The sequence below is a fragment of the Haematobia irritans genome, chromosome 3, assembly GCF_050003625.1.
Source record: "Haematobia irritans isolate KBUSLIRL chromosome 3, ASM5000362v1, whole genome shotgun sequence".
Taxonomy (NCBI): domain Eukaryota; kingdom Metazoa; phylum Arthropoda; class Insecta; order Diptera; family Muscidae; genus Haematobia; species Haematobia irritans.
In genome coordinates this window covers 81,873,561-82,017,739 of record NC_134399.1, presented here as the reverse complement: position 1 = coordinate 82,017,739, position 144,179 = coordinate 81,873,561, and the positions used below count along the sequence as shown (strand labels likewise).

The window sequence follows — 144,179 nt, the reverse complement described above, 5'->3', positions numbered from 1 at the left end:
TTTTCAATTTTTTGAGGGTGGTCACGAATTAAAGTCCTTTTCGCTCTAGGGCGCATATTTAAGGAGATATGATCAAAAGAAGTTTTTCATATAAAAATTAAAATTTTTTTTAGGTTTTGGGTGGATTTTTCAATTTTTTGAGGGTGGTCACGAATTAAAGTCCTTTTCGCTCTAGGACGCATATTTAAGGAGATATGGGCAAAAGAAGTTTTTCATATAAAAATTTCAATTTTTTTAGGTTTTGGGTGGATTTTTCAATTTTTTGGGGGTGGTCACGAATTAAAGTCCTTTTCGCTCTAGGACGCATATTTAAGGAGATATGGGCAAAAGAAGTTTTTCATATAAAAATTTAATTTTTTTTAGGTTTTGGGTGGTTTTTTCAATTTTTTGGGGGTGGTCACGAATTAAAGTCCTTTTCGCTCTAGGACGCATATTTAAGGAGATATGGGCAAAAGAAGTTTTTCATATAAAAATTTCAATTTTTTTAGGTTTTGGGTGGATTTTTCAGTTTTTTGAGGGTGGTCACGAATTAAAGTCCTTTTCGCTCTAGAACGCATATTTAAGGAGATATGGGCAAAAGAAATTTTTCATACAAAAATTTCAATTTTTGTAGGTTTTGGGTGGATTTTTCAATTTTTTGGGGGTGGTCACGAATTAAAGTCCTTTTCGCTCTAGGACGCATATATAAGGAGATATGGGCAAAAGAAGTTTTTCATATAAAAAGTTAAATTTTTTTAGGTTTTGGGTGGATTTTGCAATTTTTTGAGGGTGGTCACGAATTAAAGTCCTTTTCGCTCTAGGACGCATATTTAAGGAGATATGGGCAAAAGCAGTTATTCATATAAAAATTTCAATTTTTTTAGGTTTTGGGTGGATTTTTCAGTTTTTTGAGGGTGGTCACGAATTAAAGTCCTTTTCGCTCTAGAACGCATATTTAAGGAGATATGGGCAAAAGAAATTTTTCATACAAAAATTTCAATTTTTGTAGGTTTTGGGTGGATTTTTCAATTTTTTGGGGGTGGTCACGAATTAAAGTCCTTTTCGCTCTAGGACGCATATATAAGGAGATATGGGCAAAAGAAGTTTTTCATATAAAAAGTTAAATTTTTTTAGGTTTTGGGTGGATTTTGCAATTTTTTGAGGGTGGTCACGAATTAAAGTCCTTTTCGCTCTAGGACGCATATTTAAGGAGATATGGGCAAAAGAAGTTTTTCATATAAAAATTTCAATTTTTTTAGGTTTTGGGTGGATTTTTCAGTTTTTTGAGGGTGGTCACGAATTAAAGTCCTTTTCGCTCTAGAACGCATATTTAAGGAGATATGGGCAAAAGAAATTTTTCATACAAAAATTTCAATTTTTGTAGGTTTTGGGTGGATTTTTCAATTTTTTGAGGGTGGTCACGAATTAAAGTCCTTTTCGCTCTAGGACGCATATTTAAGGAGATATGATCAAAAGAAGTTTTTCATATAAAAATTAAAATTTTTTTTAGGTTTTGGGTGGATTTTTCAATTTTTTGAGGGTGGTCACGAATTAAAGTCCTTTTCGCTCTAGGGCGCATATTTAAGGAGATATGATCAAAAGAAGTTTTTCATATAAAAATTAAAATTTTTTTTAGGTTTTGGGTGGATTTTTCAATTTTTTGAGGGTGGTCACGAATTAAAGTCCTTTTCGCTCTAGGACGCATATTTAAGGAGATATGGGCAAAAGAAGTTTTTCATATAAAAATTTCAATTTTTTTAGGTTTTGGGTGGATTTTTCAATTTGTTGGGGGTGGTCACGAATTAAAGTCCTTTTCGCTCTAGGACGCATATTTAAGGAGATATGGGCAAAAGAAATTTTTCATATAAAAATTTCAATTTATTAGGTTTTGGGTGGATTTTTCAATTTTTTGGGGTGGTCACGAATTAAAGTCCTTTTCGCTCTAGGACGCTTAGTTTAGGAGATATGGGCAAAAGAAGTTTTTCATATAAAAATTTCAATTTTTTTAGGTTTTGGGTGGATTTTTCAATTTGTTGGGGGTGGTCACGAATTAAAGTCCTTTTCGCTCTAGGACGCATATTTAAGGAGATATGGGAAAAAGAAGTTTTTCATATAAAAATTTCAATTTTTTTAGGTTTTGGGTGGATTTTTCAATTTTTTTGGGGGTGGTCACGAATTAAAGTCCTTTTCGCTCTAGGGCGCATATTTAAGGAGATATGATCAAAAGAAGTTTTTCATATAAAAATTTAATTTTTTTTTTAGGTTTTGGGTGGATTTTTCAATTTTTTGAGGGTGGTCACGAATTAAAGTCCTTTTCGCTCTAGGGCGCATATTTAAGGAGATATGATCAAAAGAAGTTTTTCATATAAAAATTAAAATTTTTTTTAGGTTTTGGGTGGATTTTTCAATTTTTTGAGGGTGGTCACGAATTAAAGTCCTTTTCGCTCTAGGACGCATATTTAAGGAGATATGGGCAAAAGAAGTTTTTCATATAAAAATTTCAATTTTTTTAGGTTTTGGGTGGATTTTTCAATTTTTTGGGGGTGGTCACGAATTAAAGTCCTTTTCGCTCTAGGACGCATATTTAAGGAGATGTGGGCAAAAGAAGTTATTCATATAAAAATTTAATTTTTTTAGGTTTTGGATTTTTCAATTTTTTGAAGGTGGTCACGAATTAAAGTCCTTTTCGCTCTAGGACGCATATTTAAGGAGATATGGGCAAAAGAAGTTTTTCATATAAAAAGTTAAATTTTTTTAGGTTTTGGATGGATTTTTCAATTTTTTGAGGGTGGTCAGGAATTAAAGACCTTTTCGCTCTAGGACGCATATGTAAGGAGATATGGGCAAAAGAAGTTTTTCATATAAAAATTTAAATTTTATTAGGTTTTGGGTGGTTTTTTCAATTTTTTGGGGGTGGTCACGAATTAAAGTCCTTTTCGCTCTAGGACGCATATTTAAGGAGATATGGGCAAAAGAAGTTTTTCATATAAAAATTTCAATTTTTTTAGGTTTTGGGTGGATTTTTCAGTTTTTTGAGGGTGGTCACGAATTAAAGTCCTTTTCGCTCTAGAACGCATATTTAAGGAGATATGGGCAAAATAAGTTTTTCATATAAAAATTTAAATTTTTTTAGGTTTTGGGTGGATTTTTAAATTTTTTGATGGTGGTCTCGAGTTAAAGTCCTTTTCCCTCTAGGACGCATATTTAAGGAGATATGGGCAAAAGAAGTTTTTCATATAAAAATTTAATTTTTTTTAAAGTTTTGGGTGGATTTTTCAATTTTTTGGGGGTGGTCACGAATTAAAGACCTTTTCGCTCTAGGACGCATATGTAAGGAGATATGGGCAAAAGAACTTTTTCATATAAAAATTCAAATTTTTTTAGGTTTTGGGTGGATTTTTCAATTTTTTGAGGGTGGTCGCGAATTAAAGTCCTTTTCCCTCTAGGACGCATATTTAAGGAGATATGGGCAAAAGAATTTTTTCATATAAAAAGTTAAATTTTTTAGGTTTTGGGTGGATTTTTCAATTTTTTGAGGGTGGTCAGGAATTAAAAACCTTTTCGCTCTGGGACGCATATGTAAGGAGATATGGGCAAAAGAAGTTTTTCATATAAAAATTTAAATTTTATTAGGTTTTGGGTGGTTTTTTCAATTTTTTGGGGGTGGTCACGAATTAAAGTCCTTTTCGCTCTAGGACGCATATTTAAGGAGATATGGGCAAAAGAAGTTTTTCATATAAAAATTTCAATTTTTTTAGGTTTTGGGTGGATTTTTCAGTTTTTTGAGGGTGGTCACGAATTAAAGTCCTTTTCGCTCTAGAACGCATATTTAAGGAGATATGGGCAAAAGAAATTTTTCATACAAAAATTTCAATTTTTGTAGGTTTTGGGTGGATTTTTCAATTTTTTGGGGGTGGTCACGAATTAAAGTCCTTTTCGCTCTAGGACGCATATATAAGGAGATATGGGCAAAAGAAGTTTTTCATATAAAAAGTTAAATTTTTTTAGGTTTTGGGTGGATTTTGCAATTTTTTGAGGGTGGTCACGAATTAAAGTCCTTTTCGCTCTAGGACGCATATTTAAGGAGATATGGGCAAAAGCAGTTATTCATATAAAAATTTCATTTTTTTAGGTTTTGGGCGGATTTTTCAATTTTTTGGGGGTGGTCACGAATTAAAGTCCTTTTCGCTCTAGGACGCATATATAAGGAGATATGGGCAAAAGAAGTTTTTCATATAAAAAGTTAATTTTTTTTAGGTTTTGGGTGGATTTTTCAATTTTTTGGGGGTGGTCACGAATTAAAGACCTTTTCGCTCTAGGACGCATATTTAAGGAGATATGGGCAAAAGAATTTTTTCATATAAAAAGTTAATTTTTTTAGGTTTTGGGTGGATTTTTCAATTTTTTGAGGGTGGTCGCGAATTAAAGTCCTTTTCCCTCTAGGACGCATATTTAAGGAGATATGGGCAAAAGAATTTTTTCATATAAAAAGTTAAATTTTTTAGGTTTTGGGTGGATTTTTCAATTTTTTGAGGGTGGTCAGGAATTAAAAACCTTTTCGCTCTGGGACGCATATGTAAGGAGATATGGGCAAAAGAAGTTTTTCATATAAAAATTTAAATTTTATTAGGTTTTGGGTGGTTTTTTCAATTTTTTGGGGGTGGTCACGAATTAAAGTCCTTTTCGCTCTAGGACGCATATTTAAGGAGATATGGGCAAAAGAAGTTTTTCATATAAAAATTTCAATTTTTTTAGGTTTTGGGTGGATTTTTCAGTTTTTTGAGGGTGGTCACGAATTAAAGTCCTTTTCGCTCTAGAACGCATATTTAAGGAGATATGGGCAAAAGAAATTTTTCATACAAAAATTTCAATTTTTGTAGGTTTTGGGTGGATTTTTCAATTTTTTGGGGGTGGTCACGAATTAAAGTCCTTTTCGCTCTAGGACGCATATATAAGGAGATATGGGCAAAAGAAGTTTTTCATATAAAAAGTTAAATTTTTTTAGGTTTTGGGTGGATTTTGCAATTTTTTGAGGGTGGTCACGAATTAAAGTCCTTTTCGCTCTAGGACGCATATTTAAGGAGATATGGGCAAAAGCAGTTATTCATATAAAAATTTCATTTTTTTAGGTTTTGGGCGGATTTTTCAATTTTTTGGGGGTGGTCACGAATTAAAGTCCTTTTCGCTCTAGGACGCATATATAAGGAGATATGGGCAAAAGAAGTTTTTCATATAAAAAGTTAATTTTTTTTAGGTTTTGGGTGGATTTTTCAATTTTTTGGGGGTGGTCACGAATTAAAGACCTTTTCGCTCTAGGACGCATATGTAAGGAAATATGGGCAATAGAACTTTTTCATATAAAAATTCAAATTTTTTTAGGTTTTGGGTGGATTTTTCAATTTTTTGAGGGTGGTCACGAATTAAAGTCCTTTTCCCTCTAGGACGCATATTTAAGGAGATATGGGCAAAAGAATTTTTTCATATAAAAAGTTAATTTTTTTTAGGTTTTGGGTGGATTTTTCAATTTTTTGAGGGTGGTCAGGAATTAAAAACCTTTTCGCTCTGGGACGCATATGTAAGGAGATATGGGCAAAAGAAGTTTTTCATATAAAAATTTAAATTTTATTAGGTTTTGGGTGGTTTTTTCAATTTTTTGGGGGTGGTCACGAATTAAAGTCCTTTTCGCTCTAGGACGCATATTTAAGGAGATATGGGCAAAAGAAGTTTTTCATATAAAAATTTCAATTTTTTTAGGTTTTGGGTGGATTTTTCAGTTTTTTGAGGTTGGTCACGAATTAAAGTCCTTTTCGCTCTAGAACGCATATTTAAGGAGATATGGGCAAAAGAAATTTTTCATATAAAAATTTCAATTTTTGTAGGTTTTGGGTGGATTTTTCAATTTTTTGGGGGTGGTCACGAATTAAAGTCCTTTTCGCTCTAGGACGCATATATAAGGAGATATGGGCAAAAGAAGTTTTTCATATAAAAAGTTAAATTTTTTTAGGTTTTGGGTGGATTTTGCAATTTTTTGAGGGTGGTCAGGAATTAAAGACCTTTTCGCTCTAGGACGCATATGTAAGGAGATATGGGCAAAAGAAGTTTTTCATATAAAAATTTAAATTTTTTTTAGATTTTGGGTGGATTTTTCAATTTTTTGAGGGTGGTCACGAATTAAAGTTCTTTTCGCTCTAGGACGCATATTTAAGGAGATATGGGCAAAAGAAGTTTTTCATATAAAAATTTAATTTTTTTAGGTTTTGGGTGGATTTTTCAATTTTTTGGGGGTGGTCACGAATTAAAGTCCTTTTCGCTCTAGGACGCATATTTAAGGAGATATGGGCAAAAGAAGTTTTTCATATAAAAATTTAATTTTTTTTTGGTTTTGGGTGGATTTTTCAATTTTTTGAGGGTGGTCACAAATTAAAGTCCTTTTCGCTCTAGGACGCATATTTAAGGAGATAAGGGCAAAAGAAGTTTTTCATATAAAAATTTCAATTTTTTTAGGTTTTGGGTGGATTTTTCAATTTTTTGGGGGTGGTCACGAATTAAAGTCCTTTTCGCTCTAGAACGCATATTTAAGGAGATATGGGCAAAAGAAGTTTTTCATATAAAAATTTAAATTTTTTTAGGTTTTGGGTGGATTTTTGAATTTGTTGAGGGTGGTCACGAATTAAATTCCTTTTCGCTCTAGGACGCAGATTTAAGCAGATATGGGCAAAAGAAGTTTTTCATATAAAAATTTAATTTTTTTTAGGTTTTGGGTGGATTTTTCAATTTTTTGGGGGTGGTCACGAATTAAAGTCCTTTTCGCTCTAGGACGCATATTTAAGGAGATATGGGCAAAAGAAGTTTTTCATATAAAAATTTCAATTTTTTTAGGTTTTGGGTGGATTTTTCAATTTTTTGAGGGTGGTCACTAATTAAAGTCCTTTTCGCTCTAGGACGCATATTTAAGGAGATATGGGCAAAAGAAGTTTTTCATATAAAAATTTAATTTTTTTTAGGTTTTGGGTGGATTTTTCAATTTTTTGGGGGTGGTCACGAATTAAAGTCCTTTTCGCTCTAGGACGCATATTTAAGGAGATATGGGCAAAAGAAGTTTTTCATATAAAAATTTATTTTTTTTTAGGTTTTGGGTGGATTTTTCAATTTTTTGAGGGTGGTCACAAATTAAAGTCCTTTTCGCTCTAGGACGCATATTTAAGGAGATAAGGGCAAAAGAAGTTTTTCATATAAAAATTTCAATTTTTTAGGTTTTGGGTGGATTTTTCAATTTTTTGGGGGTGGTCACGAATTAAAGTCCTTTTCGCTCTAGAACGCATATTTAAGGAGATATGGGCAAAAGAAGTTTTTCATATAAAAATTTAAATTTTTTTAGGTTTTGGGTGGATTTTTGAATTTGTTGAGGGTGGTCACGAATTAAATTCCTTTTCGCTCTAGGACGCAGATTTAAGCAGATATGGGCAAAAGAAGTTTTTCATATAACAATTTCATTATACCCTGCGCCACACTGTGGAACAGGGTATTATAAGTTAGTGCATATGTTTGTAACACCCAGAAGGAGACGAGATAGATACATGGTGTCTTTGGCAATAATGCTCAGGGTGGGTCCCTGAGTCGATATAACCATGTCCGTCTGTCCGTCCGTCCGTCTGTCTGTGAACACATTTTTGTTATCAAAGTCTAGGTCGCAATTTAAGTCCAATCGCCTTCAAATTTGGCACATGTTCCTTATTTGGGTCAGAATAGAACCCTGTTGATTTTGGAAGAAATCGGTTCAGATTTAGATATAGCTCCCATATATATTTTTCGCCCGATATGCACTAATATGGACCCAGCAGCCAGAGTTTTATACCGATTTGCTTGAAATTTTGTACAAACATAACACTTGGTCGTGTAGTCAAGTGTGCAAAATTTGATTGAAATCGGTTCAGATTTATATATAGCTCCCATATATATCTTTTGCCCGATATGGACTTAAATGGCCCCAGAAGCCAGATTTTTGGCCGAATTTGGTTAAAAGTTTGCACTAGGGGTACAATTGGTAGTATAGTCAAGTGTGCAAAATTTGATTGAAATCGGTTCAGATTTAGATATAGCTCCCATATATATCTTTCGCCCGATATGAACTAATATGATCCTAGAAGCCAGAGTTTTGGCCCAATTTGTTTGAATTTTTGCACTAGGAGTACAATTAGTAGTGCAGTTAAGTGTGCAAAATTTGATTGAAATCGGTTCAGATTTAGATATAGTTCCCATATATAGCTTTCGCCCGATTTACACTCATATGACCACAGAGGCCAATTTTTTGCTCCGATTTAGTTGAAATTTTGCACAGGGAGTAGAATTAACATTGTAGCTATACGTGCTAAATTTGGTTGAAATCGGTTCAGATTTAAATATATCTCCCATATATAGCTTTCGCCCGATTTACACTCGTATGACCACAGAGGCCAATTTTTAACTCCGATTTAGTTAACATTTTGCACAGGGAGTAGAATTAGCATTGTTGCTATGCGTGCCAAATTTGGTTGAAATAGGTTCTGATTTAGATATAGCTCCCATATATATGTTTTTCTGATTTCGACAAAAATGGCCAAAATACCAACATTTCCTTGTAAAATCGCCACTGCTTAGTCGAAAAGTTGTAAAAATGACTCTAACTTTCCTAAACTTCTAATACATATATACCGAGCGATAAATCATAAATAAACTTGTGCGAAGTTTCCTTAAAATTGCTTCAGATTTAAATACTTCCCATATTTTTTTTACTAACATTGTGTTCCAACCTAGTGCATTAGCCGACTAAAATTTTGAGTCTATAGATTTTGTAGAAGTCTATTAAATTCTGTCCAGATCGAGTGAAATTTACATGTATGTATTTGGGACAAACCTTTATATATAGCCCCCAACACATTTGACGGATGTGATATGGTATCGAAAATTTAGATCTACAAAGTGGTGCAGGGTATAATATAGTCGGCCCCGCCCGACTTTAGACTTTTCTTACTTGTTTTTTTTTTTAGGTTTTAAGGAGATATGGGCAAAAGAAGTTTTTCATATAAAAATTTAAATTTTGTTAGGTTTTGGGTTGATTTTTAAATTTTTTGGGAGTGGTCACGAATTAAAGTCCTTTTCGCTTTAGGACGCATATTTAAGGAGATATGGGCAAAAAAGTTTTTCATGTAAAAATTTCAATTTTTTTAGGTTTTGGGTGGATTTGTCAATTTTTTGGGGGTGGTCACGAATTAAAGTCCTTTTCGCTCTAGGACGCATATTTAAGGAGATATGGGCAAAAGAAGTTTCTCATATAAAAATTTAAATTTTTTTAGGTTTTGGGTGGATTTTTCAATTTTTTGGGGGTGGTCACGAATTAAAGTCCTTTTCGCTCTAGGACGCATATTTAAGGAGATATGGGCAAAAGAAGTCTTTCATATAAAAATTTAATTTTTTATGTTTTGGGTGGATTTTTCAATTTTTTGGGTGGATTTTTCAATTTTTTGGGGGTGGTCACGAATTAAAGTCCTTTTCGCTCTAGGACGCAAATTTAAGGAGATATGGGCAAAAGAAAAGCGAAAAGGACTTTAATTCGTGACTACCCCCAAAAATTGAAAAATCCACCCAAAAAATTGAAAAATCCACCCAAAACATAAAAAAAATTAAATTTTTATATGAAAGACTTCTTTTGCCCATATCTCCTTAAATATGCGTCCTAGAGCGAAAAGAACTTCAATTCGTGAAAACAATTTAAATTTTTATATGAAAAACATCTTTTGCCCATATCTCCTCAAATATGCGTCCTAGAGCGAAAAGGACTTTAATTCGTGACCACCCCCAAAAAATTGAAAAATCCACTCAAAACCTAAAAAAATTGAAATTTTTATATGAAAAACTTCTTTTGCCCATATCTCCTTAAATATGCGTCCTAGAGCGAAAAGGACTTTAATTCGTGACCACCCCCAAGAAATTGAAAAATCTACCCAAAACCTAAATAATTGAAATTTTTATATGAAAAACTTCTTTTGCGTCCCCATATTTAAGGAGATATGGACAAAAGAAAAGCGAAAAGGACTTTAATTTGTGACTACCCCAAAAAATTGAAAAATTAACCCAAAACTTAAAAAAAATTAAACTTTTATATTAGAAACTCCATTTGTCCATATCTCCTTAAATATGCGTCCTAGAGCGAAAGGGACTTTAATTCGTGACCACCCCCCCAAAAAATTGAAAATCCACCCAAAACCTAAAAAAATTGAAATTTTAATATGAAAAACTTCTTTTTCCCATATCTCCTAAACTAAGCGTCCTAGAGTGAAAAGGACTTTAATTCGTGACAATCCTCCAAAAACTTTAAAAATCCACCCAAAACCTAAAAAAAAAGAAATTTTTATATGAAAAACTTCTTTTGCCCATATCTCCTAAACTAAGCGTCCTAGAGCGAAAAGGACTTTAATTCGTGACGACCCCCAAAAAAATTGAAAAATCCACCCAAAACCTAAAAAAAAATTAAAAAATTTATATGAAAAACTTCTTTTGCCCATATCTCCTTCAATAGGAGTCCTAGAGCGAAAAGGACTTTAATTCGTGACCACCCCCCAAAAAATTGAAAAATCCACCAAAAACCTATAAAAATTGAAATTTTAATATGATAAATTTCTTTTGCCCATATCTCCTTAAATATGCGTCCTAAAGCGAAAAGGACTTTAATTCGTAATAACCCCCCAAAAAAAATTGAAAAATCCACCCAAAACCTAAAAAATTGGAATTTTTATATGAAAAACTTATTATGCCCATATCTTCTAAACTAAGCGTCCCGGGGCGAAAAGGACTTTAATTCGTAACCACACCCAAAAAATTGAAAAATTAACCCAAAAATTAAAAAAAAAAATAAACTTTTATATGAGAAACTTCTTTTGCCCATATCTCCTAAAATATGCGTCCTAGAGCGAAAAGGACTTTAATTCATGACCACCCTCCAAAAATTGAAAAATCTACCCAAATTCTTAAAAATTTAAATTTTTATATGAAAAACTTCTTTTGGCCATATCTTTTAAAATTAGCGTCCTGGAGCGAAAAGGACTTTAATTCGTGATCACACCCCAAAAGTGAATAATCGACCCAAATCCTAAGAAATTGAAATTTTGGTCATATCTCCTAAACTAAGCGTCCTAGAGCGAAAAGGACTTTAATTCGTGATCACACCCCAAAAGTGAATAATCGACCCAAATCCTAAGAAATTGAAATTTTGGTCATATCTCCTAAACTAAGCGTCCTAGAACGAAAAGGACTTTAATTCGTGACCATCCCCCAAAAAATTGAAAAATCCACTCAAAACCTAAAAAAAAAATTAAATTTTTATATGAAAAACTTCGTTTGCCCATATTTCCTTAAATAGGCGTCCTAGAGCGAAAAGTAATTTCATTCGTGACCACCCCCTAAAAATTTAAAAATCCACCCAAAACCTAAAAAAATTTAAATTTTGATATGAAAAACTTCTTTTGCCCATATCTCCTAAACTAAGCGTCCTAGAGCGAAAAGGACTTTAATTCGTGACCACCCCCCAAAAAATTTAAAAATCCACCCAAAACCTAAAAAAAATTGAAATTTTAATATGAAAAACTTCTCTTGTCCATATCTCATAAACTAAGCGTCCTAGAGCGAAAAGGACTTTAATTCGTGACAATCCCCCAAAAACTTTAAAAATCCACCCAAAACCTAAAAAAAATTTAAATTTTTATATGAAACACTTCTTTTGCCCATATCTCCTAAACTAAGCGTCCTAGAGCAAAAAGGACTTTAATTCGTGACCACCCCCCAATAAATTGAAAAATCCACCCAAAACCTAAAAAAAATATAATTTTTATATGAAAAACTTCTTTTGTACATATCTCCTTAAATATGCGTCCTAGAGCGAAAAGGACTTCAATTCGTGACCACCCCCAAAAAATTGAAAAATCCACCCAAATCCTAAAAAAAAATTGAAATTTTTATATGAAAAACTTCTTTTGCCCATATCTCCTTAAATATGAGTCCTAGAGCGAAAAGGACTTTAATTCGTGACCACACCCAAAAAATTTTAAAAATTAACCCAAAAATTGAAAAATGAAACTTTTATATGAGGAACTTCCTTTGTCCATATCTCCTTAGGTTAGGCTAGGTTAGGTTATGTGGCAGCCTGATGTATCAGGCTCACTTAGACTATTCTGTCCATTGTGATACCACAGTGGTGAACTTCTCTCTTATCATTGAGTGCTGCCCGATTCCATGTTAAGCTCAATGACAATATAGACGAGTCCGAACGGCGTTCCACATTCCAGTGAAACCAATTAGAGAAGCTTTGAAACCCTCAGAAATGTCACCAGCATTACTGAGGTGGGATAATCCACCGCTGAAAAACTTTTTGGTGTTCGGTCGTAGCAGGAATCGAACCCACGACCTTGTGTATGCAAGGCGGGCATGCTAACCATTGCACCACGGTTGCTGCTATCTCCTTAAATCTGCGTCCTAGAGCGAAAAGGACTGTAATTCGTGACCACCCAAAACCTAAAAAAATTGAAATTTTTATATGAACAAATTCTTTTGCCCATATCTCCTAAAGTAAGCGTCCTAAGCAAACAGGACTTTAATTCGTGACCACCCCCAAAAATTGAAAAATCCACCCTAAAAAAATTTAAATTTTTATATGAAAAATTTCTTTTGCCCATATCTCCTAAACTAAGCGTCCTAGAGCGAAAAGGACTTTAATTCGTGACCATCCTCCAAACAATTGAAAAATCCACCAAAAACCTAAAAAAAATTAAATTTTAATATGAGAAATTTCTTTTGCCCATATCTCCTTAAATATGCGTCCTAAAGCGAAAAGGACTTTAATTCGTAATAACCCCCAAAAAATTGAAAAATCCACCTAAAACCTAAAAAATTAGAATTTTTATATGAAAAACTTCTTTTGCCCATATGTTCTAAACTAAGTGTCGTGACCAACCCCAAAAAATTGAAAAATTAGCCCAAAACTTAAAAAAATGAAACTTTTATATGAGAAATTTCTTTTGCCCATATCTTCTTAAATATACGTCCTAAAGCGAAAAGGACTTTAATTCGTGATAACCCCCAAAAAATTGAAAAATTCTCCCAAAACCTAAAAAAAATTAATGTTTATATGAAAAACTTCTTTTGCCCATATTTCCTAAACTAAGCGTCCTAGAGCGAAAAGGACTTTAATTCGTGACCACACCCCAAAAAATTGAAAAATCCACCCAAAATCTAAAAAAATTGAAAATTTTATATGAAAAACTTCTTTTGCCCATATCTCCTTAAATATGAGTCCAAAAGCAAAAAGCACTTTCATTCGTGACCACCCCTAAAAATTTCAAAATGAACCCAAAAATTAAACAAATTGAAACTTTAATATGAGAAACTTCTTTTGCCCATATCTCCTTAAATATGCGTCCTAAAGCGAAAAGGAAAAATCCACCCAAAACTTAAAAAAAAAATTTAAAATTTTATATGAAAAACTTCTTTTGCCCATATCTCCTTAAGTATGCGTCCTAGAGCGAAAAAGACTTTAATTCGTGACCAACCCCCCAAAAAATTGAAAAATCCACCCAAAACCTAAAAAATTGGAATTTTTATATGAAAAACTTCTTTTGCCCATATCTCCTTAAATATGCGTCCTAGAGCGAAAAGGACTTTAATTCGTGACCACACCCAAAAAATTGAAAAATTAACCCAAAAATTAAAAAAAAACTAAACTTTTATATGAAAAACTTCTTTTGCCCATGTCTCCTTAAATATGCGTCCTAGAGCGAAAAGGACTTTAATTCGTGACCACCCTCAAAAAATTGAAAAATCCACCCAAAACCTAACAAAATTGAAATTTTTATCTGAAAAACTTCTTTTGCGCATATTTCCTAAACTAAGCGTCCTAGAGCGAAAAGGACTTTAATTCGTGACCACCCCCCAAAAAATTGAAAAATCCACCCAAAACCTAAAAAATTGAAATTTTTATATGAAAAACTTCTTTTGGCCATATCTCTTAAAATAAACGTCCTAGGCGAAAAGAACGATAATTAGTGACCACCCTCCAAAAATTGAAAAATCCACCCAAATCATAAAAAAATTAAATTTTTATATGAAAAGTTTGTTTTGGCCATATCTCCCAAACTAAGCTCCCTAGTGCGAAAAGGGCCTTAATTCGAGACCACCATAGAAAATCCAAAATACCACCCAAATCCAGATAAATTCGGAATATTTATATGAAAAACTTATTTTGCTAATATCTCCTAAACTATGCGTTCTAAAGCGAAATGGACCTTAATTCATGACCACCGGTTTAATTAGACAGTAAGCACACCCTCAAAATAAAATGCTTCTCTAACATACGTTCCAAACATATTTTGAAGGAAGCACACATATTATTGGATATTGCCGAAACATTATTATGTTTGCTTCAGGGATCCGGAGCGGAGCGGAGCAAGCGGGAGCGGCATTTCTAAAATCTGGAGCGGAGCGGTTTCCAAATGAAAAACTGCTCCGCTCCGAATAAAATATTACTTGAATGAAATGTGTAACTTTGAAATTACTTAGTACTTAGCGTAGTGTGAGTAAACGTTTTAAATGTACGATATGTATTTTTGTACGTACGTACATTGAAGAAAACACAAAGTGTTTTTTTAGTGATTGTTTTCAAAAACGGCAAATGTCAAAATATATCTCTAGTATGTATTGTAAAAGTAACAACAGTACTTTCGATCAATTTCATCCCGTATTACTACAAAGATGTTTGTAATGAACGCCAAATAAATGCAATTAAACGATCTTATTTATATTTAATTTTTTAGTTTTCTACACTGAAAAAAATATTGTCGTGAAGTCAAAGATTTCATGTCCTTAGAATAAGAATACAAATTTTGCTTAACATGGAAGACGCATTTCTCTAAAATAAAGTTTTTTTTCCTTGTCCAAAAGTCAATAAACTTTTGAATGAAGTTGTAATGTCCTTATATTAAAGTGATTTTACTTAAAAATGTGTATCATAACATGAAAGATAAAATTTTTGAGGTAAGGTCAACGTATCTTTAATAATTAAAAAAAAATCTTAATAAAATTGTATTTAAATTTGTTTACTTTTTGCATATTGCCTACAAAGCAAAAATTCGTTAAAAAAATAAGACAAGTTTTTCAACACTTTATATTAAAGACGCTTTTTACTTGAAACATAGCATAATTTCTACTGGAAGTCGAGTCTTAATATGGAAAATAAAATTGTCGTTAACTCGTTTTTAAAGGATTTTGATAACAACTGATGAAAAAATCTAAAAAAAAAATAAAAATTAACATTTGCTTCCTAGAAGCAAGTACATAACCCCCAAATTTAAAAGAGAATTGCGTCTTTAAAGTATCCTTACTTGTATTCTCCGCTTCTTTGGCTCGGAATTAATACCCAAACTGTTAAAGTAAAGACAAAATCTTTGGAACCGGGCATGCGTTTTTTCAGTGTAAGGACATTCATATTTGCTTTATTGTACTATACCCTAGCATTCTCTTATTTCTGATATTAGTTCTCGAAAATTTAATTAAAATTATGGATAGTTTCAATTTTGGTTGAAAAATGTGCGCATATACATTTATTTTAATTTTTTCTCACATTGAAAACTAATGACTTGATTTGTATTATTGCATGTTATCTACTTTTTTGAGAACGAACATTTCTTAAAAACGCTGTTCGAAAATGTATTTTTACAATAAAGGGGAAAAAAGCGAAATTAGGTAACACTAGATCTACCATATTACCATGTAGGTATACCATGGACTGATTTCGATGGAGGTTGTTGCAAACATACACTGAAAAAAAGCATACTCGGTTCCAAAGATTTTGTCTTTACTTTAAAAAATTTGGTATTGATTCCGAGCCAAAGAAGCGGAGAATACAATCAAGGACACTTTTAAAACACAATTCTCTTTTAAATTTAGGTTTTGTGTACTTGCTTCTAGGAAGCAAATTTTAATTTTTCGCTTTCTCAGCTTTTTTTTCTTCATATGCTATCAAAGTCCTTTAAAAACGAGTTAACGGCAACTTTATTTTCCAAATTAGGACTCGACTTCCAGTAGAAATTATGCTATGTTTGAAGTAAAAAACTTCTTTAAAATAAAGTTTTGAAAAACATGTCCTATATTTGAACGATTTTTTGCTTTGTAGTCAATATGCAAAAAGACAACAAATTTAAAGACAATTTCATTAAATGTAAAGAATTTTTCTGAATTATTAAAGTCAAATTGACCTTAGCCTATAAATTTTTTGTTTCATGTTAAGATACCCATTTTTAAGTCAAATCATCAAATATTACAAAACCTTTTCTCTACGTCTGTTGCAAAACAAAAAAAAACTTTCGGAGAGTAGTTACTTCTACTCTGTGTATAGACTTTTAATTCCAATCAGCGTTGCCGTTTTGGTCCGATCGGACCAAAATTGGTCCAAAAGATCTCTAATTTTTAAATTTGGTCCGATGGTCAGACCAAACAGAATTTGGTCCATTTTGGTCCATTTTCATAAATTTGGTTTCTATCAAATATTAAATAGTAGATGGTGCACCGCAAAGAATGTTGTCGGGAGGCCAAATATTTCACATGCTTAAAATACGAATACGAATTTTGCTTAGAATAGAAGACATATTTCTCTGATATAAAGTTTTTTCCTTGTCTAAAAGTCTCTAAACTTTTCAATGAAGTCTGTTTGTCCTTATAGCTAAGTGATTCTACATAAAAATGTGTATCCTAACATGAATGAAAATTTCGTTTTAATGAAGTCAAAATGGATTTAATATTTTTGAAAAAATCTTCAAAATTAATAAAATGTTTCAACACATTGTTTTAAAGTCATTATACCCTAAACCACATAGTGGTTAGGGTTTTTGGGCACAAGGACGAACGCTATTGAATTTGGAAGAAATCGGATCAAATTTAGATATAGCTCCCATATATATGTATCGCCCGATTTCGACAAATGGGGTCACGCTGTGCTTTTTTTCAAACGGATCGTCGCCAAATTTGACAAAAGGTAATCTTTTTCATCGCCCTTCAAGTCTGCAAAATTTCATCCAAATCGGTTCAGATTTAGATATAGCTCTCATATATATGTATCGCCCGATTTTCCCAGATTTAGCTATAGCTCCCATATATATGTACCGCCCGATTTTTCTCGAAGAGGAGCGGAGCGTGGAGCGGAGCGGAGCGATTTTTTTTTCTCGGAGCGGAGCGATTTTTTTTTCTCCGGAGCGGAGCGGAGCGAAAAAAATGGACCGCTCCGGATCCCTGGTTTGTTTTATATGAACATATTATATGCTTGAAGAATTTTCTCCCAAAGAAGATTGTGCTCAAAAAAAATATTTCTGCCTAATTGCATATTCCCTCACATCTTTCTCGCTTCCACGAAGTTTTTTGTTCTTAGCTCCTTTTTCTGTATACAAACCATATTGAAGATATTATTTAACTTGGTAAATTACAATACATATATGTTTTTATTAAAAAATTTATTTTGTACTTGAATCATTTACAGATATTATAAATATATGTATTTACTTTTTCACCTAGGTGTATTATATGTATTATGTATTGTCCCATTTTACGTCATTTTCTTTCCGTTACAAAAGTATGTATTGATATTAACAAATAATAATAATAAATATTTTTTAAAAATATATGAACCAATGTTTATTTTATGGGTACATGGTTAGTAAAAATCACACTAAAATCAAGCGCATATAAAATAACATCGAATACGGTTCGGGTTTAAATCAAGCATAGTGGGATTATATTCAAGAATAAAAACGATCGATCCAAGCCTTAATTCCGCTTAAAACAAGTTCGTTTTGGCTCAAGTTAAGCGCTAATTGGGTTTAATATAAGCTTAAATGCGGATTGAATCAAGTACAGATTATGATTAAATAGAGCTCCATTAAGCTTGAATCAAGCACTTTCCGTAGGGAGCCACCGTGGTGCAATGGTTAGCATGCCCGCCTTGCATACACAAGGTCGTGGGTTCGATTCCTGCTACGACCGAACATCAAAAAGTTTTTCAGCGGTGGACTATCCCACCTCAGTAATGCTGGTGACATTTCTGAGGGTTTCAAAGCTTCTCTAAGTGGTTTCACTGGAATGTGGAACGCCGTTCGGACTCGGCTATAAAAAGGAGGTCCCTTGTCATTGAGCTTAACATGGAATCGGGCAGCACTCAGTGATAAGAGAGAAGTTCACCACTGTGGTATCACAATGGACTGAATAGTCTAAGTGAGCTTGATACATCGGGCTGCCACATAACCTAACCTAACCTAAGCACTTTCCGTACTTAAAAGAAGCACAAACGCGATTAAAAATTTCTAAAATGAAAAAATCCGTACTTAATATTTTCGGGATTGAATTAAGAATTTCGCACTTGTATTTAGAAAAACCGTACTTACCGTACTTTTGACACCGCTACGGCTTGAATCAAGTAAACTTTCCTCTATTAATTTTTTGGGGGTACATTTTCTATTTAATGCCAAGCGCATAGCCAAAACAAATGAACTCATAAAACAGTTTTCCAAAACAACATACAAGCAGTTTCACAGAAATTGCTCTCTTTTGATTCTCACGCTGTGTTATATTGATATCTTTCGTCAACCCTCCCGGATTCCATTTCTATTTCTTTCTCTATACTCTCTCTCTCTCTGTCGCTCTTTGAATAATATATCATAAGATATATATGTTTATTCGAAATTTGTAAATTTATATATGTTTACATTTACACATATTATTTTTATGAGACATTCATGTCCAAAACATAATATATTCTAACATATATATCCCAAACATTTAATGCTAGTTTAGCAACATTACATTTTTGCACTTAAATATATTGTGTTTGAAAAATTCTGCCCGAAACATATTTTGTTTATATCGGAACATATGAAAAACATATTTTTCTAATAGTGCAAGACGGGCATCGCTACGTCAGCCAATATATCATCATGACCCAGAATATATACACTTTATGGGGTCTAAGATCAATATTTCGATGACGGAATGAAAAATATAGTATACCGCCATCCTAATATATAAGTATATGGCCCTCTAAATGCCGTCTGAAAATTCGTTCATATAGGGTCGAAATTATTTATAGGCTCCTCAGAACTTTCCACGCAATCCAGGGTGGAGGGTACATAAGATTGGGCCCGGTCGAACTTGGTTTTAATGTGATATAGATGTTTGACATCGAAATTTTGAATATCGCCCCTATATCCTTTTCATGTTGCAATTTATTATTATAGAAATCCCAAAAATATATGGTGGTGATATTTTTGATCTGCTGAATTCGAAAAAAATATTTAAAAAATTTTTATGGAACAGTTTTTGAGATATCTCGCGATTTTTAGTTTTTCGCGTTTTTTTCACTAAACACTAATTTCGATATCAAAAACAGGCAATCAAATTTCTCTTTAATATGCCTCTTAATTATCCAAAAATAGTTGATCCAGAAAAGTTGAAAAAAAAACACTTGTTTGAGTATTTAAACAACGCATACTCAAATGACTCAACGTTGTACAAGTTGGCAGAGAAAGAAGAAACCACATGAGTCAATTGTTCGGTGTTTGTTTGATTAAGAATGGATAAGTTGGAAATTGTATGGTATCTATATAATACACTGCAAAATATATACTACGATGAAAGCAATTATTAATAAGTTTAGTTTATGGATTCAATTACGGGAATGATAATATCCAAACACCGATGCCATTTAAAACATTAATTGAACCAATTGAATATTTAGTTCATCATCTGTTTGGTTGATTTAAATCATCTGTTGGTTTGATTCAAAATAGAAGAACAGTTCCCGGGTTATGTCCGATAGTCTGTGTGAATCGCATTTGATAATAGATATAATCGGTTCAGATTTAGGTCGTATCTATTAACCTTTTTTTTTCAATTTTGTACACTAAACAAAATATGAACCTAAGAAGAAAAATTATGCAACCTAAACTAAAAACACAATATTAAGTAAAAATTTTTTAAAATAGAGAATTTTTTATTAAAATAAATTTAGTAATTTTTGCTTTAAAAATGTTTTCTTTTAGAAAATGAATCATTGAAATTTGCGTCCCTGTGTTAATGTCGTACATCTGTGAAATGAGACAAATTTTCTTTAAAGGGCCGAAACATGTTACTATCGTGAGATATCAATTTGTTATGGTGAGAAAAAAAATTTATTTTGCTGCATGTTATAATTATTTATAGGTAGCCTTAATTCATCAGGTGACTTTAAGTGGCTCATCATTTAACTTTTGTTGTTATTAAAAAATAAAATGAAATTAGAAATTTGGAAATTAGTCACACACATGGAAGAAATACGTAAATATTGTCTTTATTACAAGCGGGTCCAAATGGCCAAAAATCTTGCACGCACATTAATAAACATTTCTCATGAGTGATACAGAATTCGAACAACAATTTTTGTATTTGTTTATTTACTTTTTACTGACATTGTGATGAGCTGTATTTATATTATTGTTGTTATTTTTGGGCTAGTGAGGCTACCTTACAAATAATTGTACCATGGTTTGCTTTGCTAATTTTTTTTTAACAAATAAAACTCCTTTTTTGTTTTGAGACAATAATAATAATAACAAGTATACACGGACTTAAGTTCGACCGGCCGAATCATAAATACCCACTATTTACCATGTAATTGTTTTCTTACACAGAAAAACATTCGTAGTTAAACTACAGCTGAATTTAACTTATTTTTAATGGAAAAAATTATTTGTTTATAGTTAAATTTTATTATTTTTTTCGAAATTTTCTACAGCTTAATGAAATCTTACTTTTTTAAGTATGTCTCAAACATTTTATGTGGGTATAAAGCACAATGACCGTACACATAAGATCATTGTGATCTAAGCAAAATAACATTTTCGTACTATTCCCAAAAAGAGTAAGAATGAACTATTCTATGGTTACAAGTATACACGGACTTAAGTTCGACCGGCCGAATCATAAATATCCACTATTTACCATGTAATTGTTTTCTTACGCAGAAAAACATTCGTAGTTAAACTACAGCTGAATTTAACTTATTTTTAATGGAAAAAATTATTTGTTTATAGTTAAATTTTATTATTTTTTTCGAAATTTTCTACAGCTTAATGAAATCTTACTTTTTTAAGTATGTCTCAAACATTTTATGTGGGTATAAAGCACAATGACCGTACACATAAGATCATTGTGATCTAAGCAAAAGAATATTTTCGTACTATTCCCAAAAAGAGTAAGAATGAACTATTCTATGGTTTAAATAAGGTCATGATTCGGCGCCAATGATTTTCTTCTTTACTTTTATTTAATTTTTTCTTCTATGAGAGGATCTAATTTCGTGCAGTTAAAAGTACAACAGGGCATTCAATTTTCCAGGTTTTAACAACGCTTTGTGGAAATCTCAAAATGTGGAGTACAATTAGTTCATTTTCCGCACGATTTAGTCCATCTTCTTATAAAACAGTTTACTTTTTTTCGGTGTAGAAAACTCTTTGTCAGGTTACTTTAAAATACACATATAGAATATCAAGTGGATTTGATGACAGATACTCTGCCAACAAACATATATACCAAAATAGAAATTGGGAGACTGAACACATGGGAACTATACCAAAACATGGACCGATCAACACCATATTCGCTACACCTATTAACGAACCAAAAATCTAAATTCTAATCTAATCTAAATTTTGAATTTCCGCTAGATCGGATACAAGTTGCGGTGTCTCGAAGTCAAATAGGGAGACCAGTCTATATGTGGGGTATATCAAAATCGATCGATACGCCCCATATTCTGCTTTCTTATGTGTCGACTCAAAATAGCTCTTGATTTGGAATTTCAGGCAAATCAAATAAAAATTGGTATGTCTACACATTTAAGAGGTCAAATTGTATTACTCGTATGTATAATAATGTTGCCGCTTGCCTATATAATGCCTATTTGACGCTGAGGCCAATACAAGAATGAATTTAAATTTATGTAGAAATAAAATAAAAAAATCTGAAGATCGGTCTATATGAGGTAAATACGAAAACATGAGCCGAAACACACCATATTCGGCGTACATATGCTTAGACCCAAAATATCTCCAGATTTTTAATTTGAGGTAAATAGAATAAAAATTGCGGTGTCTAGAAGCCCAAGAAGTCAAATCAGGAGATCGGGCTATATGGGTGCTATACCAAACCGTGAACTGATACACACCATATTCGGCACACTTATTTGTGAATCCAAGATATCTGTCTGTTTTGAATTTCAGGCAAATCGGATAAAAGTTCGGATGTCTAGACGCTCAAGAAGTCAAATATGGAGAAAGATATATGGGGGCTAAACTAAACCTTGGTCCGCTACCGAAATGGACCGAAATTGCCTCTAAATTTTTAATTTTAAGTAAATCGGATAAAAATTGCGGTTTCTAGAAGTGCAAGAAGTAAACTCCAAAGATCGGTCTGTATGGGGGCTATACCAAAACATGGGCCGATGCACACCAATTTGCGTTCATAAAATACCTCTAAATTTACAATTTCAGACAAATCTGATAAAATCTACGGGTTCTAGAAGCCCAAGAAATAAAATCGGGAGATCGGCCTATATGGAGGCTATACCAAAACATGGACCGATACACACCATTTTCGGCACACCCATTTGCGGTCCTAAAATACCTCTAGATTTCTAACTTCAGACAAATCGGATATTACAGTTCCTAGAAGCCCAAGAAGAAAAATCGGAAGATCGGTCTATATGGAGGCTATACCAAAACATGGACCGATACACACCATTTTCGACACACCTATTTGTGAGTCTAAAATACCTCTAGATTTCTAATTTTAGACAAATCGGATAAAAACTACGGTTTCTAGATACCCTAGAAGTAAAATCGGGAGACCGGTCTGAATGGGGGCTATACCAAAACATGGGCCGACACACACCATTTTCGACACACCTATTTGTGATTCTAAAATATCTCTAGATTTCCAATTTTAGACAAATCAGATAAAAACTACGGTGTCTAGAAGCCCAAGAAGTAAAATCTAGAGATCGGTCTATAAGGGGGCTATACCAATACATGGACCGATACACACCATTTTCGGCACACCCATTTTCGGTACTAAAATACCTCTAGATTTCCAATTTTAGGCAAATCGAATAAAAACTACGGTTTCTAGAAGCTCAAGACCCCAAATCGGGGGATCTGTTTATATGGGAGCTATATCAAAACCTAGGACACCGATAACGTCCATCGTCGAACTTGACCTTCGTGGAGACAAAAGACGAATCTGTGCCAAATTTCAGGACGATTGCGCCATTATTGAAGACTGTAGCGTGATTACAACAGACGGACATGCTTATATCGTCTTACAATTACACCCTAATCAAGAATATATATACTTTATATAGTCGGAAATCGATATTTCGATGTGTTACAAACGGAATGACAAACTTATTGTACCCCATCACCATTCCATGGTGGTGGGTATAAAAATATAACAAGATAACCGGAAAAATGTTTGTTTCATATAAGCCGCCGATAACGCGACCAAACGTAATCGGTGCAACACTCTGTCTCAGACCCCATAAAGTAGAAGAAAGTCCCCTCTAATAGAAGAAAGTATTAACTAAAAGTGAAGAAGAAAATCATTGGCGCCAAATCATGATTTTAACCATACAGTAGTTCATTCTTACTATTTTTGGGAATCGTACGAAAATTTTCATTTGCTTTAGTTCATATTGAACTTATGTGTACGGTCATCGAACTTTATACTCAAGTTTAGTTCATAAAATATTTGAGACATACTTAAAAAAAACGAAAATTTCATTGAGCTGTGGAAAATTTCGCAAAAAGTAATAAAATTTAACTACTAACAAATAATTTTTTTACAATAAAAAAAGTTAAATTTAGCGTTAGTTTAACTACGGACATTTTTTTCTGTCCAATTAGCCACAAAATTCCCAAAACAATTTTTTTGTTAGCCTGTTTTAAATTGTTTTCACATCTTGTAAAAGAGTCAACGTTTATCACTAAAATTCTATACCTTTATTCCAAACAAACTTCTTTACAGCGAAAAACGAAAGATTTCGTTTGGGAGGAAAGAATTATTTTTTTTGGTGTATGCATTCTAATAAAGGCCTCCAACATTTGCTTGCAGTTGATTCCAAACCAACATTAAAAGTGATAAAAATTTGAGGAGATCATATTGCTTCACTGTGTACACTCAAAAAAAGGTTACTTGAATCCAAAGATTTTGGCCTTCCTTCAAGGATTTTGGTATTGATTCCGTGGCACAGACGAAGCTTCTTTAAAATAAAGTCATTTTAAGCGACATATCTGGGTTAACATCTACAATAAATAAAATTTAAATTGACGTACAAACAAATGCCAGTGTAATAAAATCCATATTATAACGGATAATTCAAAGTAAGAAATGTTTTATTGCTTCCAAACAAAACTTTAAACCACAGATGCTACGTCCTGAAAATAAGTCTTTGCTTATATTTGAAGTGTTTTTATTTTAAATCTAAAGATTCAATATTTCGGTTAATTTAAGGACGATTTCTTTAAATCAAAAATGTGTTTCTTTACTTTAAGGAAAATTTGCCTTAGTTCAAAGATATACAACTTTTTCGGAGTGATGCAAAAAAAAATTAATGAAAACAAATTTTGCAACAAAGATGATAAACTTTATTTTAATTAAAATTTCATTATTTTAACCCTTGCACTACCGAAATAAACCTAAGGTTAAAAACTTTAATTTTTCTTCTTTTTTTACTAGTACTAACAGCATGTAAAACAAAAATTGTCATGTTGAGATCCTACCTCAATTACTTCAAGAGCTATATGAGCTTGTTCTCAAAATTTGATTCTTGAATTGTGTGAAAATGGCCTTACGAAAAGAAGCGCTTTTTCTTTGAGAATAAATACAAAAAAACAACCCGAAAAATATCAGCTATAGTTTTTGTATAAATGTCCATTTACTAGAAATATACAGTGCGAAAATTGTCTCATATTTTCGTATTTTTCGTTTATTATTAAAGAAGTTTATAAAAATATATTTTAGTGCCCACCAATATGGAAAATATGTATAGCTTAGTTAGATTAAAGCCTCCACTTTAAAATAACATCGAGAAATAAATCGAAACTAAGTGGGAAAATAGAATTTGGTGTCTTTTTCGAATGTCCTTCTAAGTGGACATCGGTAGTGAAAGGGTTAAAGAAATTTGTCCTTAATATTTTGTAAATTGCGCAACCTAAAATTTAGTTTGCGTAATCTTTAATATCACGTAAATATTTATTTCAGTGTGCACACATTCGACCTCAAAAGCAGAATTTAGAAGAATGCCCCCTTCTGTTTGTTCTGGGTGTCTGTTTTATGTGTCTTTTGTGTGTTTCTCGTTACTTTCTGCATGGAATTTCTAAGCTGATATAAAAAAGCCAACGAAACAAATTCATTATTACAATATTTATTCGAGCTTATTGGACAGGAAGATTAAGGGAATTGGTATTATTAAGTTACTGTTTCAGTGTTGGCCACACAAATTCATTAATACAATGAACATTTTCATGTATCACCATTTTCTGTTAAACAATGAAACGGAAAAAAATTCACAAAAAATTTTCCAATCAGAGTTTCAATTGAGTTTTAAAAAATATTCAATTAAACATTTTATTGATACAACAAATTTTTTAATTGAAACAAAAATCAATCACAAATATTAATAGTATCAATTAATTTTTTAATTGGATCAATTAAATATCTAAATGACTTTCAATTAATTTTTTAATTGATGCTATCATGTCTGTGATTGAAGACATTTCAATTAAAAATTATTGGTGTTTGCACAGAACCACAAAGTTGATATGTCGCCCGTAGAACAACTTAGATTTTGTATTATATTTTTACCCGTTCAAACATTGCCTTATAAAACACAACGACCGAGTAAAAATTCTGTTTATATAACATGTTTTATTGCAATTATAATTTTTCAATGTAATGTGCCGAACAACAAGAGTTAATATTCTATTTGTTTTAATATAAAAAGTTTAAACATTGTTTTCCTTTATTCAAGCAACGCGTTGGTGACAAACAATAATCGACAACTAACTTTAACCTTGATCATCTCTTCCCACTGAACCACGAAAAAACCAAAAGATGACAGTTATTGATATGTATGTATGTACATACATACATGCATTCAACCAATGCATCAAATAACAAGCGAAAGCATAAACGATATTTATGCTTTGTTGTTGTTGTTTTCTTCAACTATACCCACGACCAACATAAGCAGTGGGAAGAGATCGATCAAACCAAAACAAACTATAATAACTAATGTAACATTAAATGATCGACAACCAACGAAAAACGAATATAGGTCATAGAACTAAAAGAGAGTAAAGTAAATAAACGAAATGAATTTGAAAGTAAATATTAGGGTGGGGAAACATTAAAGGGATGTAAATAAAATTTAAATAAAGAAAAATTAAACGACTAATAAAATAAATAGTGAAGAATAAATAAAATAAAAACAATAAATTAATAAATATATAAATTAAAGTAATATAAATGACATAAAATACGATCTGCCCCAACATTCTCCCGCCGTTGAAACCTCCATGTTTCAAACCTCTTCATTATTTGGTAGGGGAGCCACTTTGTGAATTGGCCGAGAACAAATGCCAGATTTAGTTTTCAGTTCAACCACACGAACCTTTCCATCACGGCCTAGAATAGGTTTTGTAACACGAGCTAGTAACCATTGTTGTGGCGGAGTGTTGTCTTCATGTATTAGAACTAGTTGCCCTTCTTTTATGTTGTTATTGTCTTTGAACCACTTTGACTTTTGTTGTAAAGATAGCATATAATCTCGGGACCACATTTGCCAAAATTGTTGTTTCAAAAATGAGACCCTTTGCCACCGAGACAATAATGATGATTGGGATGAATCGATATGTTTATCGGGAACTGCAACCAATGAAGAGCCAATAAGCAGATGACCAGGCGTTAGGGCTTCACCATCATTGGGATCGTTTGATATTGGAGCGATGGGGCGCGAATTTAAAATTGCCTCAACGTCAATTATGACTGTTTGTAGCTCTTCGAAAGTAAGATATGCTTTGCCAACGTTCTTTATAAGTAGCGTTTTTGTAGATTCGACGGCTGCTTCCCACAGTCCGCCAAAATGTGGGGCACGGGGAGGTATAAAACAAAATTCGAAACCAAGTTGACAACAAAGTGATTTCATGTCGTGGACCACATCATCTCGAAAAAGACTTTCTTTTAATTCTTTGATTTGGTTACGTGCTCCAACGAAATTAGTGGCGTTGTCGCAATACAACTTTTGGGGTATGCCACGTCTTCCAACAAATCTTTTCAGACACAAGATGAAATTGTTTGTCGATAGGTCCGAAACTAGTTCTAAATGAACTGCCTTGGAAGTGAAACACACAAATACAGCTATGTATGTTTTATAAGGCACTTTTCCTCGGATACGGTACGACGTCATGAATGGACCACAAAAATCAACACCAGCAATCAAAAATGGTCGTTGAGCTCGAAGTCGATCTGATGGCAAGTTTCCCATCAGCTGTTCCATCATTTTCGGTTTGTAGTGAAAACAATGAACGCAATTGCGAACAACTTTGCGTACAACATCTCTGGCGTTTACAATCCATATCTTCTGGCGCAATAGTCCCAACAACACTTTTGCTCCAGCGTGTAAATGTGAGCGATGAACATGCTCAATATACATTTTAACGAAGCGATGGTCTTTTGGTAATAGTGCTGGAAATCTTGCATCATAAGGAATGGGCGCTTGGGACAAACGACCACCAACACGAAGAATTTTGACTGTGGTTGCTCCAAGTGTCATCTCATGTACAAATGGTGAAAGTTTTTGAAGCGATGGGTTTACCAGACCACCATTACTCAGTGATTTGATATCGGCACCAAAACACCACATCTGGATGTGAGCCACAATTCTCCAAAAACCTTCTTCTAATTCATCTGGGGACAAATGAATTACATCAGAAATATTCACATCTTTCTTAGCGGGACATCTGTTGAATATACGAAAAATATAAGCAATTATTCTAATAAATTTAATATATGAAGAATGCTTATCGAGAAGGTCGTCTATGATGTTGACTTCTGATGAATTTGCCACAAAAACAGCTGCCTTTCTACGTTCGAGAATTTCGATGTTCAATTGTTCTTCAGTTCCGGGCCATTTTGTAATATCTTCTTCCAAAAACGAATTTCCTCCGCGCTACATCCACGCGAGACCACATCAGCAGGGTTACTCTTCGAAGGGACGTGTCTCCAGCTAACATTTCTTGTTTTCTCCTGTAGTTCAGAAATACGATTTGCCACAAAACAATTCAACGTCGAAGAATGTAATTTAAGCCATTGTAGTACGATTTTGGAATCAGTCCAAAAATATATCGATGAGACAAAACTTGAAATTTTTGGTTGTATTTTGAGCCATGTTTTATTCAGCAATACTGCTGCGCACAATTCGAGCCGTGGTAGTGATTGTGCCTTAATTGGGGCCACTTTGGATTTTGCAATTAAAAGTGTCGTTTTGTATTCTCCCTTAAGACAAACTCGATAGTAAATACAACAACCATATGCTCGTTGCGAGGCATCAGCAAATCCGTGAATTTCTCCAAGAGTATCATTTGAGGTTAAAACATACCTGGGGACTTCAACTTTATGTATGTAATTTAAATCCGATTTAATTTGGAGCCATAATGATTTAAGATGTTCAGTTAATGGGTCATCCCATCCAATGTTTTGCACCCACATTTCTTGAAGAAGTATTTTGCATCGAATGACAAAGGGGCTCAATAGTCCAAGCAAGTCATAGATTTTTGACACAATTGACAAAACAGATCGTTTTGTAGGATTCATCACATCTGGTAACTCGAATCGATAAGTAAAAACGTCCTCCTTGGGTTTCCAAGACATACCCAAGGCCTTCGCCACTTCATCTTCACTTGTTTTAATGGTGATTTCTGCATCTTGATTTGAACCAAACATAATGTTGTTGCTGTTCCATTTTGCTAATTCAAGGCCATGGAAACTTAATATTTTTACTAACTCGTTTTTCTTTTGAGCCAGTGTTTCAAGGTCGTCAGCTCCGGTGAGTACATCATCCACGTATAAATCGTTGCGCAAAACTTCAGAATCACAAGGATGCGAGTGCGAATATTTATCTGCAATGAAAAACAAACTACGAATCGCCAAAAATGGGGCGGCAGATAAACCGTAGGTAACAGTATTCAGTTGATAAACCTTTAAATGTTCATCTTTTTGATTTCTCCATAATATGAGTTGATATTTTCTATCATTTTCATCTATTCGAAATTGTCGATACATTTTAGAAATATCATCAGTAAAAGCATACTTGTGTAAACGAAACGAAAATAGTGTGGTGATCAGGTCTTGTTGTATTGTTGGTCCAACCATCAAAATATCGTTCAATGATTTATTTGACGAACTACGAGAAGATGCATCAAATACAACTCTAATTTTTGTTGTAGTACTTTGTGGTCTCAAAACACAATGATGTGGTATTATGTAATAGGTACCACATAACGGTTGATTATAGAGCGACATGTGACCCAGGGACAAATACTCATCCATGAATTCTTTATACATTGACTTCAATTGTAGATCACGATCTAAACGTCTTTCCAGGGACAAAAAACGTTTTCGAGCATCTTCGAACGAATCGCCGAGACATTTGGGATTTTCTTTAAATGGCAAGAGGACCACAACTCTTCCATCAAAATCTAATTTAACATTTTCAACAAAGTGATTTTCACATGCTGCTTCTTCTTCGGACAACATATTGGGATTCTTTTCGTATTCTTCTACTTCCCAAAATTTGTTTAGAGTTTTATCAAGATCCACTTCTAAAGAATTGACCATCAAATTGCATGTAAAATTTGATCTCGCTTGACCAGTACTTGCGATACCACCAACAATGTATCCAAAAACAGTATTGGTAAGGTTTGGCATACCATATCCAAGAGAAATTAGACCATCAAGTAATAAATCAAAAAATACTTCAGCACTCAAAAGAATGTCAATATGTTGCGGTTTGAAAAACAATGGGTCAGCTAACGGTATATCGGTGGGAATTTTCCAATTTGAAGTATATATGTACTCACCGGGCTGTACAGATGCAATTGTTGGGGTGACAGCAAATGTTGATGACCACTGGAACGAACTAATTCTCGATTTTATTGTAGCGGACACGGTAAATTTAATTCTGGTTCTAACTTCTCCGATTCCCGAAACTTCTTGTGAATATGGTCGAAATTTAAGCCGAAGCCTTTTTGCAGTTTCTTCTGAAATGAAATTGAGTTCGGAGCCGGAATCAAGTAAAGCTCTTACTGGTTGAAAAGTTCCACAATAATCTTTGATGAGAACGACAGCAGTTGGTATGATTGCCCTTTTACATGAGCGAGCCACAAGCGAAACTGGATTTTGATTACTAGTTGAAGGTTGCACTGTAGTAGTATTCGAAATGGTTGACTGTCCCGAGTTGTCTGGACTAAAAATGTGCAACACTGAGTGGTGAGTTGAATTACAAACTCTGCAACGTGATTTTGATGGACATTTTGAAACCATATGTCCCTTTCGCAGACAATTAATACACAGGCCACTGCGTTTTACAAAATTAAAACGATCGGGAACTGCTATTGCCGAAAACGAAGAACAAGTTTGCAGATAATGATCAGTTGAATTACAATATACACAATTTGGATTTGGATTGACGAAAGTATGGGCAGTGCGATTAAAATTTTGCTTGGGCTTGACAAGTTTTGCTTTTTCACCAAATTCTGTCTTTTTTCCATGACTTTCGAGAAATTGACAACGAAGACTCAAAACATCATAGCAACAATCCCAAGAGGGTAACGATTTATATTCTTGTTTTTCATCATAATTCTGTTTTGTATCTGCATCCACTTTATTCAAAACCAAATGTATTAAAATTGCGTTCATAACATCTGCTTCAGACCCAAGCGACAACAAAGAACCACGAACAGCCGAAACAGTGTCAATAATATTCCGCAATGATGAGCTATCACCTTTTGCCATTTTCGGAATATCGAAAAGAGTGTTGATATGTTCCAAAAAAATCAATACCTTATTGTCATAACGTTCCTGGAGCCGTGTTAGTGCTTTCGGATAATTTTCCTCCGACACTTGAAAAGCTTCAACAACTGCCAAAGCGGGACCACTGAGACAGTTCAATAAATAATTGAATTTATCAATTGGGGTAATAGTTTGATTTTCATGGACCATGTTGTTAAATGTCGAAATAAATCTTTTATACTCGCCATATTTTCCATCAAAACGAGGCAATTTCAACGAAGGCAAACGAGATTGTGTTGAAATTCCGGCAATTGAAGCATTCATCAAAGTAGTATCACCAGGTATAGAACTACGACTTTTGTTCAGAAGGCCCAATATTTTTGCCTTTGCTGTTATGAAAAGTTCTTCCAAATCATTCCTCGATGTGTCAGCCGGACTAAGTGTTTCTATTTGAGTTTGGATGTGGCACAACTGTTTGAAGTATGATTCCAAAATTTGCAAACGACACTCTAAAATAGTGGAATCTACTTTTGTACCATCTTTTTCTACCTTTTTATGCATGTTGCTGATATTCCTCTTCATAGAGCTACGTTGCTGTTTAAGAGAAGACAAATCAGCACCACTTGCTTCGTCAGAAGCATCATTATCGTCTCTCGTCATATTGCAAACTTAAGAGAACGTCAACGACGAAAGAGAAAATTGCGTTTCTTATATTTCAGGAACAACAATTTTGCAATTAGCGCTTTCAATAAATATGGCGCTAATTTCCACTAAATTGGAATTTTATGTATCACCAAGCCAAGCTTTATAATTGTTACGTAACAACAATTCACTTTGATTCTGCTAAGAAACTCCGAGTTGAATTTCTTTCAAAATAATTACGACGGCAGCAATTAAAGTTGGTGTCCAAAGGTACAAAACTAACAGGATTTAACATCAGCAGTAGGGGCAACGAAAGCACGAATAACACAACAATGATGAAATACCCCACACCACTTCAAATGTACGAAAACCTTTTTCCACAACAAATTATTTTCAACTTTAAACACTGACCGTCCTGTCACGGTCGCCAAAATGTTTGCACAGAACCACAAAGTTGATATGTCGCCCGTAGAACAACTTAGATTTTGTATTATATTTTTACCCGTTCAAACATTGCCTTATAAAACACAACGACCGAGTAAAAATTCTGTTTATATAACATGTTTTATTGCAATTATAATTTTTCAATGTAATGTGCCGAACAACAAGAGTTAATATTCTATTTGTTTTAATATAAAAAGTTTAAACATTGTTTTCCTTTATTCAAGCAACGCGTTGGTGACAAACAATAATCGACAACTAACTTTAACCTTGATCATCTCTTCCCACTGAACCACGAAAAAACCAAAAGATGACAGTTATTGATATGTATGTATGTACATACATACATGCATTCAACCAATGCATCAAATAACAAGCGAAAGCATAAACGATATTTATGCTTTGTTGTTGTTGTTTTCTTCAACTATACCCACGACCAACATAAGCAGTGGGAAGAGATCGATCAAACCAAAACAAACTATAATAACTAATGTAACATTAAATGATCGACAACCAACGAAAAACGAATATAGGTCATAGAACTAAAAGAGAGTAAAGTAAATAAACGAAATGAATTTGAAAGTAAATATTAGGGTGGGGAAACATTAAAGGGATGTAAATAAAATTTAAATAAAGAAAAATTAAACGACTAATAAAATAAATAGTGAAGAATAAATAAAATAAAAACAATAAATTAATAAATATATAAATTAAAGTAATATAAATGACATAAAATACGATCTGCCCCAACAATTGGGTCAATTAATTTCGTGATTGAATCAGAAAAAAATTGTGTATATATTGAAGTTACTGGATCTTTAATATTATATTTTATTATGTAACAGAAAATTCATAACTATAACGAAAAGTTTAACGAAGGTTAGGTTAGGTATAGTGACAGCCCGATGTTTCAGACTCCATTGTGTTACCACAGTGAAGAACTTCTCTCTTATGACAGAGTGCTGCCTGATTCCGTCTTTATCTCAATAACCAAAGACCTCCTTTTTATAGTCGAATCCGAACAGAGTTTCACATCGCAGTGAAATAGGGTTGCCAGATGGATTGGAATGGGCTCGAATTTCCAGATTTTCTATGTCATGTCCAGTTACAAGCTATTCCATATTATATTTCCAGCTAAATATACTTTTGAAATAATATTTCAATAGAAAAGTCTATACGTTTAGTTATTTATCTTTTTCATTCTCAATAAGGTTATTTTTGAGTGTTAATTACTTCTAACCAGCACTCAATTACACCCAGAGAGAGAAAGCGTAGTAACTCAAAATTTTTTTCACTGAGTGCTGCCCGATTCCATGTTAAGCTCAATAACAAGGAACCTCCTTTTTATAGCCGAGTCCGAACGGCGTTCCACATTGCATGAAACCACTTAGAGAAGCTTTCAAAGCCTCAGAAATGTCACCGGCCTTACTGAGGTGGGATAATCCACCGCTGAAAAACTTTTTGGTGTTCGGTCGAAGCAGGAATCGAACCCACGACCTTGTGTATGCAAGGCGGACATGCTAATCATTGCACCACGGTGGCTCCCAATGTGGTATCACAATGGACTGAATAGTCTAAGTGAGCCTGATACATCGGGCTGCCACCTAACCTAACTCAAAATTTTGAAATCTTCACTTTTCATTAAGAAACGATTCTCAATGTAAAATTCTCCCATCTTTTACTATTCTTTCATTAAAAAAATGCCGTTATGCCTATTTTCTTGTCTTCAGAGTTAATACTTTTTCACTACAATTTTTTGTCTCTACTGAAAAATAAAAAAAAATAGAGTTACTGCTAGAGGTGTGCGCGTGACATGAAATTCTCGTGACACGCGTGATTCACGTGTGAAGTCGTGAACAAAATCCAAAGTCGTGAACAAAATCCAAAGCAAGTCTCCTGAATGTGCGTGAATGGGACTAAAATAAATATGTCGTGCGTGCGCGTGAATGTACGTGAATAAAATTTCTGCAAAATCAAGCTCACGAAAAAATCAATATTTAATTCATACTCCTATTTTAACTGAAATTAATTTAGCTCTCGAACTATATTCTATTTTTGAAGTTTGTTACCTTTGTTGATTTCCGTTTGGAAAATGTCGTGAGGCTCATGAATCACGAGAATTGTCGTGAATCTTGCGTGAACGTGAGTCTTGAAAAGTAGTTCGTGCGTGATTACTGGATTTCATTTCGTGAATGTGCGTGAGTGGGATTGGCTACAACACGTATCGTGCGTGAATAAACATTTTGCTTCGTGAATGTGCGTGAGTGGGAGTAAAATATCAGTCACACGCACATCTCTAGTTACTACCCTTTTGTTTATTACACTGAAAAAAATATTGTCATGAGGTCAAAGATTTCATGTCTTTAAAATACGAATGCAAATTTTGCTTAGCATAGAAGACGCATTTCTCTAATATAAAGTTTTTTCCTTGTCCAAAAGTCGATAAAGTTTTCAATGAAGTCATATTATCCTTATAATTAAGCGATTTTACTTAAAAATGAGTATCATAACATGAAAGAAAAAATGTTTGGGCTAAGGTCAACTTGACTTTAATAATTCAGAAAAATTCTTTAAATTTAGTGAAATTGTCTTTAAATTTGTTGTCTTATTGCATCTTGACTACAGAGCAAAAATTCGTTCAAATATAGGACATGTTTTTCAACACTTTCTTTTAAACAGGTTTTTTACTTGAAACATAATATAATTTCTACTGGAAGTCGATTCTTAATTTGGAAAATAAGTTGTCGTTAACACGTTTTTAAAGACTTTGATAGCATATGAAGGAAAAAAGCTGAAAAAGCGGAAAATTAAAATTTGCTTCCTAGAATCAAGTACACAAAACCGAAATTTAAAAGAGAATTGTGTCTTAAAAGTATCCTTACTTGTATTCTCCGCTTCTTTGGCTCGGAATCAATACAAACATTTTTAAAGTAAAGACACCGCTGAAAAACTTCTTGGTGTCCAGTCGAAGCAGGGATTGAACCCATATTGTAACAAAATACAATATGGATTTTATTCCATTTTAATTAAAAATTTGTTTCATATTATTAGATCTTTTCTCCCAGTGTATGGTATTTAGTACTCTTTTACTTAGACAAGTGCAAAATTTAAACAAACAAATAAAATCCAGTTCAATTTTATACAAATACGTAATGTTTATTAAATATAAAAGCAAAACATCTGAAATGGCAATCAGCTTTCGGTTTTTTGATACCCCCATATAGTGTGACTTAACTCTTGGCCAAAGAAAGTTAGAAAGTAATATACTCAAAAATATCACAATGAATTGGTTTTACAACATTAAAATATGGCTGATATTGGCACAATATCCATTGCTTCAAATAAATGTCATACAATGCTTCCCGAAGCCATATGCTAGACCTGGTTTATGTAAGACTTAAAACGCTTAATTGAGAAATTCATTCAATAAAATATCTTCTATCTTTAGTTGGAGGTATGGTTGGCGGTGCTCTTGGATCCATAATTGGTAACTCATTATCGAATCATCATCATAATCCTCATTATAATGAATACCATTCGACCACTATTGATCGTCTGGAGACATTCGCCAATGGATGTTATCGTCAAGTTATAAAGGAACCCGATTCTTCTAATAATAATGATTTTATTGAAACTCAGCAAATAATATGTCCACCAAATGTTGAACCTCCACCAGTATCTGGACTAATTATAACAATCCCACCAATACAGGGAGTTGATTCGCAGCAAATATTTGTTTTGTCTAAAAGGACTGGGACTTATGGAAACAGTGGGAACAGCTTAACTTGTTCTAGTTTATTATCGTTATTGTTAATTACTCTGTTACTTCGAATTATGTATTAATCGTTGTTAAAACATATAAACAAGTTTTTTTAGACATTATACTGAAAGAAGAGTTGTCTTTTGTGAGGAACGAAATTGTAGACACCCAAAGTTTTCTTTTAAGGCCGGTATGCACCTCTAGCGAAAAATTTCATTCCCATAAGAAATGCATTGCTATTTATGCTAACGAAATTTTCGGTAGCGTTCAATTTCGTAAGCTGGTACGCACCTTTAATGAAAATAACAGGGTTGTCAAAAGCATATTTTGGCAGCAAACATTTAATTTATTACAATCATTGTGTGCGTAAAAGTTTTAAAAGGTCTGTAAATAATAAACAATTTATTTGAGGAATATTTGGAACATATATTAACAAATTTTAAAAGCGATTAGCTGGTTTAAAATTTGTGTACACAGCCCTGTTTTTTTTTTTTTTTTGTAGACTTAAATAAATTTTTGCTACCGAAAATTTCGCTAGAGGTGCATACCGGCCTTTAGCTCTAAAAAATTTTCTTTAAAAGCAAATTAAAAAGATTAGAGACAACCATTGTAACTCTTGTCATACATTTGGGTTTGTTTACCCTTAAAGAAAATACAAAGGAGAATTTGGTTTGTCGAAAATTTCGTTTCAGAACAAAGTATTTTTTCCTTGGGTGCATTTGGAAAAATTGTTTCACTATGGATTTATATAAAAAACAGGTATATACGTAAGCTCGTCCGAGCCGAATCTTAAATACCCCCAATGAAACAAATATAATAGTTTACTCTGAAAACTCTTCGTCGCACAGTGGTTGCAAATAGCTTTTTTATGGAAATAATTCTGCAACTTTTGAACGGATAAAGATATTAACAAAATTGGTCAAATTCTGTTTTTTTTTTTTTTGCGAAATTCTAAATTGTGGAGTTTACAACTTTTAATCTTAAGCACATACAGTGGCGTGCAGGAATGAGTACATAATTATTATTTTTTTTTCAATTCTAAACGAATAAAAAAGCAGCAACAAAGAAACTCTAAATAATTTATATTTTTCTATTCCTTCTTCAATTCTAAATAAAACAACAAAAACCTCAAACAAAAAGTAAAGAATTCAAACATAACAAAACAAAAAAAAACTCGCATGTACTCAATTTTGCACTTTTCTATACCGTTGTCAGTTGGACATTTTCTAGTACTTAGTCCATTATCCTTTATTTTTTAATATCATATTTATACGTTATACGCTATATATAAATCTGAACCAATTTGCATAAAATTTGGCAAGCTTAATTGATACCACAGAAGGTTACCTTGTGCTAAATTTGAGTAAGATCTGATAATAAATGAGGCCTCTATGGTCAAAAATATGGTTATTAGGGGCAAATTTTTTTAAATCGTCCAACACATATGTGTGGGAGCTATATCTAAATCTGAACTGGGTTTGATAATATTTGGCAGATTTGATTGATGCAATAGAAGGTTATCTTGTGCTAAATTTTAATAAGATCGGGTAAAAAATAGGCTGACTATTTTAGTAAAAAATATGGTTATTACACGCAGAGAAGAAACATGATTGTCACAATCATATTCGAAGAGCAAAATAATATAATAGGAGCTATTTTTGCGGCGACCATGTAACATTTTAACCTGCAATCATGTTGGATCAGTGAACATGGTTCTAAGAAAAATATAATTGTCCTCATCTAAAATGTTATTATATTGATAAAAAGAATTTTGTTTGGATGAAAAGACAATGGTCACGATTTAAAATGTTATGGTATTCATTCAAAAAGTTTTTCTTCTAGTTAAAAGAACATGGTCACAACCTAAAATGTTTTGATCTTTATGAAAAAACTTTTTTCATCGTCGAAAAAAGGACGCCACTTGAGAAAAGAAAACACAAAATGAACTTTATTTATTTGTTTTTATTTATTTATAAACTAATTCATTGTTTGTTTGTATTTATAGTTTCATTCAAGCAAACATCACATATTTTTACACACATTATTTTATTTCAATTTCAACAATAAGTAATCATTCCATATTTACATCGTGTGCCCATCAAATGTACAAACGCAGACATCATGTAACTGCAAATAAAAATAAATGATTCATATAGAAAAATGCAGAACAAAAAACAGGTATATTTTTCAATTACACTTTCCTTTTTTGTGTTCACATAAAACCACGTGCCACTTATGAATAAATAAATTAACACAAAACACAGTAAATCCGTATTCTCCGTCCATTCCAAGACACAATCAACACACGACTGACGCGCAAAATGAAAATCGTGTGTACCTGCTCAATGTTTTTATAAAATTCTTTTCGCTGCAAAAAAGTTAAAAAATTAAATGGTCACGAAAAAATGTAAATGGTCTTTATGGCCATGTAATGGTTCTAGACATATCTATACTTAACCTATAAAAATACTTTTTTCCCTGTAAAAAAGTAAAAAAAATTGAATGGTCAGGTACATGATTTTCCCGACCATTTAATGGTCTCCAATTCTATCATTTAAATGATAGAACATGTTTGCGGTATTTGATAACCATTCAAATGCTTATTGCCACCATATATTTTTCTCCGCTCGAAAACTATTTTTACAAAGACAAAATACATGGTTTTCGCGGCAATTACATGCTCTAGATAAGCATTAAATGGATGCGGCAACCATGTCCAAACATGGTTTTTCTGTGCGTGTTGGGCAAATTTTTGAAAATCGGGCGATACATATATAAGGGAGCTATATCTAAATCTGAACCCAATTGAATGATATTTGGCAGGTTTGGTTGATTCCACAAAAGGTTACCTTTTGCTAAATTTGAGTAATATCGGGTAATAAATAAGGGTGTTATGGCCAAATTTTTGAAAATCGGGCGATACATATATATGGGAGCTATATCTAAATCTGAACCGATTTCGATGAAATCTTGCATACTTGAAGGGTGATGAAAGAGATTACTTTGTGCCAAATACAATACGGTCGATACATATATATGGGAGTTATATCTAATGGCGATTCCAATTGGGAATCGCCATTAGAATTCGTCCTTGTACCAAAACAGCACCCTGTACCAAATTTCATCAAAATCGGTTAATAATTGCCACCGGAATCCTGCGAACAACAAATACTTGGACAGACGGACGGACGGACACCAGGAGGTGATTCTGACTCAGGAGGTGATTCTGAGATCGGTAACATATATATTTTATGGGATCTAAAATCAATATTTCTGGTAGGCACATTTTTTGGCAGATCAAAGTTATTAAATATACCCTGACCACTATGTGGTTTAGGGTATAAAAATTGTTGTATGCATTTTTCTTTGGGAATTTTTTATACGGAGAAATATTTTGGTTTTGGGGATATACTTTCGAAATTTTGGGGATCTCTCTCGAAAAAATCTAGCAACCGTGCTTACAAACTGTATGGACCGCGGTCTGGTCTGAACGAAAGATAAAAGTTGAAAGTGTTATAACGTCGAATATTTGCTTCTAAATTGTTTGCTTTACAGAAAAGCTTATTAAAAACTTAATGAACCACAGGAAGAGAAAAAGATGTGGGGGAATTGCAATCGTTAATTTTGTGATTTAGTATTTATTGTGTTGCTAGAATTGTTACATTAGTTATTATTAATATATTACAACTGCTAATCTTATTTACAGATTTGAATCGATTTTGATTTTAAACATCTAGCTGCCGTTGATTTGCATTCGAGTTTTGTTTTAAAAATTCTATATGCAATAAAGACAACAATTTCTTTGAAAAATCGAAAATTAGGTTTATGCCCATGTTCCCAAATCCACTTCCAGGTGAATGTGAATCAATTCCACGATATTCGTGTCCTACAATCCACTTTCACCGGAATTTTCGTGAAATCAATTCACTTGCAAAAGTCTTGGTGAAAGTTGAATTATGTCCAAGATGGGTGTATTTCCGGTTAAAAAAAGTATTCGCGTAAAAAAAATTGAAATGTTTTATATTTAATACATGATTTTTATTAAAACTGCGTCATTTTTAATTAAAAAAAAATAATAAATTATAATAAGTCTATTGATTCCACTTATTTTGATTTCTGCCTTAGTGAATTTTTGGGTGATTTGTGCAACCCAGTTGGTTACAGAAAAGTTCAAAAAAGAACGTGGAATTAAGAACACCAAATGTTCACGTTCGTGGATTTGACGTGAATAGTGGAAGTGGAATTGAAGTGGATATCGGAACATGGGTGTTATTATTTGTTTGGTTGAACATATTATTTCTAAATAGATACACTCAAAAAAAGTTTACTTGGATAAAAATATTTTGACCTTCCCTTAAGGATTTTGGTATTGATTCCGAGCCAAAGATGCGGCTTCTTTAAAATAAGGAAATTTTTTACGACCTATCTGGCTTTAAATCTAAGATCTATAAAATTAAAATTAGGATACAGATCTCATTGATCGAATTTTCATTCTTTTTTTCGGCATATTAATAAAGCTATTCACGTACAAACAAATGAAAGTTTAAAAATCCAAATTATGACGGATACTTCGAAGTAAATAATATTTTCTTAATTCCAAAAAAAAATTAAACCAAATATGCTAAATCCTCAAAATAAGTCTTAGCCTATATTTGAAGCGTTTTTATCTTAAATCTAAGGATTCAATATTTCTGTTAATTTAAGGACGATTTCTTTAAATCAATAATGTGTTTCTTTACTTTAAGGAAAATTTGCCTTAGATAAAAGACATGCAAATTTAACGAAGGGACGCAATTTTTCAAAATGTGTGTCCTAAATATAATGAAAAAACAAGTATATACGGCCGTAAGTTCGGCCAGGCCGAATCTTATGTACCCTCCACCATGGACTGCGTAGGAACTTCTACTAAAGGCTGTCATCCACAAACGAATTACTTGGGTTGCGATAACACTTGCCGATGGCAAGGTATCGTAAAACTTTTTAACACTGTCTGCTAAATTGTAAGTTAGTCCATAAACAAAAAAAAGGCCGATTAAATACGTATATAATTCAGTTTGACAAAATTTTCTATAGAAATAAAATTTTGACAAAATTTTCTATTGAAATAAAAACTTGACAAAATTTTCGATAGAAATAAAATGTTGACAAAATTTTCTATGGAAGTAAAATGTTGACAAAATTTTCTATAGAAATAAAATGTTGACAAAATTTTCTATAGAAATAAAATGTTGACAAAATGTTCTATAGAAATAAAATGTTGACAAAATTGTCTATAGAAATAAAATGTTGACAAAATTTTCTACAGAAATAAATTTTTTACAAAATTTTCTATAGAAAAAAAATTTTGACAAAATTTTCTATGGAAATAAAATGTTGACAAACATTGCTATAGAAATAAACTTTTTACAAAACTTTCTATAGAAATGAAATTTTGACAAAACTTTCTATAGTAATAAAATTTGACAATTTTTACATGGCTGTTAGAGGCCATATACTAACGAAATGTACCAAATTTCAACCGCATCGGATGACTTTTGCTCCTCCAAGAGGCTCCGGAGGTCAAATCTGGGGATCGGTTTATATGGTAGCTATATATAATTATGGACCGATATGGACCAATTTTTGCATGGTTGTTAGAGACCATATACTAACACCACGTACTAAATTTCAATTCGATCGGATGAATTTTGCTCATCCAAGAGGCTCCAGAGTTCAAATCTGGGGATCGGTTTATATGGGAGCTATATATAATTATGGACCGATATGGACCAATTTTTGCATGCTTGTTAGAGACCGTATACTAACATCAGGTACCCAATTTCAAACGGATCGGATGAATTTTGCCCCTCCAAGAGGCTCCGGAGGTCAAATCTGGGGATCGGTTTATATGGGAGCTATATATAATTATGGACCGATATGGACCAGTTTTTGCATGGTTGTTAGAGACCATATACTAACACCACGTACCAAATTTCAATCGGGTAGGATGAATTTTGCCCCTCCAAGAGGCTCCGGAGGTCAAATCTGGGGATCGGTTTATATGGGGGCTATATATAATTATGGACCGATATGGACCAATTTTTGCATGGTTGTTAGAGACCGTATACTTAGACCACGTACCAAATTTCAACCGGATCGGATGAATTTTGCTGCTCCGGAAGGCTCCGCAAGCCAAATTTGGGGATCGGTTTATATGGGGGCTATACGTAAACGTGGGCCGATATGGCCCATTTTCAATACCATCCGACCTACATCAATAACAACTACTTGTGCCAAGTTTCAAGTCGATAGCTAGTTTCGTTCGGAAGTTAGCGTGATTTCCACAGACGGACGGACAGCCGGACAGACGGACAGACGGACAGACGGACAGACGGACAGACGGACGGACGGACGGACATGCTTAGATCGACTCAGAATTTCACCACGACCCAGAATATATATACTTTATGGGGTCTTAGAGCAATATTTCGATGTGTTACAAACGGAATGACAAAGTTAATATACCCCCATCCTATGGTGGAGGGTATAACATCCTATGGTGGAGGGTATAAAAATATTTAAAGCAAAGTTTATAAACTTTATTTTTATTAAAATTTAATGATTTAAAAAAATTTGTCCTTAATAGTGTGTAAATTGTGCATCCTAAAGTTGAGGTTGCGTACTCTTTAATATCACGTAAATATTTTTTTCAGTGTAAGTCAAGGTCTATCACAAAAAGTCTTTACTTATCTTACAAATATAATTATTTTTTGCGTATATGTACCACTACAAATATTAATTCTAAACTATTTACTTTACATTATACATTTGCGAGTTACACTGATATCAATGCACTACTTAAATATTACAATGGATTCTACATTCATGAATTAGAGCACTTGATCAAATATTTATCTTCTAAGGGGTGCATGATGCATATTTGCAATATTAATTTCATTAGTTATTCATTTCACAATTAGCCATAGACTAGTTATAACTGAAGCAAGAGAATAAATAGAATTGAAGAAAAATGTCAGTGAAGATTAAGACAAAATTTTGTTATACAATTCCATTATTCATAATATTTTTTCAAATTTCCTGTGTTCACAGCCATCCACAAAGAGGTAACTAAACTCTATTTTAACGAAATGCAATACGTTTTTACATTACAGCGCAGGGTATTCTCTACGTCATGTGCACTGAAAATAATATTGTCGATTTCATGTTTTTAAAATATGAATGCAATTTTTGCTTAGCATAGAAGACGCATTTCTCTAATATAAAGTTTTTTTCCTTGTCCAAAAGTCGATAAACTTATCATTGAAGTCATATTGTCCTTATATGTAAGTGAATTGACGTAAAAATGGGTGTCATAGCATGAAAGAAGGGAGCCACCGTGGTGCAATGGTTAGCATGCCCGCCTTGCATACACAAGGTCGTGGGTTCGATTCCTGCTTCGACCGAACACCAAAAAATTTTCAGCGGTGGATTATCCCACCTCAGTAATGCTGGTGACATTTCTGAGGGTTTCAAAGCTTCTCTAAATGGTTTCACTGCAATGTGGAACGCCGTTCGGACTCGGCTATAAAAAGGAGGTCCCTTGTCATTGAGCTTAACATGGAATCGGGCAGCACTCAGTGATAAGAGAGAAGTTCACCAATGTGGTATCACAATGGACTGAATAGTCTAAGTGAGCCTGATACATCGGGCTGCCACCTAACCTAACCTAACCTATAGCATGAAAGAAAAAATTTTTGGGCTAAGGTCAACTTGACATAAATAATTTAGAAAAATTCTTTAAAATTAATTAAATTAACTTTAAATTTGTTGTCTTTTTGCATCTTGACTACAAAGCAAAAATTCGTTCAAATATAGGACATGTTTTTCAACACTTTATTTTAAAGACGTTTTTTACTTGAAACATAGCATAACTACCGAAAGTCGAGCCTGAATTTGGAAAAAAAGTTGTCGTTAACTCGTTTTTAAAGGACTTTGATAGCATATGAAGGAAAAAGCTGAAAAAAAACGAAAAATTAAAATTTGCTTCCTAGAAGCAAGTACACAAAACCCAACATTTAAAAGTATCCTTACTTGTATTCCCCGCTTCTTTGGTACGAAATCAATACAAAAATTTTAAAAGTAAAGACAAAATCTTTGGAACCGGGCATTTTTTTTCAGTGTATGGCAAAAGTTCGGTCGGGCCGAATTTTAAATACCCAAAACCATGGAGAGCATGCAATAATTTTGTTTTTGAAAATAGCGTGTCTTAAAAGTATCCTTACTTGTATTCCCCGCTTCTTTAGCTCGGAATCAATACCAAAATTTTTAAAGTAAAAACAAAATCTTTGGAACCGAGCATGCTTTTTTTTCAGTGCGATAAGAAACATATTTATATGGCCAAAAGTTCGGTCGGGCCGAATTTTAAATACCCAAAACCATGGAAAGCATGCAATAATATCTCCTCGTAATGCATTATCATATATTGTATAATTACAACATAACGACGTTTGCTGCGAAAAAAATCGTGTGAATTCAGTTCATATCGGGTCTGTAGTAAATTGTAGGTATTTTGGTATGGACATTGGAGGCCATAATTTTAATAAGGTAATCATTTAAGAAAGTGGTGATTTTATATGAACCAAAAGAAAATTTAAAAATCACTTAAAATTCAGAAAAATTCATGAAATCTTTAAAAATAGTACGGTCCATCTAATTTTTTATTTGAAGACTATTTCATGCAAATGTTGACCTCGACTGCGCCTTAAATTGTCCATTCGTTTAGTTCAATTTTGGTATACTCGTACTCTTTGCAACATTTCGACCGGTATGTCATGCTTTAATGTTATCTTCCAATGTGTCAATTGAAGCGGGATTGTCTGTATGGATATGAGAACATAGTCCCACAAATATAGTCTAAACTCATTAAATCACCCTTTATATAAAGAATTTCCAATGAATTTGATGGAACATATCCCACTCTTAGGATAATCGGTTCAAATGAAACATTTTCCGAATTTAAATTTAGAATTGGTAACTTAAGATTTGCAACAAATATTTCTTTAATTTCTAGAGGGAGTCCATATATCCAAATGAAAATCAAAATATTAATTTAGAGTCCTTTATAGAGGTGTGCACGTGACACGACATGCGTGAATCACGCTGATGGAAACGGCGTGAGTGTGGGTGAGCGTGATTAAAAAATAAATGTGGTGCGTGAGCGTGAGTCACGAAAATAATTTCTTCGTGAGTGTGCGTAAGTAACAAATTTCGGAAAAATACGCACACGAAAATAATCCCGCCCAGAAGTTATATCGAAACATTGTTCGAAATTGTAAGACCAAAATATTTTTTTCGAACGGTGAATATTTTCGAGAAAATAACATCGTTGCGACAGACATGTTCACCGTCCACAAAACCATTTTGTTTTTGAAACATGTTTGGGGTGATCATATTCCTTCTCTGGGTGTACGCTCTCGAAGTCAAATTGGTGGATTGGTATATATGTAGGTTATATTGGAACTTGAGCCGACATAGCCCATCTTCGAACTTGGCCTGCCTGCAAACAAAACACGAGTTTGTGCAAAATTTCCGAACGATGGCTTCAAGGCCGAAGCGTGATTACAACACGCAGACGGACATCGTTATATCGTCTCAGAATTAAGAATACATTCACTTTAATAGTTAGAAAAGAGATATTCCGATGCGTTAGTTAGTGGACACATGGGACTTTTTGGAAAATATATCGGCATAGCAATCGGTGCTTTGCTAAATGAGACTTTTAGAAAACAATTTTTTTTCTTTTTGAAAAATTGCAAATTTTGGGTTGAGAAGAACTCATATACTACTTGAACAAAATGACCGATAAGAGCTTATCCTTTAAAAAAGATTGAGTAAATCTATAAAAAAATTTACGACAAAAATGGTCAAAATTCGGTATTTTTTAAAATTCTAATTTAAAGCACATAGGTACATAGGCGCACGGTAAAATATAATTGCAGAGCTTTATAAGTTCTATCCAGCAAAGAAAATCGTTTCAAAATTTCTGAGTTGACAGCTAAAACAAAATTTCATACCCCCGAGGTGACCAATTTTCAACGCCTACAGGTCAGCCCGTGGACCCACTAGGGACCCACAAATTTGCAGATATACACAGAAAAAAATATTGACCTAATATGGAAGATTATGCAACTTAAATTTTAGGAATCGAAATTTACCCAAAGTTTAGGACAAAATTCTTTAAAATAATGACATTTTAATTAAATGAAAGTTTATAATCCTTGCTTCAAACAATTTTTTCATTAAATTTAGGACACAAATTTTGAAATTTTCCGCCTCTCTGCTGAAATTGTAGATCTTTGAAGTAAGGCAAATTTCCCTTAAAATGAAGAAAAACATTTTTAATTAAAGAAATCGTATTTAACTCAACTGACATATTGCATTTTTAAATTTAAGATAAAATCGCTTCAAATATAGGCTAAGACTTATTTTAAGATTTGCATCTTTGGTTTAAAGTTTTTTTTTATTTTGATAACTTTATTGGTCAAAAGTTGCAGAATTATTTAAAAAAAAGAGATTTGGAACCACTGTGCGACGTCTAGACAACTCAATTTTTATCCGATTTTCCTGAAATTCCAAATCTGTTTTGTTTAGATTCATAAATAGGTGTACCGAATATTACACATATCGGTCCATGTTTTGGTATTTATGTTTGCTTGGCAGGGTATCAAATCATCAAATCCACCTGAATTTCTAAATATCAAGACGAAGAGTTTTCACTATGTTTGATTCATAGTGGTGGATATTTGAGTTTCGGCCCGGCCGAACTTAAGGCCATATATATTTGTTTTCAATACTTTATATACTAACTAATATTTATATTCACATTTTTAGGCAATGCAACCAATGTAGACCATTATAATATTACTCTTCCAAAATCTAGGATGGAAGATATCCAACCTTGGAAAAATGGTTGTTTAGAAAATTCAATTAGAGAATCAAGCAATTCGAGTCATAATATTTGGACCAAACAATGGAAATGTCCTCCCGGTTCCCATATAACCAATATAATGAATGGTAAACGTAATACAACTGATAGTCCAATAATCCTAAAAGAATTTTCAAACAACACCTTTACTATTGAACACACTGTACCTTTGGAAAATGGCTGTTTTCAACAAACTATCAAACAACGAAATCCTTACAATAACACCATTGTTATGGCCAATGTATCACTAATATGTGCACCGAGAGTTAAATCAAGTCAATCGATAGAAAAACTTCTTATACCCATTGCCACTATTATCGAACGTTCTGCTCCTTTGGAAAATGGATGTTTCGAGCAAATCACAAAAGAAATAAATTCTACCCATTTTGGTAATTTCAATATAATCAATGAAGAATTTATATGCCCGCCTGGCTTCAATGAGTCTTTCTCAAGGGACCAATTCGACAAGGTACCAGCTACTTCATCCAATCATTCAACTGTTGGGTGTCATCTGAAAGGACATTGTAATGGAGAGAAAAGATCAAATGTTGGTTATGGTGTAAAGTCCTCCAAAGGATTTGTCATTGTAATTTTCTTATCACTTTTGAAATTATATTTTATTTAGTGTTATGAATTAACAAAAATATATATATATAAATATATACCGAAAGATTGTCTCGATTGTCTCCAATAATTTTTATTTGCGGTTAAAGAAAAATTTTTAGCGTAACAAGAGAATTTTGGTTGTCTAAAATTTCCTTCCTCAGAAAAGAAAACTCTTACCGTATTTTGTGACAAGTGATTAAACGTTTATCTCTAATCTATTTTATTTATTTTAAAAGACAAAAAAAACATAGTTTGTGTAAAATTTCTTTCCTGAGAAAAGAAAATTCTTTCATTACAGTTGCCGATGACAATCTTTTCTTAAATCTTTTTTACAATTCCACCACGGAATTGTAGATTGGTCGAATTCTTGATGTTTTAGTAGAATTTGTAAAAAAAGATTCCTCTCCCACCAAGAGGTACTTCACAAACTCTTATAGAAATAATTTTCTATAGAAATAAAATTTTGACAACATTTTCTATAGAAATAAAATTTTAACAAATTTTCTATAGAAATAAAATTTTGGCAAAATTTTCTATAGAAATAAAATTGTGGCAAAATTTTCCATAGAAAAAAAATTTTGACAAAATTTTCTATAGAAATAAAATTTTGACAAAATTATCTATAGAAATAAAACTTTGACAAAATTTTCTATAGAAATAAAATTTTTACAAAATTTTCTATAGAAATAAAATTTTGACAAAATTTTCTATAGAAATAAAATTTTGACAAAATTTTCTATAGAAATAAAATTTTTACAAAATTTTCTATAGAAATAAAATTTTTACAAAAATTTCTATAGAAATAAAATTTTGATAAAATTTTCTATAGAAATAAAATTTTGACAAAATTTTCTATAGAAATAAAATTTTGACAAAATTTTTTATAGAAATAAAATGTTGACAAAATTTTCTATAGAAATAAAATTTTGACAAAATTTTTTATAGAAATAAAATTTTGTTGTTGTTTTTTTTTATTTTTTATTTCAGCTTAAAACCATACATTGACTAAACTAAAGGGTGATTCTTTTGAGGTTAGGATTTTCATGCATTAGTATTTGACAGATCACGTGGGATTTCAGACATGGTGTCAAAGAGTAAGATGCTCAGTATGCTTTGACATTTCATCATGAATAGACGAACGATCTGCCACAACGTCGAATTTTCAGTGAATGGGCCCTAGAAAAGTTGGCAGAAAATCCGCTTTTTTATCGACAAATTTTGTTCAGCGATGAGGCTCATTTCTGGTTGAATGGCTACGTAAATAAGCAAAATTGCCGCATTTGGAGTGAAGAGCAACCAGAAGCCGTTCAAGAACTGCCCATGCATCCCGAAAAATGCACTGTTTGGTGTGGTTTGTACGCTGGTGGAATCATTGGACCGTATTTTTTCAAAGATGCTGTTGGACGCAACGTTACGGTGAATGGCGATCGCTATCGTTCGATGCTAACAAACTTTTTGTTGCCAAAAATGGAAGAACTGAACTTGGTTGACATGTGGTTTCAACAAGATGGCGCTACATGCCACACAGCTCGCGATTCTATGGCCATTTTGAGGGAAAACTTCGGAGAACAATTCATCTCAAGAAATGGACCGGTAAGTTGGCCACCAAGATCATGCGATTTTACGCCTTTAGACTATTTTTTGTGGGGCTACGTCAAGTCTAAAGTCTACAGAAATAAGCCAGCAACTATTCCAGCTTTGGAAGACAACATTTCCGAAGAAATTCGGGCTATTCCGGCCGAAATGCTCGAAAAAGTTGCTCAAAATTGGACTTTCCGAATGGACCACCTAAGACGCAGCCGCGGTCAACATTTAAATGAAATTATCTTCAAAAAGTAAATGTCATGGACCAATCTAACGTTTCAAATAAAGAACCGATGAGATTTTGCAAATTTTATGCGTTTTTTAAAAAAAAAAAGTTATCAAGCTCTTAACAAATCACCCTTTACAAGTGTAGCTTAACCAACAGAGGAAAAGAATGTTTGTCAAATTTATTTGGGCAAAGCCCTATAGACTGCAAGATGGTTGGATGGACGCACGTTTCGGAATTACCACATTCCTCATCATCATCATCATCCTCTACTTGCAGCAAAACTATCAACCAATTATCAGAATAAATAGAAATAAAATTTTGACAAAATTTTCTATAGAAATAAAATTTTGACAAAATTTTCTATAGAAATCAAATTTTGAAAAAATTTTCTATAGAAATCAAATTTTGACAAAATTTTCTATAGAAATAAAATTTTTACAAAATTTTCTATAGAAATAAAATTTTGACAAAATTTTCTATAGAAATAAAATTTTGACAAAATTATCCATAGAAATAATATTTTGACAAAATTTTCTATAGAAATAAAAGTTTGACAAAATTACCTATAGAAATAAAATTTTGACAAAATTGTCTATAGAAATAAAATTTTGCAAAATAAGATTTTTTGTTTGGTAAAATTTTCTCCAAATTTTGGTAAATTATTTTTGGCTCGAGTGACAACCGTGCTTCCAACATGTAGGTTAGTCCATATGGTGCCTTGGTGCCTATATTAGAAAAATTAGGCAGATTAACCGATCGCTTGATCGGTTTATATACAGGTTGTGAATATATATAGGTGAGTATTAAGTTCGAGTTTAGCCGCTGACTTGATGGGGAATAGCCCAAAGAAAATTTTCACAAAGTTTGTATTCCATAAAATGGATTATTAAAGAAAAGTAATCGTGAAAAAATGGCGATTTTAGCGGCTAAACTCGAACTTAATACCCACCTTAAAGCGGTATATTTTTTCATTATACCCTTCACCATTACTGTGGTACAGGGTATAATAAGTTTGTGCATTTGTATGTAACGCCAAGAAAGAAAAGTCAGAGACCCATCGTTTAGTATACCGATCGTCTTAGAATTGAATTCTGAGTCGATTTAGCTATGTCCGTCTGTCTGTCTGTTCATGTATTTTTGTGTGCAAAGTACAGGTCGCAGTTTAAGTCCGATCATCTTCAAATTTGGCATAGGATCTTTTTCCGGGACAAAGACAATCGCTATTGATTTTAGATTTAGGTGTAGCTGTCATATATATTTATCACCGATCTGGTCATAATTAGCGTGTTTATCAACCGATCTTCTTCAAATTCCGTCCATCCAATATTTTATGAGTCTCGAAAAACTTGCAAACTATCGTCCAAATCGGTTCAGATTTAGATATAGTTCCCATATATATCTTACGCCCGATATGTACTTATATGGTCCCAGAAGCCAGAGTTTTACATTGATTTGCTCACAATTTTGTACAAGGAGTACAATTAATACTGTAACAAATTTAGTTGAAATCGGTTCAGATTTAGATATAGCTCCCATATATATCTTTCGACCGATTTAGACTCTTATGACAACAGAGGTAAAATTTTAACACCGATTTGCGTGAAATTTGACACATGGAATGCAATTGATATTCTAGCAATGCATGATAAATTTGGTTGAAATCGGTTCGGATTTAGATATAGCTCCCATATATATCTTTCGTCCGATTTGGACTCAAATGACCGTAGTGGCCAAATTTTAACACCGATTCTCGTAAAATTTTATTTCGAATTTTATCCAAATCGGTTGAGATTTAGATATAGCGCCATATATTCTTCCGTTTTAAGGTGGGTATTAAGTTCGAGTTTAGCCGCTAAAATCGTCATTTTTTCACGATTACTTTTCTTTAATAATCCATTTTAAGGAAACAAACTTTGTGAAAATTTGCTTTGGGTTATTCCCCATCAAGTTATAATGAAATCTGAAACAAAAATGTATAATTTTATGCCTATTTTTACTGATTTAGTTTTCACTTTAGTGAAAAAATTACGATTTTAGCGGCTAAACTCGAACTTCATACCCACCTTTAGGCAAAAATGTCGGCGAAGATGTCCCCATACTTTCCACAGAAAATTTGGGTAAGGTTCCGGCTGTGTAAATGTCGCTTGAAATGTCCAAATATTGTCACAAACTTGAAAATTGACCACCTATCTTGGTGAAATTTAGCCAATATCCTTGTGAAATCACCACTGCTAAAGGTGGGTATTAAGTTCGAGTTTAAGGTAAGTACTATGTTCGCTTTTCGCGTTGAAATTTTCGTGGTTACTTTATTAAAACAGTTCAATATAAAGCAGACAAATTAACTCAATTGATGCGTAGTTTCTTGTTCCTCTAGATTTCGGCAAGACTTTACAGGAATAAGTTTGTTTTCATTTATAATTTTGGTTATTTAAGGAAAAGTAATCGCGAAAATAAAGTGGTTTTCAACTCGAAAACCGAACATAGTACCTACCCTTAGCCGCTAAAATCGTCATTTTTTCACGATTACTTTCCTTTAATAATGCATTTTAAGGAATACAAACTTTGTGAAAATTTACTTTGGGATATTCCCCATCAAGTTATAATGAAATCTGCAATAAATATGTATAATTTTATGACTTTTTTTACAGATTTAGTTTTCACTTTAGTGAAAATTAGCGACTAAACTCGAACTTAATACTCACCTTAAGGAACAAAAATAAAAATTCCTCAAATTGTCTTATACCTCTAACACATACATATGTATGTATCGCTGGATAAATCATAAATGTACATTTATTTATTTATTTATTTATTCATTTAATCAACTAACGCCTCTATGGACTAAATGTTGATAGATTTAATATAATTCAAAGCAAATTGCTTAACACTAACTCTTAACCTAACCTAGCGCACAATCTTTTAATAATATGTAAATTTGAATTAAAATTAAAATTAGTAAAAAAAACAGTAGGAGATAAATAAAATGGCTTGTGGAAGTTTAAACATGTTTCTCCAAATCGGTTCTGATTTAAATATTTGTATATGGGAATCTAAACCTTTATATAGCTCCCAAGAAATTTGAAGGAGTTGAGATGGTATCAAAAATGTTGCTCTACGTAATGGTGAAGGGTATAATATAGTCGGCCCCGCCCGACTTTTGACTTTACTAATTTGTTTTTTTTTTTTATTTTATTTTATTGTTCAAAAGCAAAACAAAACATCAACATTTTTATCAAAAACAATTGAAGAAGAAGATGTGAAAATGGCAGCAGAGGCCATCGATTCCTTTACGGGGTTCGATATGTTTCGTATACAAAACACGAAAATTTGAAAATAAAATTGCAACTGGTGTATCAAGGAGTGGTCGTATGAATGTACTGCACAGTCGTTCATAATTTTATAGGCTACATTTCTTCCCTCGACTGTTTGCCAAAATTTCCAACAGTGCAGGAGCTGCAAAAAAGTGTTCAAAATCGAATTTGTAGAGAAAACTTTATAGACTCAAAGAAGACAAACGGCAACCAATCTGGCCACCTAACCTAACTCATGAACGCTCAAAATGTATTGCCGGACAAAAAGTGATTTTATGGGTTTTTATTAACACAGTACTGACTAAATAAAAAGATTTGAATAAAAAACCTGACATTTTTAGCAAATGGTCACCAAATGTATTTGTCAAATGCTGTACAAAGCTGTCATTCGTATTTTTAAAATTACAACAATAACGAATAGCTCATTGTTGTAAACGTAAAGCTTCGCGTTTTCGCGCGAAAAACTGTTATACTCCATATAAAAAAGGTTAGCGGTGAATGAATGCGAAGTCTTTGTTTTGAGCATTTTAAAGCAAACCTGGATTTTTCGCACGAAAAAATAGGCAGGTATATTATTTCGCATAAATCAGTTAACATCTCTGGGTTTGAGACCCTATTTACGGAGATATATGAAGATATTCGTTTTTCGCATAAACGAATTTACTACCAGGCAATAGCGCGGAATAAATACGAAATCTTTTGTTTGAGTATATTCAGACACATATTTATTCAACCCTTAGTACTAAGCATAAATATAACGTTGGCAAGAAATAATTGAGAAAAATTCGTTTCAAGCTTTGTATAATTAGTTCGCACAAAAAAGTGAAAATCGTATATTTTCGATCTTATAGCTCTTTCACATTAGCATCTAAAAGTAGATTTCAAATTCTATCTTTATATAATGTGTATGAGATATTAAATTTTTTCAATAGCAAAAAAACACTACAAGATGAAGGTCCCATTCAAACTTGAAACTTGCAATTTAGTGAAAAAACTAATTGGAGAAGTTGCTACTAATTAGGGTAGTTATTTAAAGTATGTCCAATTACATACTGTGAAATTCATATTCAATTTTGTGTGCCTAGCCCTATTACATACATTCCACATATATATTTTTTTGTTCTCCATGTTCCACAAAATGTTTGTTATGAAGAGCATAAAAAAAAATACGCGATTAGTTCGATCGAACCAAATGGTTTGCAGCGAACACCGTAAATGAACCATTTGGCATGACGTTGCCCATTCTCCCGTCTTCATCTTCCATTGTTTTTGATTTTTATAATCGGTGAATATTTGATAAAAATTGCAAACGGCCGACAAAGCCAACACACGCTGCACGAAAGTGGCTCTGCAGCATTTTGGTCCATTCCCGGCGAAGCGCCCTCTTGAGATGATTGACACTTTGACGAAAAATCCAAGGGATTGATATTCTGAGATTTTGGTGACCGTTGTCCGCTAGAGATGTAACAAGGAACCTCCTGTTTAAGACATTCTTGGTTGACGCGTGCTGATGCTGAATTCTGTTGGAATGTGCTGCATCCGAAATTTTTGTCTTTGCAGTGCTTCAATAATGTCTTTAGGACATTTTCCCGATAATATTTGGCATATATTTTGGCACCACGGTCAATGCATACCGCGGAGTCACCATCGGTCGTTACGGCCGAAGCCATTGCATTCGGCGTCGCTTGAGTTCTGATGGCGAATCGAGGTGTACATTTTCAGCTGATCTCTTTAGTAAGTAATCCTGATCATTTTGTTTGTTCACAATCTGGTCAATTTCAAAACGAAGAAACTCTTTTGCTCATTCCAGAGGGATCCTTTCTTAATAGCCCCCTTTTTCAAGCTTCATATCCTAGTATTTTAACTGTGTCGGACCAAAATTTGCTCCACCAAAAAGCAACGGAAGTCAAATCTGGGGATCGGTTTATATGGGAGCTATAGACAATTATAGGCCGATATAGTCCCATTTTTACATGGTTTTTAGAGGACATATTAATATCACGTACCAAATTTTAACGGGATTAGATGAAACAGTCTCCGGAAGTGAAATCTAGGGTTTTGTACATATGTGGGGTTTGTACATGGGTGTTAGAGGGCATACACTAACATTACGTACCAAATTTCAATCGGATCGGATGAAATTTGCTCCTCCAAGAGTGGCCTACTCCTCCTCAAATGTGGGCATCGGTTTATATCGGAGCTATATATGATTATGGACCAATATGGATCAATGTTTGCATGGTTGTTAGAAATCACCGACCTACATAAGAGCTACGTGTGCCAAATCTCAAGTCGATAGCTTTTTGCGTTAGGGAGTTAGCGTATGAAAGTGGACGATGGGACCGTTCGAAAAAAAACTCAACAGAAAAACGGACGGACATAGCCAGATCGAATCAGAATTTCACCACGACCCAGAATACATACACTTTATAGGGTATAAGACCAATAGTTCGGTGTGTTGACTGCTGAACTAAACTGTGATGGCATTTAAATTGGGGTCTACAAGCAAACAACCGTTTTTTTACTAATGAACATCATTTCGAAGTTAAAACTCTCATTCTGGCCATCACTGCAGTCGGTCCTATAAAACGAGGATGACAAAAGGATCCCTGTCCATGGACTGTGTGCAATATGTGAGTATGTAATAATTGTGTATTGTTTAAAACATTTATTGAATCAGTTGATTAAATGATTGAATATTTTTCAAATTCAATTGAAAATGTAGTTGATCATTTCTCTGCAATCTGATTCTTTGCAACTATATTTTGGACAAAGAGATTTTGCTCACACAAGACTTCCTTATACAACAGAGGCAAAATATAATTAATTCCGTTCAGATTATTGCCAGATTTGGGAACCATAGTAGGCCACTCGACGTAGGAGAATTTTGACTGAAAGTATGTACATTACCATAGATACTTTATACCACAGCAGTGGCGTTTCCCTTTTCCTGCTATTATAGAAAGTCAAATAAACAAATTTAGTGTAAAAACTTTATTTACAATATATGATACTTATGCCTGTAACTTAGTTTAATAATTCTATGTGAATTAATAGTTTTAGTACTTCTAGGAAAGTATTTTTACTACGCCTTCTTTTCAGCCAAACGTTTTTCGCGCAACATTTGGTATGAAACTCCGGGTTCCTTATGAGAGCTACGTGGGAATCGTTTAATTTTGGGAGCTTTCTGTTTGCCGGTCGCCACACTGACAGGTAAAATGTTGCGTTTTTGGAAGTTCTTAAACCGATCCACTAATAAGCTGGATTGCGTCTTTATGTTGCGTACATTGCCCGACAATTCTTCTGGCATAGTAACATCTTGATCGGGTTCCTTATACTTCAAACGACCCAAACGTTTAGGTTCAAATTTCTTTTTGAATTCAGTCTTCTTGCGACGTTTCATTAACTCTTTGAGTTCTTCCTCTTCGACTAGAACTTCTGACTTAATGGACTTTATACGATTTAAATCAGCAACTTGTTTTTTCAATGCTTTCTTTGCTTCCAACTTCTTTTGAAGTTCTTTTTGGCGAAGTTCTTTGTTGCGCGCTGTTTTAGATTTCTTTTTGTTTTCAACAGGAGGATTTGGTGTGGTATATGGGTTTTCATTATTTTGACCAGAGTCATTCATATTTTCATCATCGTCGTCGTCATTGGCATTTTCATTATCTTCATCATCCATGCCAGCACTCATTTCCTTTAAGTGTTGACGATCGCGTTCTTCTGGTGTAACTTTTGAAAACATTTTTGTGGTAACTCGCTTCAAATGTTTTTCCTCCTTTATAATTTTCTCCTCTTTGTCAACGATATCAGCTATAAGTTTTTGATGATCTTCTAAAGATGGATTATAACTGATACCAGGATGAGGAGGTTCGAATTTCCTTAAAAGAAAAACAAAACATTTTGATTAGAACTTACATTACCAAGTACGATACGATGAACTACAATATTGGAATTTAAACTCCACTGTCTTTCTAAAACTATTCATGAATATATTTATTGTATTTTCAAATATCAATACATAGGAATTGCATATTCTCACAGGAATGACGTTGCTACATACATCGTATAGCGGATGTTATAGAATAGTAACTGAAGTAAGTTTTCCTATTTGGATGGGAAATACTTTGAAAAATCTAACAAAACGCGAAGTATTCTACGATTGCTCCAAACAATAAAAATTGTACCATATGTGGTAGAAAACTATCAACAACCGTGATTACAAGGCATCTCACTCTGTGTATTAAATTGGGAATATCATTGTTTATATCTATGAAAGAAAAATCAACCAAAGCAATTTGCAGTCGCTTTATCGCCCAATTATATTTGATATGACCATCCTAGAAAGGGTCTAGTAAGTTTAGCCCGATTATAATTTTATCTCTATGATATGGGACCTTATGAGTAGAAAGGGACACCACTAACATAAATGTTGTGTTTTTTACGTGTTTGGGATTGAATTTTGATAGTTGCATTTCGCATTATTCTCCACTAGTTTGGATGCGGTGAATTTCAAAAAAAAACTTTTGTTGATCTTAGGAAAAAATTATACAAAAGTTTTGTCATTCTCAAAACTGTCAAAAAATTAAGGTTCCAATATCATGGGATAGAATTTATGTCCATATGTCCATTTATATAGTTATCGTACAAATTCAAATCATATGATAGCAGAGATTCTACTTCATTTTCTTGCATTCTCCAAATTATTTAAATCAAAATTCATTGGGGTTAAAGGCTAACAAAAATTACCTTTTTAATTATCTGATATCCACATAAATTGTTATAACATCTAAGCGGTGAGGGTGCCTCTACATTCATTAGTAGAACTCTATTAAATTGTTTTAAAATTTCGAGCTATACATAAATTATCGTTTAAGTTTTACTGGGCATAGAGTTTTTGAAAAATGTTAATCCGACATAGAGGCAACTTGTACGCAAATAAAGGATAATTTTGAACAAGATTACAAAAATATGTAACAGAATACTAATAAAAAACTTCCCCATCTGAATAAACACAAAATTTTTAAAATATTATCCTGGAACAGAGGGCCCTAAAAAACTACAGAGTATGTTGAACCTCAAAAGTGCATTCAATTCTAAACACCCTATGTATATATGAAATTTAAAAAATTTGATCATTTTAGTTTTTAAAATGAATTTGGTTCCTGGTACCCTGTTGCAAACCCCACATGTTAGAGGGTGCAGATTAATATACGATTGAAATTGCTTTTGATAGATGGGAGAGCCTCAGACAGCTTAACGAACTAGTCTGAACACGATTCGTGTTAACGCGAAAGTAGCGGAAGTGGTGAGAAGTTTTATCCTGTTTTCCTAGTCCAACCGCCAAATTGTAAAGAAAATAAAATGGAGAGAAGTTTCTCTGGTCCCATATGAAGTGTTGGAAAAGGATATATACATTATCAAGAATATCAATCGCCTCGTTAATTATTTTTAAAATATATAAAGAAAATTAGTTGACTCACTTGGCTTTGGTAGTTTTATGCCTGATACTATCATGAACTTTGAAAACCGGCAAACCCAAATTTTGGGCATGATATGTCGCCAGCTCTTTGGAAATCCATCCTTTTTCATCTTTTAAACCAGGAACTTTATCACGAAAATCTTCTTCAGCCCATATATCCTTATTCGTATCGGGAATTTTCGTGGACAATTTTTTAATTTTTTCCTCAACTTTTGCGTATGTTTTGGCTCTATCCTGATTAGCTTGAATATGCCTAGGCTTAGTAGGATTTATAACTTCTTCTTCAATATTGCGACCGGCTTTCTTTTGTTTGACAATATTTCTAAAAGAAAATAATATTGGAATATTTATATTATTATGTACGAATTACCACCTACCTTTTAACAATTGGATCTTGTACTTTAGAGGTATTCTCCAATGATTGTAATGATCGCAAAGACTTTTTCGCATTCAATTTTCTCTTTTGTTTCTCTGTCAATGCTTTCCTTTTGGTTTCAGTTGGCGTAACATCAATCTTAAATAGCTCCTGATCTGTTTTCTCCTCAAAAGATCTTCAGAAAAATATTATTAATAATGGATATGACAAAAATACGGGCTGTAAATTTACCCTATTCTTTCCTCCTGTCGTTGCTCTTCCAAAAACTCTTCAACATCATTAATATCTGTTTTACGCCAAGCCGATTTATTTTTCTTAGATATACGTTTCTTCTTCTGTACCGACATATTTGTAAATTATTAGCTATTTACTATAAAAACGAAATTGTAGTCTTCTATGTGCACGTGTTGAGTCCCAGATATAGAAGCCAATACAATGTGGCAGTCGCAGGCATAAACAAAATATCTCGGCTTAGGACTTTCACATCAGGGCTGCATGATAGAGTTATAAAGGCGGTGTATTACAATCAGCTGTCAGACTTCTTTATTTCAGCATGATATCTAGGGCTGTCATTTGGGATCGACTTTTATAAATCCCGGGATTTTCGAATATAGAATCCCGGGATCTCGGGATTTTCGGGATTTTTTTAAAATAGTTTAAGTAATAACAATCTACTGCGCCAAAAATTGTTGTACATTAAACCGATTTAGTTTAATTCAATTTTATTAACAAAAGAACATAAGAGTAAATTTAAAAGGAGTTTCAAATTGCTAACATATAATACTTAACGAACACCTACTCCAACTCAACAAGAGAAGAAAACAAACAAATATGTAAAAAAAAAACAATTTCATATCGCTATCTTATTCACCAAAACATTTAAAGGATTTTGATTAGATTAGGAATATTTTTGTACAGTTGTGTTAATCCTTTTGTACCTCACAGTTTTCAGTAACTTCTTAAAAATATTAAGGGTCGTTTTCTCAATGTCTTGTTATTATTTATCGTATCGATAAAACAGCTGGTCCCATAAAAAATTTTACTAACCGGTGGTCTATCCTCCGGTTACCTGTTAATCGGAGGATGAGAAACTGGCCATAAGGCATCCAAATTTTGATTAGATAAAAGCGACCTTGACATATTGTCGACCAACCTTTTATCATTGCTTGAGGACCATATCGTTTACTTCGATTTTTGATGAAATTGTGCTTTTTATAGTATACCTCATGTATAATAAATACTTACTCGAGGTGTACCATAAATATTTATTAACTCTATTTGTCGGGTATGAAATCTAAAGGACGTTTGCCCTGAATGAAGACTTTAATTTATTAATAAATAATGCTAAAAGGCCACAAATTTAACGAATTTGAATTAGTTTTTCGGGATCCCGTTATCTATCTTATGAATCATAGACAATAGAATATATATACATGATCCATCGGTGTCAAACTATGTTTGACAGTTCTGAAGATTAAGAATCATAGACATTATAATACATATAGATGAGCCATTGGTGTCAAACTTTGTTTGACAGTTCCGAAGATTAAGAATCATAGACCTTATAATACATGAAAATTACCTTTTTAAAAGAGATTTATAACTTGGAGGAGAACTCACACTGGTCTGGTTCGTCCTACTTATCATCAGTGGCCATAATTAATGAAAACATCAACAGCGATCCAGGCCATCCCATTACAGAACCATTTTACAAGAAGATTCCTAGAACACATAGAGGATAAATTCTTGATTCAAATACACACCTTCTACACTTACCTGACTACATATAACATGTACCTGATAACCTCAGCAAGCCATCTACACTTGCAACCTAATATGTGATTTTTTATAACTTATATACAATTTATCATATACTATAAACCAGTATAGCTCATTTGAGCATTCGATTTATTTATATCTATATATTAATACCACTGTGACATCCTTTGCAATAATCTACACTGTTAGCCACTGTTTTAACAGCCAACTTGTTATTTCGTTTTAAATGTTTTGTTATATTTAATTATTTATTTATTCTTTATTATTGGTAATCACCCCTTGCATTACCAGCAATCGGTATATGCCGCGAGCAAGTCTATTTCCTCTTTTGTTTTGCTACGTATTTTCTTTATACGTTTACAAGTAGTCATTGCAAGCATGTAGCTAACGAACATGACCATCGTGTATTAGAATAAGACAACAATAGTTCTAAGTATAACAAATGTACATTCGCTCATTATCCATTGTACCACAAAAAGAAGAAGACTCAATAAAGAAGAAATTGAATTGAATTGACCTTATAATACATAGATGAGCCATGGGTGTTAAACTATGTTTGACAGTTCCGAAGATTAAGAATAAACGGGAAAAATAAGAGCAAGCTTACAATCTCTTTCGTTTTCCATTTTGTAGTTTGCCAATTTTACACAAAATTAGAACGTTTATGATGCAACAGGGGATTTATAAATAAATTAATATATTAAAAGTTCATATTTGAACAAAAAATTGTGACCAAAACCGCGAAAATACGAAATTTAATTTTGAGCAGCATTGCTCCTTACGAACAACACAAAAGCAAATGCGCGAAAATTAATGTTTGGGGAAATGGTTGAGAAAATTCATTTTTGGAACTGACACATTTTTTTAAAGAGAATAGTGGATCATCTATGTATTATAAGGTCTATGGGATAGATTTCTAAAGAAAGCACATATGTCAAAATGTAAATATTGTGAGAAAAAATATAACGAGAATTTAACATACAAATATTTCACATTAAAGAGACTTATTTCAATATTTTATAAATTATTACAAAAGCTGGTATACTTGCCTGGTCTTTAAAAAAAAATTAAAAAGAAATTTCACCAAATTGATAGGGTATATCGAAAGGTACTCTTTGGCTAAAGTCGACTTAGGCTGTTTCTTTTGAAAACACCAGACTCTAAGAATAAGCAAAAGATGACACAAAAAGAATATGTTGATAATAAAACACAAAAAGTAATATAGCTTAGAACCCAATCGCAACGTACAACAAATTCATATTCTAACATAGCAGCATCTAAGCATAGTAACACTCTTCATCATCATTGGTTCCACAGCTCACAAAATTTGGTTTTTTGTATAGATTGGTAAAAGCAACAAGTTAGTCGATAACTGCCTATGAATCGTAAAAGCAGCCGGTCAAATATGAACCAAATGTGTTTATAAAACAAACAACGATAAACGTGGCACTAACTACTACAGACCATTAATGGTCAACACACTTTCGCCTGTTGTAATTGGTAACTGAGTGATCAAAGAAACTTCGTATTCTGAGGCGATAGTTACAAAAATGATACCTCGAATTTACCATCGTGTGCTGTTGAGTTTGGTGTTCCTATTGGTGCTTCCATCCATGTGCTTGGGTTTGTTGGAAGGGTTATATTGTGGAAAAAGAGATTGTTATGATGTCTTGGGGGTAACGCGAGAGTCCACAAAGTCGGAGATCGGCAAAGCATATCGTATATTGGCCAGAAAACATCATCCCGATTTACATAGGACGGAAGAGTCGAAAAAAGAAGCTGAAATACAATTCAAAGCCATAGCAACGGCCTATGAAATTCTTAAAGATGATGAATCCCGCAATGATTACGATTACATGTTGGATAACCCAGATGAGTACTATGCCCATTACTATCGCTACTATAGACGAAGAGTAGCACCCAAAGTGGATGTGAGAATTGTTATAATTGTAACATTAACCATAATTTCCGTTATCCAATACTACTCGGGATGGCAGCGCTACGATTCAGCAATCAAATATTTTGCCACTGTGCCAAAGTATCGCAATAAGGCTTTGGAAATAGCCAAAGAGGAGATCAATGAGAAGGTAAATAGTCGCAAAGGAAAAAATCGTCTCTCAAAGGCTGATCAAAAGGAAGAAATCGAAAAGATTGTAGTAAAAGTTATCGAGGAGAAAATGGATGTAAAGGGAGCCTATGCTAAACCCACAATCTGGGATGTTCTGTGGGTGCAAATTATTATCTTTCCATATACACTGGCTAAATGGGTGTGTTGGAATATCAATTGGTTTTGGAAATTTAACATATGCAAACAACCATATGGACGAGAGGAACAACTCTACTTAATACGTCGTCATATGAAAATGGGAGAACATCAATTCAATTCCCAAGAAGATAAACAAATCGAAGAGTTTCTACGATTAGAATTGTGGGACAAGGATAATTTCGAAGTTTGGCGTCTAGAAGAAGAGGAGGAAATGAAAAAGAAAATGGCAGAAAATCCCCGCTACAAATCCTATCGTCGGTATATGAAAAATCATGGACCAGGTCGAATGACATTCGAGGATTAATTAATTTTGCGGGCGAGAGCACACACACCTAGGATACCCTGATAATTTAATTATGATTTAATATTTCATTTAAAGTAATTATGTATTTTAATTTGTTTATAAGACAAGTGTTTTTATTAATAATAATTTAGTACGAATTTTTTATAGAAGATCAAATTGGGTTTTATTGAGAGATAAGATAAAAATGTTATCGTGCCCATAAATCATAAATTAACGATAGCATCTGCATTGTAACCAAACGTGTACGCATAAGTCCAAGTGAAATAAGAAATGGGGTATTAAAAACTTAAGAGGGATACATTTATTTTCGAAATGCTACGAAATTTTCCTAAATACCCGATTTTAATTGAAGGACACGTGTTTCCATGTGGCCTACTTAAATAATATTATTGAGATTTATTTTAAAATCTACATAAATAATGGCAATTCGTAGTTTGATAATAGTCTTCTCACTAGTAGGCTAGAAATCAATAAATATAATTAAAAAAATAAAAATGTTTAAAGATTTGCGGTGGTTTTTGCCCACTTAAGAGATTATTGACCCCGTATATACCATTAGCATATCGAATATATTTTCAACCTTTGCCAATCGAACTCTACACTATACACCCTATGAAGAAGTACGCACAGACAATGATTCTTCAAATGCTAAAAACTGAACCGGTTTTTTTGTAAATTAATTCCATCTTTTGTTGTTAACACATTTTTTGTCTTGCTCAAATTTACTCAAGTGTTTTTACCTTTGGGAAAAATTGCTTCTTTCATACTCTTTGGAGAAATATTTGAATAGATGTTGTATATATGGAATATGTTAACATCAATGTATATTAGGTTGGAATGCTAGAGTTGATGAAGAAACTATAATTTATTTTTATTATACCCTGCGCCACACTGTGGAACAGGGTATTATAAGTTAGTGCATATGTTTGCAACACCGAGAAGGAGACGAGATAGACACATGGTGTCTTTGGCAATAATGCTCAGGGTGGGTCCATGAGTCGATCTAGCCATGTCCGTCCGTCCGTCTGTTTGTGAACACATTTTTGTGATTAAAGTCTAGGTCGCAGTTTAATTCCAATCGCCTTCAAATTTGGCACAAGTTCCTGTTTTGGGTCAGAATAGAACCCTATTGATTTTGGAAGAAATCGGTTCAGATTTAGATATAGCTCCCATATATATCTTTCGCCCGATATGCACTTATATGGACCCAGAAGCCAGAGTTTTACCCTGATTTGCTTGAAATGTTGCACCAGGAGAATAATAAGTACTATAGTCAGTTGTGCCAAATTTGATTGAAATCGGTTCAGATTGAGATATAGCTCTCATATAAATCTTTCGCCCGATATAGACTTATATGGCCCCAGAAGCCAGAGTTTTAGCCCAATTTGGTTGAAATTTGGCACTAGGAGTACAATTAGTAGTGCAGTGTGCTAAATTTTATTGAAATCGGTTCAGATTTAGATATAGCTCCCATATATATCTTTCGCCCGATTTTCCGTCATATGATCACAGAGTTCAAAGTTGTAGTCCGATTTACGTGAAATTTTGCACAAGGAGTAGAATTAAAATACTAAGTATGCATGTCAAATTCAGATTTCTATATAGCTTCCATATATATGATTTTCCGATTTGGGCAAAAATGACCAAAATACACACATTTTCCTTATAAAAACGCCACTGCTAAGTCGAAAACTTGTAAAAGTGACTCAAATTTTCCTTTATTTCTAATAAAGGGTGATTTGTTAAGAGCTTGATAACTTTTAAAAAAAAAAAAACGCATAAAATTTGCAAAATCTCATCGGTTCTTTATTTGAAACGTTAGATTGGTCCATGACATTTACTTTTTGAAGATAATTTCATTTAAATGTTGACCGCGGCTGCGTCTTAGGTGGTCCATTCGGAAAGTCCAATTTTGGGCAACTTTTTCGAGCATTTCGGCCGGAATAGCCCGAATTTCTTCGGAAATGTTGTCTTCCAAAGCTGGAATAGTTGCTGGCTTATTTCTGTAGACTTTAGACTTGACGTAGCCCCACAAAAAATAGTCTAAAGGCGTCAAATCGCATGATCTTGGTGGCCAACTTAACGGTCCATTTCTTGAGATGAATTGTTCTCCGAAGTTTTCCCTCAAAATGGCCATAGAATCGCGAGCTGTGTGGCATGTAGCGCCATCTTGTTGAAACCACATGTCAACCAAGTTCAGTTCTTCCATTTTTGGCAACAAAAAGTTTGTTAGCATCGAACGATAGCGATCGCCATTCACCGTAACGTTGCGTCCAACAGCATCTTTGAAAAAATACGGTCCAATGATTCCACCAGCGTACAAACCACACCAAACAGTGCATTTTTCGGGATGCATGGGCAGTTCTGGTTGCTCTTCACTCCAAATGCGGCAATTTTGCTTATTTACGTAGCCATTCAACCAGAAATGAGCCTCACCGCTGAACAAAATTTGTCGATAAAAAAGCGGATTTTCTGCCAACTTTTCTAGGGCCCATTCACTGAAAATTCGACGTTGTGGCAGATCGTTCGGCTTCAGTTCTTGCACGAGCTGTATTTTATACGGTTTTACACCAAGATCTTTGCGTAAAATCTTCCATATGGTCGAATAACACAAACCCAATTGCTGCGAACGGCGACGAATCGACATTTCACGGTCTTCAGCAACACTCTCAGAAACAGACGCAATATTCTCTTCTGTACGCATTCGTGTGGTTGGTTTAATGTCCAATAAAGTAAACTGAGTGCGAAACTTGGTCACAATCGCATTAATTGTTTGCTCACTTGGTCGATTATGTAGACCATAAATCGGACGTAAAGCCCGAAACACATTTCGAACCGAACACTGATTTTGGTAATAAAATTCAATGATTTGCAAGCGTTGCTCGTTAGTAAGTCTATTCATGATGAAATGTCAAAGCATACTGAGCATCTTTCTCTTTGACACCATGTCTGAAATCCCACGTGATCTGTCAAATACTAATGCATGAAAATCCTAACCTCAAAAGAATCACCCTTTAGTATGAAGAGATAAGTTTTCCACAATTCTTAGAAAATATTTCAAATATATTCTACTTAAACCAAAAACAATGGAAGATGAAGATGGGAAAATGGCAGCAGAGGGTATCAAACCATTGACGGCGTTCGATGCAAACGTGTCGTTTATGATTTTTTGTTCCACAAATTAAACTAAGAATAAAGAAATTTATATCAGGGAATGACGTAGAACAATCGGTCAAAAGTTTCTCATTATTATTTACACAAAATTTAACATCATTTGTGAGTTTTTAACAAAAAATATTGCAAATTAAAAATGAACGAACGTGTATGTATCGAACACCGTAAATGCAACTTTTGGTATGACGTCGCCCATTCTCCCGTCTTCATCATCCATTGTTTTTGACTTAAACCCTATGTCATACACAAAAAAAAAAACACAACAAAGGCTACTCATATTCAGGTAATTCTGATTAAAATTGCTTTATACCAAAGACTATTAATAAAGAAGACGTGAAATGGGCTTTGATAGTGTTAGTACTAGAAAACAGAGATTAATATCATACTTGTTGGAAAAGCGCTCCGAACTTACTGGTTTGATGCAGACAATTTTTATTTAGCTATTTTCTCCAACATTTCACGCAAATTTCTGTGTCGGTTGCACTAAATTATTAATAAAATGTTTCACAAAGTGTTTTTGTTCGTTTATGAGTTAAAAAAATTGCTAAAATAAGCGAATTAAGTTTTGTTACGAATGCAAAATGAAAAGAGAAACCGAAAAAAAGTTGCAACGTCTCATGGAACATGTATGATATTAATCTCTGTTTTTTCAAGAAAAAGAGGAAGAGCAAGCTTATCTCATGTCTTCTTTATTAATAGTCTTTGCTTTATACATATATCAAAGATTATCTGATTTCCCAAGATGTCTAAATTCTTCCCCTTTTTTTCTAATAGGCTCATGAGTTTAGGTTCATACATGTATGAGAGAGTTGGAAAAAAATGGGTATGATGTTATGAATTTAAAAAAGAAAAGAAAATGAAGAATTTTCAATTTGGTTAATAGGCCTGTTTCTGCACTCTTTTCATTCAACATTTATGCCAAAAGAAATTACTTCAAGTAAATTGTGTTTATTTTTATTTTGTTGAGTATTTGTTGGTACCGTATCTTTACAAATTACATTGCCATATAAGACATAATGACTAATATGGTTTATTTATAATTATATGACGATAAAAATGGCAATTTTAACGGCTAAACTGGAACTTAATACCCACCTTAAGTCATTAAATCATTAAGATATGTCTATTATACTCCCTGGTTTTCTTTCTACGTTAAGTTTTCTACAGTTTTTCTGAGAAAATAGGAATTTTTACTTTACAGTTTTAATTTTGGAAACACGCCCGTAGTAGCGGCCAATTCAAAATGTTTCCCTCTTTTAACTTCTTTATTTGTCAATTGTTGTTTTTTTTATCTCTTTTTGTTCGTGATTTTGTCTAAACGAAAAATTTTAGAGTCACAAATTATTATACATTATTGGTCCCCCGAACACAGCTATTTAGACACATGATTGTTACGAATACAATTTTAAAGAGGAATTGGAGAAAATGTTGCAAAGAAACCTTCCAACAAGCAAAATAGATAACGAACGTGTGTGAACTTAAAGTCGTGCACTTTTATCTAATCAAGAACAAGAGGCAATTTGGACATCTTGTTATAATTACAAAGTCTTTGATTAGAGCGCTTAAAGAAATTATCTGAGATATTTACCAGCCAACAACGCGATGTGTGACAGACACACATCGTTTCCATCAAAAACAATGGAAGATGAAGATGGGAAAATGGCAGCAGAGGGTATCAAACCATTGACGGCGTTCGATGCAAACGTGTCGTTTATGATTTTTTGTTCCACAAATTAAACTAAGAATAAAAAGAAATTTATATCAGGGAATGACGTAGAACAATCGGTCAAAAGTTTCTCATTATTATTTACACAAAATTTAACATCATTTGTGAGTTTTTAACAAAAAATATTGCAAATTAAAAATGAACGAACGTGTATGTATCGAACACCGTAAATGCAACTTTTGGTATGACGTCGCCCATTCTCCCGTCTTCATCATCCATTGTTTTTGGTTTCCATAGGGCATCGATGGGCGAAGGGAAAAATCCAACAACAGCAGCACATAACGATGCACACAGCACACATATCCATGGGTTTGTATCAAAAACAATGGATGATGAAGACGGGAGAATGGGCGACGTCATACCAAAAGTTGCATTTACGGTGTTCGATACATACACGTTCGTTCATTTTTAATTTGCAATATTTTTTGTTAAAAACTCACAAATGATGTTAAATTTTGTGTAAATAATAATGAGAAACTTTTGACCGATTGTTCTACGTCATTCCCTGATATAAATTTCTTTTTATTCTTAGTTTAATTTGTGGAACAAAAAATCATAAACGACACGTTTGCATCGAACGCCGTCAATGGTTTGATACCCTCTGCTGCCATTTTCCCATCTTCATCTTCCATTGTTTTTGGTTTGTATGCTTGTTTGCCTTATTCTCATTTTGGTAGTCACTCTCTTTACGCTCTTACACATTCGTAGAAAAGATGAATTTTGCCGACAACGACGGATGGTTGCCAAAGCAGGGAGAATAGTGTTTATCAAAAACAATGGAAGATGAAGATGGGAAAATGGCAGCAGAGGGTATCAAACCATTGACGGCGTTCGATGCAAACGTGTCGTTTATGATTTTTTGTTCCACAAATTAAACTAAGAATAAAAAGAAATTTATATCAGGGAATGACGTAGAACAATCGGTCAAAAGTTTCTCATTATTATTTACACAAAATTTAACATCATTTGTGAGTTTTTAACAAAAAATATTGCAAATTAAAAATGAACGAACGTGTATGTATCGAACACCGTAAATGCAACTTTTGGTATGACGTCGCCCATTCTCCCGTCTTCATCATCCATTGTTTTTGGTGTTTATTGTGTATCGCTGCTTGTCAGACTTATTTCAAGAGATCAAACTTTGTATAATCATGAATAGACTTACTAACGAGCAACGCTTGCAAATCATTGAATTTTATTACCAAAATCAGTGTTCGGTTCGAAATGTGTTTCGCGCTTTACGTCCGATTTATGGTCTACATAATCGACCAAGTGAGCAAACAATTAATGCGATTGTGACCAAGTTTCGCACTCAGTTTACTTTATTCGACATTAAACCAACCACACGAATGCGTACAGAAGAGAATATTGCGTCTGTTTCTGAGAGTGTTGCTGAAGACCGTGAAATGTCGATTCGTCGCCGTTCGCAGCAATTGGGTTTGTGTTATTCGACCATATGGAAGATTTTACGCAAAGATCTTGGTGTAAAACCGTATAAAATACAGCTCGTGCAAGAACTGAAGCCGAACGATCTGCCACAACGTCGAATTTTCAGTGAATGGGCCCTAGAAAAGTTGGCAGAAAATCCGCTTTTTTATCGACAAATTTTGTTCAGCGGTGAGGCTCATTTCTGGTTGAATGGCTACGTAAATAAGCAAAATTGCCGCATTTGGAGTGAAGAGCAACCAGAACTGCCCATGCATCCCGAAAAATGCACTGTTTGGTGTGGTTTGTACGCTGGTGGAATCATTGGACCGTATTTTTTCAAAGATGCTGTTGGACGCAACGTTACGGTGAATGGCGATAGCTATCGTTCGATGCTAACAAACTTTTTGTTGCCAAAAATGGAAGAACTGAACTTGGTTGACATGTGGTTTCAACAAGATGGCGCTACATGCCACACAGCTCGCGATTCTATGGCCATTTTGAGGGAAAACTTCGGAGAACAATTCATCTCAAGAAATGGACCGGTAAGTTGGCCACCAAGATCATGCGATTTGACGCCTTTAGACTATTTTTTGTGGGGCTACGTCAAGTCTAAAGTCTACAGAAATAAGCCAGCAACTATTCCAGCTTTGGAAGACAACATTTCCGAAGAAATTCGGGCTATTCCGGCCGAAATGCTCGAAAAAGTTGCCCAAAATTGGACTTTCCGAATGGACCACCTAAGTCGCAGCCGCGGTCAACATTTAAATGAAATTATCTTCAAAAAGTAAATGTCATGGACCAATCTAACGTTTCAAATAAAGAACCGATGAGATTTTGCAAATTTTATGCGTTTTTTTTTAAAAAAAGTTATCAAGCTCTTAACAAATCACCCTTTACATATCTATCGACCGATAAATCATATATACACTTTTGCGAAGTTGTCTCAAAATTGGTTCAGATTAAAATGTTTCCCATATTTTTTACTAACATAGTGTACCATCCCAGGGGATTAGCTGACTTAAATTTTAAGTCTATAGATTATAAATTTTATTCAGATGGAGTCAGATTTAAATGTATGTATTTGGGACAAAAACCTTTGTATATAGCACCCAAGACATTTGACGGATTTCATATAGTATCGAAAATGTGGATTTACAAAGTGGTGCAGGGTATAATATAGTCGGCCCCGCCGACTTTAGACTTTCCTTACTTGTTATTTATTTATTCAGTCAAGGAAAACACTTGAATTAAATATTGAGAACAAATTGGGACCCAACATTGATCTATGGTAAGTATAGAAGAGTTGTATCCAAATGGTTATGGGAATAATCCCAAAACCAAAACAAGAGGTGTTTAATTGGGAAATAGATACGAATTTTGAATGATTTTGACCAATGTTACAATAACTTTGGAATGATACTATTTGTTTGGGTGAAAATACAATGAGGGAAATAGTAGTGTAAAACCAAGGCAACGTATTTTTGCCTATAGATAACAATTAGGGGTTTTGATATCTTAAGGTAAGTAGTTCCAGTTTTGCCGCTAAAATCAAAACTAAATCTGTAAAAGCAGAATAACATTATAACTTTTTTTGGCAAATTTTATGATAACTTAGTGGGGAATGCTGCAAAGTAACAACTGAAAATGTTTATGTTCTTGAAATGAATTATTGAAGAAAAGTGAAAAAAATGTTTTTGGTGCCGTAGTGCGCTAAAAGTTGCAGTCCTGAACAAGTTGCAGACTTCTTCACAACTAACAATACATATTATTTTAGATGATTTTACTCAACAGATTTTCAGGAAACAAAAATAGATTTCGTTTTATATATTTATATTTTTGAAAGCCTTATATATTTTTGAAAGCTATTGAATGGTATCAACAAACGTTTTGTGACAATCAAAAACTTTTATTGGTTTACAATAACCCCTAGTTTATAAAACGCATTATTAGGTGTGGGCTTTAGCAACAACAGACACAGCAAACATTGACTTTTTTCCTTTCTGCAGTTGACTAGTTGTCGTTCTAGCAACTTTTTCTTATGTGCCTACAAATTTTATAGCATAAGTCCCAGAAATGTTCTATAATTATTTGATCATTTCTTTGAAATTTTTTATCTATTTATTCATTCAGAGTATGTTTATTTGTTTATTTTTTCTTGAAATAGAGATTCGTAACATTGGTCAAAATCATTAAAATAATAGATAATATAGGCCTTATTTATCAAATAAGGCCTATATTAGGATTTAAAGAAAACAAATTTAATGTGCACTGATTACTGCTCGCTTATTATAGCCTATAAGAAACTTTGAAATGGATAAAATACATACGAACACCGAACTGCATTATTCGCTGATTATAGACAAGTTATTACAAGCTTTTTTCTTGGTGTTGACAATTTCGATCTAAACAACTCTATGCGTCAAAAAAATGAATTCAGAACAAGTGCTCGTATATGTATGTTATAGATTTAAAATTTTAATTTATTGCTTACAATTTTTTACATTACCTAGTTTACAATATACAAGATTTTTTATAAATAATATATGATGTATTTGTAACGATTACGGTAAGATATCTGGGGAAATGCATATTCGATAAACTTTCTGTCCATTCCATGCTCCGTACCTGAACTCGAGAGTTTGCTTTTTCTTGACTTCGGTTCAAACCCAGCTAAATACATAATATGGCAAAATTTAGATATTTTCTTGATGATTTAAGATACACCACCATTGTTTATACTCAACATTATTGAACTATATCAAAAGTAATATTAAATGGTATTTTAAGATAAACAAAACGTCAATTAGAGATGTCAGCCATGATAAGAGGCCAGACACAAACACACTTTTACGTGAAGAATTTCAAAGACCTTAAGAATGAATATACCCATACGTGTATATTATGTATCTACGTGGTGTACAATGACTATATGAGAGATGGCAAATGAGTAATTATTACTAAAAGTATATGTAAATAAAAACTATATCGAAAATTAACCTAAATAAACCATAGGGAACACCATTTGGGGAGACCAATTTCTGGAACATATCAAAATCCCTGATTCGTTTTGAATTTATAATTAAAAATCTTTGGTTAGAAATTTTAGGCGGCCGAGGAAACGGAAATAAGTCAGTAGAAAATCACTGGGATCAAAACCAGAGCCAAAGTGCTATTAGACGCTTTCATAGATGTAAACGTTGCCAAACTTTACTCATTCTAGTATTCGTATCGAATATACTGCGCACCAAGAATACTTGAAGCAAGCCAACTGCTATCATAGCACATATCTGGAACATTGACCAAGTGTTTACTTTAATGAAATTTGTTTCAGCCAAATTTCGATCTCTGGCTTCATGAGATCGCAACATGTCTTGTATCTGCCGAGCCTTTGTCATTTGCATACGTATGCGTCCTATGTAGTCCATAATATCTTGGACTTTCATGTCGTAAAATTCTTCAGGTGTAAGACCTTCGAATACATCATTCCATTGATCATCTCCGAGATTCTGTTCCCCTTCCTTCTCGACAATGAGCTCAAAGAAAACTGTTTTTCGGTTGAATGAACTAAAGGTATTGTCAAAACAAAAGCGATAGTCGCCCTCTTTCTGGACATCATGACGGTGTATGTTCTCCGGTTTCTTAAAGTCGCTTACAATAATAAGACCAATTGGATCGGCCAGTGAAAAGCTGATATCCAAATCTCCATGTCCGCCATCGATTACCTGATATTCAATATCAATTGTTTCCCCGGCTTTTACTGTATGGAAATAACATTCCTTCTTTCCCGCATCTATATGAACAGTCATTTCCTTGTCGTATGACTCCACCACCATGGACAAGCACATCATTATTAGCCCAAATGTAAACACGGACTTTCTCTGCAATGATATTTGAAGTTCGAAAAAATTAGATTAATATCTATATGTATAAAATTGGTTGAAAATCGTTAAATTACCATTATTGTGATGGTAAACAATGCAGGTCTAATGAATGGAATGAGGGTGATTAAAGAAATGTCAGTTAGTTATGCATCAGGGTTTCATTTAGTACTCATTTGTCAGCGCAAAACTAACAGCAGCTGTCATAGAGGTTGGAACGCTTTTAAATTGTATTACGAATAGTTTTTTTTATCGTTTTTACGGCGGATAAGACTGTTATCAATATTAGGAAATTCAAGCAGTACACATATATCATTAGGCCTGTTTTATAATAATCTACATTAAAGCCCGGTATTCACCTCTAGCTGAAATTTCTGCTACTGATAAGAAATGCATTGCTATATATTTGCTAACGAAAATTTCATGAGACTTTATTATCGGTTGTTTACATTTTGTTCCCATTATGCCCCGTCCCAGCCAACATTTTTTTGAATTGGATGACACTACTGAGAATCCCCACCATGTCGAAAACAACCGTATACGACAACAAAAACTCGTCGGAAAAGCGCTGTCACTGTTGAGAAGTTATACCACGTCAAGTTTTTTTTTTATATAAATTATAATAAGCTAGCTGCGCTTGGCGTTTCACAAAATATAAAATGGCTCTTCTAACAATAGTGATGGCAAAATACTTTCATGCACATTGTGCACTTTTTGATATGCTTCCCTCATCACAGTTTGCGATTGTTGTAGTGACATTTACGAGTCTATGGTAGCGATGAGGATGAAATGGAACTTTGAAATGCTAGCAGGGATGTTTAATTTCGTGGTTACTATTTTGAATCAATTAATTTTAAAGGATGAAGTTGTACACAATCTATACTCTTCCAAACTCTTCCAAAGCCCGGTGTGCAGTTCTTGCGATTCCTGTTGTAAACAATCCCCTGCCAACATTTTTTGAATTTGGGGGCGCTTCTGAGAATCCCCACTACGTCGAAAACAATCATATACGACATCAAAAACTCGTCGGAAAAGCGCCGTCACTATTGAGAAGTTGTACCACGCCAAGTTACTACGAAAAAGTTTCTCATCAGTGCAATTATTAGGTGCCTATTTAGATCAATTTCGAAGGACTTAAAGGACTTAAAACTCAACATCATTCTTTTATTAATGCAAAAAATTATGTTAAATGTGATGAGATAAACCGAAAAATGTTATATTTATAAGAAATTATAAATGTTTAATCAAATCAATAAACATCTACACAATCGTGTTTTACTTGACCATAATGATTCTTCTACAATTACCTTAAAATTCACTTTTTCTGATAGTTTGCAGGGGTTCTTATTGGCGTCCTTCGAAATTGATCTAAATAGGCACCTAATAATTGCACTGATGAGAAACTTTTTCGTAGTAACTTGGGGTGGTACAACTTCTCAATAGTGACGGCGCTTTTCCGACGAGTTTTTGATGTCGTATATGATTGTTTTCGACGTAGTGGGGATTCTCAGAAGCGCCCCCAAATTCAAAAAATGTTGGCAGGGATATTGCAGCGTCTATCAGCCAGTTTGTTTATTTTCGATGGAGAAAGCGTGCCTGGAAAAATATTTGAAAAACGATCACTTTATTCTATTTGGAAAGTCGAAAATTGTTCACCATATACCTTTCACAATTTTAATCGTAATATTTATGTTTTCAGAACTTTATTTTCGTTTTTATTTAAATAAAATATAACAAGCTGGTTGCGCTTGGCGTTTCACAAAAAATAAAATGGCTCTTCTAACAGTAGTGATGGCAAAATACTTTCATGTACATTTTGTACTTTTTGATATGCTTCCCCCATCACAGTTCGCGATGGTTGTGGTGACATTTGCGAGTCTGTGGTAGCGATGAGGTTGAAATGGAACTTTGAAATGCTGGCTGGGTCGATGGCAAAATACGTACATGCAAAACGCTATTACCGACACGTAAACAATAATTCCTCTTAAGGTGCTTACCGTACTTAAATGACTAATTCGCTAGAGGGCGTCTTACTATTTTTCCTTCCACCAATTTGCCGTTTTAAAGGAACCGTGTGAACATAGCATATTTAAGACAATATTTCGACCGGCTGAATTTAACAATTGTAGTAATAATAAAATGGAAAATCCCTACCAATCTTTGTTGTTAAACATAGCTGGATATTTTGTCAAGGACATCTCACATCAAGAGAGCCCTGACAGTTGTCGTAGTATTACAACTTTAATACGGCTACACAATGAAAAGCTTGGAAAATTTGGTGATATTTCCTTTCCATCCAACTCCGACATATGGTCAAAGTATTTTCCAGCCTCTAAAGGATTCAAACTTAATGAAAATTCTTTCGAGCTGATAAACGAAGTATCTGAAACAAGTGGGCAAGAACTTTTAGATAAAGCAAAAACCTGGAATTTTCCAGTTTTCAAATTTAAGATTGAACAAGAACGATGTCATTTATACTTACAAAGAAGTTCTATTACGAGGAACTTAATACAACAGGTCTTGGGTGACCCTCAGTGTTATGGGAATTTGAGGAAATCTTCAAATTGTTGTGTCCGTATTATGGCTTTGCAGCAGTATGGGCTAGATCAGGAAGACATATCATTTTATCGTGCTAAACTTTTGCACCAAACATTGAAAAGGATAGCTTCTATTTCCCGATGGCAAGTGGAAGATGATAATGTTGCAATGTCAAATAGTTGCAATTTAGAAATTAATGTACAGAGTGTGGCATCTAAAATATCTCCGGAAGTATTGCAGGAATCGTCAGTCACAATGAAATGTGGCCTAGTGACTGATCCCATTACCAAGGGACGCGTTTGTCAATTAACCACACAAGACTATCTAAGGTAATAATTATGAAATTCATGCTTGAAAGAAATCTTCCAATTTCCTTTTCATTACAGCCTTCGCTCCAATGATGTTTCTCTAATGGCTTTGCATAAATACGGTATACGAGTCAAACAAGATAGCCGTTTCTCCGACCTAATGAAGCGTTTGGGTAGTGCAGCTGTTACAGTAGACCTATTGGAAGTTAAACATACAAGTCCTGTACAGATTATTAGGAATGGTCAAGGTAGCACCAAGGGCGCTTCTTTCATTCTATACAACTCTGCCAGATTGGAGACTCTTTTGAGGACATTTGATGAGAGAATTGAGAGGAGGGACTACGGCACAGCACCGGAAATAAGTGATATCGATTGGAGCTTACTAAATGAAGAGGCAAGTAAACTATTATTGTATTAGGACAACATTTGTATACCCATAAGAGCGTGTGTTGTTTTTATTGAGGTGGTTTATAGTTTGAATCTACTCTTTTTTTCTTCAAGAAGTGAGGTTTTCCCAATCCCATATTTTATTTTCAAAAGTCAAAACATTTGAAGGGAATTCGATTCAGTGCTTTTCAAGTTTGAAAAGAAATATGGGTAGTCCAACGAATCAAATGCCCTTAAATACCTGGTAACGAAAATTTCAAGAGTTGAACAAAAGATATGTCCATAATTAGGGTTTGCAAACAATGATACTCACACAAGTTGTACTAATTCCCCATGACGTGAGAACTTATACAGTTCTCACGTCAGTTATATATGGAAATTTCTTGGCAAGAAACGTCTATCCAGAATATGACTCAGTACATACCAAAAATCTTACTTTCAAATTGATCCCCGTTTTTCGTCGAGCTACAAAACTTATTGGGGCCTATGGGGGCTCAGTTTTTTTCAATAAATAAATAAATAAAATAAATATGCATATATCAAAGCTTTCCTTAAAGGTGGGTATTAAGTTCGAGCTTAGCCGCTAATTTTCACTCAAGTGAAAACTAAAGCAGTAAAAAACGTCATAAAATTATACATATTTGTTGCAGATTTAATTATAACTTGATGGGGAATATCCCAAAGCAAATTTTCACAAAGTTTGTATTCCTTAAATGGATTATTTAAGAAAAGTAATCGTGAAAAAATTACGATTTTAGCGGATAAACTCGAACATAATACCTACCTTTAAGCGGAATCCCGAGAAATTGGGAAAACTACGGGAAAAACTCTAGTTCTTATACATCCATAATTTGATCATATCTCCATATATCTACCCAAATAAATATATATAAATTTTAAGTCGATTTTTCGTTCACTTTCAAACAAAAATCATTTATATAAAAATTCTTGATTTTTAGGAAGAATGGCAAATGGTTTTTGCATATTTGGCTGGTTTTCCCGATTTAATTGAACGTTGTGTCGAACAATTAGATCGAGGCATATGTGCAACACATCTCATAATTAGATTTTTAAATGGTCTGGTGTCTATATTTAGCGTATATTATAGAAGAATACGAATTCTTACGGTGAGTATAATTCGACATTGCCCATATTTCTTGTTTATTTAAACAATTCATGTATTTTCTAGGAAAAACGTGATCAACTTATGCCTTATGTATATGCTCGCATATATCTTATACGTGCCGTTCGAGAAGTTCTCAATAAAACATTGTCCCTATTAGATATAGAACCTGTGGAATTTATGTAAATCCGTGCTGTATATATTAATCGTTTGTTTCGTTTGTTATACTTTTTCGTTTATCTTGAAGTCATTTGAAGTGAATTGAAATCAAAAACAGTTTTTTTGTTCTGTTTCTCTATTATTTTATTTTTTTGTTTTGTTTAATTTATTAACTTCCATTTACAAACATATCACATAATACTTATAAGTTAGTGGTATAAATATATAATACAGAAGAAATGTATTGTATAATCCTAATAGAAATACATGTGTCTAGACAATACAAGTCATTTTTTTATTACAAATAAAATGCAATTATCTCTTTTTAATATAAACTCAAATAACCTACCTAATAAATTGTTTTCGTTTTTATTGTATCTTCTTAAGTATTGTTTTGTAGCATAATAGAGGGTAATAATTATTAGCTTTGTCGTATTATTTACTTAAATAACTAAAAATATTTATTGTCAATTATTAATACTTGGCCTTGTATGGTAACGTTGTTTGTGGAAATGAGTGACAGTGTTGTTTTTACTTACACATTTTATAAAATTTCTTAAAGACAAATTTAGTAAAGAGTGAAAATATGAATTTGTGATGCCAAAGCTTTAAGATATCGTCTAGAAAGAAATGTTCATATAATATATGGAAAATTGTCAACGGGTTTATTTGATTTACATAGAAAGTGGTCTTAATAGCAAACTCCAGTTATATCTAAGGTTATCGTTTCCACAAAAAATATTGGAAACATTTTAAAATGGGCACAAATTGGTCAAACAAAAACATGAATATAATCTAATCGATCTGATAGAATTTGTCCTTGGGTTGTCATAATTCATAATAACCTTATTCCCTTGCATGCTGGGGCCCAACATCTCTATTTACACAAAAATTTTTTTCTGATTCAATCACGAATTTAATTGATCCAATTAATATTTTAATTGAAATGTCTTCAATCAAGAAAATTATAGTATCAATCACAGTTTTAATTGGGCATAACAAATACTTGATTAAAAAAATTTCATTTCATTAGAAAATTTCAATTATTTTCTTAATTGATTCAATAAATATATAATTGGTGTTGATTGCAAACTCAATTAACTTTTTAATTAAAAAGGTAACTATTTTCAATTACATTATCAACTCACTTGGCGTTTTTAGTTTGATTAAAAAAATGAATTATTTCAAATACATTTTTGAATTAAAAATGTTCAATCATTGGCTTAATTAACTTAATGTTTCTATCTTGATTAAAAACTTAATTGTATCAATTTATTAATTGAATTGAAACTTCAATCAACTTTTTAATTGGAAATATTTTGGTGATTTGTCTCTGTGTGGGAGTATGTTGGATCCTATGGTGGATATTTGTCTTTCATATAAAACCTTTACATGCACTAAAGATCCATTTATAAAATGATGTACGTTTATAGAAAAATGTCTGCAAATATCAATAGCTTATATCCGATGTTGAATTTTTATAGTTCTAGATTTAAAGCTAAATAATGCCCTAAAACTGTCTTTATTTTAAAGAGGATGCATCTTTGGCTCAAAATCAATACCAAACACTTTTGGACCCAAGTAAACTTTTTTTTGCGTGTATTTATCTAAAATTTACTGCAGATCTTAACCGATGGTAGTGGGTATTTAAGATTAAGCCCGGCCGTATTTATATGTTAATTTTTTTCAATAGTCCATGGATTATTTTTGTTCCTATTTCAACTAACCATAGTCTGGTTTTGGGACAATCGTGTGTAAAATACAACTGACAAAATTTGCTGAAAGCTTTGGCTTTTTTTAGTAGACTTCATTAGCTAACCAACTCTTAAACGATACCAGGTATGTGTAATTAACCCTTCCTATATACCGTCCTGTCAGTTAACAACTTAACTGGCAAGCATTTTTCATTTAAAATTAATCCTTTTCATAGCCGAGTCCGAATGGCATTCCACATTGCAGTGAATCCGCTTAGAGAAGCTTTGAAACACTCAGAAATGACACCAGCATTATGAGTGGAGATAATCCACCGCTGAAAATGTTTTTGGTGTTTGGTCGAAATTGGGTTTGAACCCCCCATGTGTGCAAGGCGGGCATGCTAACCAACGCACCATGGTGGTAACACAATATCCATATATCTTTTCAAGCTGACAACTCAACAAAAAAACCTTTAAGTCAAAAGTGAACATTTCAATAAGTTCAGCAAGAGCTACGTTAGCCAACGAACTTTTAAATCGTATTATGGACAGTCTCTCATCCTGCCTAAATATGCCAAGTATGCCAGTTATGTTGAAAATTTTTCAGGTGATATCTAAAGATATCTGAAGTCTAAAGGATCTACATGAAAATGACCATAAAAGTATACTAATCCAAAGTATGGATTAGGCTGAACTCTAAAAAAAATAACTGGATAACTGGAGGTTATTCCACGGGAAGCGGCAACAGCCTCTCCGTTTCATATTATAATTGGAGACTGTTCTATGTGTTTCTGTATCAATAAACCGGCTATATGCATGTTGTATATCTCCATCTCGGCAGTCTCAGATTTGACTGCTTTCTCCATAACATACATTCCATATACGGGTCACTAGAGTCTGGAACAAGCGACATAGATCTATAATGCACGGAACGAAGCCCTTTGAAATTAAATTGCAAAAGTGATGCACTTTTCGGAACTGTGTGGGGAATATTGTTGAGCGGGAGAAATCGGGGGTCGACCCACTGCTGCTGTCGTTGGCACATCATCCTGCTAAGTAGTTAGTATGACTATACTCCCGTAGCAATGTTAATCCGGAACAGTTGCGGAATGCACCCACTCAAGGCACTGGTTACACCTCATCGGAACCGAACGGTGGTGAATTTGGTTTCGACAGACTGAACATTACCTAGGTCCGGTGTTTTCCTCTATCCCGGCTCAGACCAAACGCAAATGGAGAAGGCTTCCCGGGATGCACCTCCTTCAACACAGTATCCACATGAATCGTGTACTTGCCATGATCTAGAGGTTCTATTTTGTGAGGCTAGATCTAGCATTGAAATTCCATCAGGGCCCACCTAACCTTCGGGAGTATATCATTTTTTTTGTAGATTTCAGCCAAACAATTTTCAGCTAAAGATAACCGGAGAGAAGATATCTGATATCTAAAGATATCTGAAGTCTAAAGGATCTACATGAAAATGGCCATAAAAGTATACTAATCCAAAGTATGGAAAACTCTAAAAAATCACCTTTTTGGATAACTGGAGGTTATTCCACGGGAAGCGGCAACGGCCTCTCCGTTTCATATTATAATTGGAGACTGTTCTATGTGTTTCAGTATCAATAAACTACCACCATACCTAAGCCAACGTAAGGAACGGGGTAATTACTTTTCACTCTTTGACTTTCATAGCTCAATTGGTTTAAAGAACGAAATTGTCCCAAGGGCATATTTTTAAATGCTCTCTAGAAGGTTTTATTGCTGTGAACTGTATGCATCAACTGTCCTAAAATGTAATGAGTTTTATTTATAGTGAACGTGACCGTTACTTAGTTTGTTAAATTACTTTAAAATTACAGCTATACTTCGATTTACGCAGCTAATAGGAACCGTGAATTCTCTACGTATATAACTTAATGTCAGTGGGAAATTTTACTTCGCCCCTTAATTTATAGAATAGAAAAGCGCAAGTAGATAGTTTGCTTCTGTATGAAACTAAACTGCTTTGTCCTATTTCAACAACCATAAACTGCTGAAACTACAAACCTTTTTGGTGTTTAATGACATTTTCTTTGACGCAAAGATTTAAGAAGCTCCTCAATTAAGGTTTATTTGAGGATTGTAATTTTAAAAATATTTATAGTTCTGATAATCTATAGGGTCATTGTATAAAATCCATGGGTAAAAAGTAATTTTCAAATAAGAAAGGACCAACCTACGGTTTAAAACTTCGGTAACAAAACTCGGAGCTTCATTAAAATAATAGTAAAGCATAGAAATTTTGTGATCTACGATAATGGACATCAGTCAGCGCGACTGGTATTAGTTTCAAAATTATTTCTATGGTTATGTCAAAACTACACAGAACCCATTTTTGTCCTGATTCAATCACGAAATTAATTGATCCAATTAATTTTTTAATTGAAATGTCTTTAATCACGAAAATAATAGTATCAACCACTGATTTAATTGAGCATCAAACTAATATTTGATTAAAAAATTAATTGATTTCATTAACAAATTTCAATTAATTTTTTAATTGATTCAATTAAAAATTTAATTATTAAAAACGTAACTAATTTCAATAACTTTGTTAACTGGCTTGGTGTTTTTAGTTTGATTCAAAAATTACTTGTTTCAAATAAATTTTTAAATAAACATTAAAGAGACCATATTTTTTAACACGGAAAAAATTCATGAACATTTTTCCAATTGAAGTCTTAATTTTAATTGAGTTTTAAAAAATATTCAATTAAAAATTTAATTGATTTAAAAAAATTTTTAATTGAAACAAAAATCAATCACATCACATAGTATCAATTAATTTTTTAATTGACTTCGAATTATTTTTTTAATTAATACTACCTTTTCTATGTTTGAAGACATTTCAATTAAACATTAATTGGATCAATTTATTTCGTGCTTGAAGACAAAAAATATTTTTTGTGTGAACTGTCTACCGAGTTTGATTAAAAAGTTAATTGTGTCAATAAATTTTTTCATTAAAAATGTAAAAGTTTTCAATCATTAACTTATTTGACTTACGGCCATTTTCTTGTAGCTCCGTTAAGCTTTATCTGCCAGTTAACAAAAAATAAATTTCAATTATTTTTTCTCCTGTTAACTTTAACTGAAAAATTTCTTGTAGTTAAGTTCCTAATTGGCACATGGAATATATAGGCAAATTGTTAGATATGTCCATAGTACGGTTTAAAAGTTCGTTATCTAACGGAGCTCTAACGGAGCTTCATGAAAATGGGGGTTAATATTTCTAGTTTGATTAAAAAGTTAATTGTATCAATTATTTTTTTTAATTGAAAACGTTTTCACCTTCAATTGGAAATATTTTGTCCTGTGTAACAAAGTATCACCAAGTAAATCGAGGCATACCTGTATAACTATTTCCTATCCATAATTATAACTAGAATACCCAATACTTAAAATTAGCATAAACTATATCCACCCTCATCTCATTTCTTTTCGACGATTAAAATCTCTAATAAATTCAACATTTTCGGAATTGTCATAGAACAAATTCTCCATTAATCGAGTACTACCTAATGAATTGGCTTTGGTGCCAAGACACATATTATATTGGGCTACATCTAAATTAACATCGCATGTGATGTCATGGTAAATGTGCACTAGACTAGGATCCGGAGCCCTGAATATAGAAAGGCGTCGCAATTGTGATGCTTTGGTATTGTAATCCTCGGAAACTTCTGCTGTATTGACCATAAATGAATTCTGATGATGACCATTTTTAACGATTTTTTCTAAAAATTTTACATCTTCCAGACCCCAGCCAGTTATGTCTTTGTCAAAGCCATTAATGCTCTCATCCATAATATCCGATTTATAAATGGCACATATACCAAAACCAAATTGTCGGAAATAGCCCGATTCATTAGTTATCTCATCGGGTGATATATATTGTTGCTCCTGACGTTTTGGATCATATTGGCTGAATACGATGGGTAAATAGACCTGCTTTCCTTGGACAGTGTTCATGCGTATCCTTTGGAGGGTTTCCAATTTGAAAACCATATCAACATCGATAAATAGTATAATATCGTTATCCTGTATGTAAGAGGAACGTGCTGCTGTGTCTAAGGCCACACCACGAGAGAACTCCTCCTGCCTATGTATAAAATTGATTTGTTGATATATATTACGATTTTTCAGTTGCATCCATAAGTCCAGATGGTCTTTGATTTCTTCACGTTTGCCAAAAATCACCACCAGCAAATCACAATTCTTATCTTCTTTTATTGCTACTTGCTCATAGGTATCCAAGAAACGTTTGAAAGTAGCCAAACGACCAGCGATGGGTAAAACAAAAACGATTTTCGATTTACCACCATTATTTGAAGATTTAGCTGATGACAAAAGACCAGGTATAGAAAAATGGTTTGATAATTTCTCCACTCCTTGATTGAGAATATTTTTGAAAAAACCTAAAATGAGTCCAAGAAAAAATTAAAACAAAAACGTCTTTCAAACATAGTCCACGCCTTTCTCACTTCTTTGTAATGTTGTATTGTAGAAATCTTCTTCGAATTCTTTAATAAAAATTCCCGTGAATGCTCTCTGTACATATAAATGTCGCCTCACAGGTACTGTCATTTTCTTCCCTCGATATTTTTTGTATATCAACAATAGATCCAAAATTAAATCTTGACCGTGTAAAGCATTGAGTCTTGTATATCCATATAGTAATTCACGAAATTCTATAACCCGACCCCTTTGTCTCGAATAGTTGTTGATATTTTCCATGACTTCTGTGATGACATCTTCAAGACCTTCCCTGGTGGCAGAATCGATTTTGTGTTTTGGATTGGCATGTTCTATGGAATATAGACCTCTTGCTATGAAGGACCACTCTAAAAGATCATTTCGATTTTTGGGTACACATTTATTTAGATCTGGACTGATGCCTAAAAAAAAAATCAAAAAATCATTATTTGTCACACCCAAAGAAATTTGTTAGTAGATATAGGAGAAAAATCTGCTAAAACTGAAAAATGAGAAAGCATTCACTGTTTGCTGAAATATCAAAGATTTTCTGCTATTTTCTAAACTCAATTACCCTAAAACAAATTTTCTAATTTGGTTGAAATCTACAAAAAAAAAATGATATACTCCCGAAGGTTAAGTGGGCCCCGATGGAATTTCAATTCGAGATCTAGCCTCATAAAATAGAATCTCTAGATCATGGCAAGAACACGATTCATGAGGATACTGTGTTGGAGGAGGTGCATTCCGGGAAGCCTTCTCCATTAGCTTTTGGTCTGAGCCGGGATAGAGGAAAACACCGGACCTAGGTAATGTTCAGTCTGTCGAAACCAAATTCACCACCGTTCGGTTCCGATGAGGTGTAACCAGTGCCTTGGGGTGCATTCCGCAACTGTTCCGGATTAACATTGCTACGGGAGTATAGTCATACTGACTACTTAGCAGGATGATGTGCCAACGACAGCAGCAGTGGGTTGACCCCCGATTTCTCCCGCTCAACAATATTCCCCACACAGTTCCGAAAAGTGCATCACTTTTGCAATTTAATTTCAAAGGGCTTCGTTCCGTGCATTATAGATCTATGTCGCTTGTTCCAGACTCTAGTGACCCGTATATGGAATGTATGTTATGGAGAAAGCAGTCAAATCTGAGACTGCCGAGATGGAGATATACAACATGTAGTTGGTTGTTATAGTTGGCATAACTGGTTGGTACTAGGAGACTTTAATGCCCACCATGAACTTTGGCATTCTCTCCTGGGTAATGACCAGAAAGGCATAGCTTTGGCAGAGCAGATAGATGACACTAAATTTTGCTGGGAAAACGAAGAGGCCCCAGGAAAATTACGGGGAATTGCAGCAGTCCGCCAGATATATCTTTAGCGTCACCTGATTTGATAAATGACATATTGTGGCAACCCGTCATTTTACTGTCCCATTTCTTAAACTCAGAAAGCCGGACGTTCATCAACCAACGGAAATCCTACTGGGACGGCTTTAGAGAATACATAGATCGCCGCTTCATTGAGCTCCCGCCCCACTCTCTTGCTTATGTTACCCAGAAGGTGTTCTGAGACTTTATCGACGCAGCGGTCTCTCGCTCCATACACGCTGGACGAATTTTCTAGGCTAGGCCCAATTTCCTAGCAGAAGCGGAGGGAGCTCCAGGCGAGTGTGACGAACGCCGACGTGATAAATCTGTTTATCTAAGAATCAGGGATCTGAATCTAGAGATTAGTAAGGTAGTCGACGAGCACAAGAGGAACATTTGGTTAGAACACCTGAACCAATGTAACCTAGGCACTGGCACAGGTTGTGGACAACAGCAAGATCCCTCTCGAATCCCGCTATAAGAGAACGTAATCCGAAGAGATGAGAGGTTCTTCAACCGGAGAGTGATAGAGAGAAAAGGAAAGCCATTTCGTGGTCTCCGAAGAAGCGACACACCGTAATTTATCCCAGCCGAAGTTGCCAATGTCACCAACAGTGCAAAACCACCAAATCACTGGGCTACGATGGAATTTCTATGGTAATGCTGAAGCATTTGGGAATACTGCAAGTTGAGTACTTTACCACACTCCTCAATTTTCCTTGAAATCACTTATTAACTATACCCGTTGTCTGCGAAATGGGTGATTCCACTACTGAAGCCAGGCAAAGAATTGAGCTAGGGTAATTCGTATAGACCGATCTCCCTTCTCTCGCCAGTAGTCACGACACTTGAGGCACTACTCTTCCATAGCCTTATGGAGAATTTTCCAGCTGCCAACCATCAATATGAATTCCTTAAATTGCATAGCAAAACAACAGATTTGTATGTCATTTCAGCATACATAAATAGGCGCTGGACCTATCGAAGGAAACGGCCAACCATGCCAGACTATTCGACGATATCGAAAACACATCCCTGCCGGTAAGAGCCAAACGTTGGATTCTTTATAATGCGGGCGCTAAAAATAGGCCCTGTAGAGTGAAACAGGAATTCCGGAAGGTGGGGTGATATCTCAAGCACTGTCAAATCTCTAGTTCTCCTCTATTCTACCCCCTTCTGGCGGCGTTGAGATTGTATCATATGCGAAGGACTGTACAATCATAGTATCCGGGCCCAATGTTGATGACATATGTTATCGATTAAGCTATCACATTGCTTATTTCCCTGCTAGAAATTTGAGGATATCCGCCACCAAATACTAAGCCACACTATTAACTACATGGACGGCAAAAGTACACGGGCGATTGAATGTCAGAGTCGACGGCGAGATAATTCCGACTACAAACTACCCCAAGGTCCTATTGGTTACATTCGATATACCTTTCAAGTCGTCTGCCCATGCACTGCAATATGTGATAAACTCCGCGGTAGAAACAAGGTCTTCAAGTCGCATGCACTTGGCACGCGGGAAATCATATTGACTTAGGCAATTGGCTGGTCAGTCAGTAAAGTAAATGGACGGTACTATGCGCGCCAATGTGGACACCTCAAACAAGTGACATGTAGTGAAATAATATACAGACCTGCCTATAGAACTGGGATAGGAGGTCTCCGCAGTATACCCCTGGACCACTTTTATGTAGAAACCATGATCATCCCAGTGCGTAGACACAATTACATGTAGTCAAAGCACTATCTCCTTGGTTGTTTTCGCAGTAACAATCCAAATCACCATCTTGTGGATAAGCAACCACCACCCAGGAATGTAAACGTTGATCTTCACCTTTTAGAGCGTGAGATCCAGCGTTACAAAAGAGAGCCTCTAGATCAGGAAGCATACCAGACGGGTCTGTACAGGATTTATAAGGATACTGTAGCTGAAGCGTTGAGAAGCTGTTCTCGGAGCTCGACCGCCCATCGCACCGGAGGAAAGAGACTGGGGTAGTTTTGGCCCAACTCATGTACCAAAATGTACATGAAAACTGTTACAACAACAGCACCTTAAGAAACTGATATCCACGGCAGAGTAGTGTAGTTTTAGCCCAACCAAGATAAAGGAATCAAGTGACACACTAAGGGCGTCATCTTTTCGTTTGTCCTATTAGCAAGACTGTGCAGTCAGACCCTGAAGAGTCGGAGTCGTAAAAATGTTGCACTACGGCCAAATCAGAATCAATGCCTCTATTTTAAATCTGGATTTTAGCTACGTAGAGTTGAGGGCCCTCCAAACAATCACATGAGTCCAAGATGCCATCAGTGAAAGAATATTGTACCATCTTTATTCACCTGGATCTGATTACGCAACTTGCAAATCATATCAGATCTGAACGATCTAGACCAAGAGGTCAAATTAACAAGGGGCAAGTTGAACCTACTATCGGTTCCAATGCAGCATGAATGTCCAATATGAGCACTCATGTTTGGCATCACAACTCAAATCTTTGCGTGTCCCGACTCACCAATCACTGACATGTTTTTTCCTTCTTTCCTTCTCGCATAATCCAATGCATTACAATTCTCTACACAATGCTGGTGCTTGCTGTAAACAATGTAAGGCATACATCGTAATCTATTCTCCTTTCATTCAAGTGTAAAATTCTTCCAAGTGTTTATCAATGGCTGGGCATACGTTGGAGTTTGAAGCCTGACAGTGAAAAGTGGTTATCAAATTTAATTGGGTCTCACAGCGAGAAAACTACCAACGTAAATTTCCTTATTCAAAAAAAAAAAAAAAAATTGGAATAAAGTTCGAGTTTTTATGAAAAGCCAATCTATTACTTTCTCATCGTGGCAATTGGAATGACATTACCTAGCACGAATATGTATTTCGGAATTCCTATCGTCATCATTTTTATTTACTGGATTTTTACAGCGCACTCTTACCAGTTGTTCAACTATGGAGACGAGGGTTATCATGATATTGCATATAATGGAATGACCTCAGCTAGAAATATGCCTGCCGAATTAGCCCAAAATAGGATAACTCCAACCAAAGAGAGGGATAGCAAATTTTGGTATGATAAGGCCCAACGAACGGTTAACCAGAAATCTGGGGTCCATTGGAAAAATACAAAAGCCAAGAACATAATTTTCTTTTTGGGTGATGGTATGTCTATGAGTACGCTAACAGCTGCCCGTATACTCAAAGGACAAAGAGAAGGAAATCCAGGAGAGGAATCGATTCTTGTCATGGATCAATTCCCCTATTCAGGAATGAGTAAGGTAATGTATTCACTACTATGGAATGGAACAAATCTAAAAAATTAAACAAAATCTTTCAGACATATTGTACCAATGGACAAACAGCTGATTCAGCTTGTTCTGCCACAGCTTATTTGACCGGTGTGAAGACGAACCTCTTGACTATTGGTGTTAATGGTCATGTGATCTTTAACAATTGTTCTTCAAGCTCAAATCCTGACCATCATTTAGAATCTATAGCCAAATGGGCCCAAAATGCAGGAAAAGCCACAGGGATTGTTACCACAACCACTGTAACTCATGCTAGCCCTTCTGGAAGTTATGCCCATGTGGCCAATAGGAATTGGGAAAGTGATTATGATATAATAAAGACCAAAGCTATAACAAATGGACCTTGTATGGATATAGCCAAACAATTGATAGAAACTGAACCAGGAAAAAATTTCGATGTTATAATGGGAGGAGGATTTAAAAAGTTCATTCCCAACTATCAACGTGATCCCTTTGGTGTGCCAGGTGAAAGAAGAGATGGTTCAAATTTAGTCCAAGATTGGATAAATTATAATCCTTTTGGAAAATTGGTTACCTCATTAGAGGATCTTAATGAGTTGAACTATGAAGAGACCTCAAAACTTTTGGGACTCTTTCATTCCTCGCATTTGGAATATCATGCTAAGGCTACAACTACTCATCCTTCTCAGCCAAGACTTAAAGATATGACAGCGGCTGCTATCAAGATATTACAAAAGAACCCCCAGGGATATTTTGTTTTCATCGAAGGTGGCCGTATCGATCATGGTCATCATAATACTGCTGCGGGCTATGCTTTGGATGAAACATTGGAAATGGATGAAGCCATACAAACGGCCATAGATATGACCAATGAAGATGATACTCTCATAGTTGTATCGGCCGATCACTCCCATACTATGACTATATCCGGTTATCCGGGTCGAGGCAATCCCATTTTGGGTCTAAATCAATATAATCGTGATTTAGAGGGTATTCCATACTATGTATTGAATTATGCCTTAGGTCCCCAACAGTACATGGATAAAAATGGCAAACGTTTGGATTTATCATCTATGAAATATGACGAATGTATGGGTATTGTGAAAACAAAATACATCTTCAATTTTAATTTGTTTTTTTTTGTATTCCAGATATGATTAAACCCAGTTACATCCACACCAAGATGGGTTCACATGCCGGTGAAGATGTGGCCATATTTGCACGAGGTCCTCAAGCTCATCTCTTCTCAGGGACTATGGAGCAAAATGTTATACCACATTTAATGGCATATGCAGCTTGTATAGGAAATGGACAAATATTCTGTAGAGATTGACAATAACAATTCGGCATATATTTTTGAGATATTACAGCGGAATTTAGCCAAAAAATAAAGTATAACTAAAATTTCCGTTTATTACAATCAATTTTGAATATTGGTGACTGAGTAATGCTCATGACATGCTGAGTAAATCACAATGTGGTGTTACATTGCTGAACATCCCATTTGAAGTCAACAATAAGACCTTTAAGCAAAAAATAAAGAGGTTTCCAATAAGAGGTGTTATCCAATTCTTCTCCAAAACTTTTGAAACCACATCGTCCTTAATTTAATAATGCTCTCTTTATTAGCAGACTTTCAGTCAATTTTTTAAATTCTTATGCTGTGTCTAGTTTATAGTCGAGTCCGATCGGCGTTTTAAAATATGCTTTGAAACACTCAGAAATGTCACCATCATTATTGAGAGGGGATAATCCACGGTTCAACAAGTATCGTAAGTTCGACCAGGCAGAATCTTATGTACCCTCCACCATGGATTGCGTAGAAAGCCCTGCTAAAAACTGTCATCTACAATCGAATTGCTGGGGTTGTCTTAACCCAAATGCACCCAGAGAAGGAATATGATCACCTCAAACATGTTTTAAGAGCATGTTCGAAAGCATCACAGAAATATCGATTTTTATTAAAAGGGAGTTCGGTGTAATGGGGGCTATACCAAAACATGGAAGCATATACACAGTATTCAGCACATTTAATTGTAGTTCTAGAATCTAGACCCCAAATCGAAGGGCCGGTTTATAAGGGGGCTATATCAAAAACTGCACCGATACTCAATATATTCGGCACACCTCTTTATGGTCCTAGAATACCTCTAGATTTCCAATTTCAGGCAAATTGGATAAAAACTGCAGATTCTAGAAGACCAAGAAGTAAATCGATAATCACCATTTTCGGCACATCTCTTTTCTTTTCCTAGAATACCTCTAGACTTCCAATTTCAGGCAAAACTACGGATTCTAGAAGCCCAAGAAGTAAAATCAGGAGATCGGCCTATATGGGGCTATTTCAAAACATGGACCGATAATCACCATTTTCTGCACATCCTTTTATTTTCCTAGAATACCTCTACATTTCCAATTTCAGGCAAATTGGGTAAAAATTACGGATTCTAGAAGACCAAGAATTAAAATCGGGAGATCGGTCTATATTGTGGCTATATCAAAACATGGACCGGTACTCACCATTTTCAGCACACGTCTTTAGGGTCCTAGTGTACATCTAGATTTGAAATTTCAGGTAAATTGGATTAAAACTACGGATTCTAGAAGCCCAAGAAGTAAAATCGAGAGATCGGTCTATATGGGGGCTATATCAAAACATGGACCGATACACCCCATTTTTGGCACACCTCTTTATGGTCCTAGAAAACTTCTAGATTTCCAATTTTAGGCAAATTGGATAGAAAATACACTTTCTAGACGCCCAAGAAGCAAAATCGGGAAATCGGTCCATATGGCGGCTATACCAAAACATGGACCGATACCTCTAGATTTCCAATTTCACGCAAATTGGATAAAAACTACAGTTTTTATAAGCGCAAGACCCCAAATCGGGAGTTCGGTTTATATGGGGACTATATCAAAACTTGGACCGATATAGCCCATCTTGACCTGCCTGCAAACAAAAGACGAATCTGTGCCAAATTTCAAGACGATAGCGCCATTATTGAAAGCTGTTGCGAGATTACAACAGATAGACAGACAGACGGACATGCTTATATCGTCTTAGAATTTCTCCCTGATCAAGAATATATATACTTTATATAGTCGGAAATCGATATTTCGATGTATTACAAACGGAATGACAAACTTATTATACCCCCGTCACCACTGTATGGTGGTGGGTATAATAAAACTAGTTTGCGGAATTTACAATATAGGGCACCCGTGGCCACTGTGCAATACCTGCACTACATTTTTCGAATCAAATGAAAGCCCATGACAAGTACTATAAATGCAAGTGGTTTTTATTTTATTTTCGAAAGCTTTCCAGAAATGTCGTTTTTTGTAAATACTATAAGTGCAAGCATCCCAAAAATATCGATTTTAAGCAATAGTAAAATTATTTTATGGAGCTTAAAATAAATATTTTTGGTAGACACTTTTTTTCGCAGATACCCTGACCACTATATGGTTTAGGGTGCTGTACCAATACTTATGTGCGGCACTGTATATATAATTTATGAAACGATATGGTCCAATATTTGAATGGTTGGTAACCGGATCGGATGAAGTTTGCACCTATAGGAAACGTAGGAAATCAACTCTGGGGATTGCTTGTATGGGGGGTGGGGGCTATGTATAGTTATGGACCAATATGAACTAATTTGTGCATGATTATTAGAAGTCATATACTAACACCAAGTACGAAATTTCAACCGGATCGGATGAAATTTTCTCCATCCAGAGGCCCTCCAAGTCAAATCTAGGGTTCGGTTTATATGGGGGCTATATATAATTATGAATCGATATAGACCGATTTTTGGATGCTTTTTAGAGGTCATATATTAACACCAAGTACCAAGTTTCAACGGGATCAAAAGAAAATTCCTCCTTCCAGAGGCCCCGAGCCAAATCTGGTGTTCGGTTTATATGGGGGCTGACATGACCAATTTTTGCATGATTGTTAGAGGCCATATACTCGTAATAACACCACATATCAAGTTTCAACCGGATCGGATGAAATTTGCTCGTCCTAGAGCCTCCGCAAGCCATATCTGGCGGTCGGTTTATATGGGGGCTATATGTAAACGTGGTCCGATATGGCCCATTTGCAATACCAACCGACCTACATCAATAACAACTACTTGTGTCAATTTTCGGGCCGATAGCTTCGTTCGGAAGTTAGCGTGATTTCAAGAGACGGATGGACTTCACTAGATCGACTCAGAATTTCGCCGCGACCGAGAATTTATATACTTTCTGGGGTCTGAGACCAATATTTCGATGTGCTACACGGATTTATTGGTATTGTTCGAAACTGGGATTGAACCTAAGACCCTTAGTATGCAAGGCGGGGATATTAACCATTACACCATCAGTTATACAAAATATCATACACACACCTAAAACTAATGTGTATCAATTATCTTTTTATTGTCCCGCTCTAATTCCAGCCTACTCTTTCTCTGGGTGTGGCCGCTACCGGGCTTGAGTTGGACGAATAGACGTTGGTCAACCGGAAGGGCGATGATTACCGGAACACATGGGTAAGAGAACGTCTGTGTTAAACAGACGTAGATTTTGGACTACAACTTATGTCTCTACCCGGTTTGTGTCAAAACCACACTGTCTCCTTAACATAACTTCAAGGCCGTAGCCAGGATTTTATTTCGGGGGGGGGGGGGGGTTCAACTTAAAAAAAAATATTCATATAATCTCATGTGTAGAAAATTTTATTTATGCATAGGTATGTATACAATATTTTTATAATATTAAATTGAGCCGACGGGCTTTTTGGGCAGCAAATAAGTCAATTACTTCTTCAGTCGGCACATTTATTCGGCGATGAACCGACATTACTGCCAATTGAGTCTACTCTCGCTAGTCGAATTTCTAAGATACGTCTTTAATCTCTTCATTGTTGAAAATGAAAGTTCGGATGAGTACGTAGTAACTGCAGGGATGGAAAATGCAGTACTATAGTACGTTTTTCAATACTTTTCACCCCGGTCAGTACCGTAGTACCCCCGCGAATGATTTAGTACCTTTTGTGTAGACATTTTTGAGTCGATATCAGATTTATGGTACAATAGCTTTGACAAAATATTTTAATATTTTGAGAAAGTCTTTATCAACTTTATTTGCTAATAGTCTTTTACAAATATGGCAAAACAAACATGTTCATGTGGGAAGAAAATCTCGATTTTGTAAAAGACATAGTCAAAAACCGGATTTTATTGAACTTCAAGAATGTTTTAGTCGAAAAAAGATTGTGATTCTATATTATCGATTTTTTATTTCGGTAGAAAATGTTGTCAAAATTTTATTTCTATATAGAATTTTTGCAAAATTTTATTTTTATAGAAAATTTTGTCAAAAATTTATTTCAATTGAAAATTTTGTACAAATTTTATTTCTATAGGAAATTTTTGCAAAATTTTATTTCTATTGAAAAAATTTTGCAACATTTTTTTCTACAATTTTTTTTTTGAAAAATTTTATTTCTATAGAAAATTTTTGCAAAATTTTATTTATATAGAAAATTATGTCAAAATTTTATTTTCTTTAAAATTTAGTCTCTTGACAATAATTTTCCAGTGATATTTTTTTTTAAATTTAGTAAAAAGTACCTTTCCGCTCAAAAAATACCTAAAATTTCTTAAAAATTTTATTTTCCATCCCTGAGTAACTGGCAAAGTGACCAAAATTTTTAAAAGAATATGCACGTTTGGAAATATCTCTTTATTGCACTCTCCAAGTGCTTCCATCGCTGAATTAGGCAGGTTCTTTTCGCAGGTTTTGCGCCATTTCATTTACACATGTGTGTTTGGCTGTTTCGTTGTTGTTGCTATGGCCAAACAAAGCGAGTCATGTTCACAAAAAGAACAACAAACACAAATAAAAAGCAGAAAGACATTTTCCAAAAATGAAATTTGTGGTGCGAGAACAAAAACAATTTGTTTTTTTCGACCGACGTTTGACAGGCTTTTCAACTAGTATTCTATGATTTGTGCAAGTTTTATAAGTAAGCATTTTTCAAAATAAAACCTCCAGCTTTTCTTCAACATCTTCGATAAGATTTTTCTATGCAGCTAAAAATATATATTTATTTATATAAAAATATTCATTCGTTTCGGGGGGGGGGGTTTGATCCCCCTCATCCCCCCCCCCCCCCTGAATACGGCCTTGCATAACTTTACTTAACCCCGAAGACATATTCTTGCCGAACAAGAGCAACGGAAGATGATATGTTACTGCCGAAAGTTTTTGATGTACGTTCGATTTATACTCAGACCTTTTGTATACAGTGAAGACATGCTAAACATTATTTTTCACTTATGTCAATTCAAACACCATCATGTAATGTACTTACCCAATATATTGTGATCCTCTATGTGTCTCTTGCTATTCTCCTCCTCGGGAATTAATGTAATACCCGGAACTAAATATTTGCTATCTTCTGGTATCTCTAAATATTTTGCCATACGTTTTATATCACGATGCAACATCAATGATTCTTGACGCATTTCTTCAGCTTTTAAACCCTGAATATAGGAATGTAGACGATACATAAGGGGAGCTTGTTTAATCGGGTGCAACGAGATCGCATTGTGAATTTCTTTACGTTTAAGTTTTCCCGTGAAAGCAGCACGACCACTAGAATTATGTCTCAGGATATATTGCATCTAAAATGATTGGTATAGAATGATACGAGTTTAGAATTCCCGTATGTGTAGGTCAATAGTATACCTCATAATTCCATGTACATGGAATACCAGCGAATTTTTGTACACAACGTCCCACTTCTACATCTTCATGGGTGCTATAGAGATTCTTCAAGCAGGTTGGTATATGAGGTGCCACTGGATATTATATTTTTTTATTAGTGAGATTTGGATTATGTTAAGAATTTCAAGAACATACCTCTTCTTAAAGTTTCACTGCTCAAAATCACTCCGGGACCTCCCATACAAAAATTCTCATCGAATTCCAGAGACAAAAGGCCAAATTCTTCGGTATTTCCTTTGCCAGCTTGACCTATAAATTGGACGATATATATATGTTATAACTTGTACGATATAAAGGGTGATACGGTCAAAATTTGGTCAAGGGAAAACGCGTGTAAATCGGTGAAATCGTTTATTTAAAAAATCAAATTAAATTTCTTTTTCAAGTTCAATTAGTATAAAATTCAGGAAAAATATTCAGGTAGGCTTTCGCTTTTCCAAATCTGAATTGCCGGGCCTCACGCTTGACACCTGCCATCAGATTTTGTACAGCCACCTAGTCCACCTTCTTCGCCGCAGAAAGCCAGTTTGCCTTGAACTGCTGCTCGTCCATAGCAGTATTTTTGGTCTTCTTTAGGTTCCGCTTGACAATAGCCCAGTATTTCTCAATTGGGCGGAGCTTTGGCGTATTGGGAGGGTTCTTGTCCTTGGGAACCACCTGCACGTTGTTGGCGGCGTACCACTCCATGGCCTTTTTACCGTAATGGCGTAAGGCAGCAGACGTTTATTCAAACACTCTTTCACGTAAATTTCTTGGTTGACAGTCCCGGAAGCTATGAAAATGCTGCTTTTCAAGCCACAGGTACAAATGGCTTGCCAAACCAGATATTTCTTTGCGAACTTTGACAGTTTTATGTGCTAGAAAATATCTGCTACCTTTCCCCTTCCTTTTGCCGTATAAAACTCCTGTCCCGGAAGCTGCTTGTAGTCGGCTTTGATGTAGGTTTCGCCGTCCATTACCACGCAGTCAAACTTCGTCAGCATCGTCGTGTACAGCCTCCGTATTTTGTTTATCATCACTACCTTCTTGTAAATCGATAGTCCGGCTCGTTTTTTGGCTCGATGCACGGTTGTAGACGATCCACCCAGCTTATTTGCGGCATCTCGGAGAGAGAGGTTAGGGTTTCGCTTGAAACTACCGGTAACTCTCTTTGTCGTCTCAGCGGCTTCCGGTTTTCGATTTCCCCCCGATCCAGACATCCTGGCTGTCGACAAACGTTCTCCAAACATTTTAATTACATTTGTAACGGTTGATTTGGCAACTTTTAGCGATTTTGCCAGCTTTGCGTGCGAGTAGCTCGGATTTTCGCGATGCGCGAGCAAAATTTTGATACGCTGCTCTTCTTGCTTGGACGGCATTTTGACAACTCAAGAGTGAATTCCAAAATCAAAATAGGAGCAACATTCTACACACACACCTTCAAAATGAGGGGTGTTCAGGTTTTTTTTAATGCAAAATTGAAAGAAATACGCCAAGTTTATATTGACCAAATTTTGACCGTATCACCCTTTATTGGAGTTTTTTGTTTTCTTTTTTGTTTGAGTTTCTTAGACTACATTACCTATAAACTGAGGCTTTGAACTATCTATGGATCTTAAAAAGTTCTCCAATTTCTGAGGCTCTATGTAGACGTCATCATCGGCCCTTATAAACCATTCAAATTTGTCTATAAAATGTTCATACATGTAGTATAGCATCATGAATGATTTCTTCTGTGGAGGATACCGATCATCGACATTTTTCAAACCCACCACTGGCAATTCATCAGAGAATGATCCTTCAGAACTGAAGAAGGCTATGCGACCGGGGACCTCTTTGCCCCATGTATCATATACTGCTTTCGCTCGACCTTCAATAAAATTTTTTGCTGTCATCACACCGACAAATACAAGATTTTTCTGTGAATTTTGTATGGTATCCTCTGGGGACAGTCCTATGATTTCAAAGGGCGTTTTCAAATTACTGGGTTTCGGATTACATCGTTTGACAATTTCCAGGGCTCTGTAGTTTTTTAGCACTGTTCCAATGCATAGACCAATAGCTATACCAAAGCAAGCAAATATAAGCGTCTTTCGCTTTGTCATAGAATTCTTGGTCATTATCATTTTGGTGGTTAAATTTTTGAATGAGCAGATGAGGTTAATTGACGACGGTGTACGTAGCGTTTTTCGTTAGATTAACTCATTGGTACCTGTAAAATAAAAAAATATATATTTTTGTTTTAATATAACTAGGAAGGAAAATACATAGATCACCCAAAAAATTAAAGCGTCCCATACACCAAAAAGAAAAATTTAGTGATATCAGCAAAACAAGTTTGCCAATGTCATCCTAACCCAGCAACAAATTTGGAAGTTCCTACGTTTTACATTTAAAGTACATCCAAAAATGGTCTTCTAGAGATGAACTTAATTTTTACTTCACAAGAAGTTATTTTGAGGTTATAAATAAACATTCCTTATTTTACGCAGTTTTCGCAATAAATTTAAATTTTTTAAATTTTACTGGGTATAAAGCACAGTTAGAACAAATAAAATAGTGGAAATTTCCAAAAATATATGGACTTCAAAACAGATTTTGAATTCCATGAAAATCAGATAAAAATTGGGGTGTCTGGCACGGTTGCCACTCGAGTCAAAAATAAAATAATAAAAATTTGAGGAAAATTTTGCCAAAAAACTACCAAATAAAATAAATATTATTCTGCAGTGTTTGATCAATTTTTGTGGTTGTTATAAAAAACGTTTCTTCAAAAGAAAGATTTTATTATTTTATTTAAGAATTTTATTTATTATCTCTTTATCACTCATAAGAGCGACAATTTATTTGAGTATATAACATAAATTATCCCTTGAATTGTAAATGTGTCGAAGTTTTAAATATTTTTAGTTTACACAAATATTTATATTTTAATAATAATATAAATATTCTATAAAAAAAGAAAGTTACTAATTCCTTGATAGAATAAGAGAGGTAGTCTCTGTTCTGAAAAAACAACATTTTCTAAGCATAAGATCCTAGCAGTCAAAGCTTACAATTATATTTATAATTTTATTATAAATGTAATTAATCGATAAATAAAGGAATAACTATCATTTTCTATTCATTAAATGTCCAATGCAAGTAGAATTTTATCAAACACAAGTGCTTACTTTAAATGTATTAAAAACATTTTTTATTGTTCATTTATGGTTTTAAAGTATACATTTTTTTAAGGAAATTGACTTCTACAAAAGGCAGAAAAAGGGAGACTAAAACAAAAATTTTAAAGGTACTAAATTTATAGAAAATTTAGTCAAAATTTTTGTTTCTATAGAAAATGTTGTCAAAATTTTATTTCCATAAATTTTTTTTCAAAATTTTATTTATATAGAAAATTTTGTCAACATTTTATTTCTATAAAAAATTTTTATTCAAATTTTAATTTCTATAGACAATTTTATCAAAATTTCATTTCTATAGAAAATTTTGTGGAAATTTTATTTCTATAGAAAATTTTGTCAAAACTTTATTTCTATGGAAAATTTTGTCAAAATTTTATTTCTATAGAAAATTTTGTCAAAATTTTTGTTTCTATAAAAAATTTTTATTTCTGCAGAAAATTTTCATTCATACAGAAAATTTTGTGAACATTTTATTTCTACAAAAACTTTTGTCAAAATTTTATTTCTATAGAAAATTTTGTCAAAATTTTATTTCCATAAATTTTTTTTTCAAAATTTTATTTCTATAGAAAATTTTGTCAAAATTTTATTTCCATAAATTTTTTTTCAAAATTTTATTTCCATACATTTTTTTTTCAAAATTTTATTTTTTTTTCAAAATTTTATTTCCATAAAATTTTTTTTTTCAAAATTTTATTTGTATAGAAAATTTTGTCAAAATTTTATTTCTATAAAAAATTTTGTCAAAATTTTATTTTTATAGAAAATTTTGTCAAAATTGTATTTCTATAGAAAATTTTGTCAACATTTTATTTCTATAGAAAATTTTGTCAAAATTTTATTTCTATAGAAAAATTGGGAAAAATTTTATTTCTATAGATAATTTTGTCAAAATTTTACTTCTATAGAAAATTTTGTCAAAATTTTATTTCTACTGCAAATTTTGTCAAAATTTTATTTCTATAGAAAAATTGGCCAAAATTATTTCTAGAGGAAATTTGTAAAGTACTTCTTAGTTGGGGGCGGAATATTTTGTAAAATCTATCAAATATCAAAAATTCTAGCAACTGTGGTGTCTCAAGAAGAAGGAAAATCGCGAGTTCGGTCTATATGGAGGCTATACCAAAACATGGATCGGTACATACTATCTTCGGCGCATAAGAAGTCAAATCAGGAAATGCGTTGTGAGTACGATAGTTCTGTGTTGGAAATTGGAATGTCAATGGTCAATGGCCTGCGGCCGAAATATTTGTCTATTCAGGACACTTTCCAGACTTTTCTGTGGTGAGCTCTTTCCCACGATATATTCAGCTGACGAGCGGAGTGGATTTCTATCAAATATGGCCTTCACTTTTCGGCCTTCATTTCTGGCGTTGTTACCGTTTTTCGTCCACTTTTCGTATGCAACATTGCCAGCAACAATAGATTTATTCAAATTTTATTGCTGGAAGGCTCTAACGATATCCACTTGAAAGTTTTCGGCAAAATATAAAGCAATAACAATATCATGCCGCAATGAAGCTATCAGCTGTCAGACCAGCGGTTTGGAAATGATTGAAGTTGGTTACAATAAATATCAGCCACACTGTATAGTAATATCAATTTAATATCGAGATCGAGCAAAAAATTGAAACACACAAAAGAAGGTGGCATGAAGCCTCCCTTTTTACAAATATTTCAGATTTCAGCTTAATTCGTCTATGGCAAAAAACAGCTAAATTGGCAACATTGCAGGAGTCAACAAATACTATGCATATACACACCTAAAAAAACATTAATAATGAGAATGTGGGCGCTGAAGGGAGTAAAGACAGAGGGATCTACAGGTCATATTGCACAAATTGACCAAACCATAAGGCATATCTTTTATTGGGACTAATGCAAATCACCCGGAAAGGATTATTTAAAGCAACCACAAATCACAGTGAATATTATCAAGTGTCTGGAGAACACTTCAGTTGTTGTTTGCTCTTTCAGCAATCTTTGTTTGTGTAAAGAATGAATTCACTCTGATATACAACGTTACGCTTCAATTTCAAAAATTCAATTAAATTTTCCAGCTTCGAGTCATTCATTCAGTCTTAACAATTGAATTTGTTTATGTTGGCTTGCTTTTTTGTTAGTCAATTTCAAATGAAACACCTCGATATATATTTTTTTTTGCATTCGAGGAAATAATTTAGGTTGGAAATGTACACACACACCCCCACAGACACACGCAATTGCTGATGATAGTTTTAGATAAATTATAGTCTACAATTCACAATTAGTTCTTGGCACACATGGTAACGCTTGTGGTTACCACCTTTTGGTGAAAATTTATTTATTATTGTTCGGTTGAATGAATTTTTGAAACAATAAAGAAATATCGGGTACGGGATGTATTGCATGTTAATAAATTTGTTTAATAAACTATACCAAGCTCACATCTTTCAGACTAGAAATTCCAGCCACACAGTTTTTATACCCTCCACCATAGGATGGGGGGTATATTAACTTTGTCATTCCGTTTGTAACACATCGAAATATTGCTCTAAGACATAAAGTATATATATTTTGGGTCGTGGTGAAATTCTGAGTCGATCTAAGCATGTCCGTCCGTACGTCTGTTGAAATCACGCTAACTTCCGAACGAAACAAGCTATCGACTTGAAACTTGGCGCAAGTAGCTGTTATTGATGTAGGTCGGATGGTATTGCAAATGGGCCATATCGGTCCACTTTTACCTATAGCCCCCATATAAACGGACCCTCAGATTTGGCTTGCGGAGCCTCTTGGAGGAGCAAAAATTCATCCCACCCGGTTGAAATTTGGTACATGGTGTTGGTATATGGTCTCTAACAACCATGCAAAAATTTGTCCACATCCGTCCATAATTATATATATCCACCATATCGGTCCATAATTATATATATCCCTCATATAAACCGATCCCCAGATTTGGCTTGCGGAGCCCCAAAGAGAAGCAAATTTCATCCGATCCTGCTGAAATTTGGTACATGGTATTGGTATATGGTCTCTAACAACCATGTAAAAAGTGGTCCACATCGGTCCATAATTATATATATCCCCCATATAAACCGATCCCCAGATTTGGCTTGCGGAGCCCCAAAGAGAAGCAGATTTCCTCCGATCCGGCTGAAATTTTGTACATGGTTTTGGTATATAGTCTCTAACAGCCGTGCAAAAATTGGTCCACATCGGTCCATAATTATATATAGCCCCCATATAAACCGATCCCACATTTGGCTTGCGGAGTCTCAAAGAGAAACAAATTTAATCCGATCCGGCTGAAATTTGGTACATGATGTTTGTATATGGTCTCTAATTACCGTGGGAGAATTGGTCCATATCAGTCCATAACTATATATATATATATAACGTTACCGCAACTCAAGTAATTCGATTGTGGAAGTTTCTACGCAATCCATGGTGGAGGCTACCAAAGTGAATAAAATGTTTAGTTATCGGCCCATAAAACATTATAATTATAATGATGTTGTGTTGTCAAAATAAAACTACAAAAACAGCCCAAATAATTTGGCCAGTGACAAGACAGTGTTGATAGTGCTATTGTCCCCATATTGGGACGCTTTCGTCTCCAAAACTCCCCAATTTGGTCAATGGTCAATGGCCTGCGGCCGAAATATTTGTCTATTCAGGACACTTTCCAGACTTTTCTGTGGTGAGCTCTTTCCCACGATATATTCAGCTGACGAGCGGAGTGGATTTCTATCAAATATGGCCTTCACTTTTCGGCCTTCATTTCTGGCGTTGTTACCGTTTTTCGTCCACTTTTCGTATGCAACATTGCCAGCAACAATAGATTTATTCAAATTTTATTGCTGGAAGGCTCTAACGATATCCACTTGAAAGTTTTCGGCAAAATATAAAGCAATAACAATATCATGCCGCAATGAAGCTATCAGCTGTCAGACCAGCGGTTTGGAAATGATTGAAGTTGGTTACAATAAATATCAGCCACACTGTATAGTAATATCAATTTAATATCGAGATCGAGCAAAAAATTGAAACACACAAAAGAAGGTGGCATGAAGCCTCCCTTTTTACAAATATTTCAGATTTCAGCTTAATTCGTCTATGGCAAAAAACAGCTAAATTGGCAACATTGCAGGAGTCAACAAATACTATGCATATACACACCTAAAAAAACATTAATAATGAGAATGTGGGCGCTGAAGGGAGTAAAGACAGAGGGATCTACAGGTCATATTGCACAAATTGACCAAACCATAAGGCATATCTTTTATTGGGACTAATGCAAATCACCCGGAAAGGATTATTTAAAGCAACCACAAATCACAGTGAATATTATCAAGTGTCTGGAGAACACTTCAGTTGTTGTTTGCTCTTTCAGCAATCTTTGTTTGTGTAAAGAATGAATTCACTCTGATATACAACGTTACGCTTCAATTTCAAAAATTCAATTAAATTTTCCAGCTTCGAGTCATTCATTCAGTCTTAACAATTGAATTTGTTTATGTTGGCTTGCTTTTTTGTTAGTCAATTTCAAATGAAACACCTCGATATATATTTTTTTTTGCATTCGAGGAAATAATTTAGGTTGGAAATGTACACACACACCCCCACAGACACACGCAATTGCTGATGATAGTTTTAGATAAATTATAGTCTACAATTCACAATTAGTTCTTGGCACACATGGTAACGCTTGTGGTTACCACCTTTTGGTGAAAATTTATTTATTATTGTTCGGTTGAATGAATTTTTGAAACAATAAAGAAATATCGGGTACGGGATGTATTGCATGTTAATAAATTTGTTTAATAACCTATACCAAGCTCACATCTTTCAGACTAGAAATTCCAGCCACACAGTTTTTATACCCTCCACCATAGGATGGGGGGTATATTAACTTTGTCATTCCGTTTGTAACACATCGAAATATTGCTCTAAGACATAAAGTATATATATTTTGGGTCGTGGTGAAATTCTGAGTCGATCTAAGCATGTCCGTCCGTACGTCTGTTGAAATCACGCTAACTTCCGAACGAAACAAGCTATCGACTTGAAACTTGGCGCAAGTAGCTGTTATTGATGTAGGTCGGATGGTATTGCAAATGGGCCATATCGGTCCACTTTTACCTATAGCCCCCATATAAACGGACCCTCAGATTTGGCTTGCGGAGCCTCTTGGAGGAGCAAAAATTCATCCCACCCGGTTGAAATTTGGTACATGGTGTTGATATATGGTCTCTAACAACCATGCAAAAATTTGTCCACATCCGTCCATAATTATATATATCCACCATATCGGTCCATAATTATATATATCCCTCATATAAACCGATCCCCAGATTTGGCTTGCGGAGCCCCAAAGAGAAGCAAATTTCATCCGATCCTGCTGAAATTTGGTACATGGTATTGGTATATGGTCTCTAACAACCATGTAAAAAGTGGTCCACATCGGTCCATAATTATATATATCCCCCATATAAACCGATCCCCAGATTTGGCTTGCGGAGCCCCAAAGAGAAGCAGATTTCCTCCGATCCGGCTGAAATTTTGTACATGGTTTTGGTATATAGTCTCTAACAGCCGTGCAAAAATTGGTCCACATCGGTCCATAATTATATATAGCCCCCATATAAACCGATCCCACATTTGGCTTGCGGAGTCTCAAAGAGAAACAAATTTAATCCGATCCGGCTGAAATTTGGTACATGATGTTTGTATATGGTCTCTAATTACCGTGGGAGAATTGGTCCATATCAGTCCATAACTATATATATATATATAACGTTACCGCAACTCAAGTAATTCGATTGTGGAAGTTTCTACGCAATCCATGGTGGAGGCTACCAAAGTGAATAAAATGTTTAGTTATCGGCCCATAAAACATTATAATTATAATGATGTTGTGTTGTCAAAATAAAACTACAAAAACAGCCCAAATAATTTGGCCAGTGACAAGACAGTGTTGATAGTGCTATTGTCCCCATATTGGGACGCTTTCGTCTCCAAAACTCCCCAATTTGAATTATAATTTTCCTATACATTTTGATAAGTTGTTATGAAAAAATAATAATAGAAAATAAAAAAATAGCTGTAAATTTCCGATTTCAGCCAAATGGCAAGAAGTCAAATCGGGAGATGTATATTTCCCAAGTATATCCGATTGGGAGGAAAGGGGTATACTTTTTGGGGATCTGAACATTTATACAGATGGATCGAAAATGGATGAAGGTACGGGCAGCGGTATTTACTGGGAAGAGTTAGGAATCAGGGAGTCATACAAAATGGATAGCGCATGCAGCATTTTTCAGGCGGAGGCATTTGCCAAAGCTGCTTAATGACTGATGATATTTGTCGATGGTGCCTAGACCCGGAGGCTACAGAAGACTCTTACCATTTTCTGAGGCAGTGTCCGGCATTATATTTTACAAGAAACAATATACTTGGTTCCGTTTTCTTTCAGGTTATTACGGATGTCCGGGAATGTAATCTGAAAGATATACTTGCCTTTATAAAGGCTTCTGGATGGAAAACCTAGAAACCATGTTGAAGACCCAAAAAGAGATGGATTGATCCTAGCGGAGGAAGATAGATAATGAAGAGGAATGGAAGAAAAGTATGAGGAATCACAATAGGCCAACCTGGTCTAAGTGGAAACCAAATCACTTTCTAAGGATTTGGTTTCATCCTCTATAACCCAACCTAATCTACTCGTATGTAAAACTTTCGTACTTTTTATGAAAAACTTTCGAACTTTTTATGAAACTGTTTCGTACTTTTTATGATACAGATTCGTACTTTTTATGAACAACTTTCGTACTTTTTATGAAAAACTTTCGTACTTTTTGTGAAAAATGTTCAAACTTTTAGAATACATTTTGTAGCCCAAGGTGCTTTGGGTTGTAGTAACAAGTCATCACTACTTTACATCTTAAATTTTTGAATAATTTTTAGTTTGGTTGCTTCACTTTTATTCATAGCATGCTGTCACACAAATGAGAATTAGCATAGACATGCATTAAAATGAATACACTCAAGCACATTATCAAAGACAATTTTATGTCGCGAACGAAAATTTTACAATTTCAATGAAACTTCTTCGTTATTTCAACGATAATGTTTCGTAAGAAGAAGAAATTTTAACGCAGAATATTTCGTATAATATTCAGAAATTCGTAAAAACTTCTTCACAAAAATCACAAAATTTGAAGAAAGTTTCGTTAATGGTACGAACTTTTTACGAAGAAATTTTAATGTGGAATATTTCGTACACGTTTCGTATATTCGTAAAATATTCTTCATAAAATTAACGAAAATAAATGAAAATTTCGCTGTTTTAATAAAGAATGTTTCGTAAAACTAACCAAGAGAATTCTTTCGGTGTACCCAAACATGGACTGATACACATCATATTCGGCGTTCGTATTAATGGATTTAGAATACCTCTAGATCGGATACCCCAAATCGAGGGGCTATTTCAAACGCTGGACTTATATAGCCCTTCCGAACAAGACCTTATTGCAGGCAAAAAACAATCTGTGTCAAATTTCAGGACGATTGCGTCAGTGTTGAGGTCTGCAGAGTGATTACAACAAACAGAATGAAATGGTTATATCGTTTTAGAAATTCTGCAACTTTTGAATGGATAAAGATATCAACATAATTTTACACTAAGTTTGCAAGTGGGTCCACGGGCTAACCTATAGGCAATGAATGTTCGTCACCTCGGGTACATGAAATTTTGTTTTAGCTCCCCAATCCGCAATTATGTACCGATTTCCATGATTTTTTCTTTGCTGGATATGACTTGCACTACTCTAGTAGTACTAACCCATTCCACGCTGGGTTAGTCTGCCCACATGTTCCCAGCGGGTCTGGAAAATATATATTGCTTTTTGGTGTAGATCTTGCTTTTAACTTCCATTCTGCACTGGGCATTTCTCGACACCAACATTTCTGAATTTTACTATGTACAAAAAAACACAGTAATGCTAAATAAAACAAGTATATACAGCAGTAAGTTTGGCCGGGCCAAATCTTAAATACCCACCACCATGAACCAAATATTAGGGTTTCCTTTGAAATTTCAGGAGGGCTTGAGGACTTGAGGACACTTCCCGAAGATAAATTTAAAAATTTCACCTTTGAGGACTATATCAGATTCTGGATTTATAAGAACAATTTTTGTTTGAGTTTTAGAGGAATCATTAACATCTCTTGTAAGTGTGCAAGAAAATTATAAAATAACGTCTTGATTTGAAATCTTAAATCTGTAGATTTTCACCCGAGAAGTAAAATCTGGAAATTTTACATTGAGTTTCAAGCAATTTTCATGATCAGTGCGCCTTCTATACCCTCAAGAAGTGAAGTCGGTGTATATGGAGGCATTACCAAAAGGACCGATAAAAGCTTAATCCGATACACGTTTTTGTGAACCTAAAATAAAATAAAATAAATTTCAAGCAAATCGGATAAAAACTGCGGTTTCTAGAAACCCAAGGAGTTAAATCGGGAGATCGTTCTTATGGGGGCTATACTAAAATATGGACCGATATTCACCGTTTTCGGCACACCTCTTTATGGCCTGAAAATACCTCTAGATTTCCAATTTCAGGCAAATTGGATAAAAACTCCGGATTCTAGAAGCCCAAGAAGTAAAATCGGGATATCGGTCTATATGGGGGCTATATCAAAACATGGATCGATACTCACCATTTGTGGCAAACCTCTTTATGGTCCTAAAATACCTATAAATTTCCAATTTCAGGCAAATTGTATATAAACTACGGATTCTATAAACCCAAGATGTAAAATCGGGAGATCGGTCTATATGGGGGCTCTACCAAAACATGGAACGATACGGACCATTTTCAGCACACCTTTTGATGGTCCTCAAGTACCTCTAGATTTTTAATTTTAGGCAAATTGGATAAAAACTACGGTTTCTATAAGCTCAAGACCCCAAATCGGGAGGTCGGTTTATATGGGGGACCATACCAAAACATGGACTGATGCTCACCATTTTTGGCACACCTCTTAACGGTTCTAAAGTACCTCTCGATATCCAATTTTAGGTAAATTGGATAAAAACTGCGGTTTCTATAAGCCCAAGAATTAAAATTGGGAGATCGGGGCTATACCAAAATATGGACCGATAGTCACAATATTTGGCACAACTCTTTATGGTCATAAAATACCTCTACATTTAAAATTTCAGGCAAATTGGATAAAAACTACGATTTCTATAAGCCCAAGACCCCAAATCGGGAGGTCGGTTTATATGGGGACTGTATCAAAACCTGGACCGATATAGCCCATCTTCGAACTTGACCTGCCGACAGACAAAAGACGAGTTTGTGCAAAATTTCAGCACGTTTGCTTCGTTATTGAAGACTGTAGCGTGATTACATCAGACAAACAGACAGACGGACATCGTTATATCGTCTTAGAATTTCTCTCTGATCAAGAATATATATACTTTATATAGTCGGAAATCGATATTTCCATGTGTTACAAACGGAATGACAAACTTATTATACCCCCGTCACCATTCTATGGTGGTGGGTATAATAAAGAAAATTTCCAAAAACTATTTGAAAATCCAAAACGTCTTTACGTAGATATAATACTTGAAAAAATGAAGAAAAATTTTGTTTTTCCCCAAAAAAAGCATTACAGTTCAAGAACTCATGCGAAATTAATGGAGCAAAGGCTTAAATAGACGACTTCCACCCTATGAGTAGACCATGTAGAAACATGCATACAAAGGGTAATGCCGGTGATATTACTGAAAAACAAAAAACTTCCCTAAGTGGTTTCACCGCAACGTGAAACGCCGCTTGGATTCTGCTATAAAAAGAAGGTTCCTTACCATTGAACTAAACATAGAATCGGGCAGCATTCATTGATTAGAGAAAGAAATTCACCACTTGTGCTATCACATTGGACTGTCTAAGTGAGTCTAAAATAATGACTGTCTTAGATTTTCATAGAAATCGATATTTCCATGTTTAACTAACGGAAAAATAAAATTAATATACGTCCCATTGTATAGTAGTGGCTATAAAAAATGTGGTAGTCTATGGGTATGGTCATACCATACTGAAAAAAATATTTACGTGATATTAAAGATTACGAATCCTAAATTTTAGGATGCGGAATTTACAAAAAATTAAGGACAAATTTCTTTGAAATAATAAAATTTTAATTGAATTAAAGTTTATAATCTTTGCTTCATTTTTTCATTAAATTTAGGACAAAAATTTTGTAAATTTAAAATTTTTAAAGTCACATGTCTTTGAAGTAAGGCTAATTTTTCTTAAAGTAAAGAAACACATTTTTGATTTAAAGAAATTGTCCTTAAATTAACTGAAATATTGAATCTTTCGATTTAAGATAAAAACGCTTCAAATGTAGTCTAAGACTTATTTTGAGGATTTAGCGCCGTTGGTTTAAAGTTTTTTTGGAATTAAGAAAACATTTTTTATTTTGAAGTATCCATTATAATTGAATTTGTTTGTACGTGAGTACCTTTATTAATAAACCTCGAAAAGAGAATGAAAGTTTGATAAATCAGATCTGTATCCTAATTTTAATTTTATTGGTCCTGGATTTAAAGCCAGATAGGTCGCAAAAAAATTTCTTTATTTTAAAGAAGCCGCATCTTTGGCTCGGAATCAATACCAAAATCCTTAAGGGAAGGTCAAAATCTTTGGATCCAAGTAAACTTTTTATTGAGTGCAGGCAAATATTTGGCACAAATGAGTGTTAATTTTTTTTCCAGTTCCGTATTCGAAATATCTGGATACCGTTTTTGGAAAATACTCCTATCGTGACCTTATATACCCACTATAAGCTAACAATGTTTACTGATTTGACTGTAGCGAGAAATTCGTTTTTGTGATCTTTCAAAAATATTTGTCCAGTGTGACCGTACCCTAATATATATTAAACACTTTTGGTGTTTAATACATAAATAAATGCATAGCCCAATGATATAATTTCTTATCCATTTTTATTTAGGTTCATTGATATCAAATTGAATTCCGAATTCCATTTAAAATTGATGTGTCTTTATTTATTGTTATCTTAGAATTTCACACATGTATTCCATATGTGTGAAGCGTTCATTTCAACAATGAAATAAATGCAAAATTGAATAGCGAAAGAAGATCTGGAGAAGAAATTTGGAAAAGATAGAAATATAGTAATAGAAAATTATTTTTTTTCTTCACAAATTTTTGATTTATTCAGTTGTTGTTTTATTATGTAATCGACAAAACGTATTAAGAACTTTTGATTTATATATCTTTTTTTTTGAATATCGTATAATTTATAATTTTCCACATTATAGCATTTCAGAAAAAAATGGATCTTACTCCTCGAAACAAAATCTTGGATACGTTTCCGATGGGATCTATATTGAAATCTGAAGTAAGATTGCTGATACTTTGCTGTATAAAGATTATTTTGCGCTCAATTTTAATGCGGGACGTTCATGAATTAGTACACTGAAAAAATGTCGTCCTAAGCTCAAAGATTTATGTGTTTATTTTTATCGATTTATATAAATGTAATCGACTGTGTTTTTTATTTACGGCAAAAATAGAATTTAAAAAAAAAACACATGTTTTTGATGATAACATTTTAAACTTTTCGGAGAAATACAAAACTCTGTAATTCAAAAACAGAGATTTTGTTTCTGGAAAATAAGAAACAAGAATCTATATTCTGAATACTTTATTTCAATGACGCTTTTTGGAAACATGCCATATGATGAAAATTTCTATACATGACAACATATGTCATGTTTCCAAAAAGCGTCTATGAAATAAAGTATTCAAATATATGTCCCCTATATTTTAATGCATTTTGGCTTTAATGCCGAGTTGTAAAAAAAAATCTCAGATTTAGTTTCGGGCTTAGTTTTGAAAGCTATGACAGTTCAACAAATACTCTTCCATTAAAAGCTTATTGAACTTTTTCAAGTAAAAAATCTTCTTATGAGAGAAATATGTCCAAACAAAATGACTTATGCAATTTAAGCACAAAGACTCTAGGTGTTAACTGCAATATTTTTTCGGTGTACGAAATCTTGACGAACCATGCTAACGTAACGAAATCCAATCTTGTATATAATCCATGGTAGATACTAAAGATGCGGCCCTGTGGGACCTGTATTTACCTGTTTAGGCCAACATTACCGCCCTTTTTCTTTTATGCTTTGTTTCATTTTGAAATTCCAAATATAGTGATATTCAGCCATCGTTGATATTATATCAGTGTGTCACTGTGGCGTCATTAAAAGCCTAACGTAATTATTTGGATAAGCCTTTAAATTTTTGATTTCACAACGCAACTCATTAACGTTAAGATAAAATAAAAAAAAAAAATAAAACTAATTAAAATTTAAGCAATAATAATAATACAGAGCAATATGTACATATGTGTATAAAATACATATAGGAGGGTTTACAAACAGTGGGAACTGAAATTTGCGAGTTAATAATACTACTAAAATATCATTATTAACATACATAAAAACAAGTATATACAGTAGTAAGTTCGGCCGGGCCGAATCTTAAATACCCCCCACCATGAATCAAATACAATAGTTTCCTTTGAAAATTTCAGGGGTTTGATGACAGATATTTTCCCAAGGAGATCAGTTCAACCAGTTCGCTTCCCACAGATAAATGTAAAGATTTTACCTATGAAGAATAGATCAGATTCTGGTCTATACCCGCAGGGATACACATAGTATTTAGCACATTTAATTGTAGTTCTAGAATCTAGACCCCAAATTGAAGGGCCGGTTTATAAGGGGGCTATAACAAAACATGTACCGATACTCAATATATCCGGCACACCTCTTTGTGGTCCTAGAATACCTCTAGATTTCTAATTTCAGGCAAATTGGATAAAAACTACGGATTCTAGAAGCCCAAGAAGTAAATCTGGAGATCGGTCTATATGGGGGCTATATAGAAACATGGTCCGATAATCACAATTTTCGGCACACCTCGTTGAGGTCCTAGAATATCTCTAGATTTTCGATTTGAGGCAAATTGGGTAAAAACTACGGATTCTAGAAGCCCATGAAATAAAATCGGCAGATCGCTCTATATGGGGGCTATATCAAAACATGGACCGATACTCACCATTTTCGACACACCTCTTTGAGGTCCTAGAGTACCTCTAGATTTCAAATTTCAGGTAAATTGGATTGAAACTACGGATTCAAGAAGGCCAAGAAGTAAAATCGGGAGATCGGTCTATATGGGGGCTATATCAAAACATGGACCTATACACCCCATTTTCGGCACACCTCTTTATGGTCCTAGAATACCTCTCGATTTCCAATTTCAGGCAAATCGGATAGAAAATACACTTTCTAGACGGCCAAGAAGCAAAATCGGTAAATCGGCCAATATAGGGGGCTATACCAAAACATGTACCGATAGGCACCATTTTCGGTACACTTTTTATACCCTCCACCATAGGCTAACACATCGAAATATTGCTCTAAGACCCCATAAAGTATATATATGTTATTCTGGGTCGTGGTGAAATTCTGAGTCTATCTAAGCATGTCCGTCCGTCCGTCTGTTGAAATCACGCTAAATTCCGAACGAAACAAGCTATCGACTTGAAACTTGGCACAAGTAGTTGTTATTGATGTAGGTCGGATGGTATTGCAAATGGGCCATATCGGCCTCTAAGAGAAGTATATTTCATCCGATCCGGCTGAAATTTGGTACATGATGTATGTATATGGTCTCTAACAACCACGCACAATTGGTTCACATCGGTCCATAATTATATATAGCCCCCATATTAACCGATTCCCAGATTTGGCTTGCGGAGTCTCAAAGAAAAGCATATTTCATCCGATCCGGCTGAAATTTGGTACATGATGTTGGTATATGGTCTCTAACAACCACGCAAAAATTGCTTCACATCGGTCCATAATTATATATAGCCCCCATATTAACCGATTCTCAGATTTGGCTTGCAGAGCCTCAAAGAGGAGAGAATTTCATCCGATCCGGCTGAAATTTGGTACATGGTGTTGGTATATGGCCTCTAATAACCATGCTGAAATTGGTCCACATCGGTTCATAATTATATATAGCCCCCATATAAACCGATCCCCAGATTTGGCTTGCGGAGCCTCAAAGAGAAGCAAATTTCATCCGATCCGGCTGAAATTTGGTACATGGTGTTGGTATATGGTCTCTAACATCCATGCAAAAATTGGTCCACATCGGTCCATAATTATATATAGCCCCCATATAAACCGATCCCCAGATTTGGCTTGCGGAGCCTCAAAGAGAAGCAAATTTCATCCGATCCGGCTGAAATTTGGTACATGGTGTTGGTATATGGTCTCTAACATCCATGCAAAAATTGGTCCACATCGGTCCATAATTATATATAGCCCCCATATAAACCGATCCCCAGATTTGGTTTCCGGAGCCTCAAAGAGAAGCAAATTTCTTCCGATCCCGCTGAAATTTGGTACATGGTGGTGGTATATGGTCTCTAACAACCATGCAAAAATTGGTGCATATCGGTCCATAATTATATGTAGCCCCCATATAAACCGTTCTCCGTATTTTACCTCCGGAGCCTCTTGGAGGAGCAAAATTCATCGGATCCGGTTCAAATTTGGAACCCGTTGTTAGTATATGGCCGCTAACAACTATGCCAAAATTGATCCATATCGGTCTATAGTTATATATAGCCGATCCCCAATCACACAAAAATTGTTCCATATCGGTTCATAATCATGGTTGCCACTCGAGCCAAAAATAATCTACCAACATTTTATTTCTATAGAAAATTTTGTCTAAATTTTATTCCTAAAGAAAATTTTGTCAACATTTTGACGCAGTATGTGTCGTAAAATAATCGTAAAAAATTCTTGACAAAAGCCATGAAATTTTAAGAAATTTTCGTTAAAAGTACGAACTTTGTACGAAGAAAAATTAATGTAGAATATTTCGTAGATGTTTCGTATATTAGTAAAAAGTTCTTCGTAAAATTTACGAAAATGAATGAAAATGTCGTTGTGTTAATGAAAAATAGTTAATGAAATAATGAAGTGAATTTTTCGTAAAGTAATGAAGTGAATTCTTTCGGTGTATTAACATTAATATATATATATATATATATATATATATATATATATATATATATATATATATATATATATATATATATATATATATATATATATATTTTTATATATAAAAAAGGTGTATATATAATTATGAACTGATATGGACTAATGTTAATACACCGAAAGAATTCACTTCATTATTTCATTAACTATTTTTCATTAACACAACGACATTTTCATTCATTTTCGTAAATTTTACGAAGAACTTTTTACTAATATATATATAAACCGATCAATAACTAAAGTAATGTATGTAGCATCTTGTCGGAGCGCAATACAAAAATTGGTGAACAATTTGAGACGTTGGGACAATTGTTGAAAAAAAACCAGGTTTGTCCATTCCTCGTCAGCATTCCATAAACATCATTTCATTGTATTTGGCATAACTTTTTTTAACACAAGTTTATGTTAGGTAGGCTCAAAAACAGGGGCCTCCATTTTATAGGCTAGTTCGAACGGCTTTTCACTTTCTCTAAGTCAAAACACTTAGAGAATCATTGAAACATTCAGAAATGTCACCAGTATTACCGCAGCAAATTCTTTTTCATATTTAATTCATAAATGCTTTACAGATTAAATCCAGCACAATTGGTATTCAAAGTCAATGAACTTTTATAAGAAAGAATCTCTGGACGGCAAATATTTTGTGTGTCGTTCGATAACACACGTATAGTGAAATATAGGTTAACCTAATCTTTTATATGTGATTATTTGAAGCCCTAATTAAAATGTGTTAATTGAGTTGAATTCGGCTCTTTAAAGACTAGGACATATATTTAAAAAATATCACTAAATTCAGAAAAACATTTAAACAGTTACATTGAAACAAGCTTGTTCGGATTCCACCACTGACTTTTCCGGACCAAAGCAGCGGATAATTGCTATACTTTTTGTTGCAATCATGATACAACCTTCAATAATGAAGCTATCGTGCTGGAATTTTGCACAAAGTCGTGTTTTCTTTACAGGTAGGTCAAGTAGGTCAAGGTGGGCTTTCGGTCGGTCTTGAAATTGCAAGTATACACACGGACGAAAAATACTGTTTTTCATATGTTTGGTTGTAAAAATTTTATGTTTGGAAATCAAATTTTTAAGACAATATTTTTAAGTGCAATCATATAGTGTTCATAAACTAGCATAGCATGTTTGGGACATATATGTTAATATGTTAGAACATATTATGTTTGGGACATAAACTGTTTGTAAATATAATATGCTTAAATGCAAACAGATATTAATTTAGAAATAGCCTACAAACATATATGTATTTAGAAAGAGAGACCTAGAGAGTATGCTGCAAATAAAATAATGGAAGCAATCAATTTGAACCTTAAAAATATGTCCACACAAAGAAAATTTCATTAAATTTATTTTCCACCAGTGTATATTTTGTTTGAACCAATCCCGAAAATATATATGCTTGAAGCAAAATGTGTTTGGGGTATATGTTACAGAAGCGATTTTTTTAGGGTGTAGGTATTTTATATCCATAAAGATATATAAAAACTTTAGTATACATCGGTGCATGTTTTTATATAGCCCTATATAGAGGAATCTCCTGATTTGTCTTCTTGAGGGCATAGAATTCGCAATTTTTCTCTGAATTGTTGAAATTGAAAGTCTGAGGTTAAAGAAGATTTTAAATTTTCACATTACACTTCCAAAATCCACTTTAGCTAGATTTCAACTATCATTTGTCTTATAAAAAAGAGATTTCAAATCCACTCTTAGTAGATTTCGAGCCTAATGTAAATGGGCTATAACGGTATTTTAAGCTGTTGTAAATATCAGACCCTGTTTTCATATAGTCTCCATACAGACAGATCTCCAGATTTGATTTTTGAAAGGCATGGAAGCATTTCTTTACGATTTGCATGAAAGTCTTGAAGCATAATAGGTCCATAAGGAAATATGCCAAATTTGATCTATATCGGTCATTGGCTTGATACAGCCCCAATATAGATCGATCTCTCTATTTGATAACTTGAGCGAATGGAAGCCACCGTTTTTACCCGATTTGCTTAAAATTTGAAGAAGTATTTTAAGTCAGTAAAGAGTTATGATAAATTTGGTATATATCGGACCTCTCCTGATTTGACTTCTTGAGAGCATGGAAACCGCAATTATGCTCTAAATTCAATTTTGGGATATTTTAAGTCAGTAAAAAGCTGTAAATTTGATATTTATCGGTTAATGTTTCGAAATAGCACCCACATAGACCATTCTCCAGATTTGAATTCTTGAGAGCATGGAAGCCGCATTTTTCAACTGCCATGCCCTCGATTTATTGTGGGTACATAAAGGACACTAAATGATATTCATATTAGTGTTTATTTTGATATTGTCCCCATAACAATGAGAAAAGGATTGTTACAATATGAAAGATTATACAACATAAATTTTAGGATATACAATTGAACACTCAATATTAACACAATATTAAGGACAAATTTCTTCAATATAAAGTAATTTTTCTAAAGTAAAATTTTTCTTCCTGGTGGATTCACTGTTTTTTTCAGTGTAAATGTGATAATCCATTACGAGCAGTGTTACAGTTGTGCCTCTTTAGTGACATATTTGCCACTTTTTCCGAGCGGTGATAATATTGTGCCAGATTTTCGTTGTGCCGCTCAATGTGATACTTTTTACTATTTTGCGCCACTTTTTTGTCATACTATGCCACTTTTTAATTACATTCATTTATAATGTTATATTTTCCATACATTTCGATCGAAAATAGTGTTAAGATTTTAGATATGATTAGACTCTTAACAAATAATCGAGTTTACCAGTCGAATATTACATTTGTGAGCATTTGTGCTTTTTTTACTATAATATTATCAATGTACACTTTTATACATTTTCTATAGTAGATATACCGGGTTAATCTTCTGAAGACTAAATTTCAAAGATTTTCATCTAAATAGAGATAAAATTATTGTTAGACTAGTTAAGATCTAAATTAGAAAAAAATATATTGCACTACACAGATAAAAATATATTTACGTTGTATTAAAGATTACACAACCTACATTTTAGAATGCGTAAATATTAAGGACAAATTTATTTAAAATGATGAAATTGTAATTAAAATAAAGTTTAAAATCTTTGCTTCAAAATTTTGTGTTTATTAAATTTAGGACACAAATTTTGGGAATTTGCTGTATGTCTTTGAACTAAGACAAATTTCCTTAAGTATAGAAACACATTTTTGATTTAAAGAACTCGTCCCTGAATTAACTGAAATTTTGAATCTTTAGATTTAAGATAAAAACGCTTCATATATAAGCTAAGACTTTTTTTTGATGATTTAGCATCTTTGGTTTAAAGTTTTTTTTAATTAAAAAACATTTTTTTTACTTTGAAGTACCCAATATAATTTGGAAATGAAAAGAAAATGAAACTTCGATAAATGAGATCGGTATCCTAATTTTAATTTTTTGATAGAGATAGGTCGCTAAAAAAATTCTTTATTTTAAAGAAGCCGAATCTTTGGCTCAGAATCAAGACCAAAATCCTTAAGGCAAGGTAAAAAGTGTGCCACTTTTTAAAATGAGTGTTCCACCTTTTATAGCTTGTGACACTTTTTGTGCCACTTTCTAGAAATTCTCAACGGTAACGTTGATTACGAGGATATGTTTTTGAAGAAAATTATTGAATGTGTTCCATGATGGTGGGTAATTAATATTTGGTCTCGCCGAAAATTTAGTCGTATATACTTGTTACTTGAGGTTATTGTTGCATTGTACAATACTCACAATTTATCCGCCTTCTTATCAAAATGTTTTCTGTGCTATTTACACAGAAAAAATTTCACGAAAATTTTTCCAATTAAAGTCTTAATTGAGGTTTAAAAAATATTCAAATATAAATTTAATTGATCAAACAAAATTTTTAATTGAACAAAAATCAATCACAAAAATTAATAATATCAATTAATTTTTTAATTGATACTATTGTGATTGAAGACATTTCAATTAAAAAATTAATTGGATCGATTAATTTCTTGATAGAATCAGAAAAACATTTTTTGTGTGTAGTGAAAACCTTTAGAATGAGTCAGCTATTTCACTTCTTCAGTACGTCTCTACACAAAGTTCGACTTTCGGAGGAAACATTTGAGAAAATGGGTACAAATTTCATTGAAATACAGAAAACCGGTTAAACGAAAATCCCAAATTTTCTTTATCCGGCTTCGGTTAACCCGTGTCGGTTTTGGATACCCTATTTCCAATTATTTTTCCGCCACAAAACGAAATTGTATTGGCTTGATCTTTAAGTCGCAACCGCCTTCATGAAAAATATATTTACCGACAAAATTCTTATGGTGTTTTTTGTCTCTACAGAATGCGCATATTTAAAATGTTGCCAGCAACTCAAAAAATGCTATCATTTCAGGGGGTAGAAAAGAAGTCAAAGTAGCAAACAGGGCAATGGCAGCATTCTCGTTTGTCGGCAGTGCAGAAAATGCCCTAAATTTGCCTCTATGTGTAGCACTATTTTCACAACAGAATTCCGGGCAAAATGCAAAAAATAGTGAGCCTTTTTTACAAGAAAATAAAACGTCATTGATCTGTATTCTATATTTCAGTATGTACTACCGAAACCCCCAAATATATCTTACTTCATTTCTTATAACGGTGTATTGATAACCATGTACATGTTTTTTTACTCACATGTGTATATTAAATACAAATTCTCTCTCAGAGATTGTGTCGCGTGTTCTGCAAACCGGAAACCCTTACGCATTCACTTAGGATAGTGCACTGCTGGAAACCTGAAACACATTTTGTTATTGCGAACAAATGATGTGCGGAGTATCTTTGATCATAAGCGCGCATGTAATTGTAGTAGATACGATCGTTTGATTGTAGATACTAATTAACTTTGAACTTTGATATGACGTTTAGATCCACTTTACTAATTGCCGCAGGCATATATGGTTTGTATTCCAAGATATTTTAAAAAATTATTTATTTGGCAGAATTTAACATTTATTTGATTGTATTATAAAAAACATATTTCATTTTCTTCCATCTATCACAATCACTAAATTTCTTTCTTACATTTCTTTAAAAGCTCATTTTCTTTTACACAACACAGAACAGACGGACGAGATAATCGAGCGCACGCTAATAGAAACCCCAAAAGACACAAATACGTCAACTGTCGACGAAGAGCCCCGTAAAACTGACAAAATCATCTGCTTTGCAAGTGTTTAGCACTTAAAAGCAATTATGTGCATTAGTGTTGAGTATTTTGGGGGGATATTTCAAGAGAGTAGAGAGCAAATATTAAGCAAATCCATAAAAATAAACATAAACAAAGAGGAGGGAAGAGTATAACTGAGCTACATAGATATTCTCGTATCTTACGTTATTGTGGGAAAACCGCTTCGGAGAACTATTCTAACTGATAGTTGTTGTTATTGTTGCTAAGTTCGTAATTCTCCAGTACCCATGCTTGTGAACACATTGTTGCTAGACAGTGTTGTCAGATTAGGGTATTTTTCCCCAAACTGGGAATTTTTTCGGGTTGGGATATTTGTTTTAAATTTGGGGATTAGGGGAAAAAGTGGTTTTGGAATCTCTCTGGGGATATTTCCATCTTAAATAGCATAGTAGTAGATTTGCAATAGGCAAATATCAACTGGCTCGTAGAGGATTTCAACAAAATCTCTTTCAAAATCCTCTATACTGCCTTGTACAACTGTGGATTTAGTACTAAAAATGCGCTTTTTGCAACCCTGCCCCAATTTTCCTTGTAGATGAATGTATGTGTGCGTGGGCATATATGGGTTTGTGTTTGTATTGATATATTTACAAACTGCTGTTAAATCCTCAAATCTACGAAATCTCGTTATTTTGCCAGTCCGAACACTTGAGATTTGTAAAGAGATCTTGGTTCTAAATAGCGAGATTTCGTGTATAGTGCGAACGTAGTATGACAGTCTTTAGTATACGTTTCTACGCAATCCATGGTGGAGGGTACATAAGATTCGGCCTGGCCGAACTTACGGCCGTATATATTTGTTATACCCTCCATCATAGGAATGGGGTATATTAACTTTTCATTCCGTTTGTAACACATCGAAATATTGCTCTAAGGCCCCATAAAGTATATATATTCTGGGTCGTGGTGAAATTCTGAGTCGATCTAAGCATGTCCGTCCGTCTGTTGAAATCACGCTAACTTCCGAACGAAACAAGCTATAGACTTGAAACTTGGCACAAGTAGTTGTTATCGATGTAGGTCGGATGGTATTGAAAATGGGCCATATCGGTCCACTTTTACGTATAGCCCCCATATAAAGGGACCCTCAGATTTAGCTTGTGGAGCCTCTAACAGAAGCATATTTCATCCGATCCAGCTGAAATTTGGTATATGGTGTTGGTATATGGTCTCTAACAACCATGCAAAAATTGGTCCACATCGGTCCATAATTATATATAGCCCCCATATAAACCGATCCCCCGATTTGGCTTGCGGAGCCTAAAAGAGAAGCAAATTTCATCCGATCCGGCTGAAATTTGGTACATGATATTGGTATATGGTCTCTAACAACCATGGACAAATTGGTCCATATCGGTCCTTAATTATATATAGCCCCCATATCAACCGATCCCCAGATTTGGCTTGTGGAGCCTCTAAGAGAAGCATATTTCATCCGATCCGGCTGAAATTTGGTACATGATGTTGGTATATGGTCTCTAACAATCATGCAAAAATTGGTCCACATCGGTCCATAATTATATATGGCGCCCATATAAACCGATCCCCAGATTTGGGTTGCGGAGCCTCAAAGAGCAGCAAATTTCATTCTATCCGCCTAAAATTTGGTACATGATATTGGTATATGGTCTCTAACAACCATGCAAAAATTGGTCCACATCGGTCCATATTTATATATAGACCCCATATAAACCGATCCCCAGATTTGGCTTGCGGAGCCTCAAACTGAAGAAAATTTCATCCGATCCGGCTGAAATTTGGTACATGATATTGGTATATGGTCTCTAACAACCATGGACAAATTGGTCCATATCGGTCCTTAATTATATATAGCCCCCATATAAACCGATCCCCAGATTTGGCTTGTGGAGCCTCTAAGAGAAGCATATTTCATCCGATTCGGCTGAAATTTGGTACATGGTGTTGGTATATGGTCTCTAACAATCATGCATTGTCAAACTGAATTATATACGTATTGGATCGATCTTTTTTGATTTAATATATACCACGTATGGACTTACATACAATTTAGAAGATGGTGTTAGGAGGTTTTAAGTTATCTTGCCATCGGCAAGCGTTACCGCAACTTAAGTAATTCGATTGTGGATGGCAGTGTTTAGATGAAGTTTCTACGCAATCCATGATGGAGGGTACATAAGCTTCGGCCTGGCCAAGTATATACGATCTTACGGCCGTATATACTTGTTTTTGTTAGTTTCTATAATAAAATCCATATACATAATATGTTTATATAAATTTTTCTTTGGGGAAAAATGTTTAGGTTGGGTATTTTTTAGGTATATACTGTCGAATATTTGGGGATATCTCTTGAAAAAAAATCTGGCAACCGTGTTGCTAGATGCCCCCCCCCCTATAAAGAGATTGGGAAGAGCGTATGAAAACAGCTGCTATGAAACGATGAGCATTTCCATTTCGCCCTCTTTCATTTCTCTCATTCATTCTCAGGTTCAGATGTCATAATTTTTGTTTTAATGAAATTTCAACCTCTAACAGCAATGAATATGATTATATGTCTATAGACTACTGGTAATTTTACTATCTTATCCAACATTAAAACAAATATGATGTACTAGTTAATGTATTTCATTATGTCTTTGCACATTCCTACCTATCAATCTCTTTGCATATTTGTTTTGCTAAGATACAGTGCATTTCAAAGGTATGTTAATGTAGCAGAGATTATTTGATCGTTATCATATTGATAAAATAAGAGAACCGAAACTAGAGTTCTAAAACACAACATTTAATTATATAGACGTCAATCATGTCAAATTTAATTAACCGCAAATATTCTTAATTTATTACATTTAAGTTAAAATATATCTGTGGACTTATGACAAAACCCCATAAGTCCAGATAGGGCAATTTCTCAAACATTTTATGTTGTGTGTAGGTTTTGGAGGCGTATCTTTCTGTGTTTACAGATTTTCAATATCTGCCCTAGATTGGGAGATATAGAATGGTAAAAACAACATAAGTCGCGAATTTTTTAGGTTTAATTTTGACAAAACAACATAAGTCCACATAAGGTTTGTGTAATTGATCAATTTGTTTTTTTACAAAACAACATATTTCGAGTAATGGTGTTTTGCCAAAAAAAAAAAACAAATAAAAACAAGTATATACGGCCGTAAGTTCGGCCAGGCCGAAGCTTATGTACCCTCCATCATGGATTGCGTAGAAACTTCATCTAAACACTGCCATCCACAATCGAATTACTTAAGTTGCGGTAACGCTTGCCGATGGCAAGATAACTTAAAACCTCCTAACACCATCTTCTAAATTGTATGTAAGTCCATACGTGGTATATATTAAATCAAAAAAGATCGATCCAATACGTATATAATTCAGTTTGACAAAGTAGACATACAATTTTGACAAAATTTTCTACAGAAATAAAATTTTAACAATTTTCTATAGAAATAAAATTTTCACAAAATTTTCTATAGAAATAAACTTTTGACAAAATTTTCTATAGAAATAAAATCTAGCTAAGAGAATTTGTATTTTTTTTTAAGTTTTTTAGAACTTAAATATCTGTTACTCGTAAGGTTTTATAAAATTTTGCTTATTATTTCCCTGTAAATAGATTGCAAATAAATGAGTTTGAAAAAAAAAAAAAGAAATAAAATCTTGGTAGGTTATTTTTGGCTCGAGTGGCAACCATGATTATGAACCGAATAAAATTTGAACAAAATTATCTATAGAAATAAAATTTTGATAAAATTTTCTATAGAAATAAAATTTTGACAATGATGACAATTTTATTATGAACCGAATAAAATTTTAACAAAATTTTCTCTAGAAATAAAATTTTGACAAAATTTTCTATAGAAATAAAATTTTGACAAAATTTTCTATAGAAATAAAATTTTGGTATATTATTTTTGGCTCTAGTGGCAACCATGATTATGAACCGATATGGACCAATTTTTGTGTGATTGAACCAAATTTTGGTATGTTTGTTAGCGACCATATACTAACACCACGTGCCTAATTTGAACCGGATCGGATCAATTTTGCTCCTCCAAGAGGCTCCGGAGGTCAAATCTGGAGAATGTTTTATATGGGGGCTATATAGAATTATGGACCGATATGGACCAATTCTGGCACGGTTGTTAAAGATCATATACTAACACCATGTTCCAAATTACAACCGGATTGGATGAAATTTGCTTCTCTTGGAGACTTCGCAAGTCAAATCTGGGGATCGGTTTATATGGGGGCAATATATAATTATGAACGGATTGCATGGTTGTTAGAGACCATATACCAATATCATGTACCAAATTTCAGGCGGATCGGATGAAATTTGCTTCTCTTTGAGGCTCCGCAACCCAAATCTGGGGATCGGTTTATATGGGCGCCATATATAATTATGGACCGATGTGGACCAATTTTTGCACGGTTGTTAGAGACCATATACCAATACCATGTACCAAATTTCAGCCGGATCGGATGCAATTTGCTCCTCTTGGAGGCTTCGCAAGCCAAATCTGGAGATCGGTTTATATGGGGTCTATATATAAATATGGACCGATGTGGACCAATTTTTGCATGGTTATTAAAGACCATATACTAACATCATGTACCAAATTTCAGCCGGATCGGATGAAATTTACTTCTCTTTGAGGCTCCGCAAGCCAAATCTGGGGATCGGTTTATATGGGGGCTATATATAATTATGGACCGATGTGGACCAATTTTTGCATGATTGTTAGAGACCATATACCAACACCATGTACCAAATTTCAGCCGGATCGGATGAAATATGCTTCTCTTAGAGGCTCCACAAGCCAAATCTGGGGATCGGTTTATATGGGGGCTATATATAATTAAGGACCGATATGGACCAATTTGTCCATGGTTGTTAGAGACCATATACCAATATCATGTACCAAATTTCAGCCGGATCGGATGAAATTTTCTTCAGTTTGAGGCTCCGCAAGCCAAATCTGGGGATCGGTTTATATGGGGGCTATATATAATTATGGACCGATGTGAACCAATTTTTGCATGGTTGTTAGAGACCATATACCAACACTATGTACCAAATTTCAGCCGGATCGGATGAAATTTGCTTCTCTTTTAGGCTCCGCAAGCCAAATCGGGGGATCGGTTTATATGGGGGCTATATATAATTATGGACCGATGTGGACCAATTTTTGCATGGTTGTTAGAGACCATATACCAACACCATATACCAAATTTCAGCCGGATCGGATGAAATATGCTTCTGTTAGAGGCTCCACAAGCTAAATTTGAGGGTCCCTTTATATGGGGGCTATACGTAAAAGTGGACCGATATGGCCCATTTTCAATACCATCCGACCTACATCGATAACAACTACTTGTGCCAAGTTTCAAGTCTATAGCTTATTTCGTTCGGAAGTTAGCGTGATTTCAACAGACGGACGGACATGCTTAGATCGACTCAGAATTTCACCACGACCCAGAATATATATACTTTATGGGGTCTTAGAGCAATATTTCGATGTGTTACAAACGGAATGACAAAGTTAATATACCCCCATCCTATGGGTATAAAAACGCATATTTAACTTCAGATGTGTTGTTTTTTAGTCAGAATATGATTAGGATTCAAGACGACAAAACACAATAAATAGAGATAAAATATCATATTAAAAAACAATATAAGTCGGTAATTCCTAATTTTCTCTGAATCGGGGGGTGCTAGGTGGTTTTGGCAAAGTCTAAAGCTATCGGGAAGGTCTATCACATAAATATTAAACATTTTCCAGATCTTTTCGACAGATTTCTTGAGGGAGTCTTATGGCGATTTCGATTCGAAATCCAATGGTGTTGGGCATAAAAACGGACTACCACTATACCTAACCTAACCTTGTGGTCATATATTGTGGCCAATATATGCGGTACACAACACTCCGAGGATAATGTTGCATTTCTTTGAATGGTTGGTTGTTTTGCCAGAAGACCAGAAATTCATTAAAATTCTTCGAACAATAAAATACAATATGTCTGGATTATGATCTACTAAATATTAAACGTATGTGCATTCTCATTGCATGCACTATTAAAGAGCGCAAATGTGCATTTTGCAAAACATTAGTGGTCGTTTGTTTTTTTTTTTATCAAAACCAACAGCTAATCGATGCAGATAGATACGATAGATTGTTTTTTCAAGTAGACTTTGAATATTTCAAACAATTAAGTTATAAACGTTTTGTATTACAACTTGTATATATTTACATTTGACGCGGATACTTGGGTAACACAGGCAGGAATCGTTCTACGAAAATTATAACAACAATTTATGGGATCACCATCGAAAATATTACAAAAACTACAATAAAAACCTAATTCGAAGAAATGTTATTCACCCTGCGATAAGTTGATCGATCGTATTTCGTTGATGTAGATGTTTTTTATTACATTCCTCTCTGTCTGCGAATAAAATGTTCTCTCTCGTATGGTTTCTAGCAGTGTTGCCAGGTTGGGGGGTTTCCCCCCAAATTTAGGGATTTTTTACATGTTTAGGGGGATTTTTAGGGGTAACATTTATTTGGGGGTATTTTTGGGGGTAAAAAATTATTTTAGGCCCTATAAAGTGGAGCAATTCTCAACAAAATTTGTAACAATTCTGGCATGAATTTTGAAAAAAAAAATGAGGGAAATCAACCCATGTTCTTAAATACAAGCAAGTAAGCAATGACATTCTGTTTTAAGCGCATCTGTTGAAGAGCATTTTTAGTATTTGATACAATTAAAAACAAATTAAGAAATGGTATTGTAACGTTAAATTATTGGTCTCATAAGTTCACACCTACAATTTTGGCGAATAATATATATATTTACTGAACTTTAATTTGTGTTTATTTTTTATTTCTATTATTTATACTTTATAAGCCGTTGTTTTAATTAATTTGAAAGATTTATACATTGAATTATATTGTTTTGTCTGCTCTTTATATTGATATACATTTTGTATTATTATACCCATAGAAAAATTACTTTCCTCAGGAACGAAATTTTAGACAAATAAACCCGAATTTGTGAAAAGTGGTATAATGATGTTATCTACTGATTTTTATTTACTTCAAAAGAAATTTTGTTCTTCAGAAAAAAAATTCCAGTATATATATTTGTGTTAAATCTAATTTAATTTAAAGTGTATCACTGCAGGATTTTTTAACGAAATTTGGGACACCTTTTTGATTTATTAACATTCTTAAATTTTTTGGGGGTTTTTGAAAAAAGTCTAGACCAATTTAGGGGTTTTTTTCTTAAGATTTGGGGGGAAGAATCAAAAATCACCTGGCAACACTGGTTTCTAGCAACATGGAGTTTTGGAATAGGGTTACCGTATCATTCATTTTAAAACCTTTAAAAGGGAAATGAGCATGATTGTTAGGGGAATGGGTTTTCAGTCCATATATCTGTGGTATTACCTCGTTATGAACTTAAGCCAAACAAATACCTGTCCTAACTAACGACAATAGTATGAAAAAGATGTGAACTTAGCAGCTGAGATCTTATATCATTGATGGCCCTGGGATTCTACTTGTCGTATACGCGCTTAGCGAAATTAGTAGAATGAAGCAACTTAAAACAAAAATTTTAACTTTGTTTTTATACCCACATAGAATGGTGACGGGGGTATAATAAGTTTGTCATTCCGTTTGTAACACATCGAAATATCGATTTCCGACTATATAAAGTATATATATTCTTGATCAGGGAGAAATTCTAAGACGATATAACGATGTCCGTCTGTCTGTTGTAATCACGCTACAGTCTTCAATAATGAAGCAATCGTGCTGAAATTTTGCACAAACTCGTCTTTTGTCTGCAGACAGGTCACGTTCGAAGATGGGCTCTATCGATCCAGGTTTTGATATAGTCCCCATATAAACCGACCTCCCGATTTGGGGTCTTGGGCTTATAGAAATCGAAGTTGTTATCCAATTTGCCTGAAATTTGAAATCTAGAGGTGTGCCAAAAATGGTAAGTATCGGTCCATGTTTTGGTATAGCCCCCATATATAGACCGATCTCCCGATTTTACTTCTTGGACTTATAAAATCGCAGTTTTTATTCAATTTACCTGGAATTGGAAATCTAGAGGTATTGTAGGACCACAAATACGTGTGCCAAAAATTGTGAGTATCGGTCCATGTTTTGATATGGTCCCCATATAAAACGACCTCCCGATTTGGGGTCTTGGGCTTATAGAAACCGTAGTTTTTATCCAATTTGTCTGAAATTGGAAATCTAAAGGTATTTTAGGACCATAAAGGGGTGTGCCGAAAATGGTGAGTATCGGTCCATATTTTGGTATAGCCCCCATATAGACCGATTTCCCGATTTTACTTCTTGGGCTTCTAGAATCCGAAGTTTTTATCCTATTTGCCTGAAATTGGAAATCTAGAGGTATTTTCGGGTCATAAAGAAGTGTGCCGAAAACGGTGAGTATCGGTCCATATTTTAGTATAGCCCCCATAAGAACGATCTCCCGATTTAACTCCTTGGGTTTCTAGAAACCGTAGTTTTTATCTGATTTGCCTGAAATTGTAAATATTCTGGTATGTATCGGATTAAATTTTTATCGGTCCATTTGGTAATGCCTCCATATAGACCGACTTCACTTCTTGAGGGTGTAGAAGGCGCACTGATCATGAAAAATGCTTGAAACTCAATGTAAAATTTTCTTGCACACAAGATGTTAATGATTCCTCTAAAACTCAAACAAAAATGGTTCTTATAAATCCAGAATCTGATATAGTCCTCATAGGTGAAATCTTTAAATTTATCTTCGGGAAGTGTCCTCAAGTCCTCAAGCCCTCCTGAAATTTCAAAGGAAACCCTAATATTTGGTTCATGGTGGTGGGTATTTAAGATTCGGCCCGGCCGAACTTAGTGCTGTATACACTTGTTATAAAATAAAAATGGGAAAGTCTAAAGTGGGGCGGGCCGACTATATTATACCATGCACCTTGCACATTGTAGATCTACATTTTCGATACCATCTCAAATCCTTCAACTATGTTGGGTGCCATATTCAAAGGGAAATATATATGGACACAAAATCTATTGACTTAAAATTTAAGTCGGCAAATGCTATGGGGTGGAACACAATGTTAGTAAAAACAAGTATATACGGACTTAAGTTCGGCCAGGCCGACTATTAAATACCCAGCACCATGAATCAAATAACATTATTGTTTCCTTAGAAAACTCTTCGCAAAGTAACTTACGGACCAAAAATACAACAAAATTTTGAATTTTCGGCAAATCGAATAAAAATTGCGGTGTCTCGAAGTTCAAGAAATCAAATCGGTAGATTGGTACATATGTGAGGGTATATCAAAATCGATCGATACACCCTATATTTGGCTTACTTATGTGTGTACCCATAATACCTCTAGATTTTGAATTTCAGTTAAATCGGATAAAAATTGGGATGTCTACACGCTCAAAAGGTAAAATCTGGAGATGGGTCCGTATGAGGTAAATACCAAAACATGAATCGATACACACAATTTTTGGCGGACTTATTTGTGGACCTAAAATAAATCTAGATTTCTAATTTCAGGCAAATCCGATAAAAATTGCCATTTCTACAAGCCCGAGAAGTCAAATCAGGAGATCGAGCTATATGGCGGATATACCAAAACATGGACTGATACGAACACCTATTTATGGTTCTAAGGTACCTCTAAATTTCCAATTTCATACAAATCGGATAAAAACTACGGGTTCTAGAAGCCCAAGGAATAAAATAAAAACATCGGTATATATAGGGGCTATACTAAGACATGATACACACCATTTTCGGCACACCTATTTGTGGTCCTAAAATACCACTGGATTTGCGGAGGCTTAACTTAATCGTAACCGATTCTACGAAATTATATCTTCGAACTTGAACTACTAGCAGACAAAAACAAAAAGAATCTGCGCCAAATTTCAACACTATTGTGTTATTATTGAAGGCTGTAGCGTGACAGACGGACATGGATCTATCGTCTTAAAAGTGTTCCCTAATTCAGAATATATATGTACTTCTTATTATACACCTATCACCACTCTATGGTGGTGGGTATAAAAATGTACACAATGACAAAATGAACGAAAAACATTTAGCAAAAATATATAGTCCCTATTTAAATTTATTAATCTTTAATTAAATGCAAATGAGCTGGCAACCCTGCTTTGTTGCTATGTTTACGTTCTCAGAGAATTCGGAGAAAGTGTGTGTGAGAGAGAGACCTACAGAACAATTCTATGTATGGTTCTTGCTCTCAAATCTCTTTTATTTCAGTATCTCTGAGATACATTTTTTGTACATGTATGTAAGTTTGTTTTTGTATCTTTTTCACATTGCCATTAATTCGTCGTGGTTGATCTTCTTCTTCATGGTAATTTTTCACTTATTGAGCATTCTTGATGTATTCACGAAACGGTGGGTGTTGTACGTGTTTTTTTATATGTTCTTTGCATTTACTTAAAAAATTTATGCAAATTATCACTTTTCTTTTCATGGTTAACCAGCAAAAAGTTGTTGCACATAAATAGAAGCATACACAGACTCACACGCACATATAACCCCACTCATTAATCGGCACGAAAATCTTAAATTGCGGTGTTTTTGTAATGACCTTAAGAAACTTTGTTTTTTTTTTTTTGCACTTATAGATTGTTGGATGATCTTTTTCAAGTCGACTATCAATCAAAACTGATGCTTAGATAAACAAATTGAACGAGTTTTTTTTCATATTTATGGACACATACATCGATTTGTTGTTGTTTACAAATTGTCCGCCAGTATGTCCAAACTCCGAATTCACAACTGTCTGCTCGTACAGATAAAATACAACTGCCTCAAAAGCAATGTTCAAGTGTTTATCTTATCTGGACAATTGAAGTGTCGTCAGGGATTGGGTGGGAAATTATTTTTATGACGCACTAACAACAAACAGTTACAGTAGAGCTATGTAGAAATTTATACAAATATATTCCTCTAGATTTCAAATTTCGAATACCAGACTTTTCTTCAATATACACGTGCGATTTATCATGCGACACCTGAAAGGAAACTCGCGTTTATGTGGGTACCGAGCCATCTCAATATACACCCAGAGAAGGAATATGGTCACCTCAAACATGTTTCAAGAGCAAAATTTTATATTTGGACGGGGAACATGTAACACGTTTGTTGCAACCATGTTATTTTCTCGGAAATTATGTACACCGAAAAAAATATTGGCCTAATATGGAAGATTATGCAACTTAAATTTTAGGACTCGAAATTTACGCAATGCTAAGGACAAAATTCTTTAAAATAATGACATTTTAATTAAAAGAATGTTTATAATCCTTGCTTCAAAATTTTTTTTCATTAAATTTAGGACAAAAATCGTCTTTAACTCAACTGACATATTGAATTATCTTAAATTTAAGATAAAAACGCTTCAAATATAGGTTAAGACTTATTTTTAGGATTTGCATCTTTGGTTTAAAGTTTTTTTTTTTAGCATTAAGAAAACTGTTTTTACTTTGAAGAACTTGGCATAATTTGGATTTTGAAACTGGAATTTGTTTGTACATGAATACTTTTATTAATAAATCGCAAACAGAGAATAAAAATTCGATGAATGAGATCTGTATCCAATTTTAATTTTACCGATCCTAGATTTAAATCCAGGGAGATCCGAAAAAAATGTCTTTATTTTAAGGAAGAAGCATCTTTGGCTCGGAATCAATACCAAAATCCTTAAAGGAAGGTCAAAATCTATGGATCCCAGAAAACTTTTTTTTGAGTGTATCTGATTTCGTCAACCATAGTGGACTGAATAGTCTAAGTGAAACTGAAATATCGGGCTGCCACTATATATTAAACCCTCATTCAGCGTTACCGTTGGGAATTTTAAAAAAGTGGCGCAAAACGTGGCACAATTCATTTTGAAAAGTGGCACATTTTATTATTAACCTATACAAAAAACAGAAAAACTTATAAACACACAGAGAAGGAATATGATCACCACAAACATGTTGCAAGAGCACCAAGTTACTTTTTCATGGCGACCATGTAACATTTTTGTAGCAAAAATATTCTTTTCTCATCCAACATATCATGCTCTCCGAAATCAAATACATAATTTCCGAGAAAATAACATGGTTTCGACAAACATGTTTTATGTTTCCCGTGAAAAAGTAACATTATGCTCTTGAAACATGGTTGGGGTGATCATATTCCTTCTCTGCGTGAAATATTGTACAATATTAACAACAGAGAAAACTATTCAGATATTTCCATAAATAAAATAAGAAGTAAAAAAAAGAAGTATTTGTTAAAATGTACACGCAGAGAAGGAATATGATCACCTCAAACATGTTTTAAGAGCAAAATGTTATTTTTGTATGGTGACCATGTAACATGTTTGTCACTAAAATGTTATTTTCTCGTCAAATATAACCTGCTTACCGAAATCAGATACATGATTTCCGAGAAAATAACATGGTTGCGAAAACCATGTTACATGGTCACCACCCAAAAATAACATTTTGCTCTTAAAACATGTTTGAGGTGATCATATTCCTTCTCTGGGTGTAGACTGCATATTTGTCTTAAGTTCCTTGTCAACTTAATTTAGACTTGACAGCATGGAACTTTGTTTCAACTTTGTCAATTTGGTTTTCATCGAAGTAGGCTTGAAAGAAGCGTTCAACACACTGCTATAAGGAAACGTTAAAATATTTTTTCAGAATTCATACAAACTGTAAAACAAATGCTCATTAAAATTATTTTTTACATTTCCAAATTTGAACTAAAAATCTTCCATTTTTGTACTTTCAAATAATTGTTATAGCTGGGATCTTCAGCTGTTTCTGTATGTCGAACGAGAGTATTTCAAACGAAAAACATTGATTTGGGTTTCTCTATGTCGAAAGTAGAGGTGTCCACGTGAAAATCTTACTCAAGCACAGTCACGTAGGGTAGGACTCACGTTCACGCACACTCACACACGAAAATGTCGTGATTCAGGAAAAATACCGTGACTCACGAAAAATATCGTGACTCACGAATAATTTTATCAGTAATTTACTTTTGGGACGTGTCAGAAAACTTTAGCGTAAGTAAAATCAAGAGCGTTATTAAACTCTTAACATCCCAGGCGTTACTAAAATTTTAAATGAATTCAATTCGTAAACGTTTTTTGTCCGTGGGCGGGATTATTATTCCGAAATTCGTTACTCACGCACACACGACTCACGCGTGAGTCACGACAATTTAGTGTCACGTGTAGACCTCTAGTCGAAAGGCGAGTCACTTCATATTTTGTTGTCGAGTAGCAAACGAACATATACAACAATTGTCGAGAAAAAAGTAAAAATAGTTTAAACATTTGAATGAATTCGTAGACCAAAAATTTGAATATACTAATTTTTTATAATCAATGTATTCTCATACAAACGATATGAACTTTCAAAAATATATAAACCTAAATTGATTCGAATTCCAGTGACTGCTTTTAAGTCGACTGGGTTTTCGATCGACGTACAGAAACAGGGCATTAGACACTAATAAATTAAGCTTGTTTATAAACTCATCAGACCTTTTCATATTTATGGACACATACATCGATTTGTTGTTGTTTACAAATTGTCCGCCAGTATGTCCAAACTCCGAATTCACAACTGTCTGCTCGTACAGATAAAATACAACTGCCTCAAAAGCAATGTTCAAGTGTTTATCTTATCTGGACAATTGAAGTGTCGTCAGGGATTGGGTGGGAAATTATTTTTATGACGCACTAACAACAAACAGTTACAGTAGAGCTATGTAGAAATTTATACAAATATATTCCTCTAGATTTCAAATTTCGAATACCAGACTTTTCTTCAATATACACGTGCGATTTATCATGCGACACCTGAAAGGAAACTCGCGTTTATGTGGGTACCGAGCCATCTCAATATACACCCAGAGAAGGAATATGGTCACCTCAAACATGTTTCAAGAGCAAAATTTTATATTTGGACGGGGAACATGTAACACGTTTGTTGCAACCATGTTATTTTCTCGGAAATTATGTACACCGAAAAAAATATTGGCCTAATATGGAAGATTATGCAACTTAAATTTTAGGACTCGAAATTTACGCAATGCTAAGGACAAAATTCTTTAAAATAATGACATTTTAATTAAAAGAAAGTTTATAATCCTTGCTTCAAAATTTTTTTTCATTAAATTTAGGACAAAAATCGTCTTTAACTCAACTGACATATTGAATTATCTTAAATTTAAGATAAAAACGCTTCAAATATAGGTTAAGACTTATTTTTAGGATTTGCATCTTTGGTTTAAAGTTTTTTTTTTTAGCATTAAGAAAACTGTTTTTACTTTGAAGAACTTGGCATAATTTGGATTTTGAAACTGGAATTTGTTTGTACATGAATACTTTTATTAATAAATCGCAAACAGAGAATAAAAATTCGATGAATGAGATCTGTATCCAATTTTAATTTTACCGATCCTAGATTTAAATCCAGGGAGATCCGAAAAAAATGTCTTTATTTTAAGGAAGAAGCATCTTTGGCTCGGAATCAATACCAAAATCCTTAAAGGAAGGTCAAAATCTATGGATCCCAGAAAACTTTTTTTTGAGTGTATCTGATTTCGTCAACCATAGTGGACTGAATAGTCTAAGTGAAACTGAAATATCGGGCTGCCACTATATATTAAACCCTCATTCAGCGTTACCGTTGGGAATTTTAAAAAAGTGGCGCAAAACGTGGCACAATTCATTTTGAAAAGTGGCACATTTTATTATTAACCTATACAAAAAACAGAAAAACTTATAAACACACAGAGAAGGAATATGATCACCACAAACATGTTGCAAGAGCACCAAGTTACTTTTTCATGGCGACCATGTAACATTTTTGTAGCAAAAATATTCTTTTCTCATCCAACATATCATGCTCTCCGAAATCAAATACATAATTTCCGAGAAAATAACATGGTTTCGACAAACATGTTTTATGTTTCCCGTGAAAAAGTAACATTATGCTCTTGAAACATGGTTGGGGTGATCATATTCCTTCTCTGCGTGAAATATTGTACAATATTAACAACAGAGAAAACTATTCAGATATTTCCATAAATAAAATAAGAAGTAAAAAAAAGAAGTATTTGTTAAAATGTACACGCAGAGAAGGAATATGATCACCTCAAACATGTTTTAAGAGCAAAATGTTATTTTTGTATGGTGACCATGTAACATGTTTGTCACTAAAATGTTATTTTCTCGTCAAATATAACCTGCTTACCGAAATCAGATACATGATTTCCGAGAAAATAACATGGTTGCGAAAACCATGTTACATGGTCACCACCCAAAAATAACATTTTGCTCTTAAAACATGTTTGAGGTGATCATATTCCTTCTCTGGGTGTAGACTGCATATTTGTCTTAAGTTCCTTGTCAACTTAATTTAGACTTGACAGCATGGAACTTTGTTTCAACTTTGTCAATTTGGTTTTCATCGAAGTAGGCTTGAAAGAAGCGTTCAACACACTGCTATAAGGAAACGTTAAAATATTTTTTCAGAATTCATACAAACTGTAAAACAAATGCTCATTAAAATTATTTTTTACATTTCCAAATTTGAACTAAAAATCTTCCATTTTTGTACTTTCAAATAATTGTTATAGCTGGGATCTTCAGCTGTTTCTGTATGTCGAACGAGAGTATTTCAAACGAAAAACATTGATTTGGGTTTCTCTATGTCGAAAGTAGAGGTGTCCACGTGAAAATCTTACTCAAGCACAGTCACGTAGGGTAGGACTCACGTTCACGCACACTCACACACGAAAATGTCGTGATTCAGGAAAAATACCGTGACTCACGAAAAATATCGTGACTCACGAATAATTTTATCAGTAATTTACTTTTGGGACGTGTCAGAAAACTTTAGCGTAAGTAAAATCAAGAGCGTTATTAAACTCTTAACATCCCAGGCGTTACTAAAATTTTAAATGAATTCAATTCGTAAACGTTTTTTGTCCGTGGGCGGGATTATTATTCCGAAATTCGTTACTCACGCACACACGACTCACGCGTGAGTCACGACAATTTAGTGTCACGTGTAGACCTCTAGTCGAAAGGCGAGTCACTTCATATTTTGTTGTCGAGTAGCAAACGAACATATACAACAATTGTCGAGAAAAAAGTAAAAATAGTTTAAACATTTGAATGAATTCGTAGACCAAAAATTTGAATATACTAATTTTTTATAATCAATGTATTCTCATACAAACGATATGAACTTTCAAAAATATATAAACCTAAATTGATTCGAATTCCAGTGACTGCTTTTAAGTCGACTGGGTTTTCGATCGACGTACAGAAACAGGGCATTAGACACTAATAAATTAAGCTTGTTTATAAACTCATCAGACCTTTCACATATATTTAGGATATTAAAATAATTTATAGCATCATTGGTAAATTCTTATATTATTTAATTTTTTTCGGTAAAATTTTTGAATATTTGTTTAGTTGCATAAATATCAGTTTCTGGTATGCTTTCTGAAATAATTTGTGATTCGGCTTCGTGGCCTATGTATGTTTTCGTAATTTCTATCTCACTGTTGAAGAGTAATTGCAAACTTTTTTTTTAACTGAGCTCTCATGGGATCCATTATTACTTATTCTTTCTATGGTGTTAACTTCCTGTAAAATTTAAACTTTTGGAAAAGTGTGACAAATTATGAGAAAAGTGACACAAAATCGTGAAAAGTGCGACATATAGTTGCACTGGCCAAAAAAGTGCCAAATTTGCCACTACCGTGGCACAACGGTAACGCTGGCCTCATTACTAGAACATTGCATCGGTCATTATACCCTGCTCCACACTGTGGAACAGGGTATTATAAGTTAGTGCATATGTTTGCAACACCCAGAAGGAGACGAGATAGACACATGGTGTCTTTGGCAAAAATGCTCAGGGTGGGCTCCTGAGTCGATATAGCGATGTCCGTCTGTCCGTCTGTCCGTGAACACATTTTTGTAATCAAAGTCTAGGTCGCAGTTTTAGTCCAATCGACTTCAAATTTGGCACAAGTATGTGTTTTGGCTCAGAATAGATCCCTATTGATTTTGGAAGAAATCGGTTCAGATTTAGATATAGCTCCCATATATATATTTCGCCCGATATGGACTTATATGGCCCCAGAAGCCAGAGTTTTACCCTAATTTGCTTAAAATTTTGTACAAGAAGAACAATTAGTACTATAGTCAAGTGTGCCAAATTTTATCGAAATCGGTTCAGATTTAGATATAGCTCCCATATATATCTTTCGCCCGATATGGACTAATACGGTCCCAGAAGCCAGAGTTTTACCCCAATTTGGTTGAAATTTTGCACAGGGAGTAGAATTAGCATTGTAGCTATGCGTGCCAAATTTGGTTGAAATCGGTTCAGATTTAGATATAGCTCCCATATATAGCTTTCGCCCGATTTACACTCATAGGACCACAGTGGCCAATTTTTTGCTCCGATTTAGTTGAAATTTTGCACAGGGAGTAGAATTAACATTGTTGCTATGCGTGTCAAGTTTGGTTGAAATCGGTTCAGATTTAGATATAGCTCCCATATATAGCTTTCGGCCGATTTACACTCATATGACCACAGAGGCCAATTTTTTGCTCCGATTTAGTTGAAATTTTGCACAGGGAGTAGAATTAGCTTTTTAGCTATGCGTGCAAAATTTGGTTGAAATCGGTTCAGATTTAGATATAGCTCCCATATATATGTTTTTCTGATTTCGACAAAAATGGTCAAAATACCAACATTTTCCTTGTAAAATCGCCACTGCTTAGTCGAAAAGTTGTAAAAATGACTCTAATTTTCCTAAACTTCTAATACATATATATCGAGCGATAAATCATAAATAAACTTTTGCGAAGTTTCCTCAAAATTGCTTCAGATTTAAATGTTTCCCATATTTTTTTTTACTAACATTGTGTTCCACCCTAGTGCATTAGCCGACTTAAATTTTGAGTCTATAGATTTTGTAGAAGTCTATCAAATTCTTCCAGATCGAGTGATATTTAAATGTATGTATTTGGGACAAACCTTTATATATAGCCCCCAACACATTTGACGGATGTGATATGGTATCGAAAATTTAGATCTACAAAGTGGTGCAGGGTATAATATAGTCGGCCCCGCCCGACTTTAGACTTTCTTACTTGTTTTTTACTAACATTGTGTTCCACCCTAGTGCATTAGCCGACTTAAATTTTGAGTCTATAGATTTTGTAGAAGTCTATCAAATTCTTCCAGATCGAGTGATATTTAAATGTATGTATTTGGGACAAACCTTTATATATAGCCCCCAACACATTTGACGGATGTGATATGGTATCGAAAATTTAGATCTACAAAGTGGTGCAGGGTATAATATAGTCGGCCCCGCCCGACTTTAGACTTTCTTACTTGTATATTTTTGTGTTCGAGAACATCTCGAAGTCCAACAAGTAAGGTAGAGATTTGTAGTCGTTCCCGTTTGGACCGATTTTTGTACGGTCGAATACAACCATAACTCGTTATCATTTGTGTTGTATGAAACGGTCAATCAAACAACTTCAGTCTTCGGGATCAAACACAACGAGTCAAATTGTTTTCGAAAGCAAAGTGAAGGAATCGAGGAATTCGATTCTTTTTTGCCCTCATATAGTAACAACAACAACAACTTTTATATGTATTGTACGTTTGTTTAGTTGTACGTTGCCGTAAAGACGTTTGTGTTCTGAGTTTCTATGTAAAGGGTACTAATAGCACAACAAAATATTGCTCTGTTGTTAAGAGAAACATTTTGGACAAAAATGGGTTTGATGATATTTTTGGGCAATATACTAAGAATTCTTTAGAGATGCATTTCACTTTTAAAAGTAAGTTTTTCGTATTTAATTCTGAGATCAAAATTTAAAATAAACTGGAAAATGCGGTGTCTATGCTATGCATAAATGACATTCGTATTTAAAGGCAATGTGTTAAAATATTTTGTCTTGCCAAATGAATTTTTTAGGGAAAAAATCAAAACAAACATTAATTTACTTTGCTTGTTACATTCAAAATCATAAAAAAATTAAACATTTACCTTTTTAAAATCAGGTAATTTATTTTCCATAAACTTAACTCTGAATTACAACGGCAAATAAATAACTCCTTTTCTCATTAAGCATAATTCCATTTCTTGTCATAACATACTCGAGAAATTTGCAAATACCCAAACTACCGTTGAATGTTCGAGTATTCTCGATTATTCCGTTTCACCAAATGCATTTGAATCTTTGCTTGCGAACGAGAATTGGAACGAATGCACAACTTCAGTCAATGACGTCACAACAACATTCGCTCGATACTGATTTATGGGGTTCGTTTCAAACCATGTCTCATTCATACAATTACATTCATTCGAATCGATTCGATCAAGCGAGTGCTGGTATTCTATTCATTCGATCATCGACGATGATTCAGTATTCTCGAACCGTTTCGAGAGTGCAGTTGTGTGCGCTATGAATGAATGTTCCCATGCAATGCTCTACTCATTACCATGCTTTGGTGGTGAGTATAAAAAACATTTCAAACAAACGTTCGAATCGAATAGCCACCATATACAACATTTATCGAAGACACACCCTATAGAAAATATAATTAAAATAAGAGCTGAAAACTATGCTACAAAATTCATTAATATTAATGCAATTAACCAGAGTTGCCGTTAATTTGTTATTTGAGAGTGCATTTAGCAGGAAAATGCACTAACCCCCATATTAAAAATAATGTACAAACAGTATATAAGAGGAATTTATATGGGAAAAGTGGGATTAAAGAAGATTAAATGTATAGAAAATAATTATTATAAAGGGTGATTCTTTTAAGGTTAGGATTTTCATGCATTAGTATTTGACAGATCACGTGGGATTTCAGACATGGTGTCAAAGAGAAAGATGCTCAGTATGCTTTGACATTTCATCATGAATAGACTTACTAACGAGCAACGCTTGCAAATCATTGAATTTTATTACCAAAATCAGTGGCAGAAAATCCGCTTTTTTATCGACAAATTTTGTTCAGCGATGAGGCTCATTTCTGGTTGAATGGCTACGTAAATAAGCAAAATTGCCGCATTTGGAGTGAAGAGCAACCACAAGCCGTTCAAGAACTGCCCATGCATCCCGAAAAATGCACTGTTTGGTGTGGTTTGTACGCTGGTGGAATCATTGGACCGTATTTTTTCAAAGATGCTGTTGGACGCAACGTTACGGTGAATGGCGATCGCTATCGTTCGATGCTAACAAACTTTTTGTTGCCAAAAATGGAAGAACTGAACTTGGTTGACATGTGGTTTCAACAAGATGGCGCTACATGCCACCCAGCTCGCGATTCTATGGCCATTTTGAGGGAAAACTTCGGAGAACAATTCATCTCAAGAAATGGACCGGTAAGTTGGCCACCAAGATCATGCGATTTGACGCCTTTAGACTATTTTTTGTGGGGCTACGTCAAGTCTAAAGTCTACAGAAATAAGCCAGCAACTATTCCAGCTTTGTAAGACAACATTTCCGAAGAAATTCGGGCTATTCCGGCCGAAATGCTCGAAAAAGTTGCCCAAAATTGGACTTTCCGAATGGACCACCTAAGACGCAGCCGCGGTCAACATTTAAATGAAATTATCTTCAAAAAGTAAATGTCATGGACCAATCTAACGTTTCAAATAAAGAACCGATGAGATTTTGCAAATTTTATGCGTTTTTTTTTTTAAAAAAAGTTATCAAGCTCTTAACAAATCACCCTTTACATTAACAAGTATATACGGCCGTAAGTTCGGCCAGGCCGTAGCTTATATACCCTCCACCATGGATTGCGTAGAATCTTCTTCAAAACACTGCCATCCACAATCGAATTACTTGGGTTGCGGTAACGCTTGCCGATGGCAAGGTATCTTAAAACCTCCTAACACCGTCTTCTAAATTATAAGTAAGTCCATACGTGGTATATATTCAATTAAAAAAGACCGATTAAATACATATAAAATAAATAAAATAGAAATAAATAAATAGAAATAAAATTTTGACAAAATTTCTATAGAAATAAAATTTTGACAAAATTTTCTATAGAAATAAAATTTTGGCCAAATTGTCTATAGAAACGAAATTTTAACACAATTTTCCATAAAAATAAGATTTTAACAAAATTTTCTATAGAAATAAAATTTTGACAAAATTTTCTATAGAAATAAAATTTCGACAAAATTTTCTATAGAAATAAAATTTTTGTAGATTATTTTTGGCTCGAGTGGCAACCATGGTTGTGAACCGATATGGACCAATTTTTGTGTGATTGGGGATCGGCTGTATATAACTATAGACTGATATGGACCAATTTTGGAATGGTTGTTAGGGCCATATACTAACACCACGTTCCAAATTTGAACCGTCTCGGATGCGAGAACGGAGAACGTTTTAAATGGAGGCTATATATAATTATGGACCGATATTGACCAATTCTGGCACGGTTGTTAAAGACCATATACTAACACCATGTTCCAAATTTCAACCGGATCGGATGAAATTTGCTTCTCTTAGAGGCTCCGCAAGCCAAATCTGGGGATCGGTTTATATGGGGGCTATATATAATTATGAACCTATGTGGACCATTTTTGCATGGATGTTAGATACCATATGCAAACACCACGTTACACATTTGAACCGGATCGGATGAATTTTGCTCCTCCTAGAGGCTCCGGAGTCAAATCTGGAGAACGGTTTATATTGGGGGCTATATATAATTATGGACCGATATGGACCAATTCTGGCACGGTTGTTAGAGACCATATACTTACACCATGTTCCAAATTTCAACCGGATCGGATGAAATTTGCTTTTCTTAGAGGCTCCGCAAGCCAAATCTGGGGATCGGTTTATATGGGGGCTATATATAATTATGAACCGATGTTGACCACTTTTCGCATGATTGTTAGAGACCATATACCAACATCATGCACCAATTTTCAGCCGGATCGGATGAAATTTGTTTCTCTTTGAGCCAAATCTGGGGATCGGTTTATATGGGGGATATATATAATTATGGACCGATGTGGACCAATTTCAGCATGGTTGTTAGAGACCATATACCAACACCGTGTACCAAATTTCAGCCGGATCGGATTAAATTTGCTTCTCTTTGAGGCTCCGCAAGCCAAATCGTGGGATCGGTTTATATGGGTGCTATATATAATTATATACCGATGTGGACCAATTTTTGCATAGTTGTTAGAGACCATATACCAAAACCATGTACTAAATTTTAGCCGGATCGGATGAAATTTGTTTCTCTTTGAGCCTCCACAAGCCAAATCTGGGGATCGGTTTATATGGGGGCTATATATAATTATGGACCGATGTGGACCAATTTTTGCATGGTTATTAGAGAGCATATACCAACACCATATGAAATATGCTTCTGTTAGAGGCTCCGCAAGCCAAATCTGATTGTCCGGTTATATGGGGGCTATACGTAAAAGTGGACCGATATGGCCCATTTGCAATGCCATCCGACCTACATCAATAACAACTAATTGTGCAAAGTTTCAAGTCGATAGCTTGTTTCGTTCGGAAGTTAGCGTGATTTCAACAAACGGACGGACATGCTCAGATCGACTCAGAATTTCACCACGACCCAGAATATATATACTTTATGGGGTCTTAGAGCAATATTTCGATGTGTTACAAACGGAATGACAAAGTTAATACACCCCTCATCCTATGGTGGAGGGTATAAAAATACAAGAAAATGAGGACGAAACGGCAATGTTTTTGAGATGAATTCAGTGCTTCATTTTGTAAAGCTACCCAATGCTAAATCCAAATAATTACCGCCGTGACTTTTGGTATAAAACATATTTAGCGTTTTTATTTTTTTTTTGGGAAAAATCTAGCGGGTTTTTTGTTGATACAATTCTGGCAACGCTGTTTAGCGGCAAATGGCAAAACTCCTACAAGTGCAAGTTCAGAAATTAAATTTTCCAAAAAGTGGCCGTAAGCCATGTGACAAAATAATGACATGTCCAAGAAAGTAGAATTGCCATTTTCGAATTTCGAAAAATTGAAAGTTGTGCTGGATTGTGCTAGGTTTGTGCCGATTTGTGCTGCAATTTGTTTTTTTAAATTTTATCAAATAGCCGAGATATTTCGAAAAAAACTCTTTTCAACAAAATTTTTGCCAGAATCGCCATTTTCGAAATTCGACATTTTGACAGTTGTGCTGAGTTGTGCTAGCCGAGTACATTATTGTGCCGTTTAAATAAAAATTCTATCTCTTATAGTTTTCGAGAAATTCTAAAATTTCGAAAAATTTCCAGAATCGCCATTTTCGAATTTCGAAATTTTTAATATTGTATTAAACCGTTATCGACTTGTGCTAAGTTGTGCCGTTGAGATCACCTTTCTATCTCAAGCCGTTTCCGAGAAACAGCCAAATTAAATTTTTAAAAAAGTTCAAAAATATGTGTTTGAAAAACGCCAAAATTTAAATTTTCGAATTTCAAAAAACTGAATGTTGTGCCAATTTGTGCTAGTTCAGTACTCATTTGTGCCGTTCGAATCAACTTTCTATCTCAAACCGTTTTGGAGATATTCGCAAAAACTTTTTTTTAAAAAATGCCAATTTATGATTGAAAATAGTCAAAATTTAAAATTTTCGAATTTCAAAAAATTTGTGCCGTTTGAATCAACTTTCTATCTCAAACCGTTTTGGAGATATTCGCAAAAACTTTTTTTAAAAAATGCCAATTTATGATTGAAAATAGTCAAAATTTAAAATTTTCGAATTTCAAAAAACTGAACGTTGTGCCAATTTGTGCTAGGTTAGTACTCATTTGTGCCGTTTGAATCAACTTTCTATCTCAAACCGTTTTGGAGATATTCGCAAAAACTTTTTTTAAAAAATGCCAATTTATGATTGAAAATAGTCAAAATTTAAAATTTTCGAATTTCAAAAAACTGAACGTTGTGCCAATTTGTGCTAGGTTAGTACTCATTTGTGCCGTTTGAATCAACTTTCTATCTCAAACCGTTTTGGAGATATTCGCAAAAACTTTTTTTTTTTTAAATGCCAATTTATGATTGAAAATAGTCAAAATTTAAAATTTTCGAATTTCAAAAAACTGAACGTTGTGCCAATGGAAAGGAAATGGCAAACATATTGTTTAAAATGGTCCTATAATTGTATTATCATTTATCGTCTTCTATTTTTGTATGATCACAGGTTTCCATGACTTAATTCGTTGGTGATAACAGGCAATTTCAGACGTGGTCATATACAGGCAAAATTTAGGTCGGGGTCCATATACAGGTAAATTTGGGAAATCCGTGCTCCGTACCACTGCAATACAGGTAACAATCCACCGATTCATTCATAAATTCTGAATACACTTCCTTATCTGTGAATGAATACGAGGTAACAAATCGAATTATAGGATTTCCCAATAATGTGAGAGTTGAAAACACATGTGATCTACCACGTATAGAGTGTATCTGTACTCATTTATGATTTTTAAGAATTTATCCTATTCAATGAAGCGTGGTTTACACTTTCCCAATCAATTAAAACCGTAACCTCAAACTGTAAACACCTACATAGTCATATCAAAAGTGCTTATATTCGAAGTTTCTGTGCCAATTTTTGTATCAATTTTTATAAAAGTGAAATCTAAAATGAGTTCGGGAAAGAGTTCGATCAATAGTGAATCCGTTGATAACAATAAAACTAACGTCGTTCCAGAAATTAGTAAAGTGAAGAAATCGTCTGCAAATCAAGTTCATAATAAAATCGAAAATTTAAGAGAACTTATTCGTGAACCCAAATTTTCCAACGTGATTGATTCAAAAGGAAATGTAGCCCCTCCATCCGCAAACGTGTATAAAAATTTAAGTGATTCGTTACAAAATTGTAATAAAATGAAACCGAAGTATATTTATACTCTTTTCAAAGCGAACCGTTATAGTTTGTATACGTATTTGGTATCGATCCTTAACATTGACTGTCCGTGCAACGAATCAAACGAATCAAACGAGGTTAACAGTTCATCCGATACATCATCTAACATCGTTGAATTCAATATAGACATTACGGAGATTTGGTCTAGTTTAAAACAGAAAGTAGTTTACATATTTTCAAAAATCGTGATCGTACCATAAAAACGTTGAAAAAAAATACATGGACGTATGTTCTTTACGAAGAGATTCATAATGTAACAAATATTCCATGCCCA

General features: G+C 34.0%; 10 protein-coding genes and 1 long non-coding RNA gene across 14 annotated transcripts; 7 read left to right on the top strand and 4 right to left on the bottom strand.

The window, feature by feature from the left end:
• Positions 1-26,659: 26,659 nt before the first annotated feature.
• LOC142231013 (uncharacterized) lies at positions 26,660-31,806 on the bottom strand. Its single transcript, XM_075301632.1, has 2 exons — positions 28,369-31,806; positions 26,660-28,306 (listed from the first exon to the last, which is right to left on the bottom strand). Exons 1-2 carry the CDS (start codon positions 31,804-31,806, stop codon positions 26,660-26,662), a joined length of 5,085 nt encoding a protein of 1,694 aa, XP_075157747.1.
• A 3,611-nt stretch (positions 31,807-35,417) lies between these two features.
• LOC142229200 (uncharacterized) lies at positions 35,418-36,122 on the top strand. The gene is made up of 2 exons (XM_075299739.1): positions 35,418-35,619; positions 35,678-36,122. The coding sequence occupies exons 1-2, from the start codon at positions 35,511-35,513 to the stop codon at positions 36,070-36,072; spliced, it is 504 nt and encodes a 167-aa protein (XP_075155854.1). The 5' UTR covers positions 35,418-35,510; the 3' UTR covers positions 36,073-36,122.
• Positions 36,123-42,935: 6,813 nt separating this feature from the next.
• On the top strand, positions 42,936-47,622 carry LOC142229974 (uncharacterized). The gene is made up of 2 exons (XM_075300575.1): positions 42,936-43,092; positions 46,859-47,622. Exons 1-2 carry the CDS (start codon positions 42,999-43,001, stop codon positions 47,575-47,577), a joined length of 813 nt encoding a protein of 270 aa, XP_075156690.1. The 5' UTR covers positions 42,936-42,998; the 3' UTR covers positions 47,578-47,622.
• A 5,058-nt stretch (positions 47,623-52,680) lies between these two features.
• Positions 52,681-55,708, top strand: LOC142232052 (uncharacterized). The gene is made up of 2 exons (XR_012720998.1): positions 52,681-54,416; positions 54,493-55,708. It is a non-coding gene; the product is annotated as an uncharacterized LOC142232052 (long non-coding RNA).
• LOC142232050 (ribosome biogenesis protein NOP53) lies at positions 55,662-58,984 on the bottom strand. The gene is made up of 4 exons (XM_075302754.1): positions 58,769-58,984; positions 58,539-58,712; positions 58,163-58,483; positions 55,662-56,560 (listed from the first exon to the last, which is right to left on the bottom strand). Exons 1-4 carry the CDS (start codon positions 58,882-58,884, stop codon positions 55,768-55,770), a joined length of 1,404 nt encoding a protein of 467 aa, XP_075158869.1. The 5' UTR covers positions 58,885-58,984; the 3' UTR covers positions 55,662-55,767.
• Positions 58,985-61,512: 2,528 nt separating this feature from the next.
• Positions 61,513-63,042, top strand: LOC142232051 (dnaJ homolog subfamily C member 25 homolog). Its single transcript, XM_075302755.1, has one exon. The coding sequence runs from the start codon at positions 61,867-61,869 to the stop codon at positions 62,884-62,886; it is 1,020 nt and encodes a 339-aa protein (XP_075158870.1). The 5' UTR covers positions 61,513-61,866; the 3' UTR covers positions 62,887-63,042.
• Positions 63,043-67,775: 4,733 nt separating this feature from the next.
• LOC142230208 (uncharacterized) lies at positions 67,776-70,055 on the top strand. The gene is made up of 3 exons (XM_075300851.1): positions 67,776-68,095; positions 68,495-68,554; positions 68,886-70,055. The coding sequence occupies exons 1-3, from the start codon at positions 67,971-67,973 to the stop codon at positions 70,000-70,002; spliced, it is 1,302 nt and encodes a 433-aa protein (XP_075156966.1). The 5' UTR covers positions 67,776-67,970; the 3' UTR covers positions 70,003-70,055.
• Positions 70,056-71,669: 1,614 nt separating this feature from the next.
• Positions 71,670-73,327, bottom strand: opm (transmembrane emp24 domain-containing protein opossum). Its single transcript, XM_075300234.1, has 2 exons — positions 73,170-73,327; positions 71,670-73,092 (listed from the first exon to the last, which is right to left on the bottom strand). The coding sequence occupies exons 1-2, from the start codon at positions 73,170-73,172 to the stop codon at positions 72,397-72,399; spliced, it is 699 nt and encodes a 232-aa protein (XP_075156349.1). The 5' UTR covers positions 73,173-73,327; the 3' UTR covers positions 71,670-72,396.
• A 1,806-nt stretch (positions 73,328-75,133) lies between these two features.
• On the top strand, positions 75,134-77,964 carry LOC142231536 (uncharacterized). Its single transcript, XM_075302164.1, has 4 exons — positions 75,134-75,959; positions 76,017-76,332; positions 77,285-77,452; positions 77,515-77,964. Exons 1-4 carry the CDS (start codon positions 75,232-75,234, stop codon positions 77,632-77,634), a joined length of 1,332 nt encoding a protein of 443 aa, XP_075158279.1. The 5' UTR covers positions 75,134-75,231; the 3' UTR covers positions 77,635-77,964.
• Positions 77,965-78,033: 69 nt separating this feature from the next.
• Positions 78,034-129,691, bottom strand: Chsy (Chondroitin sulfate synthase). 4 transcript variants are annotated; one of them, XR_012720819.1, is made up of 8 exons: positions 118,274-118,773; positions 96,814-97,443; positions 95,388-95,501; positions 95,214-95,326; positions 94,837-95,149; positions 83,828-84,241; positions 80,833-83,761; positions 80,016-80,771 (listed from the first exon to the last, which is right to left on the bottom strand). XR_012720819.1 is itself a non-coding variant. In XM_075302162.1 (7 exons), exons 2-7 carry the CDS (start codon positions 97,355-97,357, stop codon positions 82,770-82,772), a joined length of 2,490 nt encoding a protein of 829 aa, XP_075158277.1. In that variant the 5' UTR covers positions 97,358-97,443; positions 129,623-129,691; the 3' UTR covers positions 78,034-82,769. The 4 variants fall into 4 exon arrangements, 3 of the variants coding, with proteins under 3 accessions (XP_075158277.1, XP_075158276.1, XP_075158275.1); XM_075302162.1 differs by lacking the exon at positions 118,274-118,773 and adding an exon at positions 129,623-129,691 and having other exon boundaries at positions 78,034-83,761; XM_075302161.1 differs by lacking the exon at positions 118,274-118,773 and adding an exon at positions 129,425-129,685 and having other exon boundaries at positions 78,034-83,761.
• On the top strand, positions 87,587-89,883 carry Alp11 (Alkaline phosphatase 11). The gene is made up of 3 exons (XM_075302163.1): positions 87,587-88,472; positions 88,532-89,552; positions 89,615-89,883. The coding sequence occupies exons 1-3, from the start codon at positions 88,050-88,052 to the stop codon at positions 89,794-89,796; spliced, it is 1,626 nt and encodes a 541-aa protein (XP_075158278.1). The 5' UTR covers positions 87,587-88,049; the 3' UTR covers positions 89,797-89,883.
• Positions 129,692-144,179: the final 14,488 nt, after the last annotated feature.

Coding starts and splice junctions, on each gene's coding strand:
- LOC142229974 (XM_075300575.1), top strand. CDS start 42,999: ATGTCAGTGAAGATTAAGACAAAATTTTGTTATACAATTCCATTATTC. Junction 43,093..46,858: donor TCACAGCCATCCACAAAGAG/GTAACTAAACTC, acceptor TCACATTTTTAG/GCAATGCAACCAATGTAGAC.
- LOC142231536 (XM_075302164.1), top strand. CDS start 75,232: ATGGAAAATCCCTACCAATCTTTGTTGTTAAACATAGCTGGATATTTT. Junction 75,960..76,016: donor ACCACACAAGACTATCTAAG/GTAATAATTATG, acceptor TTTTCATTACAG/CCTTCGCTCCAATGATGTTT. Junction 76,333..77,284: donor GGAGCTTACTAAATGAAGAG/GCAAGTAAACTA, acceptor CTTGATTTTTAG/GAAGAATGGCAAATGGTTTT.
- LOC142230208 (XM_075300851.1), top strand. CDS start 67,971: ATGACGTCGCCCATTCTCCCGTCTTCATCATCCATTGTTTTTGGTTTC. Junction 68,096..68,494: donor CACAGCACACATATCCATGG/GTTTGTATCAAA, acceptor ACACATTCGTAG/AAAAGATGAATTTTGCCGAC. Junction 68,555..68,885: donor GCAGGGAGAATAGTGTTTAT/CAAAAACAATGG, acceptor TTTGGTGTTTAT/TGTGTATCGCTGCTTGTCAG.
- LOC142229200 (XM_075299739.1), top strand. CDS start 35,511: ATGAATTGGTTTTACAACATTAAAATATGGCTGATATTGGCACAATAT. Junction 35,620..35,677: donor ATATGCTAGACCTGGTTTAT/GTAAGACTTAAA, acceptor TTCTATCTTTAG/TTGGAGGTATGGTTGGCGGT.
- Alp11 (XM_075302163.1), top strand. CDS start 88,050: ATGACATTACCTAGCACGAATATGTATTTCGGAATTCCTATCGTCATC. Junction 88,473..88,531: donor CCTATTCAGGAATGAGTAAG/GTAATGTATTCA, acceptor AAAATCTTTCAG/ACATATTGTACCAATGGACA. Junction 89,553..89,614: donor ATCTATGAAATATGACGAAT/GTATGGGTATTG, acceptor TTTGTATTCCAG/ATATGATTAAACCCAGTTAC.
- LOC142231013 (XM_075301632.1), bottom strand. CDS start 31,806: ATGACGAGAGACGATAATGATGCTTCTGACGAAGCAAGTGGTGCTGAT. Junction 28,307..28,368: donor TACAGGAGAAAACAAGAAAT/GTTAGCTGGAGA, acceptor GCGTGGATGTAG/CGCGGAGGAAATTCGTTTTT.
- LOC142232050 (XM_075302754.1), bottom strand. CDS start 58,884: ATGTCGGTACAGAAGAAGAAACGTATATCTAAGAAAAATAAATCGGCT. Junction 58,713..58,768: donor CGACAGGAGGAAAGAATAGG/GTAAATTTACAG, acceptor ATTTTTCTGAAG/ATCTTTTGAGGAGAAAACAG. Junction 56,561..58,162: donor CATAAAACTACCAAAGCCAA/GTGAGTCAACTA, acceptor TTTTCTTTTAAG/GAAATTCGAACCTCCTCATC.
- LOC142232051 (XM_075302755.1), top strand. CDS start 61,867: ATGATACCTCGAATTTACCATCGTGTGCTGTTGAGTTTGGTGTTCCTA.
- Chsy (XM_075302162.1), bottom strand. CDS start 97,357: ATGATAATGACCAAGAATTCTATGACAAAGCGAAAGACGCTTATATTT. Junction 95,502..96,813: donor TTCAAAGCCTCAGTTTATAG/GTAATGTAGTCT, acceptor TCCAATTTATAG/GTCAAGCTGGCAAAGGAAAT. Junction 84,242..94,836: donor AGAGGATCACAATATATTGG/GTAAGTACATTA, acceptor TTTTTTTTTTAG/GCATCAGTCCAGATCTAAAT.